This window comes from Mustela lutreola, chromosome X (assembly GCF_030435805.1).
Source record: "Mustela lutreola isolate mMusLut2 chromosome X, mMusLut2.pri, whole genome shotgun sequence".
Taxonomy (NCBI): domain Eukaryota; kingdom Metazoa; phylum Chordata; class Mammalia; order Carnivora; family Mustelidae; genus Mustela; species Mustela lutreola.
Genome location: NC_081308.1, coordinates 830,909 through 972,066, shown reverse-complemented (window position 1 = coordinate 972,066; position 141,158 = coordinate 830,909). Strand labels below are relative to the sequence as shown.

Sequence of the window (141,158 nt, the reverse complement as noted above, 5' to 3'; positions counted from 1 at the left end):
ATCACATTATATACATTTGTATCCAGTAGTTGTATCCAATAGTTATATAACTTATACATTATTACACATTAACCATAGTATTGCATATGTTATATATTAAATGTAATATATAATGCATATGTGTTATATTAAGATAGTACTTAAGTTATATTATATAATATATTATACCCTATATAGAATATACTATATATTATAATATTATGATTATATTATATGTAATATATAATATACTATATTATATACTGTATCATATTCTTCTGTACAATATAATACATAATATAGCAATAAAAGACTATAATAAAATAATATATACAGTAGGGATGCCTGGTAGCTTAGTGGGTTGAGTGTCTGACTTTGGCTCAGGGTCCTGGAATCAAGTCTCACATAGGGCTCCCTGCTCACCAGGGAGGTCTGTTTCTGTCTCTTCTCTGCCCTTACCTGGCTGTGCGCACTCTCTCTCTCTCTCTCTCTGTCATATAAATACATAAAAATCTTTAAAAAGTAAAAATAAAAACATAAAATGAATATATTTTATCTATTTACTTTTATATAGTTTCCACTAAAATAGGTATTATGTTTTTATTTTATATGTTATAAAATTTACAATTAATATATCATGAACAGTGTACAATCAAGAAGAGAACCATAATGTTATTTGAGGCCCCTGGTATTTTATTTTATAATAATGAAAATAAATAAAATACATTAAATGTAATATATAACGCACATGTCTTATATTAATATATTATTTAAATTATATTATATCACATATTATACCTTATATAGAATATACTATATACTATAATATTATGACTATATTATATGTAATTTTAAATAAATTGTAAATAAAAATAAATAAAATAATAATTTTATAATAGTAACAGAGTTTCACCAAGCTATGTGACAAGACTCAAAACTTGTGGAGGGGGACAGATGTCACTTTCATAATGAGCTTTCTAGAGGCATGTGTGACGCCTATGCTGAGAGGACCACGGGTTTGCAGGTTCCTTGGTGGACCCAAGGCTACAGGGTGCCAAGTATAAAGTGCAGGTGGACACGGCTTCTGGGCTCCGTCCAGCAGCCCCTAGAGGTTGGGAAGCTCTGCTCCATTCCACTTGGGCTGGAATTAGCTCTGTGATCTTCCCATCCCCCTCTACCTCCCTCCTCCCAGACAGTCCTGCCCACTCCCTGACCCCCAGTCTCCTTCCTTCGTCCTGCTGACCCCACTTCTCCCAGAGCTGATTTTCCCTGGTCTCCTCCTCCAGGAACCAGCTCCATCAAGGACACCACCACTCTCACCTTCAGCTTTCTTTGTCCTGGAGTTCAGCCCTCCACACATCCTGCTGTGTCTCTACCCAAGTCTTATTATCCAGCTGCATCGGTATGGTTCCCAGAGAAACAGAACCAATGGGATAGGTGGATGCATAGAAGATAGGTAGATAGAAAAATAGATAGATAGATAGATAGATAGATAGATAGATAGAATGATGCTTTAGATAGATACATGGATGGATGGATGGATGGTTGGATGGATGGATATGATGGATGGATGGATGGATGGATGGATGGATGGTTGGATGGGTGGTTGGGTGGATGGATAGATGGATGGTTGGATGGATGGATGGATGGATGGATGGATATGATGGATGGATGGATGGATGGATGGATGGATGGATGGATAGATAAAATGGATTGATGGATAGGTGGATAGGTAAATGATAAATAGATAGATGATAGATAAATAGACAGAAATGATGGGTAAGATAGATACATAGATGGATGGATGGATGGATGGATAGATAAATGATACATAGAAATATAGATGATAGATAGAAATGATGGATAGATAGATACATAGATATATACAATGGATGGAGTAGATACATGGATACATGGATGGATTGATAGATGTAGATGATGGATAGAGAGATAATGAATGGATTAGACACATCGATGGATGGATAGATAGATAGAAAGATGGATAGACGGACAGAAAATTGATGGGCTGATTCAGATATCATATCATCTCCCTTCCTCCACTTTTTGGTTCTATGCAGGACTTCAACTGATTAGACAAGACCCACCCACACGGGAGAAGGCCATCAGCTTTACTCTGCTCACAGATTCAATGCTAGCCCCATCCTACGAAACCCTCACAAATATACCCAGAATACTACCAGATATCCAGGAACCCAGAATACTTAAAACCACGTCGACATGTATAATTAAGTATCACAGTGAGTGAAAGCAGAAACAGTCAGGTGGAGAGGCTGATGCACAGAGTGGACAGTCCCGGTGTCTCCGCAAGTCCAGCCACACAGGAGAGCTCCAGGCTCTGGTGCTCCTGAGCATCTCATCCGGGAAACATCCGCCTGCGGGCAGAGGTCCCAGAGCCCGCCCTCTCCCGGTAGCCTGTTCCAAATGCTTGTCTGTAATAAAACCCCCGTCCAAAAAGGAAAGATGCCATTTCTTCCGGGCACCTCGGTGGGAAAACCGTTTTTGCTTGAATGGGAAAACCCTGGACATGTCCACGTGCAAAATGCCAAAGAAAACGTTCTCCTTTCCGTCCCAGAGATACCACCTGTGAAAACAGTTATCTATGGGATCAAACCTCCAAGTGACTTCTGCTTACCCCACCCCACAAAAGCCCTGCAAAATTCCTCTCCTATCAGGAAGCAAGTAAGGGTCGCGGTTGGCAGGTGGGTTAGGAACAGGGTGCGTGGCCGGGGCTCACCCAGGAACGCGCGGTTGTCCTCCCACTAAAGGACACGTACCCAATGCGTTTTTCTAAAACCTGGGTTTTCAGTCTTTATCTAAAACATGTTTCTAAAGCCCAGACTGGGTTTCTAGACGAGGCTGAATTGGAGACCATAAACCGTCTGTGTCCTCGTTGTGAACTCCGGCGGCAGCTGTGAACTCCAGCTGTTTCCTCTGCGGGGATCCTGAAGTCAGCACCCCGTGGGCGTCCGCCGTTCAGTGGGACCCAGCCCTGTGCCCCGTGTCCTGCGTCCATCAGCTACGGCGCTGGGTCCTTCCCTTCTGAAACACACAACTTTCATCAGAATGAATTCTGGGGGTTTTGGCTACATAAGCAGCGTGCTCAGCGTTTGGAAACCCCCGTGCTCTGGCTTTTGACACATCCCGAGAAATCCTAAACCACCCATCTGCACTGCAGCCATATTAGACCACAGCTGTAGGATTTTTTGACCTGCACCAAAGACACAGTGATGTCACATATCAGGTTCCCTGTCCCAGGACCAGGGGCCACGGCCAACCCCATATGGCTCTGCCGTGGATGCGGAGAGGTTTCTGCAGGATCTGACAGCCCTGTTTGGGGGAAGTGGGGGACCGGGGAGGCCAGGTCTTGGTTCTAGAGGGCTAGGGTTGCTGTGACAAATAGTTTCAACTCACGGGGCTTGAAACCACAGGAATTTATCTAGTTCCGTCGTTCTGAGTCTAAGATCCAGGCAGGGCAGGGACGGTGAGATCATTTAGATGTTCCTGGAATCCGCAAGCTCACGATTCCCTCGATGCCTGTTTCGGGTAAAGCAGAGTGTTTCATCTTTTTGTTTATCTTTCTGAATTCCCAGACCTGTGTCTGCAGCCTCCTGAAACACTCATGGGACATAGCAGGAACCGTGCGGTTGTCCCCAGAGACCTAGAGCAGCGAAGGCAGCAGCAGCACAACTGGCCGGCGCCCATCCCCGCCTCCCTGACCTGGGCCAGGGCGTGTGCATTGCCTACGCTTCCCCACAGCTCCTACCCAACCTGGGAACTGGGTGTGGGTTTGGATCCTGCATCGGGCGTCCCCCGAGACCAGCCTCAAGTCTGAAAACCACATGTCCCGATGCCAACCCCGTAAGCCAACCCCGGAAGCAGGACTTGCTCAACACAGCTGATGCGGACTTGCTGTGTTTCCTTTTTTTTTTTTTTTAATTGCTTGATTAAAATAGAGTTTATAAAACATACGGCTCACCTTTTGGATTTGTACAATTCAATGGTTTTTCCCACGATCGTGACAATTTTGGAACATTTCCACCACGTGAAACAAACAAACAAATAAGCCTGTGGCCTCAAGCTATGACTCCTTCATCCTTTGTCTGCGTCCGGCCCCACAGAAACGCTCGTGTTCCTTTTGTCTCTGCAGACTGGCCGGTTCCCGACATGTCCCACCACCGGAGGGGGGGTGGGGACCCACGATAGGGCTTCGGGCATCTGCTTTTCTCCCTGAACACCGTGTCCTCGAGCTCCGTCCACCGGGCGGCGGGGGTCAGACCTCCGCTTCCGTTCAAGCCTGAGCCCTCGTCCATCCTTGACGGACCCTATTCTGAGTGTCCGTCCACGAGCCGATGCCCACTCTGGGTGTTTGCCCATGTAGACGGCTGCCTCTGGTTCTGCTGTGGACACTCGGGTGCATGCGTCTGCGCAGACGTGCCTTCTCTTGGGCACAGACACGGGGACCGGCTGGGTCCCGCCGTTCCTACCTCTCATCCTTTGAGGCTGTGCCGGGCTGCTTTGGGAAGCGGCTTCTGTTAACTCTGTTGGGCACAGATGGCCCCTCAGCGTGCATTTCCTCTGCGTGGATCCTGAATTAGAAGGTAATTCTTCACTCAACCGGCCAGCGTGTTGTTTCGCAGACGCGAAAGCCGTGCTTGGAGGCCACGGGCTGTCCCTGGGTTGGATCCCCGCCGTCCCCAGGACCAGGCACCCTCGACAGCACACGTTTCCTCTTCCCGTGGGAAGTGTATGTCCTCACCTCCTGTTCCTGCAAGAACCCCTGTCCTATGGGATCAGAACCCATCCTAATGACACCTGTTTGTCTCCAAATAGAGCCCCATTCCCAGGTCCGGGGGGTTAGGAGTTCCAGATACGAATATATCTGGAGGTGGGGAACGGGACCCAGTTCCCCCCAGGATCCGACCCCCAGTGTCAGCGGCGTGAAGTGTGTTCGAGAAAGCCGCCAACCTCGAGTCTGCAGAGCACTCCTGTGTGGGTCTTGGAGCGTCCAGCAAACGCACTGGGAATGCACACACACGGATTGGGTCGGGTGGCTGGAGCCCGAACCCTACCCGTGACCCGTGAAGGTCAGGAGAAGGCTGAGGAACACCAGGGGAGCCGGGAGCACGGGGCCGGCCCAAGGAACGAGGTCTCCGTGGATCCGGCGGTGAGTTCAGGGCACAGAGCCCGGGTGCGGGGCCGTGGGCAGACCGGCCGTGTCCCGTCTCAGCTGACATGTGTCCCCACACGTCCTCGCCAGCAGATGCCGGGGCCCACCTGCCCGGGAAGCCTCATTAATGTCGCTGGTAGCCGTCTCTCTCGGCGAAGGTCACGGCCTTTGCTGGACAAAGCACAGGCCCCGCCCTCGGAGCCCACGGCGTGGCCACCTCACAGGTCCTGAGCAGGGTGACGCCAACCATTCTGGGCGCCGGTGACCGACACCCAAAGTCAGAACCAACCTCAAACTCTCCGTGCACGAAAGTCCCATCTGGGGACGCCCACAGGGCTCCGTCGGTGAAGCGTCTGCCTTCGGCTCAGGTCATGATGTGGAGGTCTTAGGATCGAGCCCTGCATCGGGCTCCCTGGTCAGTGAGAAGCTTGCCTCTCGGTCTGCCCCTTCCCCTACTCATGCTATCGAGATCTCAAATCAAACCTGTTTCTAAAAAAAAAAAAATGTGAGAGCTTCCTGCTGCCTCTCTCTGTTGTGGGCTTAGTTTTCAGACGGAACCAGGGATCCTAGGAGGGTCAAGGAAATAGTAGGGACTGGCTCCCCGAGCGTCCTCACGGGGAAGATACCTGGACACACACGGCTGTGGCTTTCCTTTCCGTTTTGCACACTTACATAATATATATAAGAAAAATAGAGAGAGAGAGATGGTGTATGTCTCTATGACAATATGCATTCTGAAAATCTCGAACGTTGTCTTTTCTGGGGAAAGCCTGCAAAGGGAGTTCCTTTCAATAAATGAGACACGAGTTCTACGGGTTTACGTGAATCACCTGATCTGTAAAGGTGTGGAATGAGCACAGTTCCTGTGCCCTGGACGGGAGGCACCAGCCTCGGGCCGCGTGGCCCCGTGTCTCGTCCCCATTCATGAGGATCCCAGGCGGAGCCCACGTGCGTTTTGACGGCGCTGAGGAAAAAGGATGTGTGGGTTTTTGCAGACAGCAAGGTCGACGCCTTGGGGAGAATCTGCAGCGGGGTCTGAGGGGCAGGTCCCCGTCCACAAACAGGCCCCAGAGCCCAGGAGCAGGGGCAGAGGTGACCCCGAGCGGGGTCCCTGTGTTTGCAAACCTGACGTGTGGCGATGGCCCCTTGGTGTTGGGTTTTCTGTCTCCGACGTCTGGTTTGAAGCTCAGGACATGCCCAGAGCCCACAGTGAGTCCCTATTGCGGAGCAGGCCACGCCTCCCATGGGGGGCCGGAAAACACAGACGTCTCGCTAAACCCACGGCGGGACGCTACAAGCCTGATTCTACTCACAACGTCCCGAAGACAAGGTCGCACACGTGCATCCATCCGCACCAGGCTGGGAAATGCAGGAGCACAGGCTGCCGTGCTGCACGGTGGGAGCCCACAGACCCGACGCCACGGGAGTGGACGGAACACATATGCCGGCGCACGTGAGGAGGCCGTCTCAGGCCACTTTCACGGCCAACTGCCTTTCGGAAACCGGGTTTCTGGGCTGAGTCGGAAGCAATAGACGTCACCGTCGGAAACAGGTGAAGCCACCATCTGGTCGGCATTCCCATCTCTCCGGGCTTCCAGAACGCAAGCCAAGAGCGTGGGCCTCCCTTTGGAGGAGCAGCAGAGACAACGTCCTAAATGGGGAAGCCGGGAGGGTCGCCCCCACTGTCCCGGAGATCCGGACGGGACGGCCCTCTCTGACGGCGACCCCGGTAGATTGGCAGAATCCAATCAAACTGAAATCAAATCGTTCCATCCCCATGAGAACCTGTTCATTTGACCTCGGATCCGTGCAATGCCTCATGGGACCCAAGAGCATGGCCACCGACCCTTTCGAAACCCTGTGGCCTACCACCAGCGGCCGCCGCACACTCTGAAAACGCACCGGAGACCAAGGAAGCCCTTCCGGACACCAGCCTGAACGGCAGCCTCGTCCGTAGACAGCCTCAAGACTCCCAAACCCTAAGGAAATGAGAGACTTCCCCTGCTCTGTCCTCGACTCGCAGTGAAAACAGCAAATTCAGAAACGGGTCACAATGCGACGTTTCCGGGTTCCCGGGTCACTCGCCCCTTCACAGACCGTAGAGGAAGAGCCTCCAAATGACAGGCAGTGCCCACAGCATCTACGCTTCGTGGATGGAATTACTACCGATTTTCCCTACACTTGAGTCGTTTGCATATATTCTAACGTTTTTCGCGCCGTGAACGCTGCTGACTTCCGCCTCGGGGAGAAAGCTTCAGCTGTGTTCGGTCGGCACAAGCGTTTGTTGCACATGGAGCCTCGGTTGCTCTGGTGGCCCTAAGAGACGCATGGGGCACCTCCAGTGCACGGCTCCCTGGTGCGAATCAGAAGGACCTCCTGGACGGCGAGCCCAAGGCAAGTCGTCTCTGCATATCCCTCAACGTCCTATAGATGACGTTGGCTACGAGTTACTCAACGAACAGCAGTTGCACAAAAGACGCTCAGACCCTCCTGCGTCCCCGTGAAAGCAGGAAATATATCTGCCATACGAAGCATCCCCTCCATGTTCTAAGAACTGAGAAGACACCCTGGTCACCAGAAATGAAGACGTACAAGTCAAGAAAGTGATAGAAACAACCTTTAATTTTTGTGTCTAATCTCATAGTCTGCCTCCGTTCCGCTCAGATCTCACAATACCTCCAAAATACCTGTTTTCCTCATACTGCCCGTCGCTCAGAAATACTCTGTCTATTTGGTCTTCATGGATACAAAGTCCCTGCCTCGGTCATTTTTGGGGTCTCAATTACAGACTTGGGCTTCCGTGCACATGTCATAAAACTTGGCACTTTTCCATCATGTTAATCTGTCCCGTATCCACTTAAGTCATCAACCAGCCTGGATATCCCTGCAGAGACGTGGGGAGAAAATCTCTCTCTGCCCAACAAGGGGCCACCCTGGGAGGGGGGACACTGAAGCCCACACCCAAAGGTCAGCATGAGCAAGCCACCACTCACGGATCATGAAAGAATCCCAGGAAACAGGCATTGTGAACGTCTTAGGGTTGGAGAATGATGCAAATGCTGTTATTCCTAAAAATTCCCGATATTCCTAATATAGTAGAATGAAGACTACCCTCCTTTGTAGACAGAAAAATCACGTCGACTTTCATTGCCAAAAAAACATAAACGATCATAAACCGGAAAAAGCCAGAAGGCATCGAAAGCTCAGGGACCGCGTCAATGACTTCAATGAGACAAAGTAACCAGCGGCCGCCAAAGCCAAGACCGCGACCTGGACATTGATCCGAGAAAATAAAGCCCATAAAATATGCACTTCACTCACCGTGGGAGAAAGACAAAGGAATGAATGGGTGCGTGAGGACGTCGGAGGGTCACCGATACTAGCAAACCATGAGAAATCACCTGAACGTCCCACAAAAGGAGAGATCGTTGCGTCTCTTCACACAGACATGAAAAATCACACCCATAGTGCAGTGTTCATACATCGGACCCGTCCCCTTGGGCAACAGTAGGTTAAGGGTGAGAAGTCATCAGTCAAGCAGGAGTGGACGGAGAACCCGTCTCTACCCGGAATCCCTGGACAAGCGTGTGTCTCCAGGCTCTTCTGTCACCATCTTTGTCCCAGAGTTGTGTCCGGCTGACGTTAAAGTGGAGCTGCAGGAAGGTGGCGGGAATACCCCAGGACATGAGACCCACGACACATGCTTGACCCCATGGCTGACGTGCTTGATCTGTGTTCCCTCCTGAGTACAGAATGGTGGTGGTCCGAATGGCACTTTTCCCAACCACCTGTGTCACGGGGTCTTTGGTTTCATGAGCCCTGCGTAACCATCACCTGGTGCCTCCTACCCCACAAGCTCTCATCTTCAACTGCACCCTTGTCTTAAACACCAACATGCTCTGAGGGGCCCCATCTGCTTCCTTGGAGGAGGTGCTTGGGAATCCCCCCAGTGATGCCCCACAGGGACATGTCCTCTTTGTTTGATGATGACACATCCACCTTCCAGCCCTCACCACCCATGTTACAAGCTCACTCTGTGTTTCAGAGGTGGACTCCCCTGGTCAGGGTGTGCTAACAGCCGGCACATCACCCATCATGATGGACAACCTCACCTTCACAAGACCAATGGGCAGCAGGGCCAAGAAGAGATGACGGATTTCCAACAGACTCCCTGAAGTCAACCAAGGCATCAACTCCCTTTCCCACCTTCTACTGGGCCTCCCCTGTCGTGGCTCCATGACCAGAGTCCCCACGTCGCCTCACAACTTCTCTGGAAATGGTCACACACCCTGGAAATGGAAAATCCAAGACAAACAGACGGTCTGTGATAAGGAGATGAAGAGCGCGAGAGGCGGGTGAACATGCGAGTGTCATCTCCGCTCATGTGCGTTGTAAATTCCTAGTATCGACATCTTCCAGGGGACGGGGAGGCCCCCACCGCGGAGGCTGGTCTCATGAAGGCAACATCTGTTTACAAAAAGATCATCAAGCCTTCTCTCCCCAGGATGAATTTCTTGAGGCGTCTGGTTGACCCGGCCGCGGTCCAAGAACTCTTGAGTCAAGGGTGCCCCCTGCTGGGCACTGTGACAACCGCTCATACACACCCAGTCCCCTGACGCCTCTGGAACGTGGCTTCATGAAAAGGTCCCCCAGCCCCACCATCCCGCCTGCTCAGGCTGGAGTTGGGGCTCAGGTATCTGGGAAAAATTTTACTATGACGCATCTTTTTTTAAAAAAATATTTATTTATTTATTTGACAGACAGAGAGATCACAAGTAGGTGGAGAGGCAGGCAGAGACACACGAGGAAGCAGACGCCTTGAGGAGGAGAGAGCCCGATGTGGGGCTCGATCCCAGGACCCTGGGATCATGACCTGAGCCGAAGGCAGAAGCTTTAACCCACTGGGCCACCCAGGCGCCCCTACTATGAAGCAGTTTGAAAAAGCAATTTGAGTGTCTACTTTCCCAGACCTGGCTATTTTTGTAGGCTTTTGAACCAACTGACCTCTTTTTATTTAAAGTCCAAACAAAACAAACCAAAAAATAAATAAATAAATAAAAACCACCCTACTATGCGACTTTATGTTCATTAAGGAATCACATCAGAAGATAAAAAGGAAACTCTGTGGGAATTCTGGCTGGTCAGGAACTGGTCAGTGGAACCTGTGACTCTTGATCTCTGGGGTTGGGAGTTTGAGCCCCAAACTGGGTGTAGACATGACTTCATAATAAAGTGTTTTAAAAATAATTAAAATTACTCAAGTAAAATTTAAATTAAAAATTTTTTTAAAGAATTTTTTTTAAAAGATTTTAGTTATTTATTTTGGAGAGAGGAGGAGAAAAAGAGAGGGACAAGGAGCCTGAGCGTATGACCTGAGCTGAAACCAGAAGGCGGACTGGGTCTGCCGACCCCATTGAGCCACCCAGGTGCCCCCACGAAATATTTTAAAAGTGAGAAAGTACGATTTTGTTCAGCTGGTGAGGTCCCGCCTAGTTCGGATAAGGAGATACAATACCTGGTCCTACAGCTTGGCACTTAGGGAACCAATGCTTCCCTCCTGGGTGGGTCCGTGGCTTCGACTCCACAGATGGGACACTCCGGCAGGGTGGGCTCAGCGAAAGGGGATCCCCCAAGAAAGGGTAATGCACCCCCAGGTCTCAAGAAGCCAGCGCAAGAGGGTTGCCTCACGGAGAAGCCAAGCACCTGCCAAGCCCCGGGGGAAGAGCAGAGGGAGAATTACCCCGGCTCCTCTCTCTGCCCCCGCCCCTTTCTGTCCCGCCGCTGCCTCCCATTGGCTGAGCCTACCCGGAAGTCATCCTGTCATGGGGCCAGGCAGGTGTCCATCATGCAGGGCAGAGCCGGCTCAGCCTGGATCGGGAGGATCCCATAAGGCGTCTCCAGTGGTGTTTCCAGAGCCAATGACCTCTGCTACCTGCAATGATGAATTTCTACGTGGTTTTTCCTACAGACAGGGCGGTTCTCTGGGGGGTCGGGGGAGACGAGACGGGGGAGTCGTAGCAGAAATAATGGACAAGAGATCACTAGTCTCCAAAAGGGGTGCGTCGTGCACCTGCTCTCCCACACGCAAAGGGGTTCTCACTTGTGCAGGAACAGACCCTAAGAAGAGGGTCTGCAAGGAACAGGATTTCCTCTGGAAAAATATTCAGTTTGCTCCCGCGGTGGAAGCTTATACTGTCAGAGAAACACAGGGAAGGCGTCCCAGCTTGCTGGCGCAACCTTTTGAAACACGGTGTTTTAAGCTCAAAGGGACCATACGCCTCTGTGTTTTTCAGGGACTTTCCCTCTGAACGAATCTACCCCAAACAATGCGATCTATCATAAGATGATTAAGTAGACGTTTTGAACAATGTTTTAATTTGTTTTAATTTTTTTTTCCTGGTACTTTGCATACTATGTTTGTTTCTATCCATCTCTTGCCTTAAATAGGGTAGAAGACCTATGGCTTTCCTAAAATCGTGATGTCCATAAATGCCTCTCAAGGAAGGTTGGTGTCTCTTCATAGGGAAAGCACACGCGACCTCTCTCCACCGGACAACGTCTAATAACGGTTGTCCTCAAACTATTGACAGTCTCTCTGACCCCAGGTGCCCAGGACAAACCTCCAACAGATGTCGGAACACACAAGACATTAAACACCCATGGGCGTCTGCGGGAGGCGTCCCGGTTGCACGGCGGCAAACACACAGCGAGGAATTTACACAAGCTCCAGGGGGCTGTCGCTCTCGGCAGCCTGTGATTCTTCCTGTCAAACTGTGCTCCGTGCATCTGATGACAGGAGAGGCAGATGGCGCGTCGTGTGCACGGATAGAACCTGGGGTCTTTACACAGTGTGGAGTTCGTGGTGTCTCAGAAAAACGAACAAGAAAAACAATGGGTTTGCAGGGTCCGTGACACTGGGGTTCAGCCCGCGTGTCATTCCCGAGGGTTTGTGAGTTGGGGGAGACACGAATGTGGCGTCCCAGGGAGGATGTGGTTTTCGTCATTGGACACGCAAGATTTTGACAAAAGAGCCCGTCCTTGCCTGGAGACTTGGGCTCTGCCTCCGGAGTCTGACCAGAGGCTCTTCTGTGGACCAGGCTCCCCTGGGAGCTGCGGTTTCGTGCTCTGCTTCAGGGTTTGGACCTCATGGGCATCTACGTGGCTGCAGGGTCACCATGAGGGATGATGGGATCCTATGCATTCTGTTCTCACATTTCATAAAAACGGAACCGTCCACTATCGTGTCCTTTCCTGAGCGCCTTCTGTCTCCAAGCATGATGTGTGTGTGGTTCATCTCTGTTAGCATGGGTCGCCAGTTTGGGGTGTGGTTTTGGGTTTTCAATTGTTTTTTATTTGCTTTTAAAATATCTCCAAGCGTCCGCGTGTTTTCCGCAAACCGGGAAGGCATAGTGTTTGCAAGCGAAGGAAGAAAGAAGGGGCTTCGGTGTGGCTGACCAGCCCCCTGCCCTCGTGGGACATTGGCTGTATGCCCTGCTTCATGGTCTGCAGCGTGTCCCCCCTCCCCATCTCCCTGCATCGCGGATGCGGCTCAGGAACACGTATGTTCAATGAGAAATGCAATGAGAACCATCTGTTCTGGTTTCACGGCCCCTTGATGGGTCTCTGAAACCCAGATCCACTCATTTGTCCAGCGTGCTGGGCAGAGAGCTGGGAAGCTGAGCCCAGGGCGCACACAGAACACAGGAAACGCCCGGGATCTGACCCCGGAGCAGCGTCTGCAGCGGGGCAGAGCAGAGAAGAGGAAGCACACATGTCTTGCCAGGATTTCCTCAGGAAATGCTCTGCTGAAACCTCCTGGAACGCACCGTCCAGCTAATTAATGTCCAGGGAATTAACGTCAACATTCTGCACGTGTTCCTTTGGCCCCCGCTGGAAGGTCCTGTGGGAGAGCAAGCAAGACGCCCACCTCCGTGGCTCAGTCCCTCCACCAACAAACTCGGAGAAAGGTGTTTGGTTCCTCGACCACATTCCCGAAGTGGTCTGGGGTCCTGGAGCCACGAGACCAGCCCCAGGCTTCTTGAAGGTTTGCACATGGGCAGGAGATGGAGAAAGAAGTCTCCAGAAGCAAACGCTCTAAGAAAAGGAAGGTGGGCCGGTGCCGTCCCTTATCGACAACAGGGAGCCGGTCGCCTCTTGCTCTCCGTGTCGAGGACGACCTTGTGCGTATTGTGATTTGTAAGAATTGGTATGTGTCCTTTATAGCAGAAAAGGATGGGGATGTTCCCCTTTTCAGGACACCTGATGTTTGAAGGAGGAAAGGCTGCTTCTCTCTTGGGGGGGGGGGGGGGGGTCTGCTGTCTGCAGGATTCAGAGTCTCTGCTGGATGCGGGAGCCGGGTCCATCCACGACCCCACGGCGCCACCTGCTGACGGACGGGCGTCTCCGGCCCCAGCAGGCCACGCGTTGCCGTGGCAACAGCAGGAGGACACACACACACACACACACACACACACACACACCCTCTCCTGCCCTGCTGGCTGTCCTAGGAAGCAGTGCAGCCAAAGTCAGAACCCGTGTTTCCTGGAGCCCTGGAGGGTCACTCCTGGAAAGTCCACCCAAGCCGACGGAGGCCAGAACACGCTCTGCGCCCCGGAGCTGGCTGGCACCATCTGAAGAAGGTTTTTGCACCGGCCGCGCCTCCTCACCTCCCCCGGAGGAGAAGCGGACCCTCCGTGGGCCGCGCTTCCCGCTGTCCCACTGTCCGGTCGGCCTGACCCAAGCCCTCAGCCGGCCAGGGTCCGGGCAGCCTTCTACGCATCCCTGAAACCAGACCTGGTCACGAGAGCCATGACCCTGGCAAAGCTCCAACGGGGTCACGTGTTAACCCGGGCCGTCTCAGACTCAGCACTGTGGGGACCTGGGGGCTGGTCCACTGTCTGGGGCCAACTGGGCCATGCGGGGTGATGAACCTCGTACCTGGTTCCCACCGTCCATGAGCAGGCAGGACCTCCTCCTCAAGGGACGGCCCAAGAAGGACTCCAGACCGTACGAAAGTCACCCCGTTTGAGACTCATGGGTTTCAACCCCTTTAAACTCACAGAAGGTGTGAGATACACGGGGCTTGATAGATGAACCAGTCCCATTCTTTAATGGGAAGCCTGCAGGCCCAACAGGGACGATGTCCTGCCCAAGGTCAGCTTAGTCTCAGAAGCAAATCCTGGGACTAGACATGGCCAACCTGCATCCTTCCTGCTGGCAGGGACCTCCTACAGCGTCAAGATGATCTGCGGGTTCCCCTGCAGCCCTGTGGAGGTTAAAACAATGATCCTGTACCAGCAGGTGCTGTGTCCAGGTCTCGGAGACAAGCGTGTAAGTCCCAAGGGTTAGGGTTAGTATGTGGGATGGGTATTGGCTTGTCTGGGAAACTCGATACCTAAATTCAGGGTACCTGGTGCTCATGAAGTTAGTGTTTGGGGGAAACACACACACACACGCACATGCACACACACATAGACACAGACACACACATGCGTAGAGGCATCCCTTGTTCAAACGTTGCAATTGAATGTAGAACAGGCAAGTTCATAGACAGGGACCATAAGATGTTGGGGGCCAGGGTCTCAGGGAAGGGACAGGGCGTTCGTGCTTTATGGGGACGGGGCTTCCGCTTCAGGGCGAGAACGTTCTGGAGACGGGTGGTGCCCACGGTTGTACGGTATTGTGATTCCGCTCAGGTTCCGCTCAGGGCCACGGCACGGGGCACCCAGAAAAGGTTAAAACGGCAGATTCCGCAGCACCTCTACTTGGCCACAGTAAAAGAAAGATGAAAATAACTCGCCGTTATGGTGCCAAGGGAGACAGAGCAGGACAGAGGCCGTGTGGTCTCCCTTGTACACGGGACGTCAAAGGACACGAGAACCAAGGTCATCGACGCAGAGAACAGAGTCGCGGTTTGCCGGGGTGGGAGGCGCGGTGGGCGAAATGGGTACAGAGAGCACAGGGCACCCCTGGCCCACCTGAGATCAAGACAAAGTCTACAAGAGCGGAACTCGCAGAAGCGGAGAGCAGAAGGCGGTCCCCAGCGTCTGGGGGAGCATCGGGGCGATCGAGGGAGCTCCCAGGGCACAGACCTCCCGTGAGAAGCGGAATGAGTCCTGCGGCCGTAACGTCCAGCAGGGGGACGGTCACGGACTATCGCATGCTTGCCCGTTGCTGAGACAGCAGATCTGAAATGTCCTCGGTGACGACGATAAAAGAGTCCCCCCGGGAAGGGGTGTGGGTTAGCTCGACTGCGCTCGTCTGGGCATCGAAATACCGTGTGGTGCGGCTCACAGGTGTTCAGTTTTGTCCCCTCTGCTGCCAGAAATCCAGGAAAATGGAGTAGAACAGGGTAGAAAGAAAGAAAATTGGACAGAATGGAATGGAGTAGGGTAGGAGACACAGAACAGGTTGGGTTAGAGCACGAGAGAGCAGAATACCATAGAACAGGACAAAATCAACAGAGTGATGGGCAGTTGACAACAGCCAGCAGAGACCCCCGCTCCGCCGTCAGCCCCCCAGAAATGCAGAAGCTCATGGAGACCCCCCCCCTCTGCCGTTAGCGAGGGTGTCGGTTGGGTCGGTCGCTGCAGACCCACGGGGAGCTACCTCCTGGCAAGGATGGCATCATAAATGCCCCCCGTTCTCCTGCACTGGACGTCCTGGAAGCCGGCGGGAGCCAGGAGCGCGAGGTACTGGGCGGGGGTCCGCTCCCGGCCCTCCGTCTGCACCAGCATGTTCAGCGAGAATAGCTGCGTGGTCCGCGGGCCCCGTCCGTCTGCATCCAGGAGGCTTTCAATCACCAGGACGCCGCCGCCTGGGACAGGGAGAGAAGGCCCTGAGCAAGGGACCAGGCAGCATGAGGATGTCCGCTCGACCTCAGAGGATGGCTGCCCCGGTCCCTAGCCCCCAGCCCAGCCAGCTCTCCCACTGCCCCGGGTACCTTTCCACCCTCATGCAGCCCCACGACCCACCTGGTTTGCAGGCGCGATGGACCCTTGCCAGCAGCTGTGAGCACCGCGTGTCGGTCCAGTCGTGCAGGACCCTGGCCAGGATGTACAGATCTGCCTCCGGAAGTGGGTCTTTAAAGAAATCTCCTATAACACAGGCAGGTGTCCTGGGGTCAGTCAGCAAGTCAACCCCACATGACTGCACCTGCACCCAGGATGCAAAAGTCACCTGACGGTGTCGAGCTGTCCTCACGTCTTCCCGGCCAGGAGGGGAAGACTTCGCCCTGAGCGGGAAAGACGAGAAAACTTGGGACAGTGTTTGGGGTTCCTTTTCATCACTCAGATCTGCAAAATGATTTTATTTTTATTTTATTTCCTAAGGTTGCAAGTACACAGCTCTCCGAGCCTTGATTTCAGGACGCCCCGAGCCATCGGTCCGCAGCTCCTGTCTGACGCGTTGAAGTACGTCAACAGTCCATGTGTGTGTTCCTGATTGAAAAATGAAAATGCCCAAGAAAGACCCTCCATGTGTCCATGGTGTCAAAGACTCAAGTCTTGTAATATTTTTCCTGCAAGAAGAACCAATTTTGGAGGAAATCTTGGATAGACCTGTGGTGTGCGGGGTCAACCGGCAGCCGAATGTTGTCCAAACTGTACAAAATTGCAGGGATTTGGGAAGAGTGTGCACTGGATTCTGCAGGGGTCAGTCCATCAGGCTGCCCTGTCCTGAGGCGCCCAGGAAATCTGAGGTCCACAGGCATTTCCCTATGATGTAGGGAAGACCACAAGGGGACTCCTCCGAACGGATTTTCTTCCATCGGCCACAGAAGATGGGGTTCGGCAAATTCTGGCCCTGGGGGCCACATTTGGTGGGCCGTATTTTTGTGTACAGCAGGTGAAGGAGACAATCCAGACCCCCAGGATGAAGAACACATGGGCGGTTTCCACCAGGTTCCCCTTTGTGACCAACGTCGAGGCCGGCAGAAGCCCAGTTCAGCTGAGTAATAAGAAGGTAATCTGCTCTCTTGCCCGATCCCCGCAACCTCTGAAGTCTGTGTGTTTCTCCCATTTTCCAGAGGAAGCACATCAATTCTTCCCAAGACTTGTGATAAAGACTCTCAGAGACCAGGTTTGGGGTGAGGCGACTCAGGCCCTCTGCTGGGTGCAAAATTAAAGGGGCCTCAAACCTGGTCATCAAGATTTCTTATATTTGAATGTGATGTTTTTTTTTAAATGAACAATAAGTCCACCCACTCTAACCCAAATATCCATGATGGGCAAAGCTGGGAGATGTTACATAAAGCCAGAATCCAACCCTATGGGTAGAAGACCCCAGCCACGTTGATGGCGTCTGAGCCTCAAAATGGCAAAGTCTCCCTCGTGTTCTGAGTCAGCAGATGTCCGCGAGCTTCCCTTCAACCCAGTTCACGTACCAGCAGGGATTTAGACACCCGCGTGCAGGTCTTGGGGTCTGCGTAAAAAAAGCAACACCAGCTGGGGGCTTAAGCCACTGGCATCCATGCACTCCCAGCTCTGGAGACCACAAGTCTGAGATCCAGGCGGGGCAGGGCTGTGCTCTCTTCTGAGTCTCCAGGGGAGGGTCCTTCCTGCCTTTTCTAGCTTCTGGGGCTCCAGGAGTCCTTGGGCTCGTGGCCGTGTCCCTTCCATCTCTGCCTCCATCTTCAGGTGGCTTATCTCCTGCCTCTGTGTCTCCTCTTCCGGCTCTCACAAGGACCCCTGTCCTTGGATTTAGGGCCACCCTGACCCAGGACGAGCTCATCTCAGATCCTTCCTTTCATTACTCTGCAAAGACCCTGTTTCCAAATAAGGCCCCATGCACCAATCCTGGGTGGACACAAATTTTGAGGAAACAGTCTTCCATCCAGCCAAATGCTCGAGAAAGAACTAAGTGTCAGGACACCATCTAGCCGTACGCTGTTTTCCAAGCATCGCGGACGGTAATTCTAAATTGAGGGCGGTTGCCTGCAGGCAGAGGAAGCCGTGCCCACGGCGCAACCTCGGCCTGACCTGAGCCCCCGGCGGAGGCATCTGTGTTTCCCGGTGCACACGCAGAGAGCACGGAAGCCACCCACCTTCACAGAAGCTGATCCGCGGGTCCTCCAGGAATGAGAAGTGCTTCTTCGCCGTCTGGACCACCTCGGGGATGTCGAACACGGTGACCTGACACCCGGGGTACAGAGAGGTGCACTGCTTGGCCAGAGCCCCAGAGCAGCCTGGAAGCGGACATGGAACAGGACAGGCAGACAGGAAGGTATGAGGAACATGCATCTTGGCTCACCATGGACCCTTGGGAGGACGTCCATGTGGGGGGACATGGTTCTGGCTCCCATGGAGGTGTTCACGGCTCCATCGTCACCTGTGAGCCCCCAAATCTTCAAATCTTTCTGGCTGGACCGACCTGCTGATCACCATGACCCCGTTCTGTGTGCCTCATAGGCAGACACACACTTGGGAACCACGACAATCCCATGTGGGGCTGCCCCGTTATCTGAGGGTTCTGCGGCACAGAGAGACCATGTAATGTGCCCAAAGTCTCACAGCAAGCCAAGCACAGGGGTCACTTTTGAATAAACCACACCAGGGCTCCCAATCATGGCACCCTGCTCCCAAATACAGTGGAGGGGAGGTTGCCCCGATGCGGGCTACGGGTCTGAGCACCTCAGATCTGGAGACCAAGGACTGGGGGCCTCCTGGATGCACCTTGCTGCCTGTCTGCATCCTGGGCAGCTCGGTCCAAGGCAGCAAGTCATTGTGTTGCTCAAAGGATGGAGCCACACCCAACGTCAGGCTGGCGTCACCCCCAGAACGTTCCCCTGGGCCAACATGGGTGTCAGGAGCACTTGAATCCCTGTCTAATGGGGTTCATGCTCCTCGTGCCTCCTCTATGGGACCAGCAGGGGCAGTCAGGGCAAGAGCACTTGCTTGAAGGGGACCACGAGTTACACCTGGCTGCCCCGACCTCCACCCACCCTTTAGGACAGGGACGACCCACACCCACCACTCTTGCATCTGCTCTAGGATGTGCCACACCCAGTCTTCAGCCCAAGAAGATGGTCAAGACATGGGCATCCCTCTCATCCGTGTTAGCATCAGGACCCCCAGAGCCCAGAAGCCCCTGGCAGCCCCACACAGCGCTTTGCCTGTCCCAGGAAGGCAGTGTGGGAAGGTCGACTAGGTGGCCCAGCTAACTGCTTTCCAAGAGTTGCATGACTGGTGCACCCCACCATGGTCCAAAGCCTTTTGTGTCCCAGTGAGCAACACCAATGTCGACTCCTATGTGGCCTGGGCACCGGCAGCATCCCTGGAGGCAGAGAGTCTCCGTCTTGCTCAGATGCATGGGGTCAGAACTACAGAGGGTCCACCCGGTTCCAGGAGAAGCTGGGACCCTCTCAGCCTACAGGACATGTGCAGATGCTTTCTCCCCGATCCTGAATGGCGGCCCAGTTGTGTTCCCTCCCCAGGGGACACTAGGGAGCACACTAGCCCCAAGACACAGCCCCACCTGTGGGGCCAACGCTCACCGCCAACGTCGCAGATGAGCGGGAACAGGGACAGGTCAAAGGCGGCCAGCACGTGCCTCCCGCTGATGCTCCAGACGTCCTCCAAAGCCCTCATGAACTGCAGCCGCTCGCCCTCGGATCTGCACGCAAAACCACGCCCGTCAAGACCGTGTGGACATCCAAAACAGGGGAGAAGCGTTGGCCGGAGCAGGGGACTTGGACAAGGGCGAAGCCCAGGACGGGTCAGGAGGCACCAGCCTTGGGGACTCTGCACCCCTGCCCATCCTTCTCCCCTTTCCCAGCCCCCGGTCAGCTAGGAACCCTGCAAAGAGCCATCGGGGCTCCAACACCCGGGGGTTGTGGAACCAGACCCTACGCCAACAGCAGCGCCATGTGCATTCTTAGAGCCGACCTACTACCTGGGTGACTCTGACCCAAGCAAAACCCATTCCTCATTTTTCTACATCACTGTTCCTGCACGTAGAGCCCCTGGGAAGGAAGGACAGATTCCCGCGTGCCCAGGACACTGACCAACACCAAAAAAAAATGTCATCTTTTTTTTTTTTAATTTTAAATATCAACGTCCCTGTTTTGCTCTGATTGGACCCATGTATTCCTCGCGGTGAGTGCGTTGAAAGACCATCCATCCCACAAGCGTGGGCGCTCGGCATTACCTGTAGATCGCGGTGAAGAGCTCGTCCGAGGGAACCCCAAACGCCTCTGGATACCGGTTCTTGCCGTCCCTACAGACGGGCAGGACGTGGTCACCCGGGATCTGACACCTTCAGGGAGCACCCGCTGGTTCACGTGTGGGATCACACAACCTCATCTCCCGTCACAGACACGACAAGCGGGGGACGGGAGTCAGTCACCAAACACACGCTCATACCCCCTTCTGAGCCAGCATCAAGTCTGCTCAGGGTGACAGGCTGCACCACGAGCCCAGCTCTGCCGTGTGAGCAAGGAAGCAGTGGGCTATAAAGACTGTCTGAAGGAAGCTTGAAAATAATGTGCAGTCAGGGGATGTGAAAGTCCACAGGACTCATCAGGGGGCCCCCGGGGACAGCAGAAGTCTTGCTGGGCTACTATCAATACCTATCCATATCTGTCATCTATCTATACCCATTTATCAATATCTATTATTTATATATGTCTCCTAATGCATATCAATACCTATCTATACCATCAATATTTATTCATCTATTATCTATTAATATCTAGCAATACCTATCCATCAATATCCATCTATTATCAATCTCCCTACCTACCTACCCATCTACCTATCCATCCATCTACCTATCATCTATCAGTCTATCTGTCCATCCATCCAACCATCCATCCATCCATCCTTGTACTATCATCCGTCCCTCCCTATATCTATCTATCCATCTATCATCTATGTGATATAGATTCCTATATCTACCAATCACCCATTCATCCGTCCATCATCCATCCACCATTCATCCAACTGTCCACCCATCAAACCAACCATGCAACATCCACCCATCTAGCCATCCCTATATTACCATCCATCATCCCTGTAGCTATCAATCAATTAATCATCTGTCTATCCAACCATCCTTCCACCATCCATCCATCCACCTGTCCATCCATCTATCCAGCCAGCCAGCAGCCATCCAGCCTTCTAGCCATCCCTATATCATCTAGCCATCCCTATAACTATCTATCTATCCATCCATCCATTCCTATATCTATCCCTCATCCATCCATCCACCTGTCCATCCTTCCAACCATCTATCCCTCATCCATCCATCCATCTAGCCATCCCTATACTCTCATCCATCATCCCTATAGCTGTCAATCAATCATCTGTCCATCCAACCATCCATTCAACATCCATCCATCTATGTATCTATCAATCATCTATTCATCCATGCATCCATTCCTCCACCTGTTCATCCACCCATCCATCCAACCGTCCATGCATCCAGCCATCCAGCCTTCTAGCCATCCTTATAACTATCCATCCATCCATCCCTATATTTATCAATCATCCCTCCATCCATCCACCCATCCACCTGTTCATCCATCCAACCACCCAACCATCCATCCATCCATCATCCATACACCCATTTAGCCATCCCTGTGCTATCATCCATCCATCCCTGTATCTATCTACCTACCTCTCTACCTGCCCATCTATGTATTCATCCATCCCTGCCACTGCTCCCCAGTTGCAGGTGATTCTGCCACCAAGATGCACTTGTCAATGTCTGGGGACATTTTTTTTTATTATCATGACTAGGGATACGGTAGTGGCACATGGTGGGAGAAGACCAGAGACACTGCTCTACGCCTTGCAGAGCCCAGGACACCCCACCTCAGAGAGTGATCCAGCGCCAGACACCCACAGTGTGGAGCCCAAGAGCAGCTGTGAGACACACAACCATCGCGATTCAGGCAGAATCTTGTTGTGCGCCATCTTCCCCACCTTGTCTCCTCGGCCCGGGGCCCTTTCCCTGGAGAGCATCAAACCACAGGACTCCTAACTGGGCAGATTTGCATTTCTTGAATTCCTTCAGCCAAGACCATGAGGGTTTCTCCGATCTGCTCTGGCTGTCCATACCTAGCAGTGTCGTATTTGATCTACAAGAAACCTGGCACTTCAGCTGCACAGACGCCACAAAACCAGCCCCCAGGGAGCCCCGGTGCAGTGTTCCACGCCATCAAGGCCATGCCCACCTCACAGCCTGGGCCAGGTGGCCCCAACACAGGTACGTCGTCTTGGCCAGGTACTGCAGCATGTTGCCTTGGTACTTGGGACTGGCCCTGACCAGGTAGGTGCTGGAGAGCTCCGTGTTTTGATACAAGGCTGAAAACAAACCCAGAGAACACAAAAGGCGAAGTTAGATTCCAGGTCCTTGCCGTGTGCTGGCGCCAGCGTCGGCAACGTCAGGATTCTCGCACTGGCAGAGCAGATTCTCGCCCGGGGGCTCATCTTGAAGAGCAGGGGGGCCACTGGGCACCTGGCACACCTGCTCGATTCCGTTTTGGCAAATCCCGTTGGAAGGTCTGGAGCAGCAGGTGCTCAGGGTAAGGAGGCTGATGGGGAACCCTATACTATAATCTGTGGGCTTTAAAATAACACCTGATAGGGACCTACCCTCTACTGGCGACATGGCCATCTCCAGAATGGGAGTCATGTGGACGGAGCAGGAACTGTCTTTCTGCCATGCTCAGTCAAGCAGCAGGCAACCAACCCCGGGTGAAGCCCTGCAGGCAACGTGCAGCACCAGGACCACAAGGGCCCCGGTGCTCTCTGGGCCAGTGCCCTGCTGTGAGCTACCCCATCCTGCAGCATCTGCAAATGGCCAGTCCCGTACCCGAGCTACCTCCCTATCTCCTCACGTGGGGACCCTGCTCCCCACGGAGCCCCCACTGTCTCGCATGAGGTGGTCCCCATGAGGTGGGTGTCGGCACCCACCCAGCGCCCCAGGGCCAAGGGACAACTGATAATCGTGCCAGACGCCGCCTCCACGAGCATTCCCTGCCCCCGCTCTCCCGGCACGGGTGTCCTCCTGGGGGTGCAAGCTCAGGGTCAGTCACCCCAGTACGTGTCATGGGCAAAGACTATTCTCAGGGAGTGGCAAATGCTGGTTCCAGCTAGCTTGCACCCTCGTACCTTCTGAATTTCCACGCCTGGGCCTCTGAGAGCGGTCAACCCCCACAAGATGCTCCAGCTTAGCCATCCCTGAGTATGTGCAGCCCACAACCCCAACTGCTGCATGACTCCATGCCACACGCACAAAAGCCACTGAGCACCGCTGCCACAGCCCGGCCAACGCTCCTGTTCTTGGGCGCTCTGGCTCAAGCCAGGCTTTCCACATTCACCACGTCATGAATCGACAATTCGGAAAATGGTCAAAAGGAGGGACATACAGCTGAAACCTCTCGTCATCACCATATTTCACAAGACAGAAGTCATTTCCACAGCAAAAGGAGAAGGTACTATCGTAAAGAATGGCAACCCTTTAGCGGGATAAATTTAGTTGGGTGAAAAGTACTCCCTTGTGATTTTTTCTCCCATTTTGTTCTTGCTCATTGGATACTTTGTGAGGGTACCGATGTGAACACCAGCATGTAGAGACCTCTCTAGAGTGAGGTCAGCGAAACACAGCCTGGGCGTTCAACCTGGCCCACTGCTTGCCTTTGTAAATAAAGTTTTATTCATTTACATAATAGCTACATGCTTACCTTTTCCCCTCCTGGTTTCGGCCTGAAGCAGCTTCAGGGACACGCAGGTGTCCAGCAGGAGTTCCGTCCCATGGGAGCTAGTGCCCAGTCGTGCAGCCACCGCCACCGCACCCAGGGGCTCCGGGGCCTCCGCGAGAAGGTCAAACACGCCCAGCTCGCAGGCGGCAAACAGAACCTCGGAAACAAGGGGCCAGCTTTGAGCGCCCTAGGAACCGCCCTCACCCCAGAGAGCCAGGGGTGTGTTTTCAGGGGACACTGCACTGCTGTGGGGAATGCTATGGCTGTTCCTTGAAAAATCAAACACAGAATGGCCACAGAAACCAGAAATCCCACTTTTCTGTGTGGCCCCAAAGACTTGAACGTGGAGCCTTGTACACCTGTGTTCACGGATGCACTGTTGGTGGCCCAAACATGCATTTGTTTGGTGCATTTTTATGGCCAAAACATGCATTTTGGTGTCCAAGCGTGCATTACGGACAAATGGACAAGCCAATTATGATCCACGCACACAGTGGACTATGATGCACCCTTGAGAAGGAAGGGCGTCCTGCCCCTGTTGGGACATGGGGGGCCCTTGAAGACATGGTGGCCAGTGACATAAGCCACACACAGAAGGACGAATCCTGTGTGATTTCACGTAGGTGGGGTCCCTAGAGGAATCCCACCTAGAGAGAGAGTAGAGGGTAGGGTCAGGGGCTGGAGACGGGGATGGGGGTAGTGGTTCATGGGGACAGAGCTTCAGTCCGGGGAAGATGGAAAATTCTGGAGACGGATGGAGAAAGGCGGTTGTCCAACAGTGTGAATGAGCTCAGTGCCCCTCAGCCGTGCACGTAAAAACGGTGGAGATGGTAAAATTGAAACTATGGCTATTTTTAAATGATTTTTAAAAATTTAATAATTTTTTAAAAGTTAAAGAATAAAAATAAAATTTTCAAATGCAACGCTTGGACTCATTGACATTTGAATTCGAATTTCAAAATGTAAAACAAAATGCGTACCATTTAAGCAAACGTTCAAATATTTGAAGCAGACTAGCTAGCATAACGAAAATGAAATAAAAAGAAAAGAAAAGAAAGGAAATTAAAAGAAACATGCGTCCACTGTGCACTCAGAAGGACCTGTTCCTACGGCTCCAGGAGCTGTGGGGTTGACCAGCTGTCTGGACTACGGCATCTGTGAGACGGGTTGGTCCCCGGGGAGGGCGAGGGGTGGTGCTGCCGCCTGCGTTCAGGGTGTCACAGGGCCATTCGCTGGCTGGCCGGCTCGGGGAAAGGGAGAGTCTGACCAGGTCTGGGCTTCTGCAGCATCCCCCCACCACCCGTCTGTCTTCAGAAGCTCGGCTCTGAACCGCTCCCTCCTGGCATGCCCAGAACAGCGTCACTCGGAGAAGCCAGCAGCCTGGGAACCATTGTAGGAAAGAAACACCCTCTGAAGGGAACCTGTGGTCCCCAAAGGGAACACCCGCAGAGGGACAGGGCCCCGCACTGCCCCCTGCAAACCCGTGTTGAGTTTCAAGACCCCGGTCCTTGCCTCTCCTCGGTTAGCAACGATAACCTGCGGGCACAAAGTCAGGAACCACGTTGTTTCCATTTTGCAAATGGTTTGTGTTGTGTTGCTGCTGTTCAGAGGTCACCGGTGTTCCCCAAACCGTGGTGTCAGTCTAAAACCGTGTTCTTTGTTTTCTTCCGTGTACCTGTCTACAGAACTTAGCAGGTTGTGCCTGAAAATAATGCATAAGGCTTAAAACGTGGCTAAGTCCGTGCATTTTTTTTTTTTCTCCTCCTACAAGACCGGGGGGACCTCACTGAGATTACTGGCCAGGATGGAAGCACACACTCATGTCCCACATGCGCAGATGGTCCTAGAGCGCAGGTGCCTCCCTCGGCACTCGCTCCATCAAGTGATCGGCACTCGTCCAATATGGACGTGAATATGGAAAAAGGTAAGTCCCATCTCTGTGTTTTGTGAGGTTATAAGTAGGGTGGTTGTTGCGTTTTCACTGAGTGCACGGAAATCCCGACACGCACACACGGCCGTGTGCGCAGTGATACTGCACTCACTGTTACTCTGTGATGCGGGTCCTGTTAACTCGGATTCCGAGAAAGCAGCGTATTTGGACCCTAGCCTGGCTGACACCTGGGGCCGGATGACTGTCTGCGGTGAGGCGTCCTGCACTGTAGGCTGTGGGGTCGGATCCCTGGTTTCCACCCGCCACATACCAGGAGCACCCGCATCCCAGCCGTGACAACCAAAAATGTCCCCAGACCCTGCCGAGTGTCCCCTGAGTGGGGGGGAGGGGCGTGTCCCCATTTGAGAGGCCCTGGAGGAAAGTTCTATCAAGGTTATCCAGATGCCCCACCTATAAAATTTGATTAAGCTCCTATTAAGCTGTATCCCTGTGGGTTCTGTGAGGGTCACACAAACTCTTATGCCAGCAACATTGTATCAAGTCACGTGAACGTTCCACTCCTCGTTCTAGTAACATTGTATCCGGTCATTCTTCTGTGAACGTTGTAGAACCACCCTAGTAACATTGTATCAAGTCACCTGCCTGATCTACTCCTCATTCTAGTAACATTGTATCCAGTCATTCCTCTGTGAAGGTTGTAGAACCACCCTAGTAACATTGTATCAAGTCACCTGCCAGATCCACTCCTTGTTCTAGTAACATTGTATCAAGTCATTCTTCTGTGAAGGTTGTACGAACCATCCTGTTAATGTTGCAAGAACTCTTCTGCAACGAACCCCTGTACATATGAAGGGCTTCACTCCGCCGCTTCAAGCCTTTTTCTATCAAGACAGCATTAACGCTCGTTCGAGTGAAGGGGTGTCGTTTCTTATTTTGCTACAGTCGCACTCACTCCTGTTACGATTCCAGGACATCTTGTGCTGAGCGTTAGGAACTCCTACCGCATTTAGATTTTATTAACTCCTTCTATCAAGGTCATATTGAGTTTTATTCTATCAAAGTCATATTAAGTACCGTTCCGGGAAGGTTATATTAAGTCTTACCCCATCGAGGTCCCATTCAGTATTATTTTATCAAGATCTGATTAAGTTTTATTCTATCAAGGTCACGGTTAGGTTTTATGGTATCAAAGTCATATGAAGTATTATACTCTCAAGATTGTGTTAGGTTTTATTGTATCAAGGTTGTATTACATTTTATTGTATCAAGATCCTATTAAGTTATTTTCTATGAAGGTTGTATTAGGTTTTATAATATCAAGATTACATTCAGTTCTGTTGTACCAAGATCCTATTAAGCTCTTTTCTATGAAGGTTGTGTTGGGTTTTATGGTATCAAGGTTGTACTAAGTTTTATTGTATCAAGGTTGTATTGGGTTTTATTGCATCAAGATTGCATTTTATTCTATTGTAGCAAGATCCTATTAATTTTTTAAGAAAATTGTTATTATTTATTTTTTATAAATAATAATTATTATTTTATTTTATTTATTATTTATTTTTATTATTTTTAATGAAATTTTATTATTTTTATTTATTTTTATTTATTTTATTTTATTTATTTGACAGAGAGAGATCACAGGTAGGCAGAGAGGCAGGCAGAGAGAGAGAGAGGGGGAAGCAGGCTCCCCACTGAGCAGAGAGCCCGATGCGGGGCTCGATCCCAGGACTCTGAGATCATGACCTGAGCCGAAGGCAGAGGCTCTAACCCACTGAGCCACCCAGGCGCCCCGAGATCCTATCAAGTTCTTTTCTGTGAAGGTTGTGTTGGGTTTTAGGGTATCAAGATGGTATTAAGTACTATTCTGTGACGGTCGTGTTCCGTCTTCTTCCATTAACCGTGTGACAATGGGGTAGCACAGCGTCACGTGTACTGATCCCAAAATTTATAACGCGGCAATGTGAGCCAGAAGACACCGCCCCAACTGGTCTGGAAACACTCCACGAGCACAAGTAAGTCGCGTCTTCAAGCAACAGAAACGCAGTCAATTATTATGATTGTTTGGTCGAAGCGCGGTCCTTTTCCTCACCTCAAAGGCTCTGCAGGAGGAATGCTTAACCCGTGGGGGTCGACAGACCGAATCGGGGGGGACCTGTGAGCTCGGTTGGGGACGACGTGTGGTTTCCGTATTAGTCACCTCCGCCCAAACTCAGCACCTGCTTTGGTTATGAATTAAGAGAAAAGCACGGCCGTGTTAGGGTGTCCGTGACTCAGCGACCCAGGGAAGACAAAACGTCTCCGTGTCTTGGGGTATCTGACCCAGGGCACCTGAAACACCACTGGCAAGCACACAGTGCCATGGTGCCCGTGGGTTTGACCCTGCCGGCTGCACACATCTCTGCAGTCCTGGAGTCCCCGGCCCTGTGCCCCAGCGTCTGCCGTCCTTAGACGTCTCTCTGCCTTGTCGATGCTCAGCCAGTACACACTGAAGCTGTGTGTTCTCCGAATTCGAGGCTCACTGCAAAGAGCCGGGGAGGGTCCCCCCCACCCCGTCCCATGAGAGCAGTCCACCGCCGCCCTGCCCAGCAGCTGTGAAGGTTCTCCTGCCGTCTGCGTCTGCACAGCTGTCCACATGGACACGTTGCGCACCTGAACCCCGGAGATTTCCAACACAGTTTGCGTGTGTCCCGCCAACGTCGACCCCCCAGCCCTGACACCGATGGAGCTTTAAAATATAAAATCTAGGGGTGCCTGGGGGGCTCAGATGGTTAAGCCTCTGCTTTCGGCTCAGGTCATGCATGATCCCAGGGTCCTGGAATTGGGCCCCGCATCAGGCTCCCTGCTCAGCATGAAGCCTGTTTCCCCCTCTGTCTCTCTCCGCTGCTCAGGCATGCTGTCTCTCTCTCAATTAAATGCATAAAATCTTTTTAAAAAAATAAAATAGATAAATAGATAAAATCTTGAAAAAATAAAATAAAATACAAAACTGAAATTCACATAGAAGGAGAATCGGCAAGAGGCGTTTTAAACAAAAACAACTCCGGGCCGTGTGGGTCGTTCACTGCCTTGTGAACCACCACCTCTGTCCGGTTGCAGAACGTTCCCATCCTCCGAAAAGGAGCGGCCGTGCCCGTTGGCTGTCCCTCCCCACACCCCTCTCCGCCACCCAGCGACCACCACCCGGCTTCCTGCTCCACGGATGTGCTGTTCTCGGCGTTTCGCGTCAATGCCATCACAGCCCACGGGGCCCGCGTGTCTCCGGTTTCCGCACCGGATCTGCTCAGCCACAAGAAGGGACGACATATTGATGCGCGCCACGTTGTGGACGGACCCCCAGACTCGCCTCTAGCTTAAGCCATCCCTGGCTGTTTCGAGTGTTAATGAACGAACATCTGTGCGACCCTGTCACAAAATGGGTTTTCAGTGTTTCGATCCCGTCTTTGAATAAAGTGCCCCTGTGGAGGACAAGTTTCTGCCCGGACACCTGCCCATGATGCTGGGACAGTCCACCCCGAAAGGACACTCTGTACCCATTAAGCGGTCACTCCCCCTAGCTCCTCACCCAGCTCCCGCCAACGGGATCCCAGCACGCCCTGCGGAATGTTGCCCCCGAGCTCCTACCTGGGAGACCATGAACCCGTTTGCATACTCGGTCAGCAGACGGAAGGCCTGTTCCTCGGGGGAACTCATCTTTGTCCCACGCCGGGCTGGCCTTGAGAGCCCCTGGTTGTCCCCGCGGCAGGGCGTGCGGGTCTGTTGGCAAGCGCTGGGGTGGCCGGCGGCTCCGAGCGGCTGTCTGAGCTCCTTGCTGGAAGCCCAGTGAGAGCCAAAGGCGGATCACTCCAGAAAATCCCATTAGCCCTATTAAGGGGATGACAAAGCTTGAGGGTCCTTGCTGGCTTCCTGCTGGTGCCTTCTATCCCGGCTGCGCACACAGCCGCAGAACAGCCCACACCTCTCCCCTCCCTCCCTACACCATCAGCGATGGAATGGATCCAAAACTATAGGCTACCACTGATGACTCATTTCAGGGACTGAAGACTCGCTAGTCCCCTTGACACGGACAGACAAATGCGTGTCATTAATCTCTCAGGGCTACTAGCATCACAAAGGACTCAAGACCCACCGGGCTAAAACCAAGGGACTTATCTTCCCCCAACTCTGGAGTCCAGAACCACCACCGAGATCCAGACAAGGCAGGAGCACTGAGATCCAGGCGGGGCAGGGCCGTGCTTCCTTCACCGGATTCAGGGACACATTCCACGGACACATTTAACTCCCAGTAGACAGGGCGAGCTCAGCTGCCTTCCACGGCTCAGGGTCCTTCCAACGTGTGTCCTGCTGCTGGTAACATTGCACGGTAGGGACTTTAGTGAGGGGGGTCTCCGAAATGTGGCCGCTGAAACATGATCATGCTATTTGTTCCCCCGGCCCATGCCGTCCATCTGTCGGTGTCCAAGATGTCGGGAGCAGCTCAGGTGACAGACAGCAAAGGCCACACGTGGACAGTGGGCTCCCGTACAGGAGAACAACGGCCTGTCCCCGTGCCGCTCCCTCCAGGACCTCCCCTCCCCATGGGTCTCACCCAACCAGAGCCTCTGTGCCACCGGTCACTGCTCCTTGGGGTCACGCTCCGCTGTTCTCTATTAACACCAGCGACTTTGTGCAGGAAACATGATCATCCCAGAAGCCACGATCTCCAGGCCACAGACATGAATTCTGGAGACTCCGGGCAGACAGCAGGGGATGCGGGGCGACCAGGCGTCCTGGGGATGTGCTGGCAGCAGGAGGCACGGTGGTAGCACTGCAGGTGCCAGGTGAGGGGTGGAGGGGACATCGAGGTGCAGCCTGAGACCCTGGGGCTGGCGGGGGGCGCCGGGTCCATGCTGGGGCAGGACAGGCCAAGGTGCCCATCAATGGGGACATCACGGCAACCGCGCAGGAGACTGGTGGCAGGAGGGGTCTCGTGGCTGCAGGAAGGGTCACCTGCCATGTTCATATTTTAGATTGTCTTGTGTTGCATTTCATTGCTTTTCATTTCATTTCCTTATTTTATTTCTATTTGTTTTTCTCTTTGCACTTGTTTTACTTTTTATTATTTTCTTTTTTCATTCGTTTTATTTTTCATTTTATCATTTCGTTTTTATTATGTTACTTTATGATATCCCTTTATTTTATTTTCTAAAGAGATCGACTTATTGTAGAAAGCAAGAGAGCACAAGCAGGGGGAGCAGAGGGAGGGCTCCAGCGCGGGGCGCAGCTCGTGACGCGGGACTCGGTTTCGCGACCCTGAGAGCCCAACCTGAGCGGAAATCAGAACTGGACGCCGAACCGACTGAGCCACCCAGATGCCCCTATATTGCTTTATTTAGAAAATTCACACATTAAGACTTACTGAACCAATTTATTGTTTTTTTTTTTTTAATCTCATTTCACTTTATTTACTTGATTGTTTTTGTAGGTCACCTTAATGTCCCCCATACGAGGCGCCGTCTTCCTGGCGTTGTGCAGTCACCATCCTTTGTCCTCTGATCTGAGCATCCATCGTGGCTCCCCGCATCCCACAGGCGATGAGGGCCATCCGTGGGCTCCCCAGTCAGTGTGCAGGCGTCCAGCTGGTATCTGGGACCCCCTCACTGGCACGGTCTCCACCACATCCTGGCAGACAGCCTGGCCGTGTCTCCGCAGCCCTGCACACACCACCACTTATGACCGCTTTCCACAGCGCAGCTGCCGGAGTACAGACTTCTCCTCCGTGTGGACCTCACGTCAGTTTACCAAATTCTCCAAAATTTCTCCCTGGTATGTCAATAGCAACGACCCTGAACAGGGATGCCTGTGTGGCTCCGTGGGAAATGACCCTGAGCCGAAAGCCCAGCACTACGAGGTTTCCTGCCTCTCGTGTTTACGGTTGTCTCCGAGGCCGGGGGTCTTTCGTGGCCTTTCAACAATATTTTCCACGTTTTATGGAGCCTGCAGTTCCTTGCAGATCCGCTTCTCGGTACTCGGTAGCTTCTCTGCTCTTCTGGATGCTTTGTCCTCACTGGGACACCTTCTAAGGGGTCATCGCTGATGTGTAGAGTCACGGCGGGCTCTCGTCACTGCTGATGCATAGAGACACGACGCACGGCGGGATCTCTTCCCCGCTGACCTGCAGAGACGCTGCAGATGTCTGTGCACCACTCTGCGTCCTGCAGTCTCTAGGAGCAAGCCAACCTTCTCCAGGTGTCTTGAGATTTTCGTGTGGGTGATTAAAATGCCCGCATGTGATCAACACATGGCTTCTTCCTTTCCAATTCGAAGACGGACGGAGAGGAGGAAAACCGACATTGTGTACATCTACAGGAACCTTTAATCGACCCACGTCTCTTGTGATTATCCCCATATTCAGCTAGTGATTGACATATGTATCTTACTCATTCATTTTGGCTTTAATGACATGCCCGGGTAGTGCTACTGCTTGTCCTGGTCCCCGTCGTAGGGTTTAGTCGATGGGAAGTTCCAGTCCAGCTTGCTTTGTTTTGGAGACATAAAGGCAGTCTTTGAAAAGTGGAAATTGCACCATTTACTTGATAATCCGTGAAAACCAGCTGGGACCTGTATGAAAAGGTCACATATCTGAATGCATGGTCACCCACTCATTTTCCATTTCTCCTTGTCCTGACTCTTTTTGGCCCCAGTATGTGCCTCTACCTGTCTCTTGGGCCCTCTCTGATGCTTGATTTCATGAGCAAAGCCCAGATGGCAGCTGTAGGCCCTCCTGCAGCCTCTGCTTTCCTCCACCCACCGCCCCGGCAAGTCTGAGCTCAGCATCCGCTCACCATGCCTTGCCCGAGCCATGTCCCATTTCGGGGACAGCATCACCTGTCTGCAGGTGCAGGCAAGGCTCCAAGGGAGAGCTCTACACCGTTGTGACAAGACACCAGGCTTGTCCTGTGGCTGGGTGGGCCACGGGCTATATGACAGAGCCTGAAATGTCCTTGCACAGCCGCATGTACAGAAGCTGGAGGTAAGATGCAGAATGACCCTCGGGTGCAGAAGGGGGTCACAGGAGGGACAGGACGACCCACTACTAATCGCATTTGCTCAATTAGCGTGCAAGCAGCCCTGCTCAGACAGGATGCCCCATCCCAGCGGGGAGGATCTCCCCGGATCTTCCGTTAAGGCTATTACCTTAGTAATGAGATTGAGGGCTGAGACGGGCTGGAGACTAATGCCTACATTTCAAGGTCAGCGCGCACGTCCTCCCCTTTTGGAAGCAGAGTCCCGAACACGGGTCAGCAGAGGACTCCCATGTCCGAGCGGCTGGGAATGGACAGCCACCCCCTTGCACATCTCCAACCACTGGTGCGGCGTCCACGTTCGCCCGTCCAGGCCTGAGCGGTCCGTGTTCCTTGCGGGAAGACGTGAGATGCCAACTTGACAGAAGACAATTCCCACCACACGAGAAACAGAGAAAGGGTCTGCATGGACAGGAGTTGTCCAAACACGAACCAGCTCATGGGTTTCTTGGGGGGGAGGCAAAACATTCTCAGGTGTGTGCGTGCTGATGGCTGCCCCATCTCTGTGCCCAAAGATGCTGGATTGTGGCCTACAATTGTCAAAAAGGACCACTAATGTTCTGTCCACAGCGTGGCCCGCCTGCCCATTTCCTGGGGTCCCCACGTCCCCAGGAAAGGACGAAGCACACATGGGGGTTGACCTGGAGCAGCCCCTCTGCTTCCCCCATGGAGAGACACTCAGGGGATGAAAATCGGTCACAGTCAGAATCATGGATGTGTTGAGAGGATGAAGAACCCCACCGGGCCAGCCTGATGGCCACAAAGGACGTGTGAGTGACACGGACCCACCAGTCTGCAGACAGGACGCTTGGTGGCACGGCTCCCGCTGGAGAACTCACTGAGTCCCTCAGGCTTCAGCCACGAGTCCCTTGCACATCTACGGAAACACCAGAGAAGCGCCGGGGTGAGCTTGGGAAGGTTGACACGCTGGTGAGCTAACGACCCACTCTCGTGTTGGGCTCCTTTCTCGAGGCTCGGGTCCCACAACACAATGGGGTGAAACACCGTGCGGAAGGTGACCCTTAGCTCGCAAAACCGTGGACATCAGTAGCACACAGGCACCAATGGGGGAACGTGTGTCCACAGACCCGCACCCGTGTCAGCCCGCAGCCCCGGAATCAGGCAGACGGCCTTCGGGATCTCGTCCATGATCCTGGACGGACTCTACTGGGCACATAAGGTGGGAAATCACAAGCCTGGTGGGTCAGCGCGAAGGTGACCGAGGCATTAGGTGGCTGGTTGCATCAATTCTAAAATCACATTATTGATTGATTTTATAGGAGGCCATCGTGGCAATGAAGACGCTGTGTGGGGTTGAATAATGTCCCCATAACGTTCCTGGACCCTTGGGAGGAGACGTCTCAGGACAAGGGGGTCTGCAGATGGGATGAGTGAGCAGACGGGCCGCGGGCAAAGAGGTAGGAGCAGCAGGTCCGCCTGGCCACAGGGTTGTGTGTGCCGGAGCTGGGGAAACATGCGGTGTGACCGGCGGGAACGTCTGTCCACCCCACCAGTGACAGGAAGGGCTTGTGCATTTTTGCATGCTCTCGTCCCCGAGCCAAACGAGGCTTCCTTCGACGTCTTCCCAAAGACGAGCCCCACGCATGGCGTCGGCACACCGGTTAGGCAGGTTCCACCGTAGAAACCGCAGATGGCCAGCGTCCGCAGAGAGCGGCACTGCGGGTGAATGCTGGTGGGAGAATGTGCGCTTTCTTCTCTTTCCTGACGGGAAGACACGGACAGAGCTGCCCCCGTGAGCCTGTCCGTCACGGGCCATCCAGATCCCGGTGCGCAGGACGGACAGAATCCCCGGCTCTTGGGATTTATGTTTTAAAGCAGACGGATCGTGAGCAAAGAGGTTGAAATGTCCGCGTCAGAGGGTTCTAATGTGCGGCGTGGAGAGACGCAGAGGAGGGTGCCTGGGTTTGGAGAGGGGGTGCGATTTTCTAATAGAGTGGTCGGGGGGCCCTGCACATGTGAGTGCCAAGGCCGGCAGGCGACCAAGGGAAGAGCAGCCCAGGAAGAGGAATGGCAGGAGCAAAGGCCCAGGAGCAGCAGCATGTCTGACCTGTTTGGACAAGAAGAAAGGAGCAGGAGCAAGTGCAAAGGCCCTGGGGCAGTGGCACGTGTGACCTGCTTAGGGAAGAGGAAAGGCCCTAGGGCAGCGGCACGTCTGACTGTTCAGAGAGCAAAGGAGCATGGGCAGGTGCAAACGCCCTGGGGCAGCAGCATATGTGACCTGTTCAGAGAGGAAGGAGCTAGGGCAGGTGCAAAGGCTCTGGGGCAGTGGCATGTGTGAGCTATTCACAGAAAAGCAAAGGAGCAGGCACAGGTGCAAAGGCCCTGGGGCAGCAGCATGTCTGACCTGTTCAGACAACAGGAAAGGAGCAGGAGCAGGTGCAAAGGCAACATGTGTGACCTGCTCAGAGAAGAGCAAAGACCCTGGGGCAGTGGCATGTGTGACCTCAGAGAAGAGCAAAGCAGCACGGGCAGGTGCAAAGGCCCTGGGGCGGCAGCATGTGTGACCTGCTCAGAGAAGAGCAAAGGCTCTGGGGCAGTAGAATATATGATCTGTTCAGAGAAGAGCAAAGGCCTAGGGCAGCATTGCACATGACCTGTTCACAGAAGAGCAAAGGAGCAGGGGGAGAGAAGGGGAGGAGGGGCGCTGGGTGTGGCAAGCGGGTGTGATTTTCTAGCAGCCTGGTCGGGGAGGCCCTGACCATGTGGGTGCCAAGGGAAGCAGGTGACCAAGGGAAGAACAGTGTAGGAAGAGAAACAGCAGGTGCAAATGCCTCGGGACAGCAGCCCATGTGAGCTGTTCAGAGAAGAGCAAACAAGCAGGGGCAGGTGCAAAGGTCCTGGGGCAACAGTGTGTCTGACCTGTTCAGAGAAGAGCAAACAAGCAGGGGCAGGTGCAAAGGCCCTGGGGCGGCAGCATGTGTTGCGCGGTCAGAGAAGAGCAAAGACCCCGGGGCAGTGGCATGTGTGAGCTCAGAGAAGAGCAAAGGAGCAGGGGCAGGTGCAAAGGTCCTGGGGCAGCAGCATGTGACCTATTCAGAGAAGGGCAAAGGAGCCCCCAGAGGACAGAGCAAACAGCAGGAGGAGGGGAAGAGGAGGACGGCTGGAGAGGTCCCACGGGGCTCTGCAGACTGCTGCACGGCCCCACCCCAGACAGAGCCCAGTGGAGTGTTGCCAGCAGGGAAGCCCCCCCCACCCCCGGCACACCTCATCCCGGGATGGTCCTCACAGCCGCCCTTCCCCCCTGTGGCCTCCCCGACGAGGCGCGATGGCTCAGGTGCTGGGCCCTTGCCCCAGGTGCACACACTACAGCACGTCCCGATCGGGGCCTGCACCTGGGTTTGGACGGGTCGGTGGCCACGTGGTGCACACGGAGCCCAGCACAGGGTATCGGCACAGGGGCTCTTGCGGGGAACGGTGACGCCCAGAGCAGTGGGGCGTCGGGGAGCGAGAGGGAAGGGCAGGAGGAGGCGGGGCGCCCGGCCAGCATCAGCGCGCAGCCTCGGATGGACGCCCGCCTCAGCAACCCGGTGGTCCGTCACCCCGCGTCTGGGCTGCGGGCGCTGGAATAGTAATGCCGGGGTCGGGGCTTATGAACAACAGTCGTGCATTCCTCACGGTCCCGGCATGAACGTCCGAGATCCAGATGCAGGCGGACTTGGGGTCCGGGGAGGACTTGCGTTCTGCGTCTGTTCACTGGGGAGAAGCCCGGGGGCCCCAGGGGTCTCACAGGACAGGTGTCCTGCTGGTGGGGCCGCACCCGTCATGGGCAAATCCTACCCCCCCACCAAGGCACCACCTGCTAATCCCACCACCCTGGGGATCAGGATTCAGACCTGAATCTCGAGGACACACACGCTCAGGCACTGGCCATCGTGCTGCAGCGGTGGGGGGTGATGCGAGCCCGGGGGCCGTGCCAGATGGGGACGGCAGCAGAGGCGGCCCCCTGCAGGGGTGTGCACAGGATCTGGGCAGAAGCCGCGGTGGGGAGGCATCTACGTTCTGCAGGACACCGGTGACAGCCTGTGTGTCCGGCCCGCTGGCCACAGGGGGGCCGCCTGGAAGACAAAGAGGGACCTCCGGCTCCCCGCTGTGCGCCTGGTCAGTGGGGTCGCTCCACCCCTTTCCCCGCCTCGGGGTTCACCTGTCCTTCCCCAGCCCCGTGGGACGCAGGGGGGCAGGGGCAGGCAGTGACCCTGCAGAGCTGGGGAACGAGGCTTATCCCGGGGCAGAAGCAGGAGAGAAGGACGCCGGGTGGACCCTCCGAGCGGCCAGGTGGGAGCCTGCAGGGTACGCTCACCCCCTGTGCTGCCGGCACATCTGCAGGGCTGAGACCGGGCCCCGTCCGGCAGCAGGACTGTCCCAGACTGCCCTGCGCACAGCGCATACCCCCCGACCTGCTCGCACACATGCATGTTATCTCCTGTTTCCCCAAAAACGCAAGCAGGGAGGAAACATTTTAAAGGAAGTCCGGCTGCCGTCCTCAGAATGGGTCCCGAGCCCACCCCCCACCCCTTGCCCCGTGACCCCTGACGCCCTCAGGTCTAGAGAACATCCGTGCCCCGCTTCTCCCTCCGGGCACAGCTGAGGGACACGTCGCCCCGCCGGCGGCCCCTGGTGTCCGTGCAGGGACAGTCAGTACCAACGGCGTGACAGGGTTGCCAACCCAGGTGAGCCCAGATGCTGTCCTTCATGTCAGTCCGCGGTGACCCCTCCCTCACCGCAGAACAGGGGTGGGGGGGGCGGCTCAAAACCAGGCACTCGGGGGGCACCTGGGTGGCTCAGTGGGTTAAAGCCGCTGCCTTCGGCTCAGGTCATGATCCCAGGATCCTGGGATCGAGCCCTGCATCAGGCTCTCTGCTCAGCAGGAGCCTGCTTCCCTCTCTCTCTCTCTCTCTGCCTGCCTCTCTGCCTACTGTGATCTCTCTCTGTCAAATAAATAAATAAAATCTTTAAAAAAAAAAAAAAAAAACCAGGCACTCGTGTTCTGGGTCCACATTCGGGGTGCTGTCGCTTTGGGGCCTGCCGAAATACATACTACAGCAGGACGAAGTATCTTTGCCCTTTAAAGGGCAGAACGTGGCCTGAGGGGCACCCTGTTGCCTCAAGCCACGACCCTTTGCCTCCTGACACCCTGCGATGTTGGGGGCGGCGGCGAGGCCTCCACCATCGACCGTAACGGAGCCCCTCCCGCTTCCCAACATGTTCCTCGGTTCCCCATCTGCCTCTACAGAGACTTGAGAACAAGGAAAACCGCCCAGAGTGAAAAGGAGCGTCACGAATGACCCACATCCGTTCGCCCTAGACAGGACTGTCCTTAACGTGCCGGCGCCCGCGAACAGCGCGCGGAATCACGCAAGGCCAGCGGGCAGCACGGCGAGGACAGTGTGCCCCAGCGCTATTACGGGGATGTCAGCGCAGCCACGGTCAGTCACTGACAGACGCAGCAGGCCCACGGGCGGTGAGGGCGGAACGGCCTGGACAGCACGGTGACGCGTCCGTCCACCTTCCCTGGCGCCCAGGGCTCGGACGTCCATGAAGAGCAAGGGAGGGGGGTTACTGAAACCCAGATTCCCGGTAGGTCTTTCCCACCCTGGAGGTCTGGGGCTGGCATTCTCCAGCTTTCCTGCCGCTCTCCGGCTCCTGCACGGCCACGTGGATACATCCCCTGGTCCCCGGAGGCCACACACTGCCCGGTGACACATCCCCTGCCCTCTCTCTGTAACCTCTTGCCTTGTTCCAGGCTTCTTCCAGGTTCCTTCTTGGCTTGTTCCAGGTCGACACCTGTTGCCAGAAGCCATGTCCGCAACCTTGCTCTCTGCAAGCCTTTATCACGTCGTGCCCAGTTTAGAGCCCTCCGACCTGTCCTTTCCAAGTTGGAAGTGACCCGATCCATGCATTCCTGTTCTACGCGAACACCTCCCTGACCCCTGAACACACCGCGTCTGTTCCCACTGTCCAGACCAGCCTGGAGAACATCGGTCACGGAAACCCACCTCCCCGAGCTCAGGCAGAAGCTCCCCACACCCGAGACCTACCCCCCCCCCCCAACCTCCAAGACTTCCCAACACCTGGCCGCAGGATGTCCTGAGCCCGCGACTAAGGAACGCTCAGAGCTGGGCTACAGGGGTCGCAACGGGATTTCTGGGAAGCCCGACCAATGCCTGAGCTTCTCAGCACACTTGCATCCTGGCCTCAGCAGGCGACAGACCAGACGGAAGCCGCACCAGTTATAGACCAACGCGGGTCTGCGGTGTCCATCCTGGTCAGGGACGCGGAACTAAGCTGGGGGGCAGGAGGCCCGCGGCCGCCATCCGTGCGCAGACAAGATCTGCGTGCCCTTGAAACAGGGCCGGACAGGGGCACTGCTCCAGTGTGGGGTCCCACAGCGGAGCCGGCCCCTCCCTGCTCCAAGTCGAGGTGAGACAAGGTCCACTGTACCTTCAGTCACCTGTAAAACCGGCTCTTTGGTTCTAAAAACGCTGCTTTCGCGAACTTGCTAAAATTGAGCTCAAACAAACGGAAGTCTTCGCAGGACCCAGGACTCTCCTCTTTCACGGGGTTATTTTACAGGGACAACCGTGCTGTGAAGTGCCGCGTTGCCTGTCAGCGGTTCTCAATTAAGCCCGTGTTTCTATCAGTTCCCAATCTGCCAAATGAGGCTCCGTTCTGTAACAGCCCAAAGAGCTCAAACACACAAAAAAGTACGCAAAATATCAGTTCATTGGAAAAAGATTTTATTCCACAAAAAATGCAAACTGGAGTAAACACCGTCTTTCCTAACGCAAACATTACAGCTATTTTTAAGTATTTCTTGAGCTTCACTTGGAGAAGCGAATGATTATAAAATTTAACAAGTTTTTAAGCCTTAAATCTGTTTGAAATGTTCCAAGTAAAAATAATTTAGCAAAACGGCTTCTTAAAAAAACCACACACGCTAACCTCGACTAGAAACCAAAGCCCCGCACCGACCTTCCTTGATGCGTAACGACCAGTTTGCAGCGCGGATGCTTCGGGAGCGAAGGGGCGGGACACCGAGTCGGACCGCGGCTGGAGGCGGCACGGGTGAGCGCCGAGCTCCAGGACTCACCTGGCGCCACACCGCCGGCTTCTCCCGCCATCCCGCCAACCGCGCTTCCCAATCACTTAAAATTACAAAAGGAAAAGGAAACAAAAGCGCCAGGGTGCGGCTTTTTCAAATTCTCGGGGCCCTGTGGAACCTCGGCTGTCCGTCCTTGCCAGTCTGTCCCCAGACGACGGGCCTGCGCGCACGTGTCACCGCTGCCGGCCAGGGCGCCTCTCCGGCTGGAGACAGACCGGTAACGTTAAAGCTATTGGATCAACAGTTTTGAGGGAAAACTAAAGGTAGCGACTGCGGACGGCGCGCTCGAAGAGGGCCAGCGGGTGTTGACGAAGGAGACGCGGGACGCGTGGCCCTCCTGCGTGGCTGGCTCCTGGGCGCCGTGCTGCGCGGAGGCCGGGCGGAAGGGGAGCCGGGAAGCGCCACGGTCCGGATCTTGGCCCGGCGGCCGCACGGGACACCACCACGCATTACCTGTTCCAGGTGCTGCGGTGCCGGCTGGGGGACCCTGAGCGCGACCTGTCCCGCTCGCTGCGGCGATGGCGGCTACGCTTCCGGCCCGAGCCGGCCCTGCGGTCTCGGCTCCTCTCCCGGCGGCTGGACCGCTCTCTGCTGTGCGACCTGCGGGACCGGCTGTGCGCGGGGCTCGCGCTCCGCCGCGGAGGGCTGTCGTCCTGGCGCGAGCGCTTCTTGTGCTGCCGCCGCTCCTTCCGCGCCTGCCTCCCGTCCTCCCGACTGCCCGCCCGCCGCGGCCGGCTCCTCTCCCGCTTGTGCCGCTCGTCCTCCGTGCGGCCCCCGCTGGCCCGGCCTCGGCTCCCGCTGGGCTCCCGGTTGCACTTGTCTTGCTCGGAACGGATGTCCTTTTTGGGCGCGTTCTGGTCCCAGGCGGCGGGCAGGCCCTTGGGCTGCTGGTTGTTGTCGGGAATGCAGGCGAGGACGCCGGGGCACCTCTTGTCCGGGGACGCGTCCCCCGCGGCGGCGAGGCGAGAATCGGGGCCTTCCTTGCACGGGGCCTCCTCGGGGACGCTCCCGGTCCCGTTCCTGGGCGTGCCGTCGCTCTCCGGGCGCGGCGGGGTGTCCTTCGGCGTGTCGGGGGGCGGCTGGCCCCCCAGCGGGTGCAGGGCGGCGGCGCCCACGCAGCCGGCCGACACGGTCTGCAGGATGTCCAGCACGGGCTGCAGCAGCTGCGCGTGGGAGAGCGCGAGCTCGTCGCGCGCGCGCGGGTCGTCCGCCTTCTTGCTCAGCAGGATGCTCAGCAGCCGCTCCCGCAGCTCGCGCTCCTTGCGCTGCAGCCCGAGCGCGCGCTCCTTCTCCTCCTCCACGCGCCGCAGCTCCGCCTCCTGCCGCCGCCGCCGCTCCTCCAGCTGCTGCAGCCGCAGCGACGCGTCCTTCCGCTCCTGCTCCTGCAGCTTCGCGGCCTGCGGCACAAAGGGGAAGGCGGCACGTGGACCTCTGGACGCCCCCCGCGCTCCGAGGAGGCGCTGGGTTTGCGGGGGGCCCGAGGCCTGGGGGATGCGGGTGGACGCTCCGGCCGGAGTGCGGCCCGCCCAGTCCCGACAGCGCCCGGGCCGCCGTGCGCCCGAGCGAGAAGGAACCCCGTGGCGAAGCATCGCGGCACAGCCCCCGGGGCGGGCATTTTGGGTGGGGCCCGACCTCTCCGAGGCGCGCATGGGGCCTGCTGGGAGGTCGCACGCAGTCACCAGCTACAGGGAGCTGAGATGAGGCGGACACACGCTGCCGCGGCCTCCGCGGGAGGTGCGGGGCCTGGCCTGGGTGCGCGTCTTCAATATTCACCATGAAACAGGAGCTGAGCTGCCGCGTCTCAGCGCGCCTGCCAGTCTCCTTCCCAGGGACTGATCACAACTGTAATTAGACAACAGGTTAGGGGGTCGCCCCGCGCCCCACTCTGCGGGGGCACGCGGCCTGCCGGAGCACAAGCAGCGCCGGGCGAGGTCCCCGCGTGGGCCCGGCCCCCGGCTCGCCGGAGTCACCGGCCGGGCCTCCGGAAGGAGCGGAGCGGGCAGGAGGAACGAGGAGATGCTCAGCTCTGAGACCCTCATCCATCGGGCACCCGCCGAGACCTGCGCGGTCCACGGCTGCGGAGGAGGGACGTGGCCCACCCAGGCTCCGTCTGCGCCCTCAGCTCCCCACGGTGCCAACGGGCCCCTCTATCGCCAGGCTCAGCCCACAGCCTCCCGCCGCTCCGGGCCACTGGCTTGCGCAGTCGCAGGAAAACCCGCCCTCCCGCCAGACCCAGGCAGAGCACCTGCAGGGGGAGGAGAGCCACAGGGGCCGGGGGACCCTCGCTGAACTCGGCTGCTCCCTGGGTCCGCGGGGAAATGGGGACCTTACACCCCTGCTCCCCGAGGGCTCTCGGGACCGTGCCACAGACGGGCACACACATCACACAGATTCAAAGCTGTACGAGCTCTGCCAGACGGGAACATTCTAGAACCTGGACCGAGGCAGGAAGGCCCCCGACACCAGGAGACCGTGTCCCCGACTGTACTGACGCTCATCGCCACCCCGTAGCGGCAGCCGGCGGTGGGAACAGGTCGGTGACGCCAGCCCCCGGTCAGAAACAGCGGACGGCGGCCCAGAGCGGAGGCGGCGGCTCCCCGGCTGCCCGACAAGCCCGCCCCGCGCCCCCACCCCCACCCCCCGCGCGCCCCGCACCTTGGCCCTGCTGAGCAGCTCGGCGATGAGGCGGATGGACTGCAGGTTGCGCTGGGCCAGCAGCAGCTTGCGCTCCTCCAGCCGGATCTTCTCCTGCAGCTGCTTCTGCTCCTGCGCCTGCAGCTTCTCCAGCTTCTTCTGGCTGCGGCGCAGCTCGCGGTCCCGCTGCTTCTGCTCCCGACGGCGCAGCTTCTCCTCGCGCTTCCGCTCCCGCTCCAGCTCCTCCAGCTGCTTCTGTTTCCTGCGGGAACACGCCGACCGCTCCCGTGACCGCTCCCGTGAGCAGGGAGCGGCCGCGGCGGTGCGCGGTACCCGGCCACGCGGGGGCTGCACGCCGGGGGATGGCGCGGGTGTCCGAGCGCGAGCACGCGCGCACGCTTTAACCCCGTTCCCACACTCGGGCTCCGCTCAACCCGGGGAACTGGAGAAGCGGACACGCACGCAGACCACGGGTTTTCAGAACCTTCCGAGGGACGGTCCTGCTGACCAGCCTCAGCCACGGAGGAAACAACGGGAGGGTCGGACACAGAAACTCTGGGTTTGAACGAGGCCCACCAAGAGCTGCAGAGGCCCACGACGGCCTGGGAACCTCCTGCCACAGCGCCAGCGGGGCCGGCCAGGCAGGACTGACCCCTGGGGCCCCCGATACACAGCATTCCTGCCACAAAGGGGAGGCGGCACATGAGCAGACATGGGGGCAAAGCCCATCCCCCGGGCAAAGGCAGGGGGTGGACAGGGCCATCAGGAGACACACGGTCCAGCGCCTGCAGCACACCAGCCCATAGGACAACCCGGCACACGCGCCCCGGACTCACTGCACATGGTTGTCGGCTCAGACACCACCTTTGGCTCAGGATAGAAGGGCTCAGCATGCACACCGCGCTGGCACATGCTCCCAGGGCACAAACCCATGGCTGGGGCTCCGCAAGCAGGCCATAGGGCGCCGCGGAAACAGCAGGATGCACAAGTGCACAGTCCCAGACAGAGTTCTGGAAGCATTTTACTAAGGGAAAGACTAAACGCAGAAAACCGTGTACCCGGGGATCCCGCCTGTGTGGTATTCCAGGAAAGACAAAGCCACAGTGACAGAAACCGAGGACAGCGTGCCCCGCGGTGTCTCTCCTGGACCGAGGGTCCCTAAAAGCACGCTCTCCGGTACAGAAACGGTCATGTCGCCAAGAGGAACCACGCACACACGGCAGGTTGTTATAAACCAAACCCACGCCACAGCCACCGGTTAGATCCTTTGTTTCTGGCAGGGGGAGGGGTCCCCAAAAAGAGGATCAAAATGCAACCAGGAGAGCTGCAGAGACCCCAACAGGGCAAGTCTGCAAACCATGGGGTATGTTTCCACGGCAACCTCAGCCGCACTCCGGCCTCAAAACTGGTCAAATAACCGAGACACGGGACAGAGCTGAAAACTGCCCTGAGGAGACAGGACGCACGAGGAGCCCAGGAGGCAGCCAAAACCCTGTAGAGCAGCCCCACAGCCAGGGTGACGCCACACCGCGGAGAACGCGCACCCAACAGGACGGACGGGCAGGCAAACCCTTCGTGGCCCAGCAAGGACGGGGCGGAGCGTGGGGCTGGGCACTCCCACTGGCCAGTGGGGCAAGGGGCGGGGCCTCCGCGGGCACCGAGAGCCGCCCAGTGTCCAGACCCCACCAGTGCCGAGAGCCGCGGGTCCGAGCAGCCTGAGGCGTCCTGCCGGCAGGCACTGCTCTGAGCAGGGGCGGAGCCGGAGGCCCAGGGGCTGGTCGCCTGCCAGAGCGGGACAGCCACCCATCAAGCTCCACCCGTCTGAGACTCACAAGGGGCCAAGTGAACATGCGCCAGTGACCGAGGCTGGACGGGCGCCAAGGCTGCGGGAGGCCGGCCCGCACACTTGGGCCGAGAAAGGGCCACAGGCGGCGGTAGCAGCGGGCTCCGCGGGGCGGGCCTGGCCCCCTCCCCTCGCAGCCCTCACCTCTAACGAGCACTCGGTGAGCTCAGCAGAGGCACTGGCTGCGCCCGACAGCCCACCGCCCCCCATCCGGAACCGTCAGTCCTCATCACGCCTCCAGCCCAGACAGACAGAGCAGCCTGTCCTCCGGGACCAAGTCCCCGCCTCTTCTGGGGGTGAAGGTCCAGGACACGGTGCCTCTAGTGAGACCCCGGTGCCTCCTGAGAGGGTGTGGGGAGGAGCTCAGGTGTGGGGGTCAGGCTCCGTGCTCGGGGGGACAAGGCCTGGGCGGCCGTGCTTGCAACAGGTCAGAAGTCTGACGGAGCCTCCCGCCTGGCCCTTTCCCGCTCTGCCCCAGGAGCCCAGGGACACAGGGACAGGGGCTCAGGGTAAGACCCCCACCACCAGCCCCGGATGCAGTGTGTGCACAACGAGCCCCAGGTATTGGCCGCACTCTGGGGCGGAGTCTCCGGTCCCAGCCATGCCCCACACACGGCCCGCACGTCCTGCCCGGCCATCAAGGCGCCTCTCCCTGGTAAACGACACGGAGCCAGGGCAGGAGTAACACACGTGGGGTGCACCCGCGGCCCCACAGACGGACTCGGCAGCAAAATCTCAGTCCAGAGTCGACTATGCGTCCAGGTCCGGGTGAAGGCGCCCCCAGCCGCAGGGGAAGGGGGACTGCCCTCTACGCACACGCAATCCCCAAGACCGCTAACGGGGAACGCGGCCCCATCAGACGCACCCTGTCCGGACAACCGGCAGCACACGGAACACAAACCACGGGTGGGAAACACACCAAAACCTGCCAACAACAGGGGTGGCGGAACATAGAGAACACCCCAAAACGAGGGGGCGCCACGGCTGCACGTCCTTCCACAGCACAAGAACGTGGACGAGCAGCGACAGTGAGCGGGCGCATCCCCCATGCCTGAGCGGCCCGAGAGCCCAGCGACGACAGCCTGGCCACAGAAACCGCTTCCCCTGGAATGCGGCCTAGGTTACCAAGCGTCCAGTCCCTGTCGCGAGCGGAGCTTCGGCCCGAGTGCACGGCGGCCCCAACAAGGGATGCTGTGCAGGGACAGCATGGCCCAGGCCTCCGGTGGCACGTGCATGGACGCACAGCGGGATGCGTACACACCCCGGACATACACGGAGAAGCGCGCACGGAGACACGCACACTCAGATGGCACGGAGACGCGCGCACGGAAACGTACGCACGGAGAAGCACACATGGAAACGCACACAGAGACACGCTCACTCAGATGGCACGGAGACGCGCACACGAGAACACGCGCAAGGAGACGCGCTCACTCAGATGGCACGGAGACGCGCACACGGAAACGCGCGCACAGAGACTCAGATGGCACAGAGACGCGCACACAGAGACGCGCACACGGGAACGCGCGCAAGGAGACGCGCTCACTCAGATGGCACGGAGACGCGCACACGGAAACGCACGCACAGACGCGCGCATAGAGACACGCTCACTCAGATGGCACAGAGACGAGCACACAGAGACGCGCACACGAGAACGCGCGCAAGGAGACGCGCACACGGAAACGCGCGCACAGATGTGCGCATAGACACGCTCACTCAGATGGCAGAGACGAGCACAGAGACGCGCACACGGGAACACGCACAAGGAGACGCGCTCACTCAGATGGCACGGAGACGCGCACACGGAAACGCGCGCACAGAGAAGCGCACACGGGAACACGCGCACGGAGACGTGCTCACTCAGACGCATGCACGCGGGGGCCCGCGCACGCACACCGACCTCTCCTCGGCGCGCTGCCGCTCCTCCGCCTCCTTCTCACGGCGCTTCTGCTCCTCCCTCTGCTGCTCCAGCTCCTGCAGCTTCTGCCTCTCCAGCTGCCGCTTCTTAATGGACGCGTCGCTCAGGTGCTTGGTGGAGTCGAAGGACACCTTCGGGGGCGAACAGCACAGAGCACAGTGACCCGTGAGCACGCTTCAGACCCGCAGCCGGAGCTGCCCGATAGCACAGGACGCCCGCGTTCCAGAGACCCCGCACTCAACAGCGGGGGCACCCGGGACATGGGGCCTGGACCCCTGGGACGCGTCCGAGCGGTCGCAGCCACTTGGCAGCTCAACACGGAGCTCCCCCGCCGATGGGGGCGTGGGGGGTGGTGTGGAGCGTGCAGGACACAGATGCGACTGCCTGCTCCGATGGTCGGGAAAGAAGGTCCTCATTATCCAAGAGAGCGTATCCCCTCCCCCAAGGACCTCCCCCGTGGACCGACGCCAGCAGGCCAGCCACCACGGGGCCTCCGCTGCGTCAACGAGGGCTGCCCACCAGCCCGCGGCCCCCGAACCCGCCACGGGACCTGCCCCAGAGGGTGCCCGGGCCAGGGCAGGCGCTGGGCCAGGCTCACCTTGATGTTGCAGGCCACGGCCTTGCCGTCCTCCCCCTTGTACATGAGCTTCATGCCGCGCAAGGCGCTCATGGCCTGGATGAAGCCCACGTACTCGCGGTACTGCACATAGGCCTCGAAGTTCAAGTGTCCCCCGAAACTGAAGGTGTGGAAGTTGCGGCCGGTCATCTCCTCCCGGTAGGGGTCCAGCATGGGGATGTCCACGTTGCGGATCTCCCCAAACTTCTCGAACACCTTGACCAGCACCTCCTCGCTGGGCTTCTCGGAGCCTGACTCCTTGAGGGCGAACCACCTGCAGGGCAGGCCCTCCAGGTGGATGGTGTCCGGCCGCTCCCCGGGCAGCGTCTCGTTCATGTCCTTGGCGTCGCGGAAGAAGGAGTCCCAGTCGTGGCGCGTCGGGAAGTCGATCTTGAACTCGGCGGCGCGCACCTTGAGGATGTCGGAGAAGCCGCTGAGCTTGATGGTCTTGCCGTCCAGGCAGGCCAGGAAGGACTTGACCAGGCTCTTGTTCTCCACCTCGCCCTCGAAGCGGATGAAGTCCATGGTGCTCTTGGAGATGCGCAGCGTGGAGAACTGGTGGTTGTGCACCATGCCCTTCAGCCGCTCCATCACCTCCCAGTTGGAGATGGACTTGCCTGGCTGCTTCAGCTGCGGCAGCGCCACGCTGATGGTCATCTTCGTGATGGGCTTCAGGTACAGGCCGTACGGGGGGCACAGCTCCACCGCCTCAGACGTGTCGTGCACGATGGTGGCCGCGGCCATAGCCGGAACCGTGGGTCTGGAACACCAACACGGGCGGTCAGGGCAGCGGGCCTGGGACACCGGGGTGCCTGCCCACCTCTGCCCAGGAGCGGGGCTCGAGCGCACGAGACGCCACCATCTCCCAACCCCGTGTTTTGTGCGGCTGGGGTTTTTTTGTTTTTTGTTTTTGTTTTTTTTTTTGAATCAGAGAAAAAAGAAACCCAGGCTGCAGAAAACTTCCAGGAGGAGCCTTGGATCACCCAGCGCGGCAGCAGCCCTCCCAAGGCCGCGGAGGGAGTGCAGCCGGCAGCTCCACTCCCCTGCAGGGGGAGAGGCTGCGGACTGGAGGACTCGGGACAGGCAGGAACTCAGCTGCAGACGCCCGGAGGGTCTGCGCAGGCAGAGGCCCGAAGGAAACAGGAAGTTTCTGGCCCCAGTGTCCGCTTCAACAAGTCCACTGCGGCTCATGGACCCTTCGCGTCTGCCGTAAAGTAACAAGCCGAGAAGGGCCCGTGCAGCCTGCGTGCTCCCGTGCGCACCTGCCCTCCTCCTGGCCTCCTGCCCTCCTCGTCCTCCCCCGAGGCAGCACCCTCCTACTGGTCCGACCAGTGCCACTTCCGGAAAGCCCAGCTCCAGCAGGAACCCAAACAACACTGGCAGCTGCCGCCCCAGCTGCCACCCCCGCCCCCTGCCGGGAGCCTTCCCTCAAGGCCTGAGGCTCAGCCTGGGCCTTCTCCCCCACAGAGGGGCTGGTGCAGGGCAGAAGAGGCACCTGGCTGGGTCTAGGGGTAGGGAGGCCCCACACAAAGGGCTGACACAGGGCAGTAGAGCCCCCCCAGCCCAGTCTAAGGGACTGAGGGACTCTGGGCCGACTTGTGACCCAAGACCTCCCCCAGCGTGGTCCCCATGGCCTCAGCTACCCCTAGTCCAGGCCCCCCCTTCGTCAACCCTGCAGCCCGATGACCTCCAGCCCCTCCAGCTGCCCCTGGGCCCAGGGACTGGCCTCCACTGGTCAGGGCTCTCCACAGCCCCGCCGGCACCCTCAGCTTCCCCCAGAACCAGGGACAACCACAGTCCTCCACCCGTTTACCCTCTATGACATGCCGCTGCCCCCAGGACCGCCCGGGGTCTCTAGGGCCCTCTGTGCCCTCAGGAGCCCCAGATCCCTCCACCAGGGAAGGCCTCTGTTTCTGCTCCCAAGATCCCTGTGGTCCCTAGCCCCCCTCAAAAGGTGACCCTTGGACATGCTCCTCCCCTTGCAGCCCACCACCCTCAGGAACCCCAGGCCACAGGAGCCAGCACCCCCCCTCAGCTTCCCAGTGTCCTAACCGGGGGCCACCAGTCCCAGAGACCTCAGGCACCAGCTCCCAAAGCCCCCAGCACCCCCATGCCCCACCCCCTGATACCCCCACCTCTAGCAGACCCCAGCCCCCCATCCATCCCCCTCCCTCCCAGACCCTTCCTGCTCCTGTGTCCAAGCCCCCATCCCAGACCACTGGTTCCGAAAGACCCCGCAGGTAGCAGGCCCGGCAAGCCCCAGGGATCCCCCGTGTCACAGAACACTGGCCCTCCTGGACCTCCAGCTCCCTGGAGCCCCCGGCCTTCACAGCCCTCGTCCTGGCCGCTGGCCGCAGAAACACTGCAGACGCCAGCCCCCGCCCCCCGGCCCCCTAGCTGCTGGCATCCCCAGCCCTCACGGGCCGCCAGCTCCCCAGAGCTCCCAGTTCTCAGACATCCCCGCCCCGCACAGCCCCTCCCCCCCCCCCGCCGGAGCCCCCGGCCCTGACAGACCCGGCCCCTGCAGCCCCCAGAGCCCCCGGTCCTCGCAGATCTAGGCCCCCCCAGAACCTCCTGTTCTCAGACTCCCGCCCCTCACAACCCCCACAGCCCTCAGAACCCCCGACCCTCGAAGACCCCCAGAGCCCCCGGTTCTCGCAGACCTTGGCCCCCCAGAACCTCCTGTCCTCAGACCCCAGCCCCTCGCAGCCCCCGGAGCCCCCACGGCCCCTGACCCTCGCAGACCCCAGGCCCCGCAGCCCCCAGAGCCCGTGACCCTGGCAGACCCCAGCCCCTCGAAGACCTCGGCCCCCCCAGAACCTCCTGTCCTCAGACCCCAGCCGCTCGAAGACCTCGGCCCCCCCAGAACCTCCGGTCCTCAGACCTCGGCGCCTCGCAGGCCCCACAGCCCCCCGGAGCCCCGACCCTCGCACACCTCGGCCCCCCGCAGCCCCCGGAGCCCCCAGCCCCCCAGAACCTCCGCGGCTCCCGGCCCTCAACCCCCGACCGTTCGCAGCCCCCGGAGCCCCGCGACCCCCGCGAGCCCCCGGCCCCCCCGCCCCGCAGCCCCCGCGGCCCCCGCAGCCCCCGCGGCCCCCGCGGCCCCGGTCCGGATCGCGGAAAGGCGTGGTCCCGGGGACTCGCTCACCGGCGCGGGGCTCCGCCTGCGCCCCCGGCCGCCGCCGCCCAGGCCCGAGCTCACCGCCGTCCCCCGACGACCCCGGCAGCCGCGGCCTCCCCGCCCGGCGCCGCCACCGTCCGCCGCAGGCGCCCCCGACGCCACCCGCCGCCGCCGCCGCCGCCGCCGCCGCGCCCGCCCCTGTGACGCATTTCCGCTTCCGGCCCTGGACCCGCGGAAGCGGCCGCGCGGCGGCTCCCTGTTTCGTCTGCCGGCTCTGGCTCCGCCCCTAGGCGGGACTTCCGGGAGGCCTCCGCGCGGGGAGGGGGTGGGGGGCGGCGGGCGAGCTCGGGCTTTGCACTGCGCGTGCGCGAGTACGCCCCGCCCCCCAGGCACCACCTGCGCGCGGGTTCTAACCGCGGGCCCTACCTGCGGGCGCGCGCGGGCGCTCACCGGCCGGAAGCCCGGCAGGTGCCGAGCCTGCGCGTACGTCGGATCGCTGTCGGGAGCGCGCATCGCAGACAGCACGGCCGTAGCGTTGGTCTGTAAGTCACTCAGTTACCACGGGTCCCTTGTACCTCCGACGTACGTGCCTGGTGGACGGTAACTAAACACGCCAAGTGGGGCACAGCCTCCGTCTTTACCTGTGTCTTCTCTTCGTTACCTTTATCCATTAATCCCAAAATACGTAAAATCTTTACCACTTCCGCCGCTCCTATTCTCAGGTCGTTAATCTCAAATTATGTAACATTTAAGGAGCCACAGGAGATACATTGTATATGAATATGTAACCATAGCTCTTTTTGTTTTGTTTTGTTTTGTTTTTTGTTCTTGATTTTTTTTTATAAACATATATTTTTATCCCCAGGGGTACAGGTCCGTGAATCGCCAGGTTTACACACTTCACAGCACTCACCAGAGCACATACCCTCCCCAATGTCCATAACCCCACCCCCTTCTCCCAAACCCCCTCCCCCCAGCAACCCTCAGTTTGTTCTGTGAGATTAAGAGTCACTTGTGGTTTGTCTCCCTCCCAATCCCATCTTGTTTCATTGATTCTTCTCCTACTCACTTAAGCCCCCATGTTGCATCACCACTTCCTCATATCAGGGAGATCATATGATAGTTGTCTTTCTCTGCTTGACTTATTTTGCTAAGCATGATACGCTCTAGTTCCATCCATGTTGTCGCAAATGGCAAGATTTCATTTCTTTTGATGGCTGCATAGTATTCCATTGTGTATATAGACCACATCTTCTTGATCCATTCATCTGCTGATGGACATCTAGGTTCTTTCCATAGTTTGGCTACTGTGGACATTGCTGCTATCAACATTCGGGTGCATGTGTCCCTTTGGATCACTACGTTTGTATCTTTAGGGTAAATACCCAATAGTGCAATTGCTGGGACATAGGGCAGTTCTATTTTCAACACTTTGAGGAACCTCCATGCTGTTTTCCAGAGAGGTTGCACCAGCTTGCATTCCCAGTAACCATAGCTCTTGACTAGTACTGTGCCTGCATATAATCCCATAACGACACTCATTACACGCCAGCGACTCGCAATTTATTAAACCCCAAGTTATGGCAGATGCTGCCTAAGGCATGTGTTTCTGATGCCCCAAATAGGTCCTGATTCTGGGGGCGCCTGGGTGGCTCCGTTCGTCAAGTCTCAGACTGTGGATTTCCGCTGGGGTCACGATCTCGGGGTCATAGGATCGAGGGGTCCCCCTCCCACAGCCCCCATCAGGCTCCTTCTTTTTAAAGATTTAAAATCTTCTTTTAGTGAAAAAACATTTTTTAATCTTCTTTTAAAGAGTTAAAAATCTTTTTAAAAAAAGAAAAGAAAAGAAGAGAAATATGTCACAAGTCTGCAAAGTGAAAATCCAGGGTAGGAGAACACAAATCTGTGTTGTTCAACACAAGGTGCCTAAACCTTACCTTCAGACAGGGCCGGACTGGGTGAGGGGACCCAGGGGCTCCTGAGCATCTGGGGGTCTGGTATGTGTGAGTCATGGTGTCCTATTAATAAGCCGCCCAGAAAAACCAATAGGATCATGATCTCCTGACAAGGCGGCAACAGAGTATCCGGGGTCCCCCGGAAAATGGGACCACTCTTTGAACCTGGGCCACCGTCTTTGCTGTCTTTATTTAACTTCCGCTTTGTGAAACAGAGACTTGTTTGGGGTTCTCGTTAAACCTTGTCCCCAAGGCGGCTTGCAAGGCGATGGCGTTGTTTCCCCGGGGGACAGTTACATTTGGAAACTGTTTTTCCACTCCGCTCTCTGAAGCGTTTGCACAGCAAATTCAGGGATGAGATACTCTTTCAGAACCTGCACACCTCTGAGAGGCGCTCATAACAATTTCAAAAACGTTCAAGGAAAATCCTTTTACGTGTTCGAGCAAGACATTCCTCTTCTGGATACATCTCAGAAACAGAAAAACAACAAACTCCCATATATCTAGAGCCCTAATCTTGTGCCCTCGTATGGCCTGAGCATAGCTGTATAAATCACTCTGATTGAGTGTGAATGAAGGCTGGGGGGGGGGGGGATGGTGGAATTCACTCCCAGGATTCTGTGGCAAAGGGGAAAGAATTCTGTAGTTAATCAAAGACCCTAATCAGTTCATTTAAGCGAATCAAAAGGAAAATGGATCGTGGGTGGGCCTGGCCTAATCAGGTGTCGAAATCAGCATTAAGAAGGGCACGAGACTTGAGGCAGCAGAGACACAGCCTGGTGGCCTGCAAAAAGAAGCAAACTGCCTTTCGGAGAAGATCCTTTGGCAGGAATTAGTGGTTTTTACTGCTTCAACCTCAGAGAATTGAATTCTGCAAATAACCAGTAAGCTTCTAAGGCACCCCAAGTCTCAGAGGAGACCTGCCTCCCCCTTACTGGTGGCCAACACCTGATTTCAGCCTAGTGAGTCCCTGAGTAGAGACGCGGTTAGCTCATGCCTGGACTCCAGACTTAACAGAAACTGTGGGATGTTTTAAAACGTGTCTACCACGTTTCTATCACATATGGTGTATGTAGGGGGGAGGACTGGAATAACAAAAATGTATCCTTTCTAGTGCTGGACAAAGTCTGAAATCAAGGTGTCAGCAGGCTTAGCTCCTTGCAAAGCTCCACTTTCAGTTCCAAGCCTGTCTCCCAGCTCCTGGTGGTGGCCCGAAATCCTTGCTGTTCCTTGCTTGTGGCCCCATGACCCCAATGTCTGCCATCGCACAAACACCTTCCCTCCGTGTGTGTGTCTGTCTCTATGTCTCCACTTCTCATTAGGACACCCGTCACGTTGGGTTATAAGCTCGCCATAGTCCACCATGACCTCATCTTCATTTAACTGATTAGGGCCGACACACAGCGGGACCCAGCCCCTTGCTAGATGCTGGCATTCGAGGAGGCACCGCAAGAACTGAGACTAGCTAACTGGTCTACATGCGGAACCAATCCAATTCTGGCTTCCCTTGAGATTGCACGCTTCCCTCTAAGCTACACACCTCCTCCTGCATATTGACACCTTGAGATCTTGATATTGATACCTTGAGATCTATAAATGTGTGCGTATATGGATACCTATGAATCTATCTAATATCTATCTATCATCTATCTACCTATCATCTCTCTCCATCCCTCTCCCATCTATCCAACCACCTATGTACTCACCAGTTGATCTACTTATCCATTCTTTTACACATTCCGTACACTCATCCATGCATCCACCCGTCCATCCATCCTTGTGTGCATGCATCCATCTGTCCACCTACCCACTCAATCCCTCCACCCACTACCAATCTACTCATCTATCCATCCATCAACTCATCTACCCACTTCTCCATCCCCCCGTCGAGCAAACTAGACATCCAGCCATCCCTCTCCCCATCTGTCTACCTCATCAATTTGTGCCTTTGAAGCCTTTATTCAAGACAACTCCTTTCCAGCAGGTGGCGCAGCCACCATCCTCCTGAACACTGGCGGGAGCTCTTGTCTTACTAGTCCTTGGCTTCAGGCCAGACCAGATCATTCACAGCTAAATCTAGGGTGTCCAGCTCAATTGCAGGGGTCAGGGGTAAGAAGGACAAGAATGACCCTGAGGTCCCCAGCTCTGGCCACTGGGTGAGGTTGATGACTTAAACTCCATGGGAAAATCAATTAGGAGAAACCTCGGTTTGGGGCAGGAAGGAGGCAGGTGGGTCCTGGATTGGAGGGTGCTGGTTTGAGATGCCTGCAGCCCTGATGGAGCTGTCCAGTAAGATCCAGAGCTCTGCGTGAGTCCAAGAGGAGGAAGAACCTTGACATTGGAGCTGCAACTATGGGACGCAAGGAGAAGAAACTAAAACAATCCATCTGTCCATCCATACATCCATCCACCAACTCCTCCCTCCCTCCATCCATCCAACCTTCCATCTACCAGTTCATCCATCCATCCATTCACCAACTGACCCATCCATCCATCCATCCATCCAACCATCCACCCATCCATCCATGAACTCATCCATCCATATGTCTGTCCGTCCGTCCACCCATCCACCCACCCATCCATTTTTGCCAGTGTCCATGTGTGACAAGATGCATGGAATATTGCAAACCAAAGAAGCTCGTTGGGCCTTGCTGTCCAGTTTTTATTGACACTTGATGACATAATTTCCTTGTGCCTAACTTTAGTCTCCACCTCCTCCTGGAGGCTCAGGATAATACCTTTAGTCTTCATCCCCTCTCAAAGGTTGCAACTAATAAAGCATGTCCCAAAAGCTTCCCCATAAACCACTAAATGGTCAAGCGAACAAAGCCTCCAGGCAAACAAAGACAGGACAGGTCATGTCATGGTCTGGACATCACCTCCTAGGAGCCAGGGGCAGAAGCCAGACCTCCTTTTATGTCAGGTTGAGACTTCACCACAGGAAAACAAAGCACAAAAGTGCTACAATTTCTGGTAAGCGATTTGAAGGCCGATGTGAAGTGGTGATATAAAGCATGGTCAGGTCAAGGGTGGGGTCTCCTCAGGAGATCATGGTGGAAGCCCGAAGGGCGGATGTGCAGGGCTTGTTGAAGGAAGTTGAGGCGATCCTGGTCTCTCGGTGCAGAGTGGTCTCCCCTACATCTAGCCAGGTCCTGGGAGTGGAGAGTGGTAGAATGTGCTTGTGGGACTTTCCACGAGAGAGATCTTCCCAACGTCCTGTGGGCTCCCAATCAGAATGGAACTCTTGTGGGTGTAGGGACAAAGGTGAACCCCACAAGCAGCTGTCATCATCCAGGTGATGTCTGTGGTTGTCTTGCTGAGATAAGATCAATTTTATTTTCTACCTCCCCTCTCCTTCATGGCCTGTCCAGATTGTACCGAGAAACATGGTATTTCCAGGAGCTGAATTATTGGTTCATAGAGTATCCTCCTCTGTTCATTCTCAGATTGACTATATTTTCTGCGTGGCTTGTTCCTCCTTTAGAGACTTGGGTTTAGTGTCTTAATGCCTTGGGTTTATAAACATGGGTTCAAACATGGGTTTCGTGCCCTCTCTGGGATTTCTCAACAAGAAGAGTAGAAAATCGGATGTTGTAGATATCAGATCAAAGGGCAGCTTCAGAACAGGGGATAAAGATGCAAAACCGAGATACAGAATTGTCCCACTCTTTGAGGGAAATGACATCCTTGTACTTTTTCCCAAAATGCTGGGCTTCCCTTTTCTTTGTAGGGTAATTGGGGTATGATTCAGAATAGCTTATACGATGCCTGGCCAAGGGAAAAGAAAAAAAAAAAAAGATATCTGGCCACAAAGAACTGAATCAGGAAGGAGCACGGCCTTCAGAGAAAACTGAAGGGATGGGCCACCTGGATGGAAATGACAAATGACAGTTGGGGGAGGCCCAGGGTAGTTGCCCCATTATGGGACCTCCAACAAGTCAGGCCTGCCAGAGAGACCCACAGGCCGTGTCCAGTCCTGAGACATCACTGAGAATTCCCATGACCAGTTCACTGAACTAGGATCTAATGTTGAGGCACTGGCAACCTCTGTCTTCTCTACCCATTCGTCCATCTGTCCATCCATCCATCCATCATCCACCCATCCATCCATCTACTCATCCACCCAACCAGACAACCATCCTTTGATCCATCCATCCATCCACCCATCCATCCATCTACTCATCTACTCATCCACCCAACCTATCCATCTACCTATCCATCCACCATCCATGCATAAATATATCCATCTTTCCATCCATCCACCCATCTATCTATCCATCCATCCTTCCAGCCCCCACCTATACTTTTCATATTTCTACCCTCTTCACTTTAACGGAAGCGTGCTCATCACAAATATTCTCAAACCCTCCTTTGTCGCCTATTTCATTTTTCAACGGGAAGTGTTGCCACATTGGACAATTCCTCTTGACCGAATGACCATCAACCTCTCATGATGTTTACTTAATTCACTTCACTGGTCCCATCCTTATCTCAAACAGTAACATTTAGCTCATCGTGGATGTTTGCATCTGTGTTTGTTGTTTTTACGTGGTTCCTGACAGAATTGTCATCACGTTGGTCTCTATGTTTGGGGCACATGTTTACATCGCTGAGAGGCAATCAGCACACACAGAGAAAGTCTCATGTTTATTTGTTTTCCACAGCAGCCAGGTTGCTATCCCATGCTCGTCACTGAGGCTTGCAGGACCCCAGGTGCCCCAACATTCAAGGTGGGGCTTCCATGGGACTTCCGCTCCCCAGCGTGAGGAGGGAAGGCGGGGCTGGTTCATTTCCTGCCTTCTTCCGGTTGCATTTCACCTTATCACTCACCAGGCATTGTGTGGCCACCATGAGAAGACTCCCATGCAGAACTCCGGGGATGTGTAGGGCTGGAGGGGGGGGTTGGCCACCATGTTCCCCCTCTGCCCTTCTATCCAGAGGGGCTCAGCAAGCCAGCATGGCCACATCTCATTGCCCAAGTCCCTCCATAATATGGCCAGTCTCCTAGTCCTCAGTGCAAGACTCTCCCATCCTAGGCAGCTAGAGAAACAGAAGCTAACCTTGTTGCTTTTTCCTTTGTGCATGGAAGACCAGTGGAGACTTGCCCCATGAGGGTAAGGCTGGCTTGCACAAAGGATGATGGTGGGTCATCTGGTCAACAACACCAGGCATGAGCACAATCTTTCCACTGGAACACTGGTCCACAGAAGCGTGGTGCCCTCTCTGAAGGCTCTGAAGTTTGCTCGGTGCCAAACAGACAACCACAGGTCTTCCTCCTGAAGGCAGCAGAAATAACTCAGCAACCTATCCTATTGTCATGGTGCATTTTATCAAACATGTGCCACCTGTGTGGCCTTGCAGGAACACTTGGCCCGTTCACCATTTTGGGGAACACTTTTGCATATTGGGGAACATGCAAAAGATATATTAGCAGAGCAAACAGGAGCCCTCCTCCCCTGACCCTGGTCCCAAGCTCGGTGGATTAAAAACAGGGATTTTTCTTCATTGAGGTGAAGTTCACATCTCATAAAATTCACCATTTTAAAATGAATGGTTCGGTGACATTCACTGAGTTGTGAAATTCCAGCTCTATATAATTCTAGAACATTCTCATCTCCCTAAAGGAGACCCCATCGCCATATAGCAGTCCCTCCATGTTCCCTTCCCCAGTGTGTGGCAGTCACTAACTCACTGTTTGTCGGTGGATTTGCCCATTCTGGACATTTCACATAAATAGAATCAAATAGAATTTGCCCATATCTGGACTACATATAGATAGAATCACACAGTGTGCACAGCCCTTCATGCATCTGCTTCTCCTACAAGCATCGTCTGCTCAATGTCCATCCATGTGGTAGCAGGTGTCAGACCTTTGGTCCTTGTTTATGGCTGAGTCATTCCCTTGCAAGTCCCCCCCACACACACACCCCGCTCTGCAAGGAAAGAAACCCTGTTATTTTAGCTTTGAAAGAAAGCAACAGGGCATTCTGCTGACTTTGTAAACTGGGTGTGTTTTCAGCACACGTTCTGGGAGCTGGTGTGAAGCCAATGACATCCACCTGCCAATAGCCAACTAGCATGTACCCAAAAAACCTGTTCAATCTCTCAAAACATAGAAACTGGCGTGTTGTATTAATGATGACGGGGAACAAGTGATAGGACCCAGCTTGGACTATGCTACCATCCTCAGAATCCATGAATGTTCCACTGCCTTCAAGAAAAGAAATGGTTTAGGCATAAACCATCGGTTTTATGGTCCAATGGCTTAGGCGTAGCCATTGGAAGGTGTTGGGGGAGCGACCAGTGTTTGTACTTTGCCTAGCATGGTCGCTTCCTCTCTTGGGTCCTCTGGTGGTCAGCTCCCTGCAGATAGATTTTCTCTGGTCTCCATGAATCATGCAAGCAAAGAGGGGAGCCATCCACTTCTTGGCTCCTGAGGCCATCTGTCTGTGATGGGTAATTTTATGTGTCAGCTTGGCTGGGCCACGGTGCTCAGATATGTGGCCAAATACTCTTCCGGGTATTTCTGTGATGTTAATTTCTGAGTGAGATGCACACTGAAATCAGAGGGTTTTGAGTAGAGGACATTGCCTTCCTTGACATTGGTGGGCCATGTCCAATCAGTTGAAGGAGCTACACAAAAAGAGACTAAGCTCCTCCCCGTACCCCCACCCTGGAGCAAGAAGGAATTCAGCCTGCAGAAGTATTCAGACTCAAACTGTAAGCCTTCACCCGGTCCCTAGGCTGAGGTCCAACCTGCAGATTTTAGACTTGCACCTGCACAAGCGTATGAGCCAATCCCTTAAAATAAATGTCTATATATCTATTGTCTGATTGGCAAAGCTCAAATCCGGTGTCTGAATCCAGTATACACCATGGTGCCTTCAGCAGCTCTGCCAGAGGTCAAGCTCCAGATGGGGACCAGAGTGGAGGAGGGCGTTTCTTAGAGAAAGGTTATCAGGTGACATTCAGGAGTAGGAAGGATGGCACAAGGAATTCTTAAAAAAAAAAAAATTAAAAGCAAGATTGTATGGTATTTATCTTCCTCTGACTGACTTACTAATCAATGCTGAAGGTGGCCAGGAAAAAATGGGGTCATCTAATATCGAAGCCACCGGGAAAAGGCAAACGCTGGGAGAATATAGGGGTAAAAGGATAAAGAGAGAAAAAATAAAGTGGAAAATCAGGTGAGCGTGTAATATATACAGATGGTATCATTTATATGCATCATTGTCACACAACAGCTGAGCATCCCAAAAAGACTGTTGTCAGGAGGCTTAGCTGGACAAGGACCCGGGAGGGACAGCATAGAGGGACTCCTTTTAGGACACATTTTCTCAGCCTTGGCACTAGTGACATGTGAGATGGGTCATTTTCTGGTGTAGGGCATCCTGGCACCTCCGTAGGGTGTGGAGCAGTGTCCCTGGTCTCCGCCCACTGCTTGCCAGTAAGATGTCCTCCTCAGTGTGACTGCCAGAAATGTCCCCTGGGGGCAGAATTGTCCTTGGCTATAAACCACTGCCATAGATAGATAGATAGATAGATAGATAGATAATCAATAAATGGATAAATAGATTGGTCGATCAAGAAGAGATGGGTAGATAGATTATGGATACGTGGATGGATCGTTCATAGATAGGTAAATATTAGATGAATAGGTAGATGGATGGATGGATGAATGGATAGATGTATAGTTGGATGGATGGATAGATGGATGGATGGATGGATGGATGGATGGATGGATGGATGGAGAGATAGATGGATGGATGGATGGATAGATAGATAGATGGATGGATGCATAGATAGATGATGGATAGATGGGTGGGTACGTTGTTGGATGGATGAAGGGAAGAACAGATAGATAGTTGGAGAACACATAGATGGTGGATAGTTTGAATGGTTACATATATAGGAGGATGCGTGGATAGGTAGATAACGGATAGATAGATAGATGATAGGTGGATGGATGGATGGATGGACACATAGATGATGCATAGATTGGATGCTTAGATATATCGATGGATGGGTGGATAAATAGGTAATGGAGAGATAGATAGGTAGATGGACAGATGATGGATGGATGGATGGATGGATGGGCAGATATGATGGATACATGGATGGTAATTAAGTGATGACTGGTTGGATGGATAGACAGATGCCTATGTATGTAGATACATAGACGAGTGATAAATGATAGATAAATGCATATATGGATAGATTTTGGAAGGATGGATGGATGGATAGATGGATAGACAGATGATAGGGGGTGGATGGATGGATGGACACATAGAAATGATTGACAGGTATAGATGATGGACAAATACAGGTGACGCACACACACATACAAACAAGGAGAGGCAGAGGAGGCTTTTTGCCCGGTCTCTGAGCTCTGGGAAATTGAAAAGTCTGAGAAGCAGGGAAGAAGGGCCCCTCACTCCCAAGAGGTCTATCTTCACTGTGACGACAGGACATCAGACGAGGGGCGGCCTCACGCAGACCCCAGAGGAAAACCCCAAACCACATGGAGGTGGGTGCTCTCTGTGGGCGGACCCACAACCACCAGCTGCCTCAGGATCAATCCCTTCACTGTTGCAAAAGTGAGTGAAAGTCACCACGCCCCCTGCCTTGCAGATGAGCCCCTGGGGGAGCTGAGGGCTTCCTGACCCTCTCAGGGAAGGAGCAGGGCTAGGGGGACAGCCCCTCAGAAGGCCAACTCCCAGCCAGGCCCTCCCACAGTGCCGGGGGCTGCATCGGGGGTCCAGGGAAGACCCCACATTCCATCCTGGAGACTTGTGCTGAGGACCCTGGCTAATGCAGGGGTGCGCACAGAGGAGAGAGTGTTGTATGCATATCTCCGTTTCCCATAAGGCCCCCGTGTGCCCCAGGACGCCATCCAGGACACCCTGTGACATCAAGGGGCTCCTCTGGGTTGTGACGCTTTCTCAGACTCACGTTCACCTTTTGGCAGTTACGAGGCATGCTGGTAGAGGAGTTTGTAGGATGTGCCTCTGTTGGGGTCTATTCTGGGGTTTAGACTAGGGTTTGGGGTTTGGGGGAGCAAGCGCACAGAGGTGATATGGCTCTGTGGTCACGTCGCGTCAAGGTCGCCTGCTCTCAGCCTGGTTCGTCCCCGTGGATGTCGACCTCAAGCACCTCCCCAAGGTGTGTCTGACAGGTGTCTCCACTGTGAGGTCACGACTTCCTTTCCCTTGCTTCTCTGCTCTTTGGAAGCAGCCTACACTCAGGGGTGGGGATTGAGGTGCGTAGAAGCGATAACCTTACCGCATCCTCACTGGGAGCACGGCCGGGCCCACTGCTCCCAGTTCTGCCTCCATCCCACCTTCCGCACGGCCTGCCGAAAGTTTGCTTAGAGGCCACATCCGTAGTCCCAGCACGAGGGCTAGTTTGGAGAGAGGGAACAGCCCACATGCCCAGCCGTGTCGTCCCCTTTCCCACACCACCCGGAATTCCACATTAGACATTCATTCCTTTGGTGTTGACGAGGTAGTCCTTAAAGCCTTCACCAACTGGCATATGAACAGGAGACAGTTTAATGAACCCCATGTCCAAGCAAGACAAGAATAGACCCGAGGCAAAGAACCCCCAGATCAAAGATAGAAGAGTGACCTCTGACTTGTTGGATCCAATCTTCGAGAGTCGGTGGGTTCAGCAAGCAGATGACCCCTCCCGATGTTTCTGGCCCAGGGGTGCCCTGCCCTGTCTTCCCCTTCCTGCCGGCCCAGGTGGGCCCCGCGGCGGATGCCAGGGGGCGGGCACTGTAGAAATCCTATCCGGAAAGGATGTTCCAAGGGTCGACCTCCACGGTCGCCAAGGCGTCCAGGCTCTGCGCAGGCTGTGTCCCTGTCGGCCCGACACCCACCGCGCTGTTCCATAAGTATCTGCCGACGAGAGAATGACGGAAATGTGGTCTATATATTGTGTCACGTTATATATTATATTATGCTACGTTACATTGTATATACCTTATATCATAGAGTGTACATAGATCTATATATTGTGTCACGTTATATATTATATTATATTATATTATATTATATTATATTATGCTACGTTACATTGTATATACCTTATATCATAGAGTGTACATAGATCTATATATTGTGTCACGTTATATATTATATTATATTATATTATGCTACGTTACATTGTATATACCTTATATCATAGAGTGTACATAGATCTATATATTGTGTCACGTTATATATTATATTGTGCTATGTTACATTGTATATACATTATATCATATAGTGTACATAGATCTATATATTGTGTCATGTATTATATTATATTATATTATGCTATGTTACATTGTATATACATTATATCATATAGTGTACATAGATCTATATATTGTGTCATGTTATATATTATATTATATTATATTATGCTATGTTACATTGTATATACATTATATCATATAGTGTACATAGATCTATGTATTGTGTCATATATTATATTATATTATATTATGCTACGTTACATTGTATATACATTATATCTATAGTGTACATAGATCATCCTTGATTATATGTAATTTTATATATTCTATGTTACATATAGATTCTTGTATATAGATTAAATCATATACATTATATATAATGTAAGTGATCATATATAATCATATATATGATTATTATGATCATATATGATCATATATAAATAGATTATATTTGATTATATATCATTGTATGTATTATTTCATATAGATTATTATATGGAGATTATATTTGATTATGTAAAATTATATACTTTGTATAGTATATTATATATAATAATTATAATCTGGATGTAACTATATACAATATACACTATATAAGTACAAAAGTAAATTCTATTATATTGTTATATATAATGTATTATAATGACTACATATTTTATATTATTATATATTTTGTATCATAAATTATAAATGTAGTTTTGATCTATAAATATAATCCATATATTATAAATTATAGTACATAAATATTAAATATAATATAGTATAATGCGACATATAATATAATATATAGTGTGTATTATACATAATTTTGTATATTTAAATTTTGTATATGTTTTATATTTTTATATAAATTATATATTATATGTTTTATATATTTTTAAGTATGATTTTGTACTTTCTAGTGTTTTTTTTCCAGCCTTTTGAAATGTTCCTTTTTAAAATTTTTATTAACACATAATTATTACTTGCTCCAGGGGTACAGGTCTGTGAGTCATCAGTCTTACACAATGCAGAGCACTCAGCATAGCACATACCACCCCCCCTCCAGGTCCACCCCACCCCCACTCCATCCCTCCCCCAACCCCCCGGTTTCGTACTTTTTATTACATCCGTCATGGTCTATCACTGAGCTTTGAGGATCAGGCAGTCCCACCATTTGCAAGAACGTGGTCGGACCCCGTGTCATACATCAGAGAAACCCACGTTCTGCACACTCGCGCTTCTCCGTAGAACCCAAAATGCCCAGACTCACGGACACAGAGACAGATGGCGGTTTCCAGGGGCGGGAGGTCGGGAGACGTGGAGTGGTCCGTCCAAGGCCGCTGACTTTCCGCTAGACGATCAGCGAGCTCTGAGGAGTCACAGGTACTGGCCGGTGGCCGCAGCTCACCACGTGGCAGTAATTTGGGGGAGACTCACACCTCCAGGAATTTAAAGTGGGGATGGTTTCTAAAAAAAAAATTAACAAAAATGAGTAAACCCAGAAATAGATAAATACAGAAATAAGCAAAGAAATAGTAAAACGGGGGGCTTTTAAAAAATATAAATTAACGAATTCATAAGTATAAGTGAGCAATAACATGGGCGAGGCTTTGAGTCCTTTGTGTGTGGGGAGGTACTGGGCACCTGGTGGGATCGGTCGGGGTGGCCACCCCGGGGCCGGTCTGGTGCGGGGCTCCGTGCTGGGCTGGGAGGCACAGAGGGAATTTCATTCACAAATTATTCACGTGTTGATTTATTATTTTTTTACAGATTTTTGTTTATTTATTTGACAGAGAGAGAGAGAGCTCAAGCAGGGGGAGCAGGAGAGGGAGAAGCAGGCTCCCTGCAGAGCAGGGAGCCCGACGCGGGGCTCGATCCCAGGACCCTGAGATCATGACCTGAGCCGAAGGCCGAGGCTTGAACAACTGAGCCCCCCACGTGCCCCCAATTCACCTGTTTAACACATACAAGCTCGGGGCTGAGAGTACGTTCACAACATTGTACAACGACCACCTCCATTTCCAGAACCTTCCATCCGCAGAGCAGACCCCGTGTCCCTGCGTGGCCACACGCCACCCCCGTCCCCCCCCCCCCCCGGGTGAGAACCGCCCGTTTGCTTTCCCGATTCTGTGAATTTGCCTTTTCCGCACGACCATGCGTGACGTGTCCCGTGCATCTGGCCTCCCTGGTGAGCATCGAGTCCTCACGGTCCCTCCCCGGGGCAGCCGGGGTCAGAGCTCCATTCCTGTTCCGGGTCAGTCCTCTTCCGTACACGCAGGAACCCGTGGGACACGGGGACGCTGGCCTTTCTTTGTCTCCTGCCCCCAAGAGCCTGGCGGGTGGCTGATTTCGGCCACACCCCGCGGCCTGGCCGTGTGCCATGTCTCCAGGGAAGGGGCCCCGTGTGCTGGGCCTCTTGTGCCTGCGAGCTCGGCTCTCCGATGCCAGCCCTGCAGACAAACGGCCACGGCCAGATGGGACGGCCAGATAGCGAGCCGCCGTGCGAAGGGGGATCTGTGTGGCTTCCCTGCCGTGTCCTCGCCCAACTTTCAATGATGACGGGATCGCCCCCGAGCTGCAGACACGGAGGGAGGTGGCCGGAGTGGACGGCAGGACAGCACCACGTGCGGCTCCTGAAAACCCACGCGGGGGGGCTCGACATGGCGGCCGCCTCTCGGGGTCAGGTTTGCTCGGAAACGTGACGCAGGCTCGGTGTGCAGGGCACGGGGTCCTGGGCTGGCCCGTGGCTCTGGTCTGGGAGACTAGGCATCTCGATTCCCGCACACGCGTCCCCCTCCTCGGTGCCGGACGACGCCGTCTGCCTGGAGCAGTGAGCAGACCGTGCCCCTGCAGCAAAGCCCCACACGCACAGGACTCGGGGTCTGCGCACCGACAGGGCAGGGCTGTGGGCACATTCGCTCCCGGACATCCCAAAGGGACGCCTGCAGCCCCAGGACCATCAGAACGGCACGGAGCCGTGACTTCTCCCCTCCGACCGCCGGGCGTTCATGTGTCGCAGGAACTGGGCAGAAAACGGGCTGGTTGGGGTCCTGCCCAATGCACGCTTCTCTGTTTCATGCACACCTTGCAGCACAAGGACCCGTGCACACAGAAGGTTCTCGGGGTCCCCATTTCCTGGAGACAGACACCTGTACCGCTCTGCCCTCACCTGTGCACAGCACCTGCCTTTGGCAACCCTGCCAGGGAGCTAGAGCTAGTGGTTAAGAGGAGGCAGGGTGCACGCGTGCTCCCCCATGTCCTGTCCTCCGACCCAGGGGCAGCACCTTAGGACGCTTCAGTGCTCACCCTGGGTCTGAACGGACCCTGTGCACGGCCAGGGGTCGGGATTCATGGTAGTGATGTCCTGCAGAGTCATCGGGAACCCTAAATCAGCACATATGGGAGCAGCATCTCCAGAGAGGACCTCACGCTCCTGGAGCCTGTGGCCACCACATTCCCATCCACCCGTCCATTCATAACCCTCTTTTATGCTGCTTCTGCTTGAACACTTACTGAATCCAAAAACAAACAGACCCCAAAACATCGTCCTAAGTCAACGGCAGAAAGGACACTTTTTGGCAGCATGACCCAGAAGGAGAAGACAGGGCAGCCCCTCGGTCAGGGCCCCCCCCACCCCGGGGACGTGCCCTGTGGGGGCTCCCATGGTTTTGGTGCTTTGTGAGTGTTGGCAAAAGACCAAAAATCACCCCGAGTGTGGATTTGAGGGAAGTGGGTTTACAAATATAGGGTCACAAGGGCACGGATTTGCACATTTGGGATGCGCCAACAGAGAGGACGGATTTTAGCCGCCGCGAGCCTGGAACCGAGTCTGCAGGGGGGCGTGGGGGTCGGAGGGGGTCTTGGCAGGCTGGTGACAGGTGCACAGTAGAGTCTCAACAGCGGGTTCGTGATCTCTTGGTGGAAACTGGTGTCCCCAGGCCCTTTGAGCGTGAGGTGACATCAGACCATTCCTGCCCGAGGGCCTAGTCGCCGGCAAGGGAAAGAGACCAACACAACCGGGTCCTTCCACGTGGGGAATTAGGATTCGGCCGTGAAAAGGAAGGTGATCCCGCTGCCCGCTGCCCCGTGGACGGATCTGAAAATCCCGTGCCTCGTGCGAGACTCGGACGCACAGGACAAACCCCCACGATGCCATTTCCAGATAATGTGCAGAATCAGCAAATGCACAGACAGACAGCTGAGGCCTGGTGACCAGCGGCTGCAGAGGGGATGCAAAGTGACCGCTCACGGGGAAGGGGTCTCCTTCATGGGGAACGTACGTGTTCCCGAAGCAGACAGAGGCGAAGGTTGCACGACGCGGCTCAGCTCTGGGCTCCCTGGGCTGTGACCGGACACTCCGTGACCTGCGCCCTCCCAAGGGATCCATCCTGTCCCAGCTCTGGAGACCAGAAGTCTGAGATCCAGGTGGGGCAGGGACTGCTTCCCGCCCAGAGGCTCCAGGAGAGCGTCCTTCCTGCGTCTTCCAGCTTCTGGGGCTCCAGACATCCCTGGGCTGGTGGCCGCGTCCGTCCCCTCTCTGCCTCTGTCTTCAGGTGGCTTCTCCTCGGTGTCTGTGTCTCCTGTTCTGTCTCTTACGGGGACCCCTGTCCTTGGATTCAGGGCCACCCCGATCCAGGACGAGCTCATCTCAGATCTGCAACGAATCCCACATACTTCGTACCCACAGGCTCCAGGACCTAACGTTGGCCACACGCCCCCGCATTCAGAGCCGTGTGACCTCCTTGGTGAAACTCCACTCCCACGCATAAACCGCGGTCATCATGCCGGACGACAGGGTGCAGCATGGCAGCCGTGGACAGATGACAGGGACGAGCAGGAAGCCCCCGGAAAGCTGTGACCACGGCCGCTGCTGTCACCACGTTTCCTGCTCGCTCTCATCACACCCTAGACGACTCCCAGGGAGGCCGTCGCGTGCGGTGACCGGGGTCAAGCAGGCTTCGTGCTGAAGCCAATGCAGACAGGACGTCCGTGCATCCTGGACAGGAAGTAGTTCTGGCCGGACAGACGGTCCTTCTGCCTGATGTCCATCCTTCCGCAGACCCTCTGGGTCCCCGTGACCTCAGCGATGGCCCTCAGAAGCCAGGCCTGATCACAGCTTCCTGCACGCAGCCCCAACCTGCCCTCACAGTCACTCGTGGCTTTCGTCCCCGGCCACTGGACATTGCCACAAAACCCGCTTCTGACCACAGTGATGGAAGATGAAGTCGGCCATGGAGATTCTGACTAAGATGCCGCTTTCCTACCACACGGCTGGACTCAGAGGAGAGAGGGCTGGCACAGCGCTTTTCCTTTCTCCTGCCCTGGATGCAGATGGGATGCCCGGTGTCGTGGCAGCCACTTTGTGCCACGAGGCAAGGATGCCAGCCTGCTAAGAAGGGTGGTGGAGAAGGATAAAAAGAGAGGGTTCTTTTTTTTTTTTTTGAAGATTTTTATTTATTTATTTGACAGAGATCACAAGCAGGCAGAGGGGCAGGCAGAGAGAGGCAAGGGAAGCAGGCTCCCTGCTGAGCAGAGAGCCCGATGCGGGGCTCGATCCCAGGACCCTGAGATCATGACCTGAGCTGAAGGCAGAGGCTTTAACCCACTGAGCCACCCAGGTGCCCCAAGAGACAGGATCTTGATGACATCATGAAGCTGTCAAACACACCCTGAAGAGCTCATCTCTAGAATTCTTATTAAGTAAAGAAAAAATACTACTAATCTCATGCTTTCGGCCACCAGTTTTCAGGACTTGCTGCTGGAAGCGTTTTTAACGAGTCATTCTTTGTGCAGAGAGGAGGGACATGCTCCTCCAGCCCTCACTGGATGTCACATGTAGGTGCAAAGACCCCTCCCATGGCCCGAGGAGGTGGGGTCCCCTGCGACCACTTAGGATCTGAGACACAGGACCTGTCTAGAGACACTCTCAGGTTTCAGAAGGCACTGTGAGGTGTGTGATTGCCCTGGAGACGCATGAGTTCCCTGCCCTTTTGTTGACAGGTCCCAAGCATTGAAACATCAGTCCCGTGCAAGACACTTGAGTGCCCTACAAGATGTGGAAGGAGCTTTGTCACCCACACTTTTTTCCCCCTGAGAGAAACTGTCACCCAGAAGGACCAGGTGCTTCCAGAGACTCCATCCCAGGCACAAGAACAGGTAAACATGTCCCCCTCCAAGGGCAGGTTCTGTCTGACCCCTCCTCAGCCACACTTCCCTCCTCCACATCCTTGTCCATGACACCTTCTAGGGGCTGGAAGGCCCAGGGGCTGCTTCTGGGGGCTTGCATACTGGGGACAGGGGGACATGTGTAAGGGAATTACTGGGCTGTCTACAGGTCAGTGGAGCCATATGACTGATGTGATGGCCTCTTTAGCAGGTACAGGTGCCCAGCTGGGGCTCGGGGGTCTTGAGTAGGGCCTATAGTCCCTACAGATCCAGAATTTAATAGATCCTCTTGATAAAGATCCTACTAATCAATATGACCATCCCCCAGGGGCCCGGCAGCCTGGACTGTCAACGGGCAACCGTCAACGGTGTTGTGAGAGAGATGTGCCCACACCTTCTGCAGCATCTCAGAACCACATCCTCTGTGTGGGCCAACCCCTCCACCATGAGTGTGAACTTCCAACCTAGGAGCACCACAGTCTACAGAAGCATGACATGTGTAAGTAGATAGAACGATGGATGGGTGGGTGGATGGTTGGAGAAGTGTGTGGATGGAGTTAATAGAAACATGATAGATAGATAGATGATAGATAGATATGATGGATGGATAGAGAGATAGACACATAGATACATAGATAGATACATAGATAGATATGGTGGATGGATGGATGGATGGATGGATGGATGGATGGATGGACGGTTGGTTGTTTGGTTGGATGGTTGGATGAATGGATGGACAGTTGGTTGGTTGGATGAATGGATGGTTGGTTGGATAGATGATTGATGATACATAAACAGATATGATGGATGAATGGATGGATAGGTAGATGGATGGATGGATGGACGGATGGGTAAATGCATAGATAGATGATCGAGAAGATAAATATAGATAAACATAATGGGTAATAGATGATTGATAAGTAGATAATACCTAGATACGCAGATGATGGCTGGATAAATATTGACAGATCTCGATAGATGTACAGGTAGATACTAATAGGTATAGCTAGATATTGGTAGATATCAATGGTTACACATTATCAATGCGTACGGATACACAGATGATAGAATTCATACGTCGATTAAGATGACAGGTACACGTCGGTAAGCAGTGGATAGAAAATAGTTGGAGGGTACTTAGATAAAGGATGCGTAGAAATACGTGGGATGGTGGGCAGATAGAGACAGTCTACATATCGTCTATCGATGGCAGATCAATACAGATAAGTGGAAAGTCTATACAACACAGAGAGATGGCTAACCCTGCATTTCCCCGTGGAAGAGTGGCCAGGTGACATCATCCCTGGGTCCCCAGAAGTGACTCACCGTCCACAGGACACGGGTGAGGGAGCTCAGACCTTGGCTCTCCAGCAGCTTCCGCATCTCCCCCGCATCACTCTTGGCCCCCGTTGCCTCGTGAAAATGTCTGCCTCTGCCCTCCAGCCCGACGCCGCTGTGGATGCCCACGGCCCCCACCCCCGCCACCATGGGACATGCAGGGAGTGAGCCAGGAGCCCCCACCCTCCATCAAGGTCAGGCATCGCCCGTCCCTGCCCCGTGGCCTGGCCATTCTGGCCACAAAGCGAAAGATGTCGCAATGCACACAGCTTTAGGATGCAAAAGGAAATATGTTCTGCTAGCAATTTTTTCACTTTTTTAAAAATTTAAAAAAACAAAAGAAAAAACAGGAATTAGCCCTGTGTGGGTGGGAGGGGACGCTTGCTTCTCTGCCTGTTAAGTTAGGAGGACGGTCCTAGCCCCCCGCCTGCGTGCACGGGATTGCCTCCTGCAGGCGACCCTGGCCAGGTGGGCAGGGTCTCCTCGCGGCCTCTTGAAAGCAGCCCTGAGGTCGGAGGCTGTGACGCAGGCACCCCACCCCACGCAGGGCTGCAGCGAGCCTCATAGGAGACAGGCGGCCTCACGGGCTTCGCCGTCACGGGAGCGAGCGAGCGAGCAGACGGTTAGTTACACAGGAAATTTCAACACGGGTTTCCTCTCTCCCCACCCTGCCTCCCAACCGTGGCTGCCAGGCTCGGAGGTGGACCCTGGCGAATTTGCATTTCGCAACGGCCGGGCCATGCCCCCATGAGACCTGCCGGAGCAGCCACAGGACAGCCGCCGTGACTCAGGCCGGCCTCCTGTGGACACGGACGGTTCTGAGGCACATCTGACCGCCGGCCGGCTTCCAGAATGAGGACCGCCGCCTTCCGGACGCCAGGCTCCGCGACAGAGCTGCCGGCAGCCCTCTGAGACTCCTGGTGAGCTCTCTGCCCCGTGCTGCATCCGTGCCTTGTTGGGAATCAGGCAGGTCCAACGGGGACAGGGTTTCAGGGGTGCAGATATGGGCAAAAAGGGGAGGCTGTCCGCACAGCCGGGCCAATCCCCAGAGAGACCTTGCAGAGGTGCCTACCGGGGAACCTCTCCTGCAAACGTTCATCCGGTGAAAGGCACCCATGCCGGCTGAGCCGAGTCCCGCACTGGGCGGGCGTATGGGGCCAACACCTGGATGGCTACGGTGGGGGGCACAGAGCCCCCACAGACAAGCTCACGGGTGCCAGATCATGTGCAAACACGGGGACCTGGAGCATGTGCCAAGCCGCCCTCCAGCGGCGTCTGGGCGGCAGGGAGCGTGTGGCCCCAACTAGAGCATCCGTCTGGATACGGTTGTCGGCAGGGCGGGCGGTCAGCCTCGCTGGTAGTTAGGAGGCGGAACCCTGGGCCACGTGCTTCTGCGGGCAAAGCAAACACGGTTTCTCTGCGTCCCCGTCGTGTCTGTGCAGTGGGACGGTCGGGGGCAGGGCCCCGGCACCGGGTGCTAAGAAACGGCATCGGCCCGGGAAGAAGCCTGTGGCCGTGCGGGACACTGTGCCCACGATGCCGGACACGAGTGTCTGTTGTTTTGCCCTTAGATGTCTGCACGCTGGATGAATGGCGGGTCATCAGGGCCCGGCCGGTGCCAGCCCTGTTGCAGGGAAGGGGGGTGTGTCTCCAGGACGGTGGCCCCCAAATCCTGCTGATTGCGTCTGGGGAGCCCGATGGGACCCGGGTCTCGGGAGGAATCCGGGGGATGGATGTGGCCTCTGGATGGTGCTTGGGGAAGCCTAGGAGGGTCTGCGGGCCGTCGGAAAGACCCCTGCGTAGCCACAGCCCAGGGACGTGCGTGCCGCAGATGGACAGTACGTAAGGCTCTCCCGGGACGCCAGACCCAACCACACCCTGGGTGGTCGTGTTCAGGACAAGGGGACACGGAGGAAGGGTTAGGGTTAGGGCAGATGAGCCCTCCCGTGGTCTCCCAACTGGGGTGCGGCTCTCCTGTCCGGCCCGTCCGACTGTGCCGCCTCCTCGCTGTCACCACCGACCGGCAAGCCGTCGCAGCTGGGCCCTCCCTTTACATCTCCCTTCACGCCCCTGGAGGCAGCGGGTGGGTGGGCAGGATGCGGGGAGCCCGACGTGCACCTGCCGGCTCGCTCTGCCGCCCTGACTGAGGACAGGGCCCCCGGGAGGAGACCCACACCAGTCAGGGCTCCTCTTGGCCTCTCCCCAGGGCCAACAACATCATACGGAATCGTGAGCCCGTGACCAGGCTCAGAGAGCAGCTGTGGGGACGTCCCCGGGGCCGCACTGGGATCCCCCAGCCGTGTGTGTCTGTACCCTCGTTGGCCACACGGACGGACACGGTGGGGGGGGGGGGGTGTCGTCTCTCCGGAGCAACGGAGAGATCCCACAACTGTGTGGACGCCTTGGAGCCAAGCACGGATCTCAGGGGTGGGAGGTGACTGTGTCCCCAGCATCTTCCTACTCCACATGGGGAAACGGAGGCGAGAAGGGGCGAAGACGGTCACCCAAGCACACCAGACCCAGACTTTCCACCTCCAGGGTCCTCTCCTCAACCTGCTGCCCGTCCACTAGCCTGCCATCCCTTCGATCCAGAGGCTGACGAAGTCGTCACAGGCCGGGCTCAGGGCTGTGCTTCCCCGTAGGGGCGGGGGAGAGAACTCAACATAATTGAGATGCTGACCTGGGCTGCAGGTTGCAAGGATTTGGGGGTGGGAAGAAACCCAGGAGGGCTTCTTGGCAGAGGCGGGGCTCACCGGGTCAGTGTAGCACCAACGATGCTGTGCCCGGGCTGTGTGTGTTCTGGGTGACGGCTGGGGATGATCGCAGGAGACAGGTGACACGTTAGCACCCAGCCCAGAAAAGCCAAGGAAGCTTCCGGCATTGCTGGAGATTGTGGAGCTGAGCTTTGCAAAGAGATTGGGTCGGGGCCCTGGTCTGAGCACGGGGATGAGAGCCGGGAGGGCGGTGCCCACGTAGAGGGAGTGTGTGGTTCGCTAGCTGGGGTGGAGGGCGGCTGGACCAGAGGACGGGCAGTCCCCTGTGACGCCCTAAGGCTGGCAGGCAACAAGGCATGGACCGACGTAGGACCGTGAGGTCTGTTGAAGATGGTGCCTTTGTGCAGATGCTGTTGTTGACTGGACCCGCAGAGAGCCTCACGGTTTCGGACCTGATGGCAGGGACCCTGGGTGACCTCGATGATGTTTATGGGGGGACCCCTGACAGAGAGCGGGGCTGAAGGAAGACGGGGCAAAGGGAGGGTGTCTTGGGACAGAACCAAGTGTCAGGTGTGCAGGGCGAGCGCACGGTCTCTCTGCTATGGCACGGGCATTGGGCGCAACCTGCAGTCAGCCCCCTCCAGATGCCAGTCCCATTTCTTCCCCCCAAAGTTGGAATGTCCAGAAATGTTCCCCAGGGGGGAGGCGCAGAGTCTTGGCTGCTTGTGATACAGTGTGATAGATAGATGATGGATGGGCAGATAGACAGACAGACAGACAACAGATAGGGTTGGACAGATGATAGATTGGATGGATGGATGGTGGATGAGTAGGTAGAAAGCTAGAAAGACAGATGATAGATTGATAGATTGATAGACTGACAACAGGTAGATATGGATGGACAGATGGATATATAGATGGATAGATAGATCAATGAGAGATAATAGATAGATGATACATAGATACATAGATATGGATGTATAGATGGATGGATGGATGGATGGATGGATAGAAGGAAGAATGGTTAGATGATAGATAGATAGATAGATAATAGATATAGATAGATACATAGATAGACAAACAGAGTCTCCCATGTAGACCAAGGTGTGTCTGCCTCAGCACTGCTGACATCTGTGGCTGCATCCCTCCTCTGATGTGGGATACCCTAGGAACTACAGAGTGCTCAGTGTCTCTAGTCTCCACCCACCCGAGATCAGGGGCATCCCCACAAGCTATGATGCCCCAAACTGTCCTCAGACATCCCCAAGTGTCTTCTATGGGGCAGAATCACCCCCAACTCAGAACCGCCAAGGGAGAGGATGACAAGGAACAAGGGACAACACCGCCAGAGGCCTGGGAGGAACTGCAAGACCATGTCACATTCTCTGGGTCTCCGGGAGAGGACTGGGCTGGGCCAGGGTGCTCGGGGACACTTTCTCCCATTAATGTTCTGTCTCATGTTTTTGTTTCTGTGATGAAAGTATAGGGGTGATAGGACACAGAGCTCATTTCAGAATAAGCAGACGCAGACCACACCCAGGGAGAAATGAGCCAAGGTTTACTCTGCTCTGCTCCCACAGGAAGGTCCCTGTGGCGTGTGTGTGCTATCCTATAGCACAAGATAATCTGACGAAAAATAAAATCCTGGCTTGAACAAGTGGCATTTTTACTAAAAAAGCAGGAACAATAGGAAAACTTCTGTAATATTCTGCCCCACAAAGAGAACAGGAAAAGTATGTGGATCAGGGATCCTGGCTTCTAGCCAGCCTGGTCACTCACTGTCTTGGATGTGTCCCATCCACCAGGAGGTGCTGTCTCCTCCAAGTACTCTGCAGTTGGAGGCCTGGAGTCTCCATGTATGTGCTGGTGGGGGAAGGGCATGGAGCAAGGCCACCCCTGCACTCAGGACAGGGACAGACCAGCAGGGCACAGATGCGGGATGGGATAGGAGAGAACCTAGTAGCCATGGCCATAGGCAATCCATGCCTACGGTGAGTGCATATGCTGTGGCTTTGTAGACAACCCCAGAAAAAATCGCCGTGAGTTTAGTAATTGGTGGATGGATTAGTCACAGATGGATGGAGAGAAGGATAAAGGCATGAGTCCATGGGTTGGAGGATGGATGATTGATGGATGAATGAAATGGGTGGGTGACTGGATGGATGGATGGATGCGTGGTTGCAGGGTGGGTGAGCAGGTAGATCAATGGTTGGGTGGGTGGATGGATGGATGGATGGATGGATAGAAAGATGAATGGATGAATAAATGGAAAGATGGACGGATGGATGCATGGATGGATGGATGCGTGGTTGCAGGGTGGGTGAGCAGGTAGATGGATGCATGGTGGGTGGATGGATGGATGGATGGTGGGTGAGCAGGTAGATGGATGGTTGGATGGTTGGATGGATGGATGGATGGATGGTTGGATGGATGGATGGATGGATGGATGGATGGATGTGTGGATGGAGGGATGGATGGATGGATGGTTGGACGGATGGATGGATGGTTGGATGGATGGATGGATGGATGGATGGATGGATGGATGGATGGAAAGAAGGGTTGGTGAGTGGAAGGCTGGATGAATGGGTACCTGGATGGGTTGATGGGTGCATGGATGGACAAATGGAAGGATGGATGGATGGAGGATGAACGGACACAAGGATGAGATGGAGGGGGCTGTACACATGGACCCACAAAACAAGAGAAGAGGCAGGTTGCCCATCCTTCCCTCCAGATCTGTCCCTTAGGACAGCCATAACCAGTGACCACAACCAGTGGCAAGGATGTTGGAGATGCTGTGGAGCTACACAGAGGCGGTGGTCGGCCACCGTGGTGAATGCGCCCAAGGCCACTGCAGTGTTCACCTTGAAATGAAGTATGCATCAGTGTAAAGCAGAGAGAGCGGAAACAAAGGGCCGTCCGATGCCCGTGCTCTTACTTCCTCACCCCGGGCTATAAACACTGTCTGCAGGACACGTTGCCAGTGAGCCGGGTGCTACAGATTCTGAGTCACACTCACAGGAAGCTGCGGAAGGGCGTTTCTGAAACCCCACCACAAGATGCCCGTCCCGAGGAAGGGCTGGTTGGTTTCCTTCCCTGAGCACGACTCCCTCCTAAGGAGACACGGCCGTCCCCACTTGCAAACAGGCATGCAAACAGCAGACAAGCTGAGCTGTTGCCTGCGGGGCCGTGCACAGCCTGGAGCGTGCAGCCCCCTGTGTGCAGCCCCCCTGTGTGTGTCCATCTAGCCGAGGCTTTGATTTCCAGCTCACGGTGACCTCCTTCGCCACTGGGCTCCAAGCTGGTTGCTGTGTATGGACGCCAGGCCCTGCGCATACTGTCGTTGGTGAAAACAGATTGTAGGGGAGAGACAACGGGAGAGCAGAGAGATCATTAAGGTACCAGAGAAAATTATAAAGACACATCCTTTGGGGGAACAGAGCTTATTGGAGATACATGCCCAAGATCATGGCCTTTGTGATCCACATTCAGGAAACCCACTGAGGTCATAGGGACCAGCTGACCCCACTTTGCCCAAGCATGTTAACGGGCCACATGGGCTCAGGTACAATGACCCCACACAGAGCATTTGACCTGTACCCCAGCCCAACACAAGAATTACCCCTAGATCCTCTTTCCCATTAAAAGTAGTTTCCATCTTGCTCAGCACATCAGACAACTTCCGTAGTGCCTTATACTTGTCCTCGGACTCTGAGAGGCGGAACATCAGGTGCCTGGGACTTCCCATAGGGCACTTGGGGGGCACAGGCTGGGTGGCTCCTGAGCCCCCGCCCAGTGCTGCCCTCCACGTGATGGGCAACATCTGCGTGTCATGCTCAGAGCTTCTCCTTGGACGCTCCCCACTACCCTGAATGTCCAGCTTCACACCATCCAAGCACGCCCCAGTCCTGGTTTCACACTGCCATGGCTACCTGTCCACCACGTGTGGACTGAACATCTCATCCCACCTTCTCTGCACTGCCCTAGCAGCACAGCAGGATCTCCACACCATCCCCTGGCTCCGTGACCACTTCCGATAATGAGCGTGTGCAGTAGCCCACAACACCCTGGGGTACGACCCACCGGGTAACACCTCCTGCACCTGGATGGCATACTCCACGACAGGTCCCCCGTTAAACACAGTGGTTACACGACACATGCACCTTGAGGACATGATGCTCTGGGAGAGAAGTAGACACACATAGTCACACAGTGTGCAATTCTTTTTATAGGAAATGTGCAGAACATTTCTGTGTACAGCAAACCTGGAAAATCCGGTGACAAAAACCAGATTGTTGGTGCCAGTGGGAGGTGTCCGTAATGGGGACGGGGATGTCTTAGTCCATTGGGGTGGCAACTCTGTGTCTGGGGGAAGCCCACGTCCTGGTCAGCAGAGACCTCCATGGTCCCTGCAGAGGGAGGGAGTGGAGAACTCAGGCATCCACAGAAAGCACCACTTGGTGGCCTAACTTGGCTTGGGTATTAAACAGAATGGTGTAAATGTTACGGGTAGGGTGATTTGCCATGTAGATTTGCTTGGGAAGCTGGGGGTCCTGAGAAGCAGGACTTCAGGAACAAAATGGGAGTAGTCCAGGCAAAAACGGGTATAGTGTGTTGAATGGTGGACCCCTAAAATATATGCCCATGTCTTAATCACCCAGAACCTGTGGAAGTTATGTGGAAATAGGGTCTTTGTAGATGTAATGAAGGGAAGGATCTGAGATGAGCTCATCCTGGATCAGGGTGGCCCTAAGTCCAATGACAGGTGTCCTTGTAAGAGACAGAAGAGGAAACACAGACACAGGGGAGAAGCCACATCATGGTGGAGGTAGAGGTAGGAGGTGTAGATACAGGATAAGATTGGATAGATACTGAGATAATAGCTAGACATAGATGGATGGTTGGATGGATGGATGGATGGATGGATGGTCTTGTAGGTAGATGATAGATAGATAGATATAGGGATAGATGAATGGATGGGTGGATGCATGGTTGGATGGTCATGCAGATGGTAGGTAGATAGATATAAAGATGTATGGATAGGTAGGTAGGTAAGCAGATGATGATAGATAGATGGATAGATAGATAGATAGATAGACAGATAGATAGATAGATGATAGATAGATAGTCTCTCATGTTAGACCAGGACTTCTCAGCCTCAACACTACTGACATCTCAGGCTGGAGGGCTCTGAGGCAGGGCGTCCTGGGCACTGTAGGGTGCTGAGCACCATCTCTAGTCTCCACCAACCACATGCCAGGAACAACCCCCTACTCTAGTGTGACCAACAGAAATAGCCCTGGGCATTGTGGGACATCCCCTGGGGGCCCAGTCACCCCCAGGTAGAAATTCCTTCTCCAATACCGAGCCTGTTGGGCAGGAACATTCCCTACGTCTCATGGACCAACTGCCTACGGGGTTGAAGGACACTAGGCTCTCCTTGGGGTGTCAAGGAGCACCTAATTATATTGACCAGAAAAATCCACATACATGGTATGGAATGCAGTGTATTAGTACCAAGGCCAGCCCCGGGGGTTTCCTCCCCCAAAGCACAGGGTGTCTGCCTGGGGCTCCATCAGGACCAGTCTCTGATTCCATGTGAAGGCCAGGATGTGGCAGGTGTGGACCATGTGCTCCCTGGAGGGTCCCAACGTGCACCAAACACTGTGTGGTCTCACCAAGAGCGTGTAAGATGGGGCCTGATGTGCATTTGTCTCTTCTGCGCATATCTTCAGAAGCCACGAGCTGTGAGTCTGACCGCGGCCATGCTCTGACCTAACGCTTAACCTCTATTTCCTCTTCTGCGACATGACAAAAACACTATTTTCTCTTCCGTCCTCTTGAGGATGCTGGGCTAACACTCAGGCCACAGGGGATATAAGCCTGCTCAGGTACAAGGAGCTGACCCCAGAAATGAGACGCCCTTGAGCGGTAGGAATGCCAACAAGAAGGAATTCGGCTCGGCAGTTTTGGACCATGGGTTTACCCAGCCTCGGCTTAGTGATCTGTATGACGCTATATCATCACTCCGTGGGGTTTTGTGAGTTCACTCAGTTCCACATCTGTCACAGGAAAATATGGTTAATTAGAAAGCATGCACTATTAGCTCCATGGTGGTGTTCTCCCATCAAAGCTGGGTGGGGGCCCAGTGTTTTCACACAACGACCCAGTCCATGAGCAGTGGGGGTTGATCCCCTGCAGGACTCAGGACCTGAGTCAAGGTAAATTCATCATGGCCTCCAGGACATGCCAAGGGCCCTCTCCTTCTCCCCACCTTCTGCACCCTCCTGGCTCTGGTCAGTGACAGGTGTGCCTAGAAAGAGGACTCCCAGACATTCTTGGTGATGGAACAGAGTTTCAGGACCCACTTGGCTTCTGATTAGAACACTGATGGACCCGCTCCCTTGAACTTTTCCCAAAGCCAAGCTGTCTACCTCCTTAGACTTGCCCAACTCCCTTGGGCCCCAAGTCTCTGATGCTTCTGGCAAAATCGCGTCTCACATTCTCCCCACACCACATCCGTGTTAAGCTGTCCTGGTTCATGGTGGGTGGTTCCAAGTTACCTGATTCTGCCATCCATGGAGAGTCTTGTCATTGAAAATCATAAGGTCTGGTTGGAGGGGAACTTGTCAGTTCAAATGCAAAATAGGTCCTGTCTTTGGAAAGCAGGGGTCTCAGAGGTCAGAGAGAGAAATGCATTCATCTTCTTCTGCCCAGGGAAAAATTAGGATCAGCACCTAGGGTCTTGCTTTTCTGAGGGTTTCTGTATCGATCAAGGTTCTCAACAGAAGCAGACTGTGGTGGTTAGTTTTATGTGTGAATGTGGCTGGACCTCAGGGTGCCCAGATATTTCAGCACATGGATGGATACATGGATGGATGGATGGATGGATGGATGGATGGATGAACGCATACATAAATACATAGCTATATAGATGATACATGGGTGTATCTGTGTGAGATGAGCATTGCATCAGTGGACCGAGTAAAGCAGATGACCTCCCCAGTGTGGGTGGTCCGCAGGCAAGCCGGCAATCCTTTCCTGGTCCAAGGAGAACAGACAGTGGGTAAAGGAGAATCAGCTCCCTCTGCCTCACTGTCTCCAAGCCAGGATATATGTCTTCTCCTGGCTTCTGATGGGAATCCATCACAGACTGCTTCCCTGGGCCTCCAGCCTGCAGACAGGAGACTGTGGGATGTTTCATCCTCTACAGTCATGTGAGCCAATTCCTTTAATAATTCTCTTTATATATGTGTGTATGTGCATATATGCTACTGCTTTTGTTTCTCTGCAGAATGCTGACTCTTACAAGAACCAGAAATATGGAAAGATGATAGATGATAGATAGATAGATGATAGATAGATAGATAATATCAATGGGTAGGTAGGTAGGATGGATGGATGGATGGATACATCGATGGATGGATGGATGGATGGATGGATGGATGGATGGATGGATGAACGCATACATAAATACATAGATACATAGATGATACATGGAAAGATCTATGTCTGCCTATAGGAGAGACAAAAACAGAGAAAGTGAGAAAGAGATTTATTTTAAGGAAATGAGTCTTATAACTGGAGGTCAGCAAGTCTGAAATCTGCAGGGTTGACTAGCAGGCTGAGGCCCAGGGACGCGGTGATGCTGCATTTTGAGTGTGAACACTATCCGGAGACACAGAATTCCCACTTCCTCAGAGGAGGTCAGTCTGTTTCCTCTTAAAGCCTTCAACTGATCCGACGAGGCCCACCTAACCCATTACGGCGGCCACCTGACTTACCTGAAGTCTGTTGATTGAAATGTTAATCCGAAAGAAATACACACAGCAACATGTTGACTCGTGTGTGACCACGGATCTGGATACCACGGTACTGCCAAGTGGACCACGTAACGCTTACTGTCACATGGCAACAATGCAAAGAGGACTCTTTCGAGAGCTCCCAATCGAGGAGCTGAGCTTCTTTCTCCCTTTGTGCAACAGACCTTGTGGCTCATCTTACTGTAAAGAAGGGCACAAGGGTGGTCAGTTTGCTGCATTTTGGTTTTTGCGCTAATGTTTGTGTGGACATATCTTCTCCTCTCTTTCCCCCTGAGTTTTATTGAGATATAATTGACATATAGCTTTTCATGAGCTGCAGTGGGACAACATCATAATACAGCATGGGATATATGGATATGGGAGCATTCAAAAGGAAACGAAGAAGCTGTGTTTGAATCCATAAACCCAGTTTTGTGTTATTAAGTTTTAGGAGGGGATAAGGAATAACACCCCAGACGGTTTGCATGGTGAACCAAAGAATTACAACCACTTCACTGGCAAACTTGTCCTCTTGCGTTTTCTTGATCTGATAACCCTCGGAGCTTTGTCACTAGAAACCTAAGTGACATCTTTCACTACGTGTGCAAAGACTTATCAGATGTATCAGGACAGGGTAGCTCAAACTTTCAATTCTCTTCCATGGGGTGAACGTTCTGAAATCCAGCAAGTGGGTAGCATGTGTGTCATGGAGACCCCAAAGATGAAGAGAGCCCCACTGTGGGATCCTTGGCCTGATCTTCACAGAAAGATAAAAATCTGTTTCTCATGATCTTCTAAGTTTCACAACCCTCAGCCCAATGGCCTCTACACCACCCAGGAAACCCAGCCCTTCTCCTGCCTCCAGAAGCCCGTGCAGTTCATGGGGCAGGGCATGGGGTTCTGCATCTGTAGGGCCACATGCCTCCCTGACTAGCAGCCGACAGCACAGCAAAAGGTTGCGTGTGCATGGGCAAGCTGAATGTAACTTGTTAAGTTGAGAGCTCACAGAACAACAAGGGACCTGGTTAGAGAGGTCCCAGGGCTATTTGTGACTGCAACAAGGTTTCCCATGTAGATACAGGATTGCATTATTATGGGCTGAATTCCATCCCTGCAAAGCTCACCTATTGGAGACCTCACCCCAAGACGTCAGATTATGACTTGAAGTGGAAATAGGATGTTTGCAGACGTAGTTAGGCAAAATGAAGTCACCTTGGAGTAGGGTGGGTCCCTACTCCAATATGACTGTGGTCCTTAAAAGAGGAAGAAATTTGGACACAGACACACACACACTCACAGAAGGACAACCACATCAGGACACAGGAAGAAGACGGGATCTACGCACCAAGGAGGGGCACCAGCCTCAGCCCTGCCTGGATCTCAGGACTCCCAGCCTCTAGGATTGGGAGACATAAATATCTATCTATTATTCTGTGAGAAAACAAATTTGCAGACTCAGGTACTCTGTTATAGCAACCATAGGAAACCCATACCGTCAACAGTTGGGACAATTTCTTACACAGCATTAGGACTCCAACCATTGTGGTTTTCTTCTCTGCTTCCTGCCCTAACCTGCTATTTCTCAGAAATGGAGAACAATCCCACAGAGGAGAGAACAACATCATTGCCTGGTCAAGGGTGGCTTGTCTCCACTGCAACCCTTGCTGGCCTCTGTACTCAAGTGTGGTCTGTGGATGGCTTTCAGGAGGGACTCTTTATATCCATGACCACCTCGAGCTGGAGCTTTGTCTGGAATAGATGGATGGACGTGCACTGCCCCATGGTGGTCTCTCTCCCATCAACTATCTAAGCAGGTACCCTGTGGGTCAGAAGCCATGAGAAAAAATATATGGATGGGCCATGGCTTCAGGCCACTCCAGATTTCTCTGTCTCAACTCTGGACCCCACAGGCATACGGATCATCTCTGCAGAGTCACCAAACAGAACCGGGCCTCACGTGTTTCAGAGGATTGGATGCATTCCTGATGCTACTCTCTGAACTCAAAATAATTGAGCTGGAAATAATAACAAACAGCTGACCAGAGATTCATTCACCGCTGGACCCTTCCAAATAACCCATGGGCCAAAGATGGCGATGAAAACAGGAAAGACTTTGAATGAATAATGTTGCTGGAAGACACGGCCTCAGAAATGCCCACGTCCTCTCTCCCAAATGCCCACACCCTAATCCCCATGGGCTAAGCAGAATAATGCAGGTGCTTCCAGAATCCGGAAAAGACAAGCAAACAGATTTTCCCCTAGCGTCGCCACAAGGAGCCAGCTTGGTCACTATTTTGACTTTTAACTGGGAAAACTGATTTGGGGGCTCTGGCCACCTGGGCGGGAAGAAAGCAGATCTCCGTTGTCTAAAGCTTGTCGTGCTTTGTCACAGTAGGACGCTCACGCAAACGATAATTAGGACACAGCGCCTCAAAGTACGTAAGAGGAGACCAAAGTGGTGAAAACAGGCAAATTCATAGCCTTGAATCCACGGATGCAACAAGAAGAAAAACTGCATGTCCACGGCCCAAGAGTCCGTCTTAAGCATCTAGAAAGAGCTAGCTGAAACCAAAGTAAGGTAGAATGAAGGAAACGATGAAGTAAAGAGGTCAGTAGAACAGAGGGGGAAAATGTACTGGGGAGGAAAATGTGCAGAGCTTATCCTTATGCCTGTGGGATCCAGAGTTTAGGTTCCCACCATAGGGTTGTTCTTAGGGTTGAATACGACGCACCAGCTGAAGGCCGGCTGGTTGGAAATGCCCGGTAAACACCCACAATTTACAACCCGACGCTCCCAAGCAAGTGACACCTTGCTTTGTGGAAACACCCTCGGAAAGTAACGTGCGTTTGTCCATAACAGCATTGCTGTGACATATCTGCCTCCTGTCTGTACCCCCTCTCCACCAGGAAGAGAAAAAACACAAACAACTCTCGAGCCATCGGTGAGATCCAAGCCCAACGGTTCATTTTCTTGGTTAGTCAACTGCTTAGTGTATTTGTGTTTTCGCCCTGCTTAGTACGGTAATGACTTCAAGGCACCCAACTTTGTTGTAAATAGGAAAGCTAGTTTTGGGCAGTTGTTGGTGGAACTGCTCCCACCATCTGTGGGGACAGGAGTCAGGAGGTTGGCGGTGGGCACAGTCCCTGTAAGATGCTTCCCCCTCTCCCGGCAGACACTGTTTCTTGCAAGTGAGTGTTGGGTTCTCACAGAGACACTAAAGCTGAGAGCACAGCCTTGTCACCTCCTGTGACCCAGATCCCCTTCTCAGAAAAGCAGAGAGATCCTGCCTCCTCACCAAGCTGTTGAACGTTTCGGCGCCCATTTACCACCACCAACAAATCAAAAGCGCTTTCACTGAGAACTAATTTTGCACACTGCCCCCTCCCCCCAAGTCCCAGGTGACCTCTCCCTCTCCATGCGTGAAGACTGAGAGCAGTAGAGGTCCTTCAAACTGAGATGCCCGATGCACCAGAGACCGCCCGGAGGCAGAGGAGGGTCCCTGCGCACACTTAATTTAAAAAAAATCCACGTGTGACCACGGAGATAAGGTTGTTTCTTTTCCAGTCAACGTTCAACTCAAATGCAAGTTCAAGAAAGTTCTAGAATTCTGGGTGAACAAGAGAAAGCTAGCCCTCCTCCAGGATAGATCCTACTACGACGCATATCCCCAGTGACCCCAAAGGAGGTGCTCACCTTCTTAATAGTCAACCCCGGGTATCATAATCCTGAAGGGTCCCGTGTCACCCACCTGGTCGCCCCTGTGTCGACGGCCGGGGAGGTGACTCACTCACAAAGCAGGTGCACGGGGCCCATGCAGGGGAACGTCTGAATTCCCCGGAGCAAAGACAATGTTCACATGTCCAGTTTGTCACCCTTCCCTCCTCCACGCCCCAAGGACGCTAGAGCTGCCCGTCGGACCCATGGAGACTTTTCAACATGGCGGGATCACCTCCTACTAGTTTCAAGATTCATGGGCGGGAATCCCACGGATGAAACTGTTGCACCCTCTCCTCCGAATCGGCTACTCTGTGAGTTCGCGAGCCCTCGTTGGAACCGAATCAGAGCCTATTGGCTTGGGGGACACTGAGCCCTCGTCCTGGGGGAGCTTGCAAGATGTGTGTTGAATTCAATGCCTATTGAAAGCGAAAATGAGAGAATACGTGTTTCTTTCGGTGCACGAATGTTCTGTTTTCTTCAACGTGTGGGAAGATCCTGACCACAGTCCACCTCATTCGAGAAGTCGTGTCCCATACATTTTTCCCCCCACTGTTAGGTGTATCTAGGCGTGCGACAGAGTCATGTTTCTTGCACCGATGTGACCACAATGACTCCGAACAAGCCTTTCGGCGCCGAGGGCCCGACGGACGGGAAGTGAAACACACGTGTGCGTTACAGCGTGCACACCTATTCTGGTGGTCGTGACTTGGACGCGATCGCAGACCGAAGAGTTTCGAGCACGTCCCTGAGACGCTCAGAATCTGCAAAAACGGTGATAACAAAATGGCAGTTTGAGGAGAGAGAGAGAGAGAGAGAGAGAAAATCGTGTGACCTTGTCCAATCTTCCAAGAGTCCGTTCATCGGTCGGTGATACCATCCGAGACGCCTTCAGAACGGTCGCCTCGCCGTCGCGTTCTTAAACAGCCACGTTCGCGGTGGGTCTGGAGTGGTTTGCATCTGTTAAAACTGGCGGCGTTGGCTGCTAGCGTCCATATTGCTTTAGGCTGCGCAGACGAAGACACTGGTGGTCATTTCCTGGGGCAGCCACTACCGAGGACTACACACGGGTGACCGAAAACAATAGAAATTCTCCCAAGTCTAAGCCAGAGTCTGAGATCCAGGCGGGACAGGGCCCTGCTCCCTCCTGCGGCTCCAGGGGAGGGTCCTTCCTGCCTGTTCCAGCTTCTGGGGCTCCAGGTGTCGCCGGGCTGGTGGCCGCGTCCGTCTCATCTCTACCTCCGTCCTCATGTGGCTTCTCCTCTGTCTGTGTCTCTTGTCCTCCAAATCTTACAAGGACCCCGTCCCTGGATGTAGAAGGACAGCCTCATCCAGGATGAGGTCAGATCCTTCATTTAATCACATCTGCAAAGACCCAGCTCCCCCCAAGAAAGCCCCACGCCCAGGCTCCGGGGATCAGGATGCGGATGTATCCTTTTGGGGTCACGTTTCCTGTCTGCCTCCCCCCGTACCGTGGCAGGCCACCAAGCAGGGTTGGCTGGCTCGGTGGAGGCGGTCAGCGTGGTCTCGTTCCTGTACGGCCAGAGGCGGGGAGGGAAAAAGGGCCGGTTGGGGACAAGAGGCAGGCAGAACAGCAGGCACAGAGCCCTCCGCAGGGCACGCTGGGGGGGCAATGTTGTGCCCCTGAAGGTGAGCGCAAAGAGGAAGCAGCCCCAGGTGGGGCCAGTCCCCGGCCAGTTGTCAGAAACCCCAACGCCGAGTTTGCTGTGGGGGAGGAAGGGCAGCCGCGCTCAGAGCAGCAGAGAACAAGGATGCATAAACCCACTCCCTTTGCAGTCTGCCCTTGGGGACACCGTCGCGGCCACCACAACCCTAGACAGGGCTGGACATCCAAACACGGACGGGAAAGCCAAACAGAAACATGGACAAAGGTCTGAGCGTCCCTCCCACGGACGCTGCTGATGTCCTCGGGGCTCCCACATCTCCGCCTCCTGCCGTCGGGTCCCGGGAATCACCGTGCAAACCGCCCCCCCCCACCGGGCGTGTGAGCAGAGGAGGCCCCCCGGAACTCAGCCGGCTCCAGGACACACACCCTCAGCCATGCCGGAGCCCTGCCCAGCCCCGGGGCCAGTGAAAAGGTCAGGGTTGAAAATCCCCACCTCCCACAGGACAGAACCGAGACTTTGGCCTCAGGGCGGAGGGGGCAGGAAGTCTGGCACCGCGCCCCGGCTGTGCACAGGGATCACTTCCCTCCTGGTGCAAGTGTGTGTGTGCCTGTGGGTCTCCAACATCCCGCTCACGGGGGTGTCCAGCTCCGCGAGCTGCTGCGGGGGACTCTCCCGGGAAGCCCCCGGAGTCCCCACTAACCAGGCCTGTCAGTGGTCACAGCCAGGAACCCACGCTGGCCCCTCGGAGGACCAGACTCCGGGGTGTGGAGGTCGGTGGTGACGCTGCTCTTGGAAGCCAGCGCTGGGCGACACCAGCTCACGTCACCGTAGCCTCAGCCCCCCCCGCCCGGCACTTGCTTTGATCTGGGAACTCCAAGGTGCTCCTAACCCTAAAAAAGAAAAAAAAAGCATGCATACCATTTAGGGTTTTTTCCTTCCTGCATGCAAGGACTGGCCACTGGCGAACCCAGGATCCCCGTCCCCCCGGAGGACATCGCTGAACACAGAAGACCCACACCCGTGCCGGCAGAGTCCTGCTATCTGACCGCCCACGGCAACCCCAAGATGACTCCGCAGTGTCCCCCATCCCCTCACCCCCGGGGGAAATAGCTTTGCTATTTTATGGTGCTTTTATCTGAACTTATTTTATATATTTTTTTCTTTCATTTGTGTGTGTGGGGTAAGAAGGCTTCGTAGGGAAACCTGCCTTCTCAGCCGACCTCTACATGCACCGTGACATCCTGCTGTCGATAAGCTCGATGCTGCTCCCTAAATCCTTTTATTTTTTTTTTTTTAAATGTTTAAAGATTATTTGTTTGTTTGGGAGAGAGAGAGAGAGAGAGAGCTCTAGCAGGGGGAGCTGGAGAGGGAGAAGCAGACTCTCCTCCGAGCAGGGAGCCCGACGTGGGACTCAATCTCAGGACCTGATCCCAAAGCTGATGCTTCAGCGACGGAGCCACCCGGGCGTCCCTCAGGGATGTTTTCATCTTGCCAAGCTGGAAGTCTGTCCCCATGAGACACTCACCCCGAGTCCTCCCCGCCGAGCCCCGGGCACCCACCACCTGTGCGTCTGATGGCTCTGGGGTCCCGGTGTATGTGGAGTGATATAGGATTTTTCCTCCGGCATCTGACTGATGTCACCGAGCTCCGTGTCCTCGAGCTCCGTTCACGTCCGCACGGGTGCCGCCGTCCTGCATTGTCAAGCCTCCATGTGCGGGAACCTCGTTCTGCTCATCACGTGCCGAGCGATTGCACAGAGCTGTGCTGTGATGCGACGATTCCCAAAAGAAGCGAGGGCAAGACCTCGAAGGCGTGTGGGCTCCCCCATGCGACCACAGCAGCGTTAGGACCCGTCGCCGAGACAGGAACACAAGCCAAGTGATGACTGGGGAGGAGCCCATGCAGGGCTGGGCCATCCCTGGGCTCTTGGCACAGGACTGTGAGCCCTATCTCTGATCCTACAAAGTCGAGGGAATCTACATTCCCTGGTCCCAAGTCCAGGCCGGGGGGAAGCGGTGGCTGGTTCTCCCCGGCTCGCCTCAAACGCTCCTAAGCTCGGTGTCCTTCCTGCTTCTCCCTATGCCCCAAGACGCTGGCCCCCTACCACAGCTCTGCTTACTTCCTGCTGCTCCCCTAGGTCCTACCTGCCTATTTTCCCCTCATCGTCCTCACGGTGGCCTCTCAAAAGCCTCACCAGACCCAGGAGGTGTCCAGCTTTGGGAGACATGCCTGAGCTCAGCCCTGCACCCTCTCTCTCTGCTGCACACCCCCCCCCCCATGCACACTCACCACCCGCCATCACGGACGCGTATCCGACCCAGCGGCGGGGGTCCAGAAATGAATTCTGCAAGCCCCCCGCCCCGGGGAAGGCAGACACCCGTCCCACCCCCAAACAGGTCCACATCCGAATCCTCAGACCCTGGGCGTACGTCCTGTTGGCTTTGCAAACAGGAGGTTGGGGTTTGCCGACGGCGTGAAGGCTGGTCATCGGCAGAGCGCAATGGAGGTGGGTGGGTGACCCAGGGCTGTCCTGTTGGGGTGGGTCCCACGCAGGAAGGGTCCCTTGGCGTGCAAGACAGCAGCAGGATAGAGGACGTCGGGCAGGAGACTCGAGGGTGCGCAGCAGGCTTTGCAGATGGGGAGAAAGAGCCCAAGCTAATGGACACGGGGCTCCAGGAGCTGGGTCGGACCATGGCGTCCCCGCGGGGAACTCACCCCGCATGCACGTCTCTCCCAGCCGGATTTCCCCGTGCATTTTGCGACGGGAACGCCAGACTCAGAAACTAGGAAATGGTAAATAATCGCCATCCATTCCTGGGGCGGGGGGTCTCCAGGGGCTTTGTTCTTAAAACGCTAATAGGGCAAAGCTTCCGGGGAAGCCGTGATCAGGGGTTCAGTCCGCGTGGCATGAAATGCGTCCTGTGGCTTCATGCACGAGGCCTCAGGCCGCTGCTCGCGGGACATCTGGAGCTGAAGGGCCGTCCTCCTAGCCTGTTCCTCTGCAGAATGGCAGCGGACGAAAGCCCCAGGAGGAGGGTTCTGGGGCCGTGGGAAGGGCTGGAAGAGGGGAGGAAAAAGCCTCCGGAGGGAGCAGCACCAGCCATCAGGATGTATCCTCTAGGGGGCTGCAGCCCAGGTGGGGGCCCTCCTGGGGGACTCCCCTAACCAAAGCTGCAGAATCCTTTCCCGTGGCTCTGCCTACCCTCCAGCATCACAAGTCAACATGCAGCCGAGCCACGGAGCCAGAACGCAAGGCCCGACGCCCCGGCAATGGTTTTCAGGGTTCTGCAGGGTGGACGGCCAGATTGCCAGCGCGAGTCTTTCCGTCCGTGCGTCCGTCATGTGCTTCTGAGGTACCTAGAGTGGCCTGCACCCGGCGTACTTCTATTTAAAACCCGAGTCGGTTCTTCTGTTGTCCCCAACCTGCCTTCTGGGAAGGGAATGTAACCGTGTGCTCAGGGATGGCGCCACGCACACCCCATGTGGGGCAGCGTTAGCTACAGGCATTTATTGATCCCAGAGCTCAAGGCTGGGAGTGTGAGATCCAGGCAGGGCTGAGGCTGGGAGGCTGAGATCCAGGCAGGGCTGAGGCTGGCAGGCTGCAATCCAGGCAGGGCTGAGTCTGGGGGTCTGAGATCCAGGCAGGGCTGAGGCTGGGGGTCTGAGATCCAGGCAGGGCTGAGGCTGGGAGGCTGAGATCCAAGCAGGGCTGAGGCTGGCAGGCTGCGATCCAGGCAGGCCTGAGTCTGGGGGTCTGAGATCCAGGCAGGGCTGAGGCTGGGGGTCTGAGATCCAGGTAGGGCTGAGTTTGGGAGGCTGAGATCCAGGCAGGGCTGAGGCTGGGAGGCTGAGATCCAGGCAGGGCTGAGTCTGGGGGTCTGAGATCCAGGCAGGGCTGAGTCTGGGGGTCTGAGATCCAGGCAGGGCTGAGTCTGGGGGTCTGAGATCCAGGCTGAGTCTGGGGGTCTGAGATCCAGGCAGGGCTGAGGCTGGGGGTCTGAGATCCAGGCAGGGCTGAGTCTGGGGGTCTGAAATCCAGGCAGGGCTGAGGCTGGGGGTCTGAGATCCAGGCAGGGCTGAGGCTGGGGGTCTGAGATCCAGGCAGGGCTGAGGCTGGGAGGCTGCGATCCAGGCAGGCCTGAGTCTGGGGGTCTGAGATCCAGGCAGGGCTGAGGCTGGGGGTCTGAGATCCAGGTAGGGCTGAGTTTGGGAGGCTGAGATCCAGGCAGGGCTGAGGCTGGGAGGCTGAGATCCAGGCAGGGCTGAGTCTGGAGGTCTGAGATCCAGGCAGGGCTGAGGCTGGGGGTCTGAGATCCAGGCAGGGCTGAGTCTGGGGGTCTGAGATCCAGGCAGGGCTGAGTCTGGGGGTCTGAGATCCAGGCAGGGCTGAGGCTGGGTGTCTGAGATCCAGGCAGGGCTGAGTCTGGGGGTCTGAGATCCAGGCTGAGTCTGGGGGTCTGAGATCCAGGCAGGGCTGAGGCTGGGGGTCTGAGATCCAGGCAGGGCTGAGTCTGGGGGTCTGAAATCCAGGCAGGGCTGAGGCTGGGAGTGTGAGATCCAGGCAGGGCTGAGTCTGGGGGTCTGAAATCCAGGCAGGGCTGAGTCAGGGAAGCTGAGATCCAGGCAGGGCTGAGTCTGGGAAGCTGAGATCCAGGCAGGGCTGAGTCTGGGAAGCTGAGATCCAGGCTTTACCTCCTTAAACACCCCGCGTGCAAATACACTGACATTCTGAGTTCCTGGGGGTCAGGGTTCGAGCGTGTGAGGTTGGGGTTGGGGGCAGGGAGGGGCACACAATTCAGCTCATAATGGGAAAAAACTCAGAAAACGGACCATAGTCCAGCAGCTTCCTTGGCATTAACGAGCGTCGTTCCGATCGGGACTGTGCGTTCGATCATTACCGTGAACGGCTGTTTACAAAGTAAAACCAAACGGTCTAAAATGTATCCAGAGGAAACCACACGGCAACGTGTCCCCCGCCCTCAGCACCAACTAAGCCTCCCCACGTCGGGCCCTGACTACGTTCCAGCAAAGCTTTTTTTTGTTTGTTTTTTAATAAATACCCTTTTTTTTTTTAATGTAAACTTGAAAAAAAAAAAATCTGTGAAATCCCCGGCACGGAGGGACGGCGCCCTGCCCCCGCCCGGCCCCGGATTCGCGGCGAAAAAGAGGAACCTTTCACAACCTTTGTGTGTTTAATTAAATCTGCAGATGACGGCTTGCCGTTTCGGGCAGGCGGCTGGGTCCCCTGGGGGGCCGGGGACCGTGTCGACGTTGCTGGGGGGCGGGTGTCGCGGACGGACCGCCACGGGGTCCTTTCTCTGAAGGGACCGCCGCCCGTGCACCAGCGTAAGGGTCCCCACCACACGCCGCACAAAGCAGCTCCGCAAGGACAGCTCGCCCAGGACCGTCACTGTAAGTCACGGGACCCGAGGAGGGGGGCACGCAAGCCTGGGTCATGCCGAGGCCCCCCCCCCCCGTCCCCCAGGGAGGCAGGACAAATCCCGGGTGAGGGAATCAGCCGTCCACCTAAAGATGCTGCTGGGTCGCGGGGCTGGTGGTCAGCTGCCTTGGGGGCGTGGGCTGCGAGAACCTTGGCCGCCCCCGTGTCCTACCCACGATTTATGGGGTGCACGGGGGGGAACGCAGAGCCCGCCGCAGGGTCCCAGGCCTCGGGTGGAGGGCCCGCGGGTGTCAGGGCTCCACAGAAACCCCTCGTCCTCACACGTCTCGGGACACGCAAACCAGACAATGGCTCAGTGTGTCGTGGGTTTTAATGCAACTCCCCTGGCCGGCGCCCGGCGTCCGTCCGCCGGCCGGTGTGGTCTAGCCGGGTTGCCGAGACCGCTCCGGCCCTCCCGACACGCGAGCTCGCGGTCTCATCCCGGCGTCTCTGGGATGAGATGTTGGAGCTGCACACCTGCCTTTGGTGCTTTCTTTTTCTCTTCTTCTTTTGGTTACGGTTTCACAGGGGTGGGGGCCCGTTGTTCTCGGTTGCTCCGCGTTGTCGTTGGCACGGACGGAGGGCGGACGGCCACGCGGGCCCCTGTCACCAGGGTTCCGTGCAGGGACTCGGTGACCTCCGACAAGGCAGGCGCTGTTGCGTCGGGCTACCGTGGAATGACTGTGTGTCGGCCGAGGCAGCAGCCGCGGTGTCCCCGGCTCAAATCTGCCTCCTCTGCCATTCTGTCCCCCAACGGGGTGCACGCCGGCTCCTAATGGGTGAGGAACAGCTCTTGGGGTGGCACACAATAGACACTTGACTCAAGGTGGACATTGTCTAACTGGGTACTTACGGATTTCAGGACAGCTTCAGGCACGGCTGGATCCAGGAGCGTAAATGTTGTCAGCTCCTGCTCTCTCTCGCTCTCTCTTTCCCGTCCCCTGTTTTAGCTCCGCCTTCCTCAGCTCCCCCCACCCCTCAACTGTGGGTTTAGGGTCTCTGGCAGAAGTCTGCTCGCCCTGTGTGCAAGGAAAGACATTCCCTGGCAGGCTGAACCCCGTCTTTGGAAAGCAGAACTCAGAGGGACCAGCCTGTCTGGATGGTTCTGTTGCTCATACCAGGGTCAGATGAGGCTAAGCCTTGGGGAAGTCCCCAGGAGCTCAGTGTTGGGACTCTGGGGCGGGACTCGCGGGGGCCGCATCTCGCGCGTGTGGGGCGCACAGTCCTGTGGACCACAAAGGTCAGAGTGACTGCAGGGGAGGAAAGGGGGTTGGACACCAGGCTCTGCTGCAGCAGGGGGACAGCAGGGCAGGGGCTGGACACGGCAGGGGACAGCACAGGGGAGAAGACAGTGCAGGCTGCACGGTCAGCGGAACGGCAGGCCGCATCAGAGGAGCCGGGGCAGGAGCCCCAGGGTGCAGGAGGGGCTCTGGGTGGACACGTGCACCGACCCCTCCGTCCTTCCGTTCACGCGTCCACACGTTCACCCCGCCTTCACGGGCCGCGTCCTCCGTCCTCCGTCCCTCCTCTCGCTCATCCGTGCGCCCGTGCGTCCCTCTGTGCGCGGACGGGGACCTCCGTGTGCCGTTCACTCCCTCCGTCTGCGTTGCAGGAGGACGCCCGTGTGTCCGGGTCTAAGCGCAGGACAGAGCTGCGCGTCGCCCAGGCCTGGCCTGGAGGACTGCGGCCCTCGCCGACCCCAGACAGCGGTCTCGGTGCCCTGCCCTGAGATGCGCGCAGCTGCTCTGAGAGGCCTGGGTGCTTGCTGGTCAGTGGGCAAAGACCAGCAAAGTGGGCGCAATCCCGCAGGCCTCCACCAGTCCGAGGGGCGAGGGGCCGCACTGACAGACACCCGGACGGGTCACGACGGGGACACTCGGGGAGCAGGCGGGCTCGGCCAAGCCATTCTGCTTCTGCATGAACCGAGGGGCTCCTGGAGGGCTGCCCAGACAGGGGACGCTGTCGACACCCTCTCTCTCTTCTGTCGCTGTGTTCCGACGTGTGTCCACGCCCGAGACTCACAGCCCCAAACAGCAGGTGTCACCTCACCTGGGGGATCACGGCCGACGGTCTCCAGTGAGGACAGCTCCGTGCATGAGGGAAAGCCACGGCTGGTCCTACGTGGTGCAGGCCACGGTCTCGGGCCAACCCCCTCTGCTCCTCAGCACACAGCGTGGCCCCAGACACAGGGACAGCAGACGCTGAGATGGGACAGCTAGACCCAGGGCAGGAGCAGGGCTCACCCAGAAACACCACAGACATGGTCCGAAGGCTCGGGGATGCTCGGCCCAAGCCTTCCCGTCCCCCCGGGGGATGCGAGCCAGAGAGAAACTGTCTGCGGCCTCGGGACAGAAGGAAATGAAAACAGTAGGAGCCCCTGGGAACTCTGAACCCACAAACGCCGGCTTCCCGGGGAAAGTGTCAGGTCATGAGTGAAGGTGGTCGTTGTCACCCCTTCCTCTTTACCCAGGTCCCGCTGCGGGTGTAAAGGGCCGTGGAAACCACAGGCCAGCAGACGTGGGTGGCCGGCTGCGGACACCCCACCAGTGACCCAAAGGGCGGGGACGCCGGAGACAAAGGAGGGAATTCTCAGAAGCTGGGGTGAGCAGTCAGCCAGGAGGACATGAGGGTGTGAGAGCCCAGTAGGACATGGGGAAGCTCAGCAGAAACATCTTCAGGCTTTCTCCCGCCGGGGTCTCTGAGGCCTTCATTTTTATGGACCTATAATTCACATAGCACACAAGCAAGTAAATAATTCAGGGGGCCTTTGGTCCATTCACCATCTCATGTGACCACTGCCTCTACCTGGTTCCAGAAGACTCTCGCTGCCCCACAAGGAGACCCCAGCCCCACAGTGCAGTCCCTTCCCGTGCTTTCTGTGCAGCCCCAAGGGACCAGCAATCGGCTTTCTCTCAGTGGGTTTCCCGTTCTGGACGTCTCCCGTAAATAGAGTTACACAGAATGTGGCCTTTGGTGTCGGCGTCTCTCTGGAAGCGTCGTGTTTCAAGATCCAATAACGTGGTGGCAGGTGTTGGAACGTGACTCTTTTTTCATGGTTGAGTAATATTCCGTTGCAGGCATGGACCGTCTTCTGCTTCTGCATCCACCTGTCGATAGAAAGTTGGGTTGTCTCTACCGTTTGGCTGCTTTGAATAGTGCTGTTATCACATGCGTGTCCATGCTTGTGTGTGGATGTGGATCTTCGTTTCTCTTGGGGTTTACCCGGGACAGAATGGCTAAGTGAGAGACAGAGAAATGAACAGATACATAGAGATGATCAGATAAATGGATGGATGAATGGATGGATGGATGGATGGATATGATGGATAATCAGATGATGGATGGATGGATGGTTGGATGGATGGATGGATGGATGGATGGATGGATGGATGGATTGATGGATGGATGGATGGATGGATATGATGGATAATCAGATGATGGATGGATGGATGGTTGGATGGATGGATGGATGGAAGGTTGGATGGATGGATGGATGGTTGGATGGATGGATGGATGGATGGATATGATGGATAATCAGATGATGGATGTATGGATAGATAGAATGATGAATGATGGGTGGTTGGAGATGGATACAGAGATACACAGACACATAGATTGGGTGGGTGGATGGATGGATGAATGGATGGGTAATGGATTGATGGATAGAGATAGACAGATGATAGATAGATAGATAACAGATATAAATGGGTAGGTGCATGGACAGTCTAGATAGTGAGTGGGAACATCACATGGCATATTTGCCCCTCTATTGCCTCATTTCAATGCACGGCTGACCATCCTACTTGGGGAAGAACTCACGTGTGCATTTTAGCCTCCTTCAGAAGGAACCAGCCTTGCCGACAGCTTCATTCGGGACTCTTGGCCTCCAGAGCTGGGACAAAGAAAGCTTCCATTGTTTTAAGGCCCCAATTTGTGGTCATGTGTTGTCATAGTCATAGGAAAGCAATACTGTCCCATCTCCCATGGTGGAAACTGGGCTCACAGAGGGAAGTCCCTGGATGGGGCCATCCATCTCCCACTAAAGGAGCTGGGACTTGAACTCACGTCTTGCTAACCAACCCCTCACCCCACCACCAAGGCTAGGCTGCTCATCACCAGGCCATCACGCCTCCATGGACACACGGTAGGGCAGGCCATCAATTTCGCACGGAAAAAAAATGTAAATGGGTCCATTTAGGGGATTTCCTCCTGCCCCAAGTCACCAGTTTTCCTTTCATTCATTTCAAGACACTGCTTCTTTGATGAAACAGTAAAGTCAACATCTAACTTCATATCCATTTGAACCGTGGATGGGGCCTTGGAGTAGACGGGTTTCAGTGAACAAGCAAGGTCTTTCTTGAGCAACATCATGAATTGTGCATTGACACAAGGCAGACAAAGGGAGATCCTTGAGGCAAATGCGCTTCCCCTTCTCATCCATGTCTCTAAACCATCCCTCCACCTATCTGTCTGTATCTCTCATCTACACATCTACCTATCCCCATCATCCATCCATCACCTTTCTAGCCATCTGTCCATCTATCTATCTCATATCTGTCCATCCATCCATCTGCCCATCTGTCTATGTAGATCTACCTATGTACCCATCCATCCGTTCATGGATCCATCTGTCCATCTCTATCTGTTATCTATCTATCCATACTTATGTATCTATCTATCCATTTATCATATGTATCCATCCATCCATCCATCCATCCATCCGTCTGTCTGTATATATCTGTTATCTGTCTATCCATCCATCATCCATCCATCCATCCATCCATCCATGCATCTGTCCATATATATGTATCTATCTATCTGTTATTTATCTATCCATCCATCACTCATCCATTCATCCTACATCTATCTGTTTTCTATCTACCAATCTATCATCTATCAGTCTGTCTATCCATCCATCCATTTATCTATCCACCTACTCACCTGTATTTCCTTATCTGCGTATCCATGATGTATCATCTATCATCCATCACATATCTACCTACCCATATATGTATCTACCATCTATCTGTCTACCAGCCACCAATCTTCTGTCTATGCATCCATCCATCGAACTGTATCTATCATCCATTTACCTATCTGTCTAACCTTATACTCCATCAGCCATCTACGTGTCTCTATTATCTGTATATTGATCTGCACACATACAAGCTCCTTTTTTTAAAAGACCCTTCTCTGGACCCCAAGCCCTGCCTGGCATGACCTGGAGATGCACCTCTATCTGTCTTCATCAGCATGTTAGGGGAGTTCTTCCCATCCACAAGAGAGAGGCTTAAACACCATCTGGAAAGCAGGGAAATGTGCATACCCAGGGCATGTCCCACTGAAGGGCTCCTGTCCCTGGGTGTTTCAATCAAGAGAACGAAGGAAAGTGCCCGTCACATTCAAGCAGTTGTGAGACTATCGCGATGCCTTGGCTTCTCCTCAGACGTGCCTTGGACCATTTTCGGTTTGGCAGCTTTGCAGGACATGTTGGTAGAAACTGGATGGGCACCACGAACCCCGTGGTGGCTCAACTATTAAGTGGCATCACAATCTATTGACCTACAGAAGAGATCTGAATCAAGGTCTTTGAGCGGAGGAGAGCTTTAGTTCGTTGCCTGTGGACCCGCTCACCCCCTCTCTGCTTCCACTCCTTCTGCAAACCTCTCCAACGTATTCACGCCGTTCTGGTTCCGTGGTGGTGGAGGGGCCTGAAATTCCTGTTATGCGCCGCCTGCCAACTGCTACTTCCCGGCAGGTCCCCAACCCCCAGGCCGGCTGGGTTTTCTTTCACAGAATGGCTGTTCACGTTAATTAATGCGTGCCTCTGGTCACTTCCTGCCTCACAGACGGAGCCTGCTTTGGCTATGACGGAACTGCTCAGGAACATGTGCGTAGGGGGTGCAGCTTGAAAAATGGAAAAAAAAAACAAAAACGAACAAGAACCACCAACGATGTCACGCCAACAGAAAGCAAGGGACTTGTTGCATTTCAGAGATTCTGGTCTCTGGTTGGCGAGGGAGCCCTTTGCGCGTGTCCCACTCTGGGAAAAAGACAGAGGAGGCAAGGAACCGCGAACTCGGCTGCCGTCTCGCAGGAGGCGGCGATTAAAATCTGCACACGCCCCACCGGCGTTTAGACTGACAATGGCATGCAAATCACCCATAATTTACAGCGCACCTGGGTTGTGCAATGCAGAGGGAAATAGAACAGAGAGTGATAAGACCATCACGTGCCCATGTATGCTTAGCGGGAAGGGTTCTTGCACTGTGATCTGAGCAGACAGACGGCCCCCCGTCTTCCACCGCTAGCTTCGCCCACCAGCTGTCCCCATGACTGCGGCTCAGCCCCTCTCTGAAGTCTGAGAACACACTGTTCGCTCAGAGGCGATGCAGCAGTAACATGAGACTCGGGTCTGCAGAGATCAGGGACCTTGAAGCGTGGAGGTATTGGCGGTACCCTGTCACCCTTGAAGACGCAGTGACAGGTGCAAAGTGGCCAGGAGGCCCCCAGTGATGCAAACTCCCACTTAGGAAGGCCCCGTGTGGACCGAGAACCATTCCCCAGCCTTACCAGACTTTGCCGTTGGCGGTGTTTTTAGACCCCAGTTATTTCGATACCTGTCTCGTGGCATCTCACTGTGGGGCTAACGTGCATTTTTCTGAGGACACACCACGGGTGGGACCTCTCAGTAGGCTTTGTGACATCCCTATGTCTTCTTTGGCGAGTTATGGGTTCTGACCTTTAGCCCATGATTCATATGGGGCTGGTTGTTCTCGTATAGTTGAGTTTTAACAATTCTTTGTAAATTTTAGATATATAGATGTGTGTGTGTGTTTATACAACTATACATATTTTTTACTTATGTCTCTGGCAGATACCTCCTCTCACTCTGGCTTGTACTCACGTGGTCTCGACATTGTCTTTTCCAAACCAAAAGTTTTTAAGTTTGATGAATTCCAACGTATCCATTCTTTTGTTCATGCATCGTGCCTTTGGCGATCTAAGAAGTGATCCCTGGGCCTAAGGTTATCTAGATTCTGTTCTGTGTTAATTTGGAGGCATTTTATAGTTTCACATTTTACACTAAAGTCTGTGACCCACTTTAAGTTCTTTTGAGTCTGTGTCTAGATTCTTAGTTTTTTGGGTTTTGGGGGAGTTTTTTGTTGGTTGGTTTGTTTTTTGGGGTTTTGTATATGGATGTCCAGTTGTTCTAGTAGCATCTGTTGAAGAAATTATCTTTGGTCCAGGTTACTGCCCTTGCCTTTTTTGTCAGAGTTCAGTTGACTATTCTTACGGGGCTGTTCCTGGGGTCTCGTGGCATGCCCTGGGTCCGTTTCTCCACCGTTCGGCTAATACCGTGTTGTCTTCATTGCTGTAGCTTTATAGGAAGTCATGAATCCTGCTCGTGTTGGTCAGCCCTCCAACCTCTACCGGGTTGATTATTCTCATCTTTTGTCCCTCTAGGTCAACTCTCAGAGCAGTTGGTCAACATCCCAACATCTCGTCAGGAGGTGTTGGGATTGGAGGAATCTCTCCCCTAGGCCCACACAGGTCATGACCTATTAAGGCAATGGCTTGGAACCCCAGTTGGGGGAGCAGTCAAGCTCCGATGGGTGAGTGAGGTCAGGGATCTCTCGGGTACCATTTCTTTCTGATTTTACGCTGCATTTTCTTAGATCCCATCACTCATACCTTCACTCAGCAGACAGCTGGCCTGGGTTAAGAGCAGGCATGATGACATGAGTGTCCTGACAATTATGAGACAGCTTGGGCAACAGCCTGAGGATGGCAACTGGAAACTAAAGACCTGTGAAAGCCCTCCAAAAAGAGGGGAGAGAATGTTCTGTGGTTACTGCGTGGAGAAGATAGAAGGTTGTGTATACCTAAGGGAGGTGTAAAAATACAGAACGCCTCATGGGAAAGATCTTGTGGCATAAAGACATAAAATGGTAATGCAACATGGAACACCACCAACAGAATTTCAAGTTGGGTGGGTGGATGGATGGATGAGTCAGTGGCTGGACAGATGGACAGATGGACAGATGGATGGATAAGTAGATGGATGGATGGATGTAGATAGATAGATAGATATGATGGATGAATGGATGGATAGATGGATGGACAGATGGACAGATGGGCAAATGAGTGGATAAGTAGATGGATGGATGCATATAGACAGATAGATAGATATGATGGATGGATGCATGGGTGGATAATAGATGGTAGATAATAGATGAATAGATAGATAAACTGATACAGATAAATGGGTGTCTGGATGGATAGATTGATAAATAGATACATAGAGAGATGATAGAAAGATAGATGATATGGATGGATGGATGGATGGATGGATGGATGATAGATGATACATAATGGATGAACAGATAGATAAACTGATACAGATAGGCAGGTGGACAGATAAATGGGTGAATGGATGGATAGATCAATACATACATGCATAGATGATAGGTAGATGATATGGATGGATGGATGGATGGATTCATAGAAAGATAGATAGATAGATAGATAGATAGATAGATAGATAGATAGATAATATGGATGGATGGGTGGGTGGATGGAGAGAAGAAGGGAGACTGGGACTTTCAGATGGATGGATAGACAGATAGATAGATAGATGACCCTGGGGTGGCACGTCCTATGCACTGCAGGATGTTGAGCAGCACCCCTGGTCTCCATACACCAGACAGCAGTATCATTCCCATCCCCACCCAGTGGTGACCACCAAAGCTGTCTCCAGATGTCATCAAATGTCCCCTGGTGGGTCTAGCAAAGTATCCCAGAGGAGAACCTTTACCCCCAGGTGATGTATATTGTCCCTCCCCCACCCCCGTACCATCTAGACGACTTGTCCTTTTTCTGAATCAATGATCAAAAGGTTTCTGTCCTGTTCCATGCAGACCCTGAACTTGCTGGTGGCTCCTCACGTCTCTCTGTTTCCCTTGACTGCTACCCTTTCCATGCCTTATCTTTTCTCGGAGGCTCTTCCCTTTCTTTAATGTACACGGATCACGGCTCCTATCATTTCTTTAGCTTGATGGAGTCTGTCAACGAAACCCCTTCCCTCCTTTTTTGCGTATTAGCTTCCCAGAAATTTTCTGTATCAAATTACCCCAAACTGGGGGCTGAGACAAGATATATGTATTCTCCCTTATCTCTGGGGACCAGAGTCTGAGACCAAGGTGCCAGCAGGACTGGTTCCCTCCAGAGCATCTCGGGGAGAGTCTGTTCCATACCTCTTCTGTCTTCAAGTGGTTGCTGGCAGTCCTGGGTGTTCCTTGACTTGTAGGAACATCACCTCTGTCTCTGTCTCTGCCTCCATCTCCATGTGGCCTCCTCCCCGTGTGCCTGCCTGTGTCCAAATGTCTCCTTTCTGTAAGGACGCCAGGTGCACTGGAGTCAGGTCCCATCCTGTTCCAGAAATACCTCTTCTGAATTTAACAACTTGCACAGTCTCTATTTCTAACTGAGGTCACATTCTGAGGTATGGGGAATTGGGACAACATACAAATTTGGGGGAGGCACAACTTAGCCCGTGGCAACCACACACTTTCTTGTGTCTTTGGTGAGCTGCCCACAGTTGACCAGAAAACCCAATGCAGCTTCCTGTCTGGGTCGCTTCACAAACGTTGCTCACGTCCTGCCGCTGTGGGCAAGAAGGCGGTCCCTCAGACCAGGCTGGTGATGGGGTACACAGCTCCCTGGAGCTTATGAGTCAATGACCAGAACTTCTGGGTGTCACGGTCAGATTACAAACCATAGTCTTGCTTCCTCTATGTCTGCAGGCTGGGCATCCTGGGGAGTCCTCTCGCCAAGGAGGTCCCTCGGCACTAGCAGGGGTATCCCTGTACTCGGGAGCTTTGCCCTGGGATGAGTGAGGGTTGGCAGCTGCTGGCTACAGGGAGGGTCTCAGGGGGGTGGCGCTCCTGCTGATGACATCCCAAGACAAGGCAGTCCCGGTGGATGCTTAATGGGTTCTGTTTGTTCATGGAAGACGGGGGACCCAGGAAATGCTACAAACAGCTCTTACGAATGTTCTCCTCCTGGACACCTCCTGCAGTGGGCTGAATGGGGGTCCCCAAAACACATATCCCCCAGAACCTAGGAATGGGGTTTGCCTGGAAATGGGGTCTTTGCAGATAGGATTCATGAAGGAGCCAAGATGCATTCATTCTTGATCAGGGTGGCCCTACATCTAATGACAGCAGGCCTTATAAGATGCAGAAGAGGAGACACAGACACAGAGGAGAAGCCACATGTGGACGGATGCAGGATTGGGAGGCATGCGGCCACCAGCCCAGAGATGCCTGGAGCCCCCAAAGCTGGAAGGGGCAGGAAGGACCCTCTCCTGGCGCCTCTGGAGGGAGCTCGGTTCTGCCCCACCTGCAGTGGTCCTGCGCTGCCTGGATGTCGGACTTCTGGTCTCCAGAGCTGGGGAAGGATGCATCCTTGGGACTTTAACTCCCCCGCTCGTGGTCACTTATCAGGACTGCTCCAGGACACGCATGCAGTAATGGACTAGCTAACCACGTTGACAGAGCACAGCACACCTTACAACGTGTCTTCTCTTCCTTGGGTCACACCACACCACAGCAAGCCTCTGAGGACAGTTGAGGAGGAGACTGGAGGTTCGGGTGGAGACACCACCCTGGGCACTCTCCGTGCTGCGAGGCACCAGTGCTTCCCATGTCTGGTGGCAATTGCGCCAAGCTCAGCTCGACCCAGGATCAGTCTGGTGATCAAGACCCCAAGAGAAGCAGAATCTTGCCCGTGCCATGCTCATGGCAGGGCTGCCTGGAGCTCAGCCCATGCATGCCCCATGACTAAACGTTCTCCTACGTGACAAAAGACATTTCCCATCTGCATTCTCCAACAGCACCGTGTCTCCAAAGTCATGGCATTTTGTGCGGGGTTGCCGGACTCTCCCGGGGCCGCCATAACAAAGCATCACAAAAGCCCAAGACCCCCAGAAGGGAGACCAGCCCACAGTGCCGGGGCCCGGCTCGTGGCCTCCTGTCCCCACAGGAAGCTCAGCACCTGGAACAGCCCCCAGCAGGCAGGAAACAGGAATTGTGACCCTGAGAGAAGACGCCGGGGACACAGAAGGACCCCCGTGCTCAGCCTTCAAGTGGGGGGCCCGATGCCGGGTGCACAATCCATAGCATTGTTCACAATCGCCAAAAAGCAGAAACAACCCAACTGTCCATCCACGGAGGGACAGAGGAACCCCATGGGGGCCCATCCAAGGGGGGAATAGGCCTCAGCCATGAAAAGGACCAAAGGCCTAACACCTGTCGACCCATGAATGGAACTTGAAGTCACGATGGTCAAGCAGACGCCGAAAGCCACAGACAGCGCGATCCCACGTCCCTGAAATGTTCCCGACAGGCTCGTCCGCAGAGACAGGAACTGGGTGCACGGTGACCCCCCGGGGAGGCGTGGGGCCAGGTGTGACGGTCCTGCGGTGCGCAGGATTTCCCCTAGGGCCGCTCAGAACGTCGTGGGACGGCTTTACGCCGACGTCTGCACATCTCTGAGTGTCTTCAGAAACCACAGAACTGTCCACTGTAAACGGCTGTACCTTGACAGTATGTAAATCACGCGTCAGAAGAGCTGTGAGGAGCCGTCCCGGCGAGGACAGCAGTGGCCCGCCGTGCCCTCGGACCAGCCCGCGCTTCCTGGGAGGCGGAGGAGGGCGCTGGGCTCCCCGGGCCGCGTCCCTCTCATAACAGCTTCGTTCAAACCACAAGCGCGCGTTTCAGAGCAGCCCGGGCTGCCAGAGCTGATTTCTTTATTAATCACCCGTGGCGCTCAGCAGACGCCTCCGGGGGGGCCGCCGCCGGGGCTCGAGGAGTGCAGACGGGGCTGAGTGCTCTCCTGGGGTGACTCACGGGGGACGCGGGGGCCGACGGGCCCAGGGGGCTCCACCGTGGAGCGTCTGCTCCCACCGTCCCCCGTCACACGCGCCTGCTTTCCACCCTGATGCACACCATGCAAATGCGCGCGGTAACAAGCGGCCATCTGGACGGGGGACAATGGACGCCCACGTCCCTTGGTCTGTAAGCGGAACAGGAAACAGTTTCCCCCCATGCCGCCCCATGCCGCCCCATGCTGGGAAGACCACGGCACGTGCATGGGACATGTGCTTTCCTGCGTATCCTCGTGGGCACCAGGACGTCCGCTCACGGGCAGTGGACATGTCCCCAAGATGCCCACGTCCCCCAAGCACAAAGCAGCATCCTTGCTCACGCTCTGCACCCGGCATGTTCTGGGTGTCTGCTCTTCCCCACGTGTGTCCCTCCGTGGCACCCCAGGAGATCCCAAGGAGCACGGATCCCTCTGGCTCCTGACACCCCGCGTGGACCCAGGCAGCCCCAGGGTGACTGTGCAATGCACACCTGAGCGTACGTGAGAAGAGCAGAAAGCACCAAGCTCAACGTGGAACCCGGGGCCATTTTTAAAACCGGTTGGAGGAACCTTCCGGATGCCGGTGGCAGATGGCAATACCTCAAGGCAGGAAGAAACACCCGCTTGGGGCCACAGGTTGAGATATGCAAAGGCTTTGAAGATGGCGTGTCGGCCTCTCTGGAACACGGACCCTGCACGTCCTGCCGGTGGACACCCCTAGAACGGCGTCCCCTAGGACGAAACGGCCGACACCCAGACTAGCTGGTGTCCTTGCTGCAAGGCCCAGCCAGGGGCCCGAGAGCATCTTTGGGGCTCCCGTCCATAAATGGGAGGCCTGAGCTATGGAGAAGCCACTCTGAGCCCCACACCCTGCTCTCAGGAGCCCCCACATCGTGCAAAAGGGGAGTCCACAGCCTCAGCCCCCTGCAGAACAGCAAGCAGGAATCCACGTCCGGATCACAAGCCAGCAAGGTCAGAGAAAGCGGCCTCGGCCCCAGCAGCCCGAGTCCCAAGCCCTCCTCCTGCGGGGCACTGTCCAGCTTCCAGGAAAAGACCCACTAATTTTTACTTGAGACGGTCTGCACAGCAGCAGCAGACCCGGGCTCCTGAGGACAGAACCGGTCAGAACCGGAACAGTTTGCTGGCCGTCCAGGCCTGAGGCCATCGGTCAGTATCCTGGTGGAGAGGCTCACGCACTGGGCCCATCCAAACCCCTGCTCTAACGAGTCCCTCTTGCAACCTCTGAGCTCCCATCTGTAAGATGAGACCCTGTTGCCCACCTCACCACCTCTGGGCATGGTAGCAGGGACCACAGAATGGGCGAGGGGCAGTGTGCTGTGGGAGCCAGCCATGCAGAGGAGCTGGTGTGACCCATGCGATCACAAGAGCTCCCGTGCAATCACAGGGTGAGCGGGGCCAGCAGCAACAGCCAGAGGCCATCAGTATAACGGGTGGTGGGGCCAGCAGCAATGGCCTGAGGCCATCAGTATAGTGACTGGAGGGGCCAGCAGAAATGGTCTGAAGTCAACAGTATAATGGGTGGTGGAGCCAGCAGCAATGGTCTGAGGCCATCAGTATAATGGATGGAGAGGTTGGCAGCAATGGCCTGAGGCCATCAGCATAACATCTGGAGGGGCCAGCAGCAACAGCCTGGGGCCATCACTATAATGGCTGGAGGGGCCAGCAGCAATGGACTGAGGACGTCAGTGTATCTGGAGCATGGCCAGCAGCTATGGTCTGAGGCCATCAGTATACTGAATGGGTCAGCTCAAGCCACTATCACAGAATCACGCCGACGGGAAGGACGGCTTCACCGACACTCATTTCTCGTAGATGGACGGGTTCTGGGAGACCCTCTCCTCCTGGCCTGCAGACGGCCCCATGTCCCCAAGGAGCCATGGTGTGCCGGCTGCACCGTCAACTCAACGTCACATGTCACCCTCCCTGAAGACACCCTAAAGATGTGTCCTCGAGCCCCCACTAAACGTCTTCCGCTGAACCCAAGCCAGGCTGCCCCATGCAGGCACTGTCTCCGAAACCCAGAAAAGGCACACACGGTGCTCTCTCTTCCCCCCGAATTTCAACGTTTGACGGCTTTTTTCCAGCACTCGAAAGTGGAGAAGCTAGATATGGTCCAGGCGGATGCAGGGGAGAAGGAAACCGCTAAAGCAATCCCCCCAGACTGTTTAAACCGAAGGAAACACCTCGACTCTCAGGGAGGGGTGTGAGGGACGGGCGGCCAGCAGCCGGGTGTACAGCTTTGCACACTTCTCCGTGGGAGCGGAAGAGCCCGGGCTGGGCGGTCCGCAGAAGAATCGCGAGTTCAGTTGCAGCAGCAGCGGGAGACGGCTCTCACCGGCTGCGTCCAATGTGGTTTCCAGATTCCAGGCGGATTCCTGGAGACCCGCTCGCCCTCCGTCCTTCCACCACGCTTCATGAGGCTGTGAAACCTAAAAGCCAAATCAGCTGCAAAGGGGGCAGGGGTGCGGGTTTCCAGGGTCCCCCGCGGGGATTCCAGCCCACGTTCCTGGGTGTCTGCAAGGCCAAGCCACGTCTCTCTGCACCAGGTCCCGCTGGGCCAGGTCCCGCTTGCAAACGTGGACACAGATAACTAAGACGTGGGAAGGGGGTCCTACATTCCACTCACACATCATGATATTCCTCCAGGGCAGAGAGCAACATCTGCAGAGAACCCCCCCGGGTCCGTCTCCATCCGTGTCTCTACAGACGCTCCAAGGGGCAGGGCTGACCGGAGTAAACCACGCAGGGATTTTCGTCAGAGAAAATGTCTGCCCCAGGACAAACAGGGGAGGCCGTCGGGAAAAGCAGCACATGTCTGAGCCTCATGCACATGAGGGAGATCTCGGGACGCGTGGGGCAGGCACCTTGATTGCCGAGGTCCCTGTGGGCTGTGCACCACGCCTGGGGCCAAATACACCATCAGAGGAGACCCCATCCCCCAGGAGAAGCACCCGTGTCCTGACAAGGAGCAGGCCAGGGGCTGGGCCTCTGCACACACCTGGGGATGGAGGTCAGAGGCCGGAGCTGGTGCCCCACCACGCCACTGCCTGTGAGAGCACATGTGAGGGACCTACAGTCTCTTAAGATGAGAATCGGCACAAACGGAAGGAACAGCTAGTAGTTACCTCCCGGCCGCCATGAGGTCCCTCGGCGACCTGTCCATCATCCTTGTAGGAGCGAGCGTTCTGCAGAGAAACAGGAGACGTATGTCCATCTGTGGCTGCACATCATCTAGATGTTCGTGTATGAACGCAGTAGGGTGTGTGCAGCACAGAACATGTGCGTGCACATATAAACAATACACATATGTCCGTGCACATGTATGCACGTGTACACCTATTGCATGCATGTATATGACCACATATGCATACAGGTCCATCTGTGCACGTGTGCATGTAAGTGCGCATGTGCACACATCCGTGCTTAACACCTCCATTCATGTGGACATGCACAGGGGACGTCATGTCACAGAACACGCGTGTGTGTGGTGTGCGCATCTGTACATGTAGGACGCATACACAGGATACACACGTGTGTGCATATATATACACACATGAGAGGTTACATGTGCGTGAATCCATTCAAGTGTGTGTATATACGCAGGAAGACCTGTACACAATGCACATCCTGCGTGTGTGCATGTATGTATAAACGTGTGTATGCCACAGAGCGCACACGATGCTGTGTGCGTGTGTCTACACGCGTACCCATATGTGCAGCAGGACAAGAACTCTAGATGTTGTGCATGCAAACATACATGTAATAGAAAACACATGTGTGTGCACATGAGATAGAATGCACACAGGATAGCATGTATGTGTGAACACATCCATGCATTTCTATGAAGTAGCATTCATGTGCTATAGAAGGACCATGTACATAGGCAACAGGATAAACATGGTCTGTGTATAGGTACATATACAATACACGCAATGCATTGCATGCACGATTGGACATGGTTGCGTACACATACATGTGCATAAATCTAGTAACGGAACATGTATGTGTACATATGTGTATAAACACACATGCATGTATAGATAGAGACACACACAAAAATTTACACCAAGGAATTGGGCTCCCAAGAAGACGGGGCTGGTGAGCCTAGAATCTGCAAGGCAGGGGGGCAGGCTGGAGACTCAGGAGAGACCTGACCCCACAGAAACCTCAGAGTTTCCTTTTTCAGGCCTTCCCCTGATTAGACAAGGCCCACCGCAGGACAGAGCATCATGTCTTTACTTCAAGGCAGCTGCTTGGCTCCAGAGCTGCACCTAGGAAACCCCTTCACAGACACCCTCGCAGGCACGCCCCGCTGGATCAGTGGGGACCCATGGCGCAGACAACCTGTACCTCCCGCAGCCAGACCTCCGCCCCCAGCAGCCCTGCCTGATAGGCCCCCAATCACAGACAGGGCACAGACGGGGCCTGACCGGGGTCCCCTGGCCCTGGACCACAATAAATAAACCATATCCCTGTTTTCGAAAAACTTGGATAAGCAAAATGCCCAGAGTTTGCCATGTGCTCCCCTCCTGGTGTGTATTCTGACAGGTACGGACCCCACCCCCACCCCCAGCCCATAGCCAGGGGGTAAAGGCACAGGACCTGAGTTGAGAAATCAAGAGAACAAAGCAGCGGTAAGACCCAGATGTTAAGGTGGACACCAGTCAGGCACTCTGTTTGCCCCAGCTGGACAGGGCTGCCCCCTTGGGCATCTGGCTTCCTGGACCTGAGAAGGCGCTGGGGTTTTGAAACCACACCGGAGGCGTCTGTGTCTGGTCTGGTCGCGGGGACAGGTGCATACGTGCTGTATCTTGAAACAAGCGCGTGGGTGTTGTTACCTTGAAGCGGAGATGTGAAACAGCTGTGTGGCAGATGGGCACGCGATTCCCTCCACCCGTGGCCATGCCCTTCGTTGGATGGGGAGCGGGGGCTGCGGGGCCTTTGGTGAGGGAGCAGGGGATTTCCTGCTTGGTCTGCGTGGAGCCCGCCCAGAGCCCTCATCAGAGCCTCCAAAGTTTCATCCTCTCTGCAATGGACACCCCAAGATTAGGGCCTCAGATGCAGGTGAGCGGACCCGGGGTGTCCAAGCGCGAAACAGAAGAAAGCAGGAGGCCAGGAACAGGTGACCTGGGCGGAGATGCTGGGACGTTCGTGGTTGCCGACACAGCGCCCTCGTGAGGCGAGGTAGAGCACCAGCGAGAGTCAGGAGGGCCTGGGGTCGCCTCCTCCACCTTCCAGGGGTCCCGGAGAAACTTGCGCGGCTGGAAGCCCCCGGCTTGCGCCTCCGTAAGTCTGTAACCCCCCAACCGTGTGGCGCGCCTCCTCTTGCGTCCTCCTGGCCCCAACGATAAAGCCGCTGCGCCGTAGCTTGCAGCACGCTCCCTGCGCGTCCCAGTAGCAGGACGGGAGGGACTGTTCGAGTCCTGCGCCTTTGCAGGATGTAGCGCGCATCCGCTCAGCTCCGTGACCCAGGGGGACCACAGCCGGTGCGCACAAGGGTGCGGGACTGCTGGGGAGGCCAGCGAGGGGGGCGCGCAGGGAGTCCCGCCCTGCTCCCCTCCTCACCTGAGCGCCCCTTGCCTTCCAGACCCGCGCGAGCGCGGGAGCAGCCGCGCCAAGATGGATATGAACATGACCCGGCCGGACAACGCCACCATCGTGATGCTGCGCGACCCGACCATCGCGGTGGTCCTGCCCGTCGTGTACTCGCTGGTGGCGCTGGTCAGCATCCCGGGCAACCTCTTCTCCCTGTGGGTCCTGTGCTGCCACATCGGGCCCAAGTCCCCGTCGGTCATCTTCATGATCAACCTGAGCGTCACGGACCTGATGCTGGCCTGCGTGCTCCCTTTCCAGATCTACTACCACTGCAACGGGAACCACTGGGTGTTCGGGGAGCTGCTGTGCAACGTGGTCACCGTGGCCTTCTACGCCAACATGTACTCGTCCATCCTCACCATGACGTGCATCAGCGTGGAGCGCTTTCTGGGCGTGGTGTACCCGCTGGCCTCCGCGCGCTGGCGCCGGCGCCGCTACGCCGTGGCCGCCTGCGTCTGCGTCTGGCTGCTGCTGCTGGCCGCGCTGTCCCCGCTGGCGCGCACCGACCTCACCTACACTGTGGAGGCGCTGGGCATCGTCACCTGCTTCGACGTGCTCAAGTCCACCATGCTGCCCAGCGTGGCCATGTGGGCCATCTTCCTCTTCACGCTGTTCATCGTGCTGTTCTTCATCCCCTTCGTGGTCACCGTGGCCTGCTACACGGCCACCATCCTGACGCTGCTGCGCGCCTCTGACCCGCACGGCCGCGGCCAGCGGCGCCGCGCGGTGAGCCTGGCCGTCGTGGTGCTGCTGGCCTTCGTCACCTGCTTTGCGCCCAACAACTTCGTGCTGCTGGTGCACATGGTCAGCCGCCTGTTCCTGGGCGGCAGCTACTACCACGTGTACAAGCTCACGCTCTGCCTCAGCTGCGTGAACAACTGCCTGGACCCCTTCGTGTACTACTTTGCGTCCCGCGAGTTCCAGCTGCGGCTGCGGCGCTATCTGGGCTACGGGCGGCTGCAGGCCTGCGGCCAGGACGCGCGCAGGGATACCCTCTTCTCTGCCCGGACGCTGTCGGCGCGCTCCATGTCCAGCGGCCACGGCGAGGGGCTGGACGGCCCCAGCCGGCCCTGCCTCCAGAGGCAGGAGAGCGTGTTCTGAGCCCCCCACCGCCAGAGTGGGGGTGGGGGAACGGCTGGGGACCGAGGGGTCGGCCCTTCCCCGCCGGCCTACCTGCTGCTCCTACTGCCATGTCCGCCGCGGTGCACACGGAGAGGGTCCCCAGATGGGCCTGCTGCTCCTAGGACGCATCCGCCCGGTGCGCACAGAGAGGGTCTCCAAGTGGGCTTGAGTCTGGTGTCCCAACACAGCCGCAGAGCAACAAGACGGAACACCCCGCGGTGTAACAGGACCGGACCCAGCGGGCCAGGCCGACTGGTCCTGCTCCCTGAGGATGACGACCCAACCTGACCGAACATCCAGCCAGCCCAGCTGAGACCCCATCGACCCCCTACACCCGCCTGCCTTGTTCTCTGTGCCTCCTGCTCGGGGACGCTGGGGACACATGCTGCTCCCCAGCCTAGCAGCGCCTAGACTTGCTGTTCCTACCAGCCTCGGTCACTGTCTGTGCTGGGATGTACCCCGGCCAGAGCAGACGGGCCTCTCTGGCCTCTGTTTTCCCAGACCTCACAGGCTCCCCTGCACCCCATGTCACCCGGTCCCCACAGGAGCAACTGTTGCAAGGCTTCCAAAGCGTTTGGTCACTCTGGTTCCTCCAGCTGCACAATCTACAAAAATGTCATGAGTCACAAGGTCCAGACGGGAAGGACATCCGTCCCGAAGGTGTAGGTCAGGCCCCCCACGCGGGTGGAGGGTCTCCAGGCCCATGAGACGCTGCTGAGGCTGAGCACTGTGAAAGACAATGGCCATCCGCACCTTCTGCCGGGCTCCTGGACATGGTTCCGGGTCCAGCTGGCCCCGAGGTGCCCTCTGGCTCGTTCTTGGCCTCCTGCTCCCAGCCGAGAGCCCCTGAGTCACAAGCAAGGCCTCTCGGCATGTGAGGTGGGCTTGCGCACCTATCCTGACCCATGGGACCCTCTGGGATCTGGACACCCCGCAAGACCATGGACCACAGAAGCCTGGGGAAGGATCAGCGCCTGGGACCCCTTTGTGCCTGTCGGCTGCCTCTTTATATGGGCAGGGGCATCCTTGTGTCTTCCTGAGCCCAGGGCACATCTGGACCAGCCCTGACTCGTGTGCTGCTTCGGGAAGACAAGGAACCCCATCCCCGGGGGGTCTGGGGTGCCAAAACAGTGGGTTTCCAGGAGCCCAGGATTTGCCGGAAACAGCAAAGTTGGGTACTTTATTCAGCAAAAATGGCATGCACGGCCCGGACTCCGGGACCTCTGGGGAGGAGCGGCTGCATAGCAGACAGCGTCCCCACGGCAGGTTCCAAGTACAGGTGGAGAGTGATAGCTGCTGCCCATGGACCCCTGAGGGGAGGGGGAGCCTGGTCCTGGTGTCATTGCTTAGGAAGGAAAACAGACACAGCTGTCTTCGAGCCAACAGTGACCCCAAGCCCGTGTCCACCCAGGACCTCAGAATGTGACTTGCTGGTTCAGGGTGACCCTCAATCCAACGACAGGTGTCCTTGTAAGAGACAGAAGAGGAGACAGATGCAGAGGAGAAGGCACGTGAGGACGGAGGCAGAGATGGGAGGGATGTGGTCACCAGCCCAGGGACGCCGGGAGCCCCAGAAGCTGGAAGAAGCAAGAAGGACCCTGCCCCGGAGCCTCAGGAGGGAACCCAGCCCTGCCCCGCCTGGATCTCAGCAGCCCTGCCCCGCCTGGATCTCGGACTGGTCTCCAGAGCTGGGAGGGAATGAATCCTGGTGGTTTTAAGTCTCCAGTTTGCAATGGCCCCCCCAGCACGCTGCATCTGGGCCACTCTGAAATTGCAACTTGGGTCATGGGACCCAATCTCTTAGCATGCAGGGCTCTCGGGACCCCTGCAGGGTCTGCCCTCGTGAGGCCATGGAGCTGCCCCGAGAGTCCCCAACACATGGCCCCAGAGATTTCCAACACCGCCAATGCCTTTCTGCACACCGTCTCCAGATTTTTAGTTCCGGAACGGGCCTCCCAGGCGGACGGGTGCTGCCATGTCCGGGGCCCCAAAGCTAGAGGCTCCCCAAGGCGACTTGCAGAGAGAAGGCCTGAGTCCCAGCGGGCACTCCCCACCCACAGGCTCCTCAGTCCTCCAGACCACGTGGCCGAGAGGTGACTTCTCTCCTCTTCCGTGTACACAGTGACGTCCACGCGTGGAATCTGAAAACAACGCTGAGGGCCACACTTCACAGGGACGCCTGCCCCGGGAGTAACTACTCGGTTCCAGCTGCCCATTATGTGCCGTGCACCCCAGAGGTTAGTGTATACCCTGGGGACCCCAACACCAGCCTCTGGAGGCTCCAGTCCCCCTCCCTGGGCGTGGTCTTAGAATGAAACCCAATTTTGTAGGTTTGCCTCGTGCCCGTGCTTGTCTGGGGTGTGCAGAGGCACGTGCAGGGGGAAAGCAGGTGAGTGCATGCTACGCTCGCCCTTGGGAACAGAGAGTCAGCCTTCGGGGTCCCCTCGACACTCTGGGATTACACATAGTCATTGTCCACCGCCTTGCAGCAGGAACGTCCCCACAGGGGACAGCACCTGAGCACATGAGTGCTGAATGCCCAGGTGCGTGCATGGAACTCAAAGTCACCACAGGAACCTTCCGAGACACCGCTTGAGACTCACCTGGAGAAGGATTTACCTGAGGGCACACAGGTGGCTCCAAAAAGGCTGGCCCGAGGGACCCGAACTCCGCAAGGCAAGAGCCCCGACCCGCCGCTCTTCTCGACTCTCCCAAACCCAAACCCTAGAAAGCAACATCGAGGCAGCAGCCGCGTGCAGAGTTGGAAATCCTGAGCCAGCAAGACGCCCCCAGCCACGCTCTGGGCGTGGGCCTCGGTGCATCTGGTGCACAAAAGCTGTGAAAACCTCAAACCAGCCGCACAGAACACGCCGGCGGCCCGTGAGAAGCCGCACACCCCGATTCTGGAGGAAGTCTGTCTACGTGATCTCCTCCTCCGTGGGATGTCAGGCCTCTGGAACCCTCGGGGGACCGAGGGGACTGTCAGCGGGGTCAGTGCCCAGCCAGCGGGCAGATCTCAGCGTGGGGTGTTAGCGGGAAGGTGGGGGTTGCGATCACACCGGGTCCTTCTTGTTGCTGCGAATCCCAGTGCACGGGTCCCTGCTTCATGCCACCGTGTCTGTCCTATCGTCTGAAATCCCAGGGCTGGCCTGGCTTCTAGTTCCACACGCAAATAAGGTGTGCTCTGTGCATGTGTGTGCGTGTGCATGTGCGTGTGAGTTCCCCAGAAACCCGACCTGTTCTCCTGTTAAGCAGCCAATAAAAGTAGACACGTGCATGGGTGCATCCAGGTGTGAACTTTTTAAAAAGCTGTGGCACCGGGATTCAGCCGCTGATTGCATGCGGAGAGCCAGAGGCAGCCTGAGACATAGGACCCTGGACGCCAACCCTGAGTTTTCCCCCACGCAGAAGGGGAACTGCACGTCTCGTTCTGGCCTTCGAGACCCCGGCTTTCCAAAGACACGTACCATCTCCCTTTGAAGCTCACGCTGAAGCCAGGCGCTGGGGTCTACAACGGCCAGACTCCCCACGGAGCGTGGATTCGGGTTCCTGGGAGGCACACGGCACGCATCGGGGCAGCGCGCCACGGACGGGGCGTGCGGTGGAATCAGGGATTTATTGCCTGAGATGATGGAGCTTTTGAAAAGAAATGCTTTTTTTGTAAGACGTACGCGTGTACAGACTCGTGTGTCCGACGGTATGGTGTCTGATGCTTTGCTTAAAATGCTGGAACAAACAGAGGTACACCCAAGTTTGCATGCACCATATATATCCATATGCACGCAGGTTTGTGTGCATCTATTCGTGTGTGCACACACGCATGCAAAAGTGCACACAACGTACCCATATGCACACATGTATGCATCTGTCCGTCCGTGCACACATGCACACACCCGTCCATGCACACGATGTATCCACAGGCACACATGAATACATATGGGCGTCCATGCGTATACACACACACGTACACATGTACACACGTGGGCATGCGTACATGGGGGAGAAAACAGGAGAAGGCTGACCCCTGGTCATGCCTGAAGCTGGGGGAAGGGGCCGGGACTTCCGTTCTATAACGCTCTGTCCTTCAGGCCTACGTGACCACACCTGTACTTTAACAAAACGAGGCATCTCGGGAAATGTCCCACAGGGACATCGACTTCTGCCCAGTGGCTCCTCTCCAAACTGCGGAACGTACAAGGAGCAAACATTCCCAACCCCGCTGTTCTGTTTTTTTGTTTTTTGTTTTTGTTTTGTTTTGTTTTGTTTCCTTTTCCTCCCAATTATATTGCGGTAAAACACATACGCACAAAACTCACCATTTTATCCACGTTTAAGTGTGCAGGTCGGGGTGTCCGACACCTTCACGGAGCTGTGCCACCGTCCCCAACGTCCATGTCCGGAATCCTTCATTGAGGACAACGGGAGCTCTGACCCCACTAAACAAGGAACCCCATCCCCCACCACCTGCTCCCTGTCCCTATAAAGGTGATGCCACCAGGGGCCTCTTATACGTGGGATCACAAAGCATTTGTTCGTTGGTGTCTGGCTTACGTCACTGACCATCACGTCCTCCAGCTGCGCCCACGTCACCGCCGAATCAAGGTACGATTTGCCCCCCACACGGTTCGCGCGGTACGTTTGTAGAGGCCTCCCCGAGACACCCCAGTGCAGCTATGGGACATTTCCATCGCCCCCAAAAGATGCCCGATGCCCGTTTTCTCCCCATCCCTACGGCCAGCCCCAAACGAGGGCCACGACTGTTTTTGCTTCTCTGGACGTGTCCTTCCTGTCTCTGTGACATCAGTGTGATCAAAGGGCACATGGGGGTGCTGCCATCCTGTCTATTTCTCAACAGGGCATTTCGGGGTTCATCCTGTGTGGTAACATTTACGCTATTCTTCTCTACTTGCTCCGTGGCCTGGGGGAGCGCCTCGTGTCCATCATGCCGGACAGAATCCAAACAGGCCCTCTTAGGCAGATTTTGACCCCAATCTCCAGCAAAGGGTCCAATCGAAATACCCAGAACAACAGGGCTGAAGTAGCCAGGACATCGGGAACTCTGCCTCCATCACGAATTGCTGGGAACCTACTTCGACCCCGCCCTTTTTGCTCTTTCTGGAAAAGACCACCAAGAAAACGCATCCCACAGTTAACCAAGACTTGAGAACGTCATCGTTATTTGGTCAACATAGAAATTATTCAGATTCAGAGTGACTTCGTTAAAAAACAAAAACCTTCAGTGTTTGACCTTGACACTCTCTCTTTCTGATCTCTTTGGAAATCTGTGTGATTCTGCAAATGTGCATGAAGGGTTTTTATTTATTGTTATTTATTATTGTAACTGTCGTGAAAATACCTCTAGGGTAGGATTCAATCCAAGTGAGGGCCCAGGGAGAGGGTCTCCAGACGAGGATAAGCCGTGTAACGGGTACGCTAGTTTCTGGGACTCATGCATAAACCCCCCCACACACACCCGCAATGGGTGGCCATCAGAGGATAAACCCCACACCAGGGCGTCCCCTAGTCTGTCACATGCGTGAGCTCCTTCATTCACCTCCCTGCAGTGGGGTAGGTGTTAGGTCCATTTTGCAGAGGAGCAAACCATCAAAACACCAGCCAGCCTGTTCCCCCTACTCAGTCTTCAGCAGTCCCAGCAAAGAAGGGTCTGGGTCCATGCCCACCACCCCGGCCCCCAGCTCCACTGGGGATTCTGGGTCCTTGTGTCTGTATCACGACACGCACTATGGACATCTAAACCTCCTTTGAACCCCATCCCATGCCTCACGGGAGATCAGCCAGCACAGAACACGAAGGGGGAGACATGAGAAGGAACAATGCCGTCCAAATACATCATAGGCTGTCACGTTGAAGTATGTGTGTGCCACATATACACAGACACACCACCTCCATACATGTATAGGTGTGCAATATGGGTTTATATGCCTGTGTACATACTCTTCTGGGGACACTTATGGTGGTCACAACGGGGGGGGGGGGGGAGGAGGTGTGTGACTGGCATGTGGGACATAGAGACAGGGACACCTACAGCGTAGCACCTGCAGGGCCCAGGCAGCCCCATATCAGAGAGTCATGCAGTCCAAGATGTCAACAGTGCCCAGGCTGAGAAGCCTGGACCATGCATAAGGACTGTCTATCCATCTACCTACCTATCCATCCAACCATCTATCCATCTATCCATCCATCCATATATCCATCCATCCAACCATCATCCATCCAACCATCATCCATCCATCCATCCATCCACGTATCCATCCATCCAGCCATCTATCAACCATGTATCCATCCATCATCTATCGATCCATCCATCCATCTATCTAACCATACATCCAACCATCTATCATCCATCCATCCATCCATCCAACCAACCATCCATCCATCCATCCATCCAACCATCCAACCATCCATCCATCCATCCATCCAACCATCCAACCATCCATCCATCCATCCATCCATGTATCCATCCATACAACCATCATCCATCCAACCATCATCCATCATATCTATCTATCCATCCATCATCCATCCATCCATCTATCCAACCACGTATCCATCCATCCAGCCATCTATCAACCATGTATCCATCCATCATCTATTGGTCCATCCATCCATTCTTCTATCCATCTACACAACCATCTATCATCTATCTATCCATCCATCCGTCTATCTAACCATACATCCAACCATCTATCAATCCATCGATCCATCTCATGTATCTATCCATACCCACCTATCATCTTTCTACCTGTCCGTCCCTCCGTCCATCCATCCATCCATCCATCCGTATCTATCCATCCATATCTATCCATCCTATCTATCTATCACCTATCTATCATCTATCTACCTATATACCTATCATGTCTATGGTCAGGGTTGTCAACTAAGGGCTATTCTGTCCGCAGGGGACCCCGCGGCAATGTCTGGAGAGACCTGGGGTGGTCACAACTCGAAAGGAAACCACTGCCATCTAGCGGCGCAAACTGGGCTTGCCGCTGGACGCCGTGGTGTGCGCAGGTCGCCCCGACCTGCCCCCCAAATGTCAGTAGTGCGGAGGCTGAGAAGCCCCCCACAGTTCGCAGGACAGAGTCTCCTTCTCCCTGTCCCTATCCACTACCTGTTTACCTGTGTATCCATCTGTATGCGGCGGGGCTGTCCACCGAGGGCCAGTCTGCAACGCCCCCCGCCCCGGGAACCCCCATCTCTGCCCACTGCCTCTCGGGGAACACCTGTCTCTCAGGGACCCTCCCCTCCACGCCCCACTGTGCCCTCGGGGACTCCATCTCCCCCCTCCGCCGTGCCCCGGGGACCCCATCTGCGCACCCCCTCCACTGCCTCCAGGAGACGCCCCCATCCCTGCGCCCGCCCCCCACTGCTCCCCAAGGGGTGCCGGGACATCGGGTTCTCGGAGATCGTCCGCAACGACCTCCCCCCCAGCCCCTCGGCGGCGCAGCTGGCTTTGGGGCGCGGGGCGGTGGGGACGCGCAGCCTGGGGTCCGGACTCGGAAGGCAGGGGCGGGGCTCCGGCGGATGGGGCGGGGCGGGGCCTGGGCGGGGCGTCGAGCGGACCGCGGCCGCGTTGGGGGCGGGGCATCACTCGGCCGACGTGTGCGGCGCAGGGCGGGGCTCCGGCAGGCGGGGCGCTTTGGGGGCGGGGCCTCACTCTGCAGACGAGCGCGGCGGGGCGGGGCTCCGCGGGCGGGGCATGGGCGGGGCGTCGCGCCGGCCCGGGCCTCGTTGGGGGCGGGGCCGCACTGGGTCCGGAGCGCGCGGCGCGGGCGCGGGCGTCGGGCTGCGGGTCCGGCTGCGGGCCGGGTGCGCGGCGCGGGGGTCGGGTCGCCATGGTGCTGAGCCCGGTCATCGGGAAGCTGCTGCAGAAGCGCGTGGTGCTGGCCAGCGCCTCCCCGCGCCGCCGGGAGATCCTCAGCCACGCGGTGAGCGAGCGGCCTGCGCCGGGCCTGGGGCGGGGGGTCTGCGGCGGGGCCGGGGGCCGGGGGCCGGGAGTCTGCTGCCTCCGGGTCTGCGGACCCGGGGGATTGGAGCCGTGCGGAGGAGAGTGGGGGCTCCTGGGGCCAGGCGCCTACCGACCTGGGCACCTGGGGGGCCTGGAGCCTGAGGGCCTGGCGCGCTGGGGCACCTGGGGCCTGCGCCCGGAGGTCCGGTGACCTGGGGCTCTGCGTACTGGGGACCCGGTCATCTGGGGGGGGTCTGGAGCTGGGGATTTGGTGATCCCGGGACCTGGTGTTCTGGGGGGGCCTGGAGCTGGAGATCTGGTGATCCGGGGACCCAGCGATCCGGGGACCTGTGGATCCGGGGGTCTGGAGCTGGGATCTGGTGATCCGGGGACCGGTGAATCTAGGGGTCTGGAGCTGGGATCTGGTGATCTGGGGCTCTAATCACTGGGGAACTGGGCCCCGGGACTCTGGTGATCTCGGGGAGTGGGGCACCTGGTGATTGGAGCTCTGGTGACTGGGGATTTTGGTTCTGCTGTGGAGGCGTGGGAGAGGAGTTGGGAAGCCAGAGACCCATTGAGCTGGGGACCCGGGGCTTGGGGCAGGGGTCTGGAGACCTGGGAGGTGGGGAGGTCAGGGGGTAACTGTGGGGGGAGGTATGGAAGGGGGAGGTCTTGGTGACTGGGGGATCTAGTGATTGGGAGCCTGGTGCCTGTTCCCTGGGGCTTGGGGACCTAGTGAAAGGAAGGGACTGGTGCCTGGTGGTCGGGTGTCCAGGTTCATGGTGACCAGAGACCTGGTGACCCACGCAGGTGGTCTGGTCACTGGTCCCTGGAGCCAAGGGCCCTGCTCACCCAGGAGGGCCCGGTGCTGGGGGCTTACTGACCAGACCAGCTAGGCGAGTGCCAGGAGCCCTAGTGACCCTGGGACCCATTGACTGGATTCTAGGGACCTGTGGCTCAGGCTGGGGAAAGTGGGACTCTGTGTGATGGGGGAACAGGGCTCTGCAGACGGGGGTCTTTGTTGGAGCTGTGGATAGTGATTGAGGGTCCCAGGGACTGACGGTAGTAGCAGTCTGCATGGTCTGGGAACAGAGTCTTCAGGCCAGGCCGAGTGGCCGAGGACCTATTGGCCGGGGCGGGGGGTGCGGGGGTTTTCCCGGGCCAAGGCCATGTCTGTGCCTGACCTGTGTCCATCCTGGAGGTGGTAGTGGGGGACGGACAGAGCCCCAGTGGAGCGGACGTGGTCTCCGTGGGGACGCCCCGTCTGGGGGTAGGGTACTGGAGATAGGAGGAGGGGTTGGGGTGGGTACAGACCAGAAGACGGCTCACAAGGCGATCCAGGGAAAACGGGGTATAGGAGGCCAAGGACCAAGGGGGGGCCCTCAGAGAGGTATGGGAGGGATGGTCAGAGCCTCACTCAGGGGAGCTCTCTCGGGGGGAGGGGCACTGCCCAGAGGTGGGGGGAGTTTGACCCTTTGCGATCAAGGCCCACATTCCTGCCCACACATGTTTGGGGACTGCGGTCAGTCCTCTGTGGCATTTTGTGCAGGTGGATGTTTTTAGCTATTTGTACACCGTGGGGATGAAATGCCGGCCTCAGGGACACTCTGGGAGCCCTTTGACCCCACAGAGCCTCACAACCCAGTGCCCTAGCCAAACTTTCCTGCTGGCTTCTGTGTACCGATATCTTCCCGGCAGGTGCGCTGGGCCCCCACCAGCCCCCGCGCCTCCCCAGCCGGCTGGGAGCTGGCCCTGGTCAGCGTTTGGCATCTTCCCAGCACGTGGCAAAGGCCACCTTTACTGTAAGTCGGGCGCCCTGCTGCTCTGCGTCCTTGGGTTCTTCCTGCCAACCCTCAAGACCCCGATCTCCCCTTTTCCAGGGTCTCCGGTTCGAGGTGGTTCCTTCCAGGTTCAAAGAGAAGCTTGATAAAGCGTCCTTCCCCACGCCTTATGCCTATGCCATCGAAACAGCCAAGCAGAAGGCCCTGGAGGTCGCCAGAAGGATGCACCAGGCAAGGGGGCTCTGCTCCTGCGTCTTCACAGAATTCTCTTGCTTGGGAGGGCGGTTTCGGGGTCTCTGTGGACATGCCGTTGATAAAAGCCGTTTTCTGTATGGTATGCAATTATGGTAGCTCATCTACCAATGAGTGTTACAGTGTAACCTGCTCTTATAATTAATATAACAGTATCTTTGATATAACATGGTTCATATCCATCTGTTACTCTGTAACGTGCTATTGGGATTAACAGAGTGGTATCATTTACCATAAAAAAAAAAAATTTAACATAGCTTGGGGTGCCTGGGTGGCTCAGTGGGTTAAGCCACTGCCTTCAGCTCAGGTCATGGTCTCAGGGTCCTGGGATCGAGCCCCACATCTGGCTTTCTGCTCAGCAGGGAGCCTGCTTCCTCCTCTCTCTCTGCCTGCCTCTCTGCCTGCTTGTGATCCCTGTCTGTCAAATAAATAAATAAAATCTTAAAAAAAAATTAATGTAGCTCATCTATTACTATGTGCTACTATGTAAAATACTATTACAATTAACATAATTGTATCATTTATAATAAGAAATGAATATAGATGATCTACTACTGTGTATTACTATACAAGGAATCTTGTGGGTAACATAACAGCATCCCTCAAAATAAATGAACAGACCTGAACTATTCTTATACGTTACTGTGTAATACACTGTTGCGATGAGTATAAGAGCATCACTCATGGTACAGAATTAACAGACCTAAAATATTACTATATAAAACTATATATACTATATAAAACTATGTTACTATATAGTAATAAAAAATATTACTATATAAAACTATATATAGCAGCAGTGACTGTTATGTCATTATTTATGATACAAAATTAACAGACCTGAACTATGACCGTTACTATATAATATACTGTTACAATGATGACAACAGTACCACTTACGACATGGAATGGACGTACCTTAACTCTTACTATATGTTATTATGTGATGTGCTGTTAGTGACAATAACCGCATCATTTATGATTCAGAATTAATGTAGATTGTTATTGCTAAGTGTTACGATAATATCCTGTTGCAATTAACGGAGCATAACAAATGCACGGTACTGAATGCTAGAAGAAGTATTGATAGAAATAAGCAAGTGTTGATCGATTGATTTTCGACAGTGGAAAAGTGAATATTTACGGACAAGCTAAGTTCAAGGTTCCGTACAGATCCCCGATGACCATGTTCAGCTCCAAGCCTGAATTTTCTACTTGGATTTATTTTATTGTCCAGTGTATTGACCAAGTTTCAACTTAATGTTGAGCGGGCCAGAAAACACCGGCTTTGTCCTTAATTCAGGATAGCTTGGGGAGGATTTGGAGTCACGTTCGTGTCCTTGTTGGGGACATTGAGGACACCCACGTCTTAGTTTCTGAAGTGAGAGTGGCCTCGTGCCCACCCGTCACCCCACCGGGGTATTTGCGGAAGACGCACGGGGACGTGGTTTCTAAAGCTGGGTTTGGATTTCTTGCAGAAGGACCTCCGGGCCCCCGACGTTGTCATCGGAGCGGATACCATTGTGGTGAGTCCCCCCACCTCGGGGCCCCCGTTCTGGCCTCCAGTTTGGTTTGTGTGTGCTTGGTGACCGAAGTCAAGGTGCAGACAGGGAGAGCCAGCTGAGTGAGAGTGAATCCCTCCCTGGTTCTCTCGCAGACCATCGGGGGTTTGATTCTGGAGAAGCCGGTGGACAAGCAGGACGCATACAGGATGCTTTCCAGGTGGGTGCAGACGGTCGTCCCCCTGGGAACAGCACTGGGGCAGGACTGGGGCAGGGCCCGTACATGGGGTACGTCAGGGCCTGGGACGGGGTTGGGCTTAGGATGGAATGGATAATGTCTGGGTGGCATCAGGTCCTCAGGTTAGGGTCCCAGGCAGGGAGAGCACCTAGGGTGGGGACAATGTCCACAGTGGGGTCAGGTCCCCAGGTTAGGGCCCTGGGCAGGGACTGCCTCTGGGGCAGACTTCAGGTCCAGTGAGTTCTGTGCCTGGGGAGGGGTCTGTGCACAGCCTACCTGGCCACCCTCCTGGCTGTCCCTGTGTCCATGAGCTCTTACTCCTGGTCTCCTGTCCTACTTCTGAGTGGTGGTCTCCCCATGTGCACCTCCATGTGCTCGGCTCTCCCCACGAGCTCTGCTCGGGCAACAGGTAGACGGGGAGACTGGGCAGTCTCCCTCCGGGCCGGACGTGCTCAGCCTCTACCTCAGGGCGTCTCAGCCCCGGGGCCGTGCCATGTTCCATGCACCCACGTTGCACTCTGCTGCAGGACAGCAGGTGGACGGCTGAGAGCAGGGTGGCGGGAATGTGCCGCAGAGCACGGCTCTGGCCAGGGGGACACGGTCGTGCCGATTGCGTCTTGCAGGTTGAACGGGAAAGAGCACAGCGTCTTCACGGGCGTCGCCATTGTCCACTGTTGCACCACAGGTACAGCACCGCCGGCCTCCTCCCCAGGCCCGGGGCCGCCGCGGGCGGAGCCGGTGACCCTGCAGACCTGCGCCCTCCCTCCTGCCTCGGCAAGTCGGGGCTGCACAGAGGCCTCGGAGCACCTGACAGAGCTGGGCTCGCCCGCCCAGTGTGACCCACGCAGGTGCTTCCCTCCAGACCTTCCGTCCGGAAGACAGAGAGGGCTGGCTCACGCCGGCCAGCCGGAAATCACAGCAGGACAATGAAGGTTTTTTTAAAAAGGACCGAAACCCCAAGGATTGTCTGCAAAAGCTGCTTTGCATAATGTGCCCCGCGGGCCGTGCAGGGGCTTTCCAGCCCCAGAGCCAAGGTCTCTGGGCCAGCCCGGAAGTTCTGTTTCTTTTCTTTTTTTAAGATTGTATTTATTTGACAGAGAGATGCATTGAGGGAGGGAACAGAAGCAGGGGGAGTGGGAGAGGGAGAAGCAGATTTCCTCTGACTGAGCAGGGAGCCCAATGCCAGGCTCGATCCCCTGGGATCAGCTGAGCTGAAGGCTGACTGATAATGACTGAGCCACCCAGGCGATGCCCCCCCGCCCCCACCCCGAGGTTCTGTTTCTGGGGGGAAAACCCAAGGCCCCATGCTTGTCTGGGTGCTGGGCTTGCAACATTGTTCATTCCCCAAAGCCCAGGTCTGGGTCTGCAAGTTGAAACTTTTGTATCCCCCAAACTTCGTTACCCACCCTCCCCCCCACTGTTCTGGGTCTTGGATTGCAACTTTTTATTCCCCAAACCCCACCCCCTGCAGGTTGCAACTTTTTATTCCTCCATGGTTTTGCATGCTTGAGTTTGCAATTTAATTTTTCCTGCCTGAAGCCTCCTCCTGCCCCTAATTAAGAACTGAGAACCCGGACCGATGTCCCCCAGGTGCACAGAGCCCAGCGGTGGGGCCCTGAGGCTGCGCACCCTGACCGGCCGCCCTGTGTTGCAGACGCGCAGCTCGACTTGGAGGTGTCCGAGTTCCACGAGGAGACCACGGTGAAGTTCTCTGAGCTGTCGGAGGAGCTCCTGTGGGAATACATCGACAGCGGGGAGCCCATGTGAGTCCCTCAGACGAGGACACTCATTCCTTCACGTGGGTGGGCCACCCTCAGGACAGGATCCCCTCCAAACGTCCCACCTCCCAACACCATCCCCTTGGAGGTTGGATCTCAGTATATGAATTTGGGGGTGCGGGGGACACAGACATCTGGTTCATGGTCATCGTGTTACTGTCCTGATTACACCGGGGGCCGGGCTCAGGCAGGCAGTGCAGGGACCCGGGTGATGGGCTTGCTGGAGGAACAGCGGGGGTCAGGGGCTGCTGGCAGGGCCCGTGTCAGGACCTGAGCTGCCCTGGCCTGGGACAGTGAGTGCGAATGACCCCAAGTGTGAGACGCGGTCTTGGGCTGCGGTCCGGTGAGCAGGTGAGTACACGGCCGAGCTCACCTGCTCCCGGTTCTGTTCCCCACGTGGAGCGGGGCCAGGTGGGGGACAGGTGCTTGAGTACAGATGCCAGGGGACGGTCCCAGTGCTGAGGATGCCCCGAACCGACGACTCCTGCCATTTTAAGGACTGGGGTCAAAGGGAAGCAGACGACGGAGGGTCAGGTAGAACGTGCTAGGCGCTCAAGTCAGGGTCCAGGAAAGGACCTTTGAAGTGCCCTCTTCTGTGCCTAAGGAGGTCTCGGCAGAAGCTGCAGGACCAGAGATGCAGGCGGGCACAAAAGCATGGCCTGGGTGGGGCGTCCTCACGGCACTGCCCCTGAGATTGCTGCCCCAGGCCTGGTGTGGGGGGCAGTGTCCCCGAGGGGCCGTCTGGGACACCACGTCATCTCCCAGGATGGGACTAGACTCGTCACTGAAGCAGCCCGGGGGGATCGCTGGGCTCCCGCCCGCCATCCCGTCTGATCACGTGGAGTGAAGCCGTCCCGTCTTTTGACCCTTCAGACTTTGATTTCTCCTGTAACCGTCTTCCTCCCCGCACAGGGACAAGGCCGGCGGCTACGGGATCCAGGCGCTGGGCGGCATGCTGGTGGAGCACGTGCGCGGAGACTTCCTCAACGTCGTGGGCTTCCCCCTGAACCACTTCTGCAAGAAGCTGGTGGAGCTGTACTCCCCGCCCCGTCGCGAGGACCTGCGGCGGGTCAAGCACGACTCCATCCCCCCCGTCGACACGTTCGAGAACCCGAGCGATGTGGAAGGGAGCGGCTCCGACCCCGCTCAGGGCGATGACGGTGGCGGCCACGGAAGGGCAGAGACGGACGGGGACCGGACACAGGCTCCTGCTGGCCCGCAGGGAACAGACTCTCACGGGACAGGAGAGAGCCCGCCCCCCTTCCCAGCGGGCCTTCTGGAACTCATAGACGGCTTTAAAGCATCAAAGGTACCTGTCTGAGTGTCCCGGGGCAGCCGTAACAGATGACCGCAGACTGCGGGCTGGAAACCCCACAGTTTCATCCTTTCTCAACTCTGGAGACAGGATCTAAGATCCAGGTGGGGCAGGACCACTGAGATCCAGGCGGGGCAGGGCTGTGCATCTTCCTGAACCTCTTGGAGAGGGTCCTTCCTGCCTCTTCCAGCTTCTGAGGCTCCGGGTGTCCCCGGGCTGATGGCCGTGTCCCTCTCATCTCTGCCTCTGTCCTCACATGGTTTATCTGTGTCTCATCTTCTGTCTCTTACAAGGACACCCGTCCTTGGATTCAGGACCACCCCGATCCAGGATGAGCTCATCCAGAATCCTTCCCTTCATCCTATCTGCAAAGACCCTATTTCCAAATAAGATCTAGGGGCCAAGACTTTGGCCTATCTTTTGGGGGCCGGTGTTCAGCCCATACAGGTGTCCCCAGCTGATTTCCTGCCTTCGTGAAGTGGCTTGGCAGAGAGAGAGTGACTTTGGGGGTCACAGAGGCTGTGACCTGATTTGCTGGGGCTCAGACTGTGGCGTGTGAGACTCGTGCTCAGGGCTGTGGTGGCCGAGTCCGGTGCCCAGCTGGGGCGAGCTGTCTGTGATTACTTGAAGGTGAGCAGCGGTCTCATGACCTCAGCACAGGGCACACAGGGCATCGCTGACTGGCCTCTCCGCAGCCCAGGATGACGAGGCCAGAATGCTGACCGTGCAGCAGCCTCGGGGAACCCAGCATGCCCCTGGCCAGGTGGACTCTAGCACTAGGTCACTAGCTGCCTGGAGGGATCTGTGACCTCCTCGTACTGTGGCTTTGGGATCCCAGACACCTGTTCCAGCCAGAGGGTGTCGCAGGTGGTGAGGGAACCTGCAGGCCACTGGGTGCTCTCTGGAGCCAGCTGGTGCCTGTGGCTGTGGCCGCCCCAGTCCTTCCTGCGAGGTCATAGACACTTCCCAGAAACACCCGGGTACCCACGCCACACTGGACAGCCTCTGAGGCAGAAGCCCACCTGGTCGTCTTCCGCCACCTCCGTCAGGGACAGGGCTGGTGCGGCCATCCATGCCGCCACATGGCCATTACATCTCTCCAACCTTCTTCTGTCCCACTCGGCCGACCTTCCAGCCGTCTGAGCAGCTCTGGGCTTCAGAGAGAGAGCTGGAATGCGGCCCTCCCCGTGCCTGGGCTCCGCAGGGACCACGTCAGTGGCTCTGGGGTGCTGGGTGGGGGGACTGGAGATTGCCCCTTCCCACACTGCAGCCCTGGCCACTTCCCTGGCCTCGTCTGGGGCAGAAGCTCTCCTGATTAGGAGAAGTGGTTGTTCTGTGTTATGCCTCAAAATGTCAAATTTCTCTGCAAAGTGATAGTTAAAAGATAGTGCATTGGACCATCACCTGATGGACGTATACGCTGTCCCTCTCTTCCTGTCGATCTACCTGCTTATCTACCTGTCCTCAAACTATCAGCTAGGATCTATCTACCTATGTACCTGTGATCAAAGATCAATTATCTACCTATCTTTCGTCTGCCTATCTGATCTATTATCTGTCCGCCTAGCTACCTGTGTGTCTGTCTGCCCGCTTACTACATCGCTGTGTTGAACAAAGGTCTCCCAGCGGTCAGGTGAGCTGACCAAGCTGAGGGGCAGGAAGGAGCCTGGGAGCGTGTCTCCTCACCAGGGCCGTCACGGTTCGTTCTGGAAGCAGCTCTGCATCGGGCCCTTGAGAACGTGCATCAGTTGTCACAGATGGTTTTGGCATTACGAGGTGAGGGCAGTGTGAGCGAAGGTTATCGCTGTCACCGGAGGGCATCTGTTCTGAGCTTTGTAGAGACTCTGCACTTGAGGACAGCCCTTTGCCTCCAAATACAGTCATGTCCTGAGGTCCTGGGAGTTAGGGCTTCAGCCTACAGATCTTGGGTGGAAACACCATTCAGCCTAAAGCCGCAGCACACTGTTTTTTTTTTTTTTTTTTTTTTTTCCCCATGGCACCGTTTTTCTGCTTGTTATTCACTGATGTGCTTTTGCCTTGTGCAAACCTGGTATCAGCTGGTGCCTAAATCTACTGTCTCTGGAGGAGTTTCCGTTGACAAGTTAAATATGTTTCACAGCTTTGACCTTCATGTTTTGGGTCCACAGGAGTCAAAAGTCCTTGATAAGTCACAGAGTAAGTCTAACTGTAGTTGTTTCTAATGGATAGGCCCTGTTCATGGCTTGCAAGCTGAATGTGTTTGATGTACTAAAAGTTGACGGCCCACTGAAGGCCGTGGATATCGCAGGCAAAATCGATGCCTCTGTGTGTGGAACTGAACGGCTCCTGGATGTCTGTGTGGCCCTGGGATTGCTGGAGAAGACAGACAGAGGTAAGAGGACATCTGAGGTGTCTTGCTGAGAATCCTTGTAGGTGGAAGTAAGTCACCAAGTGAAGGTGGTTTCTGAGCCAAGGCGGGGAGGACGAGACCATCAGAACGTGGCTTTTCCCCAAGGGGAGAAGCAGAGAATAGAAGAAAGGAGACATAGGTGTGCGTTGGCAGAGGGGGGGGGGTGTATTAGGAGAGTGACTTCTCTATGGGCTCTGCTCTCAAACGACCTATATCAACATTCACCAGAGAAACAAAACCCGTGGAATATATGTGTGTGCAGAACATAGATACGTGTTTGTTTTTGCTTATTTAGACAAATGAGATGAATGGGTGGGGACACCTAGACAGATAATAGCTTGGTAATAGAGATGAAAAATATGTAGGTAAGTAACAGGAGATTTTGATGGATAGACGGATGGATGGATGGATGGATGGATGGGTAGGTAGGTAGATGGATGGACAGTTGGGTGGATGGATAGGTGAATGGACGGGTGGATGGATAGGTAGGTAAGTAGGTAAATGGATGAGTGGAAGGAGGGATAGATGGGTAGGTAGGAGGATGGATGGGTGGACTGATGAACCGTGTGGGTGACAGTGTTTGCTGAAGTGAACCAGACTGTTGAGCATGGCCTCAGAGCAGACGATCCTCCGGATGGTCTCTGTGGAAACCTTGGGAGTGATGGTGGGGGGGAGGTGGGATCGAGGGCCCCGGGCAGGAGAGGCAGCTTCCCTTCTGTGATGAGGAGGAAAGCTGGGTGCTGGCAAAAGCCCCAGAACCTGCCCTTTGTACAAAAGTCATACAGACATGTGATTGCGATCTGGAGCCTAGAAAGCAGAACTTTCTCCTCACCCAGATCATTGTAACAATGATCTCTTCGGTCCAAAATAATGATTGAACCTCGAGAAAGTTTCAGGTGTCCAGATTTCTCATCCCCGGGGACCTTCTTCCCACACGTTTTCACTGATGCCTTGCAGGGTTCTGCAGGCAAACCCCGTGAACCGTTCCCCCACATGCACAGGGGGCACTGCTGCTCTTCCAAAGGCCTCAGAAGAACGACACTGAGGTGTTAAAAGGGATTCGGTGCTGTTCTTTATTTCTCATAATTCTTCATTTCTCAGCCTGTGCAACCTTCCATGGAGCGATAGGGTCTTCCCCACCATCACCTGTACCCCCAGTCTCCATTCTCCAGATGCAGGTGTCCCAGAGGGGCTCCCACGGGCCAGGTCTTACAGACAGCCCAGCTGGGCACGAAGAGGGTGGAGACAGGAAGAGACTCACCACCAGTCCAGGCTCTCCAGAGAAACAGAACCCGTGGTCTGTAGACCTGCAGGTGTATAGCAAGGAAATGGCTCATCCCGCTATGCTAGTGGGGTGGTTGAAAATCAGTACACAGTGACCCTGAAGTCTTGAGACACAATGTCTTCTAGCTCAGCAAAATGTCATCCCTGCTCTTGGCACCTTCGCCTGATTAGATGTGATCCACCCACATTGCCCAAGGTCGCCTGTAGTTCTATATGTCAAAACACTCCACAGCAACGTCCCTCCTGGCATTGTACCTAAGAACTGGGCACCATGACCCAGCCAAGTGACTGTCCTAGGGGGTTTGGGGGCATCACCCCTGGGAATGTCCACCTGCTTGGTTAACACAGGAGTCCACCTGCATGCTGGGTCTGGGCTGTCTCTCCATGGAGCCGCCCCTGAGCGGATGCCCTGTGCCCCAGTCAGGCAGGTGAGGTTTGTGCCCCCATGTCAAGACCCACGCCGTGGGCTCTGCTGCGGCCTCCCTGCTAGGAGCCCCCACGACGCCTTGTCACGTCAGGTTACCGCAACACGGAGCTGGCAGACGTGCACCTGGCGTCGGACGGCGAGTATTCCCTGCACGGCTTGGCCATGCACAGTAACGACCACTTTTGGAGCCTCTTCACAGACCTGGAGCTCGCCGTGCGGGAGGGAGCCAGCGCGGCTTTTGGGAGGAAGGCGGAAGAGCCCGTTCAGGTACCGAGACTCGGAACGTTTGTTGTCACGTCGTGGGCGTATCTTCCAAAAGGACCGACGGGTGCAGAACCCTTGCCCTGCCAGTGGGTTAACAGGGAACTGTTAGAAAACCACAAGAGTTGGCTCCTGTGACCTCAGGAGCCGTGCAGGGAGGCCCGTGGGCAGGGGCAGGGCAGGGAGATGGGGGCCAGGTGGTCCCGTGACCACCAGGGCCAGGTGGTGCCCGAGAAGAGACAGTGCTTGTAGGACCGGACTTGGGCCTGCACAGAATTAACGCACCGTGTTTCCTTCTTGTGGTTAAATCGGAGGGACCCTGTCCTTCGAGCTCACGGTCCGCAGAGCCCTTCCTACCGTGTCTCTCCCTCGTTCCCCTTCCCCTTCCAGAATGCTTTGGGGGTTTGGGGTGCAGCATTGGCCGAGGGCAGAGACCTGTGGCACTGACCCAGGCTGTCCGCGGGATCCAGAACTGACCGTGAGAGCACGGGGCTTGTACCCAGCCTGGGCAACAGGGACAGAGACAGACGGTCTCAGGAGGGTGCAGGCCAGGGGGCTTACGGACAACAGACATTTCCTTCTGAGGGTTCTGGGGGTAGCATCTAAGGTCAAGACGCCTGCAGACTCAGGGTCTCTTGGCTCGAACTCGACTGTCTTCTCTCTAGTCCTCACCGGGTGACGGAGGCAGGTATCTCTGCACCCTCATGACCCCGTCCCCTGCTAGATGCCCACCTCTGACCGCCATCCCCGTGGGGCTTAGGTTTTGACATGGGAAGTGGAGGGGAGTCGGACGCAGCAGAGAGACCCCCAGTCGGGTGGAGACAGAGAAGAGAAGCCACAGACGGGGCTCCCTGGGAACAGAGTGGGGCGGTGTAGGGCCAGGAGGAAGGGAGGGACCCCTGTGAGGTGGGCTGGCTCAGGTGGGCTGCCTGCGGCCCCGTCTGTCCCTGTGGGATTCAGGGACACGTCCAGCATCTCCTCACCATGGTGTACCCTGCAGCGCTGGGGGCCCCAGGAGGCACCCTGCCCAACGGGGGACCCCATCCTCCATGTTGCTCTGCAGAGGTCCCGACCACACGGGGACCCCACAGGGGAGCTGGGCGAGGGGCTCCGGTCTGACTTTTGCTGAGATAGTCAGCAGCACGGAGCCAGCTGTAGGGGTCCCTGGGGGACCCCACCCTGGACCCCTCCTCCTTGTCCACAGAGACCCTTTGTGGGGGGTCTGGAGCCTCCAGGGTGACCATCCCCGACGACTGACTTCAGATTCTTAGACGTGGCATCTGTTAGGATGGGAAAGGGGGGATTCCAGTGCCGCTGGACCCCCAACCCACACCCGCAGCACTGGGCTGGACAAGGTCCTGCCCCCTCGGACCCCTCAAGTCGGCTTCCTGCCCGACCCTACCCCAACCTGCCCCTAACCCTGCTCTGCCCTTCCCCTGCCGGCTCTGCACCACCCACCTCCTCCCGACCCAGGCCTCACTGTGTCTCCCCAACCCCCTCCCGACCCAGCGCTGCCCTACAGGTCCCCTTTCCCGACCCACTTCCCCACCAGACCCCTTCCCCGGTGCAGCTGTGCCCTGACGCTCCCCTCCCCGTGAGCCCCGCTGAGTTCCCACCTGCAGAAACGCCCGGTGGCCCCCAGCCAGAGTGCAGGAGCTCCCCGGGCCTCGGTGGGGGCTCTCCTCACGCCCCATTCTCTTTCAGAGCAAGCACAAGACGCTGCAGTTCATGAGGGCGATGCACGGCTTCGCCATGCTGACGGCACGCCAGGTGGCCACCGCCTTCGACCTGTCCCAGTTCACCTCCGCCTGTGACCTAGGAGGTGCGTAGCGCCCCCCGCCCGCTCCCGCCAGGAATCGGGAGCAAAGGGCTCTGTGCATTTCTTATGTGAAGTCATGCTCACCTCATGTGCTCTTAAGATGTCCAGGATGCATCTCCCTCTTGAGGAAGCATCTGAGGCCTGAATTTGGCCATGGCGGGAGCCGGGGCTTGGGCAGAAATCCCCAAGTGCTAGGAGGTTCTAGCGACGGGCAAGGACCCCCACAAAGGTTATAGGGCCCTTTCTGGTGGATGCTGAGTGGCGGGAAGAGGTTCGCGACCCCATCTGCCCCCATCCCATCAGCTCTAATTGTGCCTCATACACTTTCCTGCCCATCCCAACCCACTCCCTAGCCCAGGGACAGCACGCAGGGCAAGCAGATGCCTGCCTAAGAGGTCCAGTGGGATTGGGGTCCCAGAAGACCAGGTTTTATTTCCCTGTCAGCCACATACCTTTCTTGCTGGTGGCCCAGAGTGGCTGCTGGTGCACCAGCCATCACACCAACCATCTTGCACCAGAAAGGAGATAAGGTGCAGCCTCCCCTTCCCCACCACACAGCTGGGCTCTGTTCGCCCTCCATGACTCTGTACCCACCCCTGCTCAGTGCTGGACCAGCACTGGCTCTGGCACCAGCAAGTGAGGTCCTGACCTCAAGAGGCCGCGAGGCCTGCATGAGACCACACAGATCTATGCCATGGCTGGCTTTCTTTCCCGGTGTTGACCTCAGTCTCTGTGCTCAGGCATCATTTTGGTTTTACCATGGTTGAATTTGGGAGACGGGTGAGGGTTTCATCAGCGCCGGCAGGTCGGGTCACGAAGTGTGTGTTGGCATTTCCCGCAGGCTGCACAGGTGCCCTGGCCCGAGCGCTCACCCAGGAGTACCCGCGTCTGAAGGTGACTGTGTTTGACCTCCCGGAGGTCATCGAGCACGTCACGTGTTTTCAGCCCGAAGGACGGCGGACGGACCGGATCAGCTTCATGCCAGGTAGACGCGTCTCGGTCTTTGCTGTGAGCCAGTGTTCGGCCGGCCTTGTTTGTTTGTACAGAGGCAGGTGCACGTCTGTGTGTGTGACTGTGTCTGTGTGTGTATATGTGTGTTTGCATATGTGCATATCTGTGTGTGCTGCCTGTGTCTCTGTGTGTGTGCACAGATGTGTGTGTTGTCTCTGCATGTGTGTGTTGTCTCTGCATGTGTGTGCACGTGTACATCATCTGTGGGTGCATATGTGTGTCTCCATGTACATGCCTATTGTCTGTATGCCTGCAAATGTGCGCCTGTGTATATGTCTCTGTGTTTGTGTGCCTGGGTGTGCACAGACTCGCATGTGTGTTGTATGTGCGTGCATATGAAACAAGAAACAAGTGCTGCGTGTGCACTTATTTCTGCATGTGGGTATATGCGCACGAGTGTTGTTTGTGCGTGTGCATGCTTGTGTGGTTTTGCCTGTGTGCTGTGTGTGCACATGTGTTTCTGCATGTGTGTGCATGGTGCGTTTGTTCTCTGTGCACATGCACGTATGGGCGTGTGGTCTGTGTATTCGTGTCTATGTATATGTGTGTGCCTGTGCATATATGCGTGTGTTGTCTGCGTGTCCGTGCAGATACGTATATGTCTCTGCGCAGATCTGCGTTTTGTCTGTGTGCGTGCATGTGGGTCTCTGTGTGTATGTGCACACCCGTACGCATCTCCAAATCCTGCGAATAGGAGTGCGAGTGGCAGTGGAATTGGAAGCCGTCACGGTGGGAGGGCAGGTGGGACGTGGAATGGCCGACGTGAGCATCTCCAGGTGTCTACAGCCCACCCAAACCCCAAAAGCAAGTTCCGCAAAAGCTAGAGCAGGAAGGCCTTGAGTTCGACGTGAGGGAGAACTTCCAGGAGGGGCAGCCGTCAGTGTGGGGGCAGCTGGACGTGAAACCGCTCCCGCCCCGAATCTTGGGAACACCCAGCCCCAGGGCAGACGAGGTGGCGGGCCCGGGGTTCCCCGCTGCAGGTTGTGGGGTGCAGGACACCGTTCTCCCCCCACAGGCAGTCTCTGCCTTCTGCTCCAGCAGCTCTGGGGAGCGGCACACCCCCGGTGTCCAGCAGGGGCAGGACCCTGTCCGGTGTCCCTGACGGACTCCTGACATCATGTTGTCACACCAGGTGACTTTTTCAAGGACGACCTCCCGGAGGCAGACCTGTACATCCTTTCCAGAATCCTGCACGAGTGGCCGGACGACAAAGTCTGCGAGTTGCTGAGCCGCGTCTCGAGCCGCTGCAAGCCGGGTGAGTCCGGGCCGCGACCGGGTCCTTCTTGCAAACGGAAACGCCGTTTCCACTTACAAAGAAACAAAGATGTGTACAGAGAGCCGTGCCCCCGGCGCTGTTTACCGCGTCCCGCTGACGATGTGCTCGCGCCACAAGGGGGTGGAGGAAGGTTTGGGGACGTCTCCCTGGATCCCCTCATCCAGTCCCGATAAAGCCAGTGACGGCATCTTTGCTCTCAGGCCCCAGAGTCTCCAGGATGCTTCTCCGATTGCTGTCCTGGGCGACCCTTGTCCCCGCCACCATGTCCAACCACTCAGGGCCATCATGGCCCATCAGGCCACAAAGAGGGGCACGCCCAGTTCCTGGGATCCCTTACCAGGCCCTCGAGGTCCCCAGTCCCACAAAGCAAAGCCCTCACTCCCATGTCCTGTGCCTGGTCCACTTAGGGAAGAAACACACTATAGCAATTCGCGGGTCCTTCCACTCCACGGCGGCCGGGAAACGCCCCGCGCGTTTGAGCTCCTCTTTCGCACACAGAGAACGCAAAGCTGAAGTGCAACAGGGTGTGTGTGGATAGTGTTAGAGAAAGAGAGAGAGACCGGTCTGTTCCGAGGAGTCAGTTCATGTGATTGTGTAGCCTGGGATGTCGAACGTCTGCTGGTGGACCGGGCAGCCGGAGACCCGGGGACAGGCTTCTGCTGAGGCTCAAGTCTGCACACAAGCCGGAGGCAGAATTCCCTCTTCCTGCAGGAGGGCAGTCTCTTTGCTCTCGAGACCTTCAACTGATGAGACGAGGCCCACCCACACCGGGGCACACCACCTGCTTCTGCCGACTGAACCGTGAATCTCATCCTCAAGGAACCATCCTAGAAACCCCCGGAGAGATCCTCGGCCACGAATTTGGGCACCGCGGTCCAGCTGAGATGACCCGTACAATTAAACATCACCCCCGGCAGCCCCCTGGCAGGGCCATGTTATCTGTGGCCCCCAGCTCAGATACAGGGCCCCGTAGAGGGCACACAGGGACATTTTATTCGGCATGAGGTTCAGCTAGCATTTTCGATGCCTCCCGTCCGCCTTCTCCTCCACGTGCTGGCCGCTCGGGGTACCCCCCACGCCCACCCTCCAGAGCAGAGTCTGGGAGAAACATGGAGAGTCTCCTAGCTCCACGCGGTGCCCCCCGCTCTGCGCAGGCAAACAGGCATCCAGAACTGAAAGGTATGCTTGGGGACCGTGGGACAAACAGGCTCGCAGAAGGCAGAGGGCAGAGTCCGTCCCCCGCTCCGTGCACAGAGCGTGGCCGCAGGAACAAACAGCAGGAAAGTTCTAACCAGTAAAACGGGGAAAAAGGCAGAGACGGAGCGGACCGACAACCGTGCCAGGAAAGTGAGACGATTTAGGGTTCTAGCTGGGAGCCCTCATGCCGGACCCCGGGACCCGGAATCCAGGAAGCCTCCCGCGTTGGGCACAAAGCCGACGTTTCGGGATCTCGGGGATCCAGACGTGAGCCTGCGTGGAGACGGAGTCCCGCACCAGGAATGGGCATCAGAAATACACGGGGTCCCTCAAAAGGAGAGTGAGGACAGCAAGGCCATGGTGGATCTTCAGCGGGGAGGGGTGTTGGGGGGCACTGAGCGTCCGACCCTTGATTTCGGCTCAGGTCACGATCTCAGGGTCCTGGGATTGAGCCCCGCATCGGGCTCTCTGTTCGGCAGGAAGCCTGCTTCCCTCTCTCTCTGCCTGGCTCTCTGCCTACTTGTGATCTCTCTCTCTCTGTCAAATAAATAATAAAATGTTTAAAAAAAAAATGCAACCGAGACAGCGAATTACCAGTTCACAGCTGTAGACAGAAAGCACCACAGGCGTTTGTGGACTCAAAGCGCTGAGCACTGCCCCCCCCCCCCCCCCCCCGCCGCCGCCATTCCGAGGAGGCTCCTGGAGACATTCTGGAGTGAAGTACACCCAGACGCTGCCCAGGAACCAGACACGACGGTGCTCCCACCACGGGACAGCACTGAGGGTCCTCAGGTGATGGTTCAGGTGCGGATGGTGCGTGGAGAGTCCCGTGGGCTGGACTAGCAGAGACTCGGACACAGGTGCGGGACGTCACACGTCGGAGTGTTTGGAAACAGTATCGCCACACGTGGACCCATCTCCTGGGGCATCTGGGGACGTGAGCGTTTGGGGACACGTTAACAAGCGCCGCAGAGAAAATTGAGCAACTGCTTTTCAATGAGCCAAGTTCCGTGCCAAGAAAGGCGGTGGCGTTCGGGCATCCTTGTTGGTCTGTGCGGCTGGATGGCTCGTGCAACTTGCCTGCCCCCCTAACCCCCACCGCCGCTCCGAAGTCATGTCCATTGGGAACGTGTGAACCGGACCTTGTTGGGAAATAGGGTGTTTGCAGAGGTGGTGAGGGGAAGGCTGTGAGATGAGCTCACCCTGGGTCAGGGTGGTCCTGAATGCAAGGACAGGGGTCCTCGCAAGACACAGAAGAGGAGACGCAGACGCAGAGGAGAAGCCACCTGAAGATGGAGGCAGAGACGGGCGGGATGTGACCACCAGCCCAGGGACACCTGGAGCCCCAGAAGCTGGAAGAGGCAGGAAGGACCCTCCCCTGGAGCCTCTGGGCGGGAAGCAGTCCCTGCCCCGCCTGGATCTCCGCAGCCCTGCCCCGCCTGGGCCTGAGACTCTGGCCTCCAGAGCTGAAAGAGAATAAATAACCAGTCTGTGGTCACTTGTTGCCACAGCCCCAGGACACGCACGCTGTCGGGGAGAGGCAGGCGTTCACGCGGCCATCCCCGTGTCACGTGGGCACACGGGCTGCTCTGCGCAGAGAACGTGTTCCTGGGAAGACGGGTTTCTGCCTGTTTCTTCCCTGCAGCGTGCCTAAGCCCTGGAACGGAGCCCAGCCCAGAGCGGATGTCCACAAAGCTGCGAGTGAAACGATCGTGAAAGTGCCCCCACCCGCTGGAAGGCTGCCGTCCTGCCCGTGCGTGCCGAGTTGTTAGCTTGAACTTGGCCTCAAGACAGACGACCTGACAACACAGGCCATGGCAGCCGCTAGGAACCGGGGCTTCCCGTCCGCCCCCAGAGCTGGGAGTTGGGTGGTTAGCCGCACCCAGGGCAGAGTGGAGGGTCCTGGGGGTCCACAGGACAGAGCCGAAAGTGCCCGGTTTAACCTGAGTCTTCTGGAGCCTGTGGTGTTAGACCCCCGTGTGCATTTGTTTGAAAAACGCCAAAATGGATGATACGCTAGAGAAATGCTCCGATCCCGGTTCGGTTACCCCGCGTTCCCTTGCATGCCTGGAACCAGCAAGAGAAGACGCCCCAGAATTGTCCCAGCAACGGCCACCACTGGGCCCTTGCCTGCGGATCTGCCCCCTGCCTGTGGATCTCAGGGGAAGGACAACCACCCCAGAACGCAGACATGAACTACGTCCTGCCGGGCTCCGAAGCGTCCCGAGGGAGCTGAGTTCCCGCCGCTTGGTTTCTCCGTCCTTTGTGAAGGGCTTTGCACGGAGAGACGCGGACAGACGCGTTCGGGGCACGTACACACACACATGCACACACACACACGCACACACTTTGTTCTTGAAGCTCTCACGCTTTGTGCACCCGTCACGTAAGGGTTCCTGGGTCTGGCGTGCCTGGTCCTGGCCATGTCCCGAAGCAGGTGCCGACCCGGGTGTGCTCCTGGGGTTTCCAGGGTGAATGCGTGCTCCCTGCTGGGACCACGGGACCCTGCACCCAGCGTTTCTGGCTTGTGTCCCCACACAGGGAACCCTCAGGGGAGCCCTGGGCTGCGTCTGTGTGACTGAGCCCCCGTCCAGGCTGGCCCGTGAGACCCCTCGCTATCTCTGTGTTCTCTCTCCATGTCTGTCTCTGTCTGTCCCCCTGCGGTTCTGGCTCCCCAGGCTGGCGGGCAGTGTCCTCAGCCTCCCCGCAAGTCGGCCCGAGCTCCCGTGCCGCTCGAAACCGGCCACCCCCGCGAGGCTCCCTGCCGAAATCTTGTCTGTGACTCTAGCTAACTGTGTTCTTCACAGGCGGCGGCATCTTGGTGGCTGAGAAGATCCTGGAGGACAAGCCAGCGGCACGGGGCAGCCTGCCGGCGTCCTTGAACCTGCTGGTGCGGACCCAGGGGAGAGAGCGCGGCCTTCCCGAGTACCGGGGGCTGCTGGAGCGCCACGGCTTCTGGGACGTGCGGCTCGCACACGCGGGGGACAGGCTGGACGTGATGCTGGGCACCAGAGCCTCGCCACCCTGAGGCCCCCGGCATGAGACGCTGCTCTCCCAGGAGGCCGACGGGCGGCCCCGTCCCCAGGGTCAACCACTAGGTACCACCAGGACTGACAGCATCTCACCAACCGTGGAACCACACAGAATAAAGCAGCAAAATGCACCTGCTCCAAGCTCGTTTGTGGGTCCCGAGATGGGGCAGGCTGTGCCCGGAGGTGGGCAACACCAGCCAGGTGCGCACCCCAGGACCTGTCCAACCCAGGACCTACCTACATGGCTGGCTCTCCAGCAGGAGTCAACCTGCGGCCGCCGCCTCCTTCACACCTGTTCTAGACATGTGTGTCCGTGTGACTCCCGGCCGCTCGGTCCCGCGGGACACCTGCCGCGTGCCGGGTTCCTGGGGCTCCCCGTCTCCTACCCTTCCCGCCTGGATGCTGGGAGCAGGGCCGCGGCCTCCCCCCGCGACCTTGGACAGCTCACGTCTTTAAGAAGCTGGTTAGCTCCCGCGGCGTCCAACCCGCGTCCCCAGCCGACCGGTTTCTCGCTCACGTCTCTCGTGTATGTTCCCTGAGTTACCTCGTTGTCTGAAAGAGGGCAGGTGTGTCCCTGTTCTCTCGTGGGGGGCAGCAGCAAATGCTTATGACCCACGAGCCGTCTGTCCTTGACGTCACGGGATGATTGGAGAAACGGCCCGGCCAGTCCCACAGGGGCCACGTTCGGCGAGGCCAGCCTGGCGGCGTTCTCTGCCCGTGCTCGTGGCTCACAGCCACCTTCCGGGGCGCCTGGCGGGCTCGGTCGGCCGAGCCCTCCGCTCTTGGCTTCGACTCAGCTCGCGATCTCAGGGTGGTGGGATGGAGCCTCGGGTCTGGCTCTGTCCTCGAAGGGGAGGCTGCTGAGATCCTCTCCTCCTCCTGCCTCACCCCTACCACATGCACCTGCTCTCTCTTTCTGTCTCTCCCAAATAAATCTTTTTAAAAAGTAATAATAGCAGGAGCACCCAGAGGGGCTCTGTCGGTGAAGCGTCTGCCTCCAGCTCCGGTCATGATCCTGGGGTCCTGGGATCGGGTCCCGCGTCGGGCTCTCTCGCCCAGCAGACCGTCTGCTTCTCCCTCTGCCTCCCTCAGTCCTGTACAGGCGCTTTCCGCCTGTCTCTGTGTCAAATAAGTGAATCAAGTCTTTTGAAAAAAATTAATATTGAAAACCAATAAGAGTGAAAATAAAACACTGTACGTTTCTTAAACATAGACAAATCTATGCAGATTAACGCTTCCTGTGTATGAAGCTATTTTGTAAAACCATGCAGTATGTATCTTTTATGTGCAATTCTAGAGGTATATACTTATAATGCAAATTCTATATATTGTGTATTATCTGTATCTGTTCTACGCAGACATAAATGCATACTTTTTGGTTGAAGTCCGAATTTTTTTCTTTCTTTCTTTCTTTTGAATCACAAGGTGTGTCTCCGTAGGAGGCTGGAGTGGGAGAAGGGAATGAGACGCTGATCTAAGGGGCCGTGCTGTCCTCCGGGGCGCCCACGACTGCCCTGTGCTGAGAACAAAGCTCAAGGACTCAAGGCTCCTCTGTCCCCTGTTCCCGGCCCCGGGCAGGCGCCAGGGAAGATGCTCCTCCCTCCCTGGGGCCCGTCCTCCACCCCATCCAGTCCCCACACCCACTGGCCAGGGCTCACATCCGCCGTGAACTGGCCCCAGCTGGGGGAAGCTGGGGGACACTGACACGGTCCCCTTGGGCCACCCCGGTCATGTCCTTCCCCATCTGGGAGAACAGGGCGTTTCCTGCAGGACCTTTTGTATAGGTGGAAAGCTGTGGCCTCGGCAGTGGGTGTTCCCCGTACACCTGTTGTCCGGCCCCTGGGCTGGCCCGTGAGCTGTCTCAAGGACATGGGTTTTGTTAGAACCCACCGTGCGTCTCACCACTGCTGGTGCCTGCTGCCGTGACTTGGAACACCCAAGCCCCCGTGGGTCCCGGCTGCACAGAGGGACCCGGCCCCACGACCCCCGGAGGGGCTGACCCTGAGTTTTGCACACCCACAGCTGTGTCCTGAAACCCCGGATCCACCCGAGGGAGACCCGGGGTGGAGAGCAGCCGCCAGATCTCACTGGAGAGTCCCACAAAGGTTCTGTGGGTTCCTTATCCTGACCCGTTTTTGTCCGCAGGAACTTTTCGTAGCCAAACCTCGGAAAAATGAGAAGAGAAAATGGAATTTCTATACTCTAAAGACCTGACCTTTCATGTATTAGGAACGCTGCTCAAGCTGTCTTTAGGGGAGTCTGGGAAAGAACGGAGAGGGTGTGCGTGCACACACAGGTATATGTCTTTAAAGGGTTTTTACTCGGGCCGCCTGGGTGGCTCAGTCGTTACCTGTTGCTGGTCACGATTGGGTTCGAGGCCCACATTGGGCTCCCTGCTCGCTGGGGAGCCTGCTGCTCCCTCTGCTTCTCCCCCTGCTTGTGCTCTCAAATAAATATGTAAAATATTTTTTAAAAAATATATAGGGTCTTTACTCTTGAGGAACCAAGAGGGCTTCGCAGGTTGCAATTCCGTGCCTGAGCAAAGCCCCCCGCCTACTCCGGGGGACGGTCGTTCCCCGGTGCACGCATGCTCTCCTACCGCAGGTGTCTGCCCTGTCTGACCGCATCGCCGGATGAACTCTGTCCTCCAGACATTCGAGGGTGGGGGTTGGACGGGAAGCCGTCAAGAGAACACCCAAGAAGACATCGCCAGGCTCCCTCCCGAGGTTCCCTCCCAAGGTCGCGTGTGGGAGTATCTGGCGCCACTCCTGGCCAGCCTCCTCAGCACTCACCAGACTGGGTTACTCAAAGGCAGAGCCTCCGTGAAGGCCACCACCCCCACCCCAGGGACGGACTCACCCACCTGCCGGCTCACAACAGGCAACCCTACCCCGTGGTCCAGCCCCCTCACTGCACGGCCCTGTTGTCAGCCATTAGCTAAAATGCACAAGGTTTTACCACGGATTCTTACGACAACCTCTATTAGTTCACACCCCCATTTCTCAGAAATTTGGGGGATGCGTATTTACGCACCTGCTGGCCAGGTCGCCGCTGACCTCTAGCGGCACCCAAGTTGCGGTCTTGGGTCTTAGGAACGTGGGATCCTTCTCATGATCCCCGTGCCCCCTTTCCGGTCTCGGGGTGGGGGTCCTCTGCCTGGGCCATCCTTTCCGAGGTACACGAGGTTCTCGGTGTCTGGGTTGGAGAGACCCCGCTGCCCTCTTGGTTAACCTCTATGGAGCACAAGGGCCATGTCCCCCACCCCCCTCAACACACACACACACACACACACACACACACCCCAAGGACGAACAGGTGAGCGCCTCAGTTTAACCTCCATGGCAAAATGTGTTCTTAACACGAGTTACTTCATTCCTACCTCCCTTCCTTCCTTTCTTTCAGAATCATTCTCCAGGGCCCCTGGAGGTGCCAGGCTGACCGCTGCTGGGGTGGCCACTGGGAATCTGGAGCACAGGAAGGGGTGCAGACCTCTCCCAGGTTAACCGTCCCCACCTCCAGAAGGGGTCACTCTGCGGAAGCCCCCCATTCCCAGTCCTAGGCCTGGAGTCCCAGTCTGAGCAGACCCCAACCAGCTTCATCCTGGGCGAGCAGCTGGTTGGGCCCTGAGGTTCCGCCCCACCCACCCACCCCAACCCCGGGGCGGTGATCATCATTTCGAGGGCCCCTTCCAGCCCAGACAGGCTAATCCAGTTCTCACCTGGGAGTGCCCAGACGTGGGCCTCCGAGCGAGCTCCTCATCCCCACCCAGCACCCAGAGCGGCCCTCTGTCCTCTCCTGCAGAGCCCATGGCTGCTCCGGCCAGAGTGTGACTGGACCCTCCAGGGACCTTCTCCACTTCCTGTCCCAGTGAAGCTCAGGAATGTGCCAGAACCTCCACGGCACTCCCC

The 141,158-nt window shown here is 55.8% G+C and overlaps 4 protein-coding genes and 1 long non-coding RNA gene across 14 annotated transcripts; 2 read left to right on the top strand and 3 right to left on the bottom strand.

The window, feature by feature from the left end:
• Window positions 1–15,677: 15,677 nt before the first annotated feature.
• ASMT (acetylserotonin O-methyltransferase) lies at window positions 15,678–29,655 on the bottom strand. 3 transcript variants are annotated; one of them, XM_059157422.1, is made up of 9 exons: window positions 29,383–29,655; window positions 23,853–24,027; window positions 22,341–22,470; window positions 20,312–20,380; window positions 19,536–19,777; window positions 19,132–19,137; window positions 18,210–18,350; window positions 16,141–16,263; window positions 15,678–15,983 (listed from the first exon to the last, which is right to left on the bottom strand). In XM_059157422.1, the coding sequence occupies exons 1-9, from the start codon at window positions 29,449–29,451 to the stop codon at window positions 15,772–15,774; spliced, it is 1,167 nt and encodes a 388-aa protein (XP_059013405.1). In that variant the 5' UTR covers window positions 29,452–29,655; the 3' UTR covers window positions 15,678–15,771. The 3 variants fall into 3 exon arrangements, with proteins under 3 accessions (XP_059013405.1, XP_059013406.1, XP_059013408.1); XM_059157423.1 differs by lacking the exon at window positions 19,132–19,137 and having other exon boundaries at window positions 19,659–19,777; XM_059157425.1 differs by lacking the exons at window positions 18,210–18,350; window positions 19,132–19,137 and having other exon boundaries at window positions 19,659–19,777.
• Window positions 29,656–39,936: 10,281 nt separating this feature from the next.
• Window positions 39,937–50,247, bottom strand: AKAP17A (A-kinase anchoring protein 17A). 2 transcript variants are annotated; one of them, XM_059157554.1, is made up of 5 exons: window positions 50,102–50,247; window positions 46,936–47,713; window positions 46,320–46,468; window positions 42,598–42,838; window positions 39,937–41,339 (listed from the first exon to the last, which is right to left on the bottom strand). In XM_059157554.1, the coding sequence occupies exons 2-5, from the start codon at window positions 47,695–47,697 to the stop codon at window positions 40,392–40,394; spliced, it is 2,100 nt and encodes a 699-aa protein (XP_059013537.1). In that variant the 5' UTR covers window positions 47,698–47,713; window positions 50,102–50,247; the 3' UTR covers window positions 39,937–40,391. The 2 variants fall into 2 exon arrangements, with proteins under 2 accessions (XP_059013537.1, XP_059013539.1); XM_059157556.1 differs by having other exon boundaries at window positions 50,156–50,224.
• Window positions 50,248–61,557: 11,310 nt separating this feature from the next.
• LOC131821403 (uncharacterized) lies at window positions 61,558–63,714 on the bottom strand. Its single transcript, XR_009349895.1, has 2 exons — window positions 63,522–63,714; window positions 61,558–61,928 (listed from the first exon to the last, which is right to left on the bottom strand). It is a non-coding gene; the product is annotated as an uncharacterized LOC131821403 (long non-coding RNA).
• A 6,826-nt stretch (window positions 63,715–70,540) lies between these two features.
• On the top strand, window positions 70,541–113,385 carry P2RY8 (P2Y receptor family member 8). 2 transcript variants are annotated; one of them, XM_059158666.1, is made up of 2 exons: window positions 70,541–70,674; window positions 108,590–113,385. In XM_059158666.1, exon 2 carries the CDS (start codon window positions 108,622–108,624, stop codon window positions 109,696–109,698), a length of 1,077 nt encoding a protein of 358 aa, XP_059014649.1. In that variant the 5' UTR covers window positions 70,541–70,674; window positions 108,590–108,621; the 3' UTR covers window positions 109,699–113,385. The 2 variants fall into 2 exon arrangements, with proteins under 2 accessions (XP_059014649.1, XP_059014650.1); XM_059158667.1 differs by lacking the exon at window positions 70,541–70,674 and adding an exon at window positions 90,930–91,025.
• On the top strand, window positions 70,545–138,634 carry ASMTL (acetylserotonin O-methyltransferase like). Of its 6 annotated transcripts, none has more exons than XM_059158660.1 (14): window positions 70,554–70,674; window positions 114,055–114,321; window positions 119,569–119,700; window positions 121,200–121,247; window positions 121,379–121,443; window positions 122,085–122,146; window positions 123,116–123,224; window positions 124,152–124,548; window positions 126,763–126,925; window positions 128,746–128,921; window positions 130,620–130,737; window positions 131,576–131,719; window positions 132,878–133,000; window positions 137,026–138,634. In XM_059158660.1, the coding sequence occupies exons 2-14, from the start codon at window positions 114,208–114,210 to the stop codon at window positions 137,244–137,246; spliced, it is 1,872 nt and encodes a 623-aa protein (XP_059014643.1). In that variant the 5' UTR covers window positions 70,554–70,674; window positions 114,055–114,207; the 3' UTR covers window positions 137,247–138,634. The 6 variants fall into 6 exon arrangements, with proteins under 6 accessions (XP_059014647.1, XP_059014643.1, XP_059014644.1 ...); XM_059158661.1 differs by lacking the exon at window positions 70,554–70,674 and adding an exon at window positions 90,938–91,025; XM_059158664.1 differs by lacking the exon at window positions 114,055–114,321 and having other exon boundaries at window positions 70,545–70,674.
• The last annotated feature ends 2,524 nt before the right edge of the window (window positions 138,635–141,158 follow it).

Excerpts from the sequence above, each read along its gene's own strand:
- ASMT (XM_059157422.1), bottom strand. The coding sequence starts at position 29,451 with ATGAGTTCCCCCGAGGAACAGGCCTTCCGTCTGCTGACCGAGTATGCA. Across the intron at positions 20,381-22,340 it reads CACCTGGCCCAGGCTGTGAG|GGACGGCAAGAACCGGTATC; the intron begins GTGGGCATGGCC and ends GCCCGTCTGTAG. Across the intron at positions 15,984-16,140 it reads CCATCGCGCCTGCAAACCAG|GCGGCGGCGTCCTGGTGATT; the intron begins GTGGGTCGTGGG and ends TCCCTGTCCCAG.
- P2RY8 (XM_059158666.1), top strand. The coding sequence starts at position 108,622 with ATGGATATGAACATGACCCGGCCGGACAACGCCACCATCGTGATGCTG.
- ASMTL (XM_059158660.1), top strand. The coding sequence starts at position 114,208 with ATGCCACCAGGGGCCTCTTATACGTGGGATCACAAAGCATTTGTTCGT. Across the intron at positions 121,248-121,378 it reads TCGGAGCGGATACCATTGTG|ACCATCGGGGGTTTGATTCT; the intron begins GTGAGTCCCCCC and ends GTTCTCTCGCAG. Across the intron at positions 121,444-122,084 it reads GCATACAGGATGCTTTCCAG|GTTGAACGGGAAAGAGCACA; the intron begins GTGGGTGCAGAC and ends TGCGTCTTGCAG.
- AKAP17A (XM_059157554.1), bottom strand. The coding sequence starts at position 47,697 with ATGGCCGCGGCCACCATCGTGCACGACACGTCTGAGGCGGTGGAGCTG. Across the intron at positions 46,469-46,935 it reads CCGTGGCCTGCAACATCAAG|GTGTCCTTCGACTCCACCAA; the intron begins GTGAGCCTGGCC and ends TCGCCCCCGAAG. Across the intron at positions 42,839-46,319 it reads CGGCAGCGCGCCGAGGAGAG|GAAACAGAAGCAGCTGGAGG; the intron begins GTCGGTGTGCGT and ends GTGTTCCCGCAG.